Here is a 111,349-nt window from a genome sequence, read left to right as displayed (position 1 = left end):
GTTGACGTGACCCAACCAAAACTCTACACACAGACACACACTCACACACACACTCACAGTACGTCCTTCACAGTCATAATTTTACTGTGTTGAATATTGATGTTAGCTGAACTGACAGCTAGCTTGTGACAAATGCGATTTCTGCTGGATTATTTCTTACGCGTTTTTTTGTTTTGTTATAGGAGGTTACATAATCCATCCAATTAATTTTTTTTATACCACTTCACCTTTAAAAAAGGTCCAGAGTGTAACACTGAGGGGAGCGCTTGGTTTCTGTTCAAATGTAGAGCAAAATTTAAACAAATTCTCCAAGATTTGGTAAAAGAAAATGTATTTGCTTTAATTAAAAAATATATAAAAGTAAATATCTGGGTTTAGTTCACTGAGATGAGCACTAGGTGGCAAAAGAGCCGCTTTTTTTCTGGAACAGCAAAATACGGAAGCTGGATGTCACGTCACGGATTCATAATGGCGCTTCTTCACTATACAGTTCTACCACGACTCGGCTCGACTTGACCCTCCTCCGTTCATTTTCTTTTACATCAGTAACAGAACCTGGTACCGGGTGGGTTTTTTTAGTGCCTGCTCTGTCGAGGTTCCAAGAGAGCTGAGCCGATAATAAAATGTGACGTCAACAGACTGTCGGGCCACTGATTGGACAGAGAGTGTCGTCACTGGAAGAGTCACAAGCACGACGTCACCACACAAGAACAATGCCGAACTTCAGATCAGTTGAAAAGACCTGAAAACATGCGTTAATCTCCAACATTTAATTTAGTCAATTTAGAGTGTCCGATTTACCTAATCCCAAAATCGTGTTTATGGACTGTGGGAGGAAACCCAGAGAACCCGGAGTACAATCCATGCACGCATGAGGAGAACATACAAACTCCATGCAGAAAGACGGGTCAGGAACCTGGGTCTTCTTGGTATAAAGGCAAGAGTGACTTTGGCCATATAATACACATTTGTTTTGTTAATGCTGCCTCTAGTGGTCATTGCTAATATGACGATGTCAGGAGACAGTGACTGGATTCCTGTGTGCAAAACAATAGTTTGACGTTCTCTTGCATTATTGTTCCACCATATTTCCAGTATATACTGTGAGTGTAACCATGACAACAAAGGTCCTTTATAATCTCTAAGAAGTATTTCCATATGTCAACTCAAACTACAATCCCCCCACAAACCAGTACACAGCTTTTATAAAAAGCAGTCAAAAGATTCACAAAAGCATTGAAAGTTTGAAAGAATAAAGGGAGAAACACAGAGAAAAGCATCGGCCTTGTCCTTTAACATTTGATTATTTTGTCAGGAGAGTCTTGACTTTATTCCTCATTGTCACAGTTGCTGTGTTTTCACCTTCCTTTGTTTCCGATCTCACTGTGCGAGAGTGCATCTTTCAGCGCGACCACCTCGGACTACAACTGCTCATGCAGATAAAAAAATAAAAAAATAAAAAAATGACGATGTCAATTCTCGTGTGTTCGTGCATTAATGGACACGAGAAGTCTTTATGTGGACGCTGAGAAGCAGAACTGAAGAATCTGTGCGAGCGGAATTCACGGCACTGACAAGGCTGGAGTCTCTCCTCCTGCTCAGTTTGAAGAAAACCTTCCACTCTCCTCCTTTTGTCTGTTTTCCCTGAATGCTTCTCTCATTGTCTTGGACTTCTTTCAGATAATCTCATTTAGACTTCCCCTCTTGATTCTCGAGCCTCTCTCTCTCTCTCTCTCTCAGCGGAGCCTCTCTCCCATGGCTCTGTCTTTCTCTCCCTCTCTCACTCACTTCCTCTAAATGCACACAGTATTGATGTTTTTTCTCTCCATCACGGTGCCTGTGATGCTTTCCTCCTTTTAGTTCTCCCCTTTGTCCCCCCACCTTTTATTTGTCAAAGGTTCTCTGTAGTGTTTTCTCCCCAGGTACACTCCCTCTCTCCTGTGCTCAGATGTATAGACACACTGGTTGTTTTACAGGGTTTTCAAGGCTAAGACCCATAACGATTTTCTTTTTGTTGCCAGATATTCAGCTTTATTTCAATGTACAGTATTTGTTTATAGAGTAACTAAACCTTAAAACCACTTTTTTTCCCCAGGTGAAAACCAGTGTATATGGCTATCTAGTTCCTTAAGCCCATGGTATACATGGCATTGTGCGGGTTCTGTAGTATCCCACTTCACCATCGGGTGGCGGTACAAGTCTGGGCGCGGGGAATAGGACGCATTCCTACCAAAGAAGAAGACAACGATGCTACAGCTCCCTCGGACACGTCTGGTTCGAGCGGCTCAGGAGAGAGTCGGGGTTTCGGACAGTTCTTGGGTTGCCAGGTTGAGGCTTGGATGACTATCCTTGGCGACTCCTTCTTCTGGCAAGAGTTCAGTTTGTCCACAAGCACCCAACGCGTTGATGACGCAATTTGCATCACGCGCTAAATACACCAGACTATATATACATATATATATATATATATATATATATATATATATATATATATATATACATATACATATATATATATATATATATATATATATATATATATATACATATACATATACATATATATATATATATATATATATATATATATATATATATACATATACACACACATATATATATATATATATATTTACACATATGTATAATATTAACAACAACAACAACAAACATCACCAGAGGTTACACACTGCAGCTTTACAGAAACACGTACGGGTGGTGTCTTCTATATTCTGCCAATAAAATGCTACACACTGCCCCTTTAAATAAATGTAACCTCAAATAAAAGTGCTCGGGAAAATAAGAAGCCTCATTTTCAACGTGTTTCTTTTTAAATTTACCGTAGGTCACCACCGGACACAGAGCCTTTAGGTGAGGATTAATGTCCAACCAAACATTATATCTGGTGCCAGCATAACTTACATGCTTCCTGCAATATTTAATGAATATTTTATGAAGATAAATTTAAAGATAATTTCAGCGTGATTTATTGGCACGGCTTGTAATGTAAGAGAAATGCACACACACACACACACACACAAGCTCATTTTGCCAGTAAAAAAGCAGCGGTAATAGAGATCCATGCTATACGTCAAGCTGTATTTTACATTTACAAGCGCGTCCCCCGACGAGCCAATCTGAGGTGGCGAGGCCACACGAGGCTGGATGTATCACGGCCCATCTCGTCAGCAGTCGCCTGGCCTTATAACACGGCCTGTATCTGAGCAGAGAGGATATTTAAGGAGCGGCGGACAGCGATGGATGGATGAATGATGGGTGGACGGATGAAACGAAGGAAGGGATGTAAAAAGAGACGGCTGGTTTCAGTGTGTTTAAGAGCTTGGCAGAGGAGCAGCAGCTTCCACCACAGTCACTATGCTTTCTAAGGGAATGGGATGTGTGTGTGTGTGTGTGTGTATTCGCTACCCCATTTGGAGGAGGAGGAGGAGGAGTCCTCATGGAGACCAAAACCTGGTCCAGATGAGGTAGGACCTCATATTTCTGAGGAACTAGTTAAGTTTGAATTGTGGTTAGTTTAAGGTAGGGTTGGAGATCCTGGAAAAACAGATTTGAGCAAGCAGGCAACATTTTGAATTCAAATGTCCAAGCGCCTTTCTTCAGGCTACCCTCCGAAGCCACGCCCTCCAGAGCAAAGGAACGCGCAACGCACACAGATTCACGAGTACTGCGCAGCATTCGGTACTTTTCCGGCGACGCTAACTTTTTTGGATACTTTTTGGCGACCAACACCTGTTGTTGGCAACGTTGCTGCAACTATTTAGCAAGCTAGCATTAGCGCTGGCGTCGTCTTCTGCGCATGCGCGATTTATGCACCAGGGGTGTGATAATACATTAATTAATTGGTTACAATCAAGGTGTGAAGAGGATTTTAAGCAATACAGTAAAAAAAAAAATGCTCCAGAAAATGATCTCCCTTTAAGGTTAGAATTAAGCAATAAGTGGTTTTAGTTAAGGTTAGTGACAATGTGCTGTTTAGGCCGTCCACATGAATGGAAGTCAAGAATAGAATCAATGACATTTAGTGAAGATTCCTCTTAATATGACTACAAGAACCTATGTACAAATAATAAATAAGAAAAAAACAGAAACATAAAAAAATTGCAAAGACTAATAAGAGAGTAAAAAAAAAAATCTAAAATTGCACATGTACAAAAAACACTGTATGGAAATTGCACGTTGTTGTACGAGAAATTGTACGGATGTAAAATTGCTCAGATTTATATAAAGAAAATTGCACACAGATTACAGGAAGATTGGACATATTGTGCGAGTGACCATCTCAGGGAGGAGTCCTGACAAGAATTTCCTGCACAAAATTGAGTGTATGTGTTTGGTTTGGTTTATTTGCATATTTATGTATAAAACTACACATTAAAACAGAACACATGTGTGGGTGCAAAGTATTTGTGGCCTCTTTAAGACCTTGTCAGTCACAGAGCTTGTCAGGCCCAGTAGTCCTCATGGAAACCTAATGAGGCAGAGCCTTATTTCTGAGGAACTAGTTAAGTTTAGGTTAAATCTAATCTTTGTTTGATTGATTTAAATATTTTATACCTATAAACAGATATCATTACCGTTTATTCCTTGTTGTTTGTCTTGTGTCTTCTTTGACTTCATATTCTCCTTATTTCCGGGTCTCTCAAAACCTTAAGAAAGTGCTATACAAATAGAGTAATTATTAATATTAAATATTAAATATTATAATAGCTGTGTATGTGACGGACGGGAAAAAACATTCTGGGTATTTCCCTGGCGTTTGATTGACAGTTTAACGTGTGGCTTGTAAAAGCAGCCGAGCAAAATGTTCCACATGCCAAAGAACACGCATGGGGGAGGGAGGGGCAGGTCACACACACACACACACACACGTGTGTAAATATATATATCTATATATATATAGATATAGATATAGATATACATAAAATAAAAATAAAAAGCCTTATTTATTAGGGGTTGCATGATGTGGGTGGACAGTCACTGTGTGTTAGGTTCACTTTTCTTTTTGCAATCATCTCCCTCCTGTAATCACATTTTCAACATTTCTCTTAAAATAAAAACCCTCAACGCTGGTGACCACACGGTTCCAACTGTTTTTTTTGTGAGTGTGTGTGTGTGTGTGTGTGCAGCTAATGAGACAAAGTGCAACAATCCAGGCTCTATACTGTAATTTGTTCACAAGTGATGACTCTGCAAAAAAAAAGAAAAAAAAAGAAGAGGGGGTGAAAGAGGGAGACAGATGGCCTGGTTTGGTTGATGATTAAAATCCTCCAGAAGAGGAAGTTATCATTATTTTTGTAAAAGCAAGTAAAATGAATGTCATGTGCAACTTGACATGTGTGTTTTTTTAAAGGTCATCTTCTCCTCATCTTGTTTTTTTGTACTACTTTCGACAAACTTTCCCTCCGTTTCTATCGTCTCCTCATTCTCCGGCTCAGTCCAGTGAACCACGTTTGGCCCGAGCGCTGGTTTCCAGCCAAACGTTGCACAAAGCTTTCTGTTCCGCTGCCTGCCTTCCTCCCTCCCTCGCCTTCCTCACTCCTGTTCTGTTCCAATCTCAGTGTGACAACCTCACAGTGACTGTTACAACATTTTCGGGGGCCGTCGGGTGCTTGAGCAACAAAAACAGAGTGAGAGAGAGAGGGAGCTGATGATGGAAGCAGCCGTTCGGTCGCGTTGTTGACAGATTGATGATTTTATAGATACGTTTTTTCGCAACAGCTGTCTTTTTCGTAACGTAAAAGGCCGAAACGTGCAGTGAATGATTTGTCAGTTGTCATTTTGGATCTTTTTCTTACATTAGAGTGCAGACGATGAACTTAGTGATGATTTTTCAACTTATGTCATCAAAAAGTCAAATTTGTCATGTTTACAATGAAATATATCAACATCTTAGTCTAAGACATGGTCAGATAGTTCTTTATTAGTCCCCAAAAAAGGTTAAACAGTTAAAAAGTAGAAGGTAATAAACACTAAATTCTCATTTTATGAATTAGCGAACGTTATATGCAGTATAGACGGTGAGTAATCAGAATACAAGCTTCATATTTACAGTGGAAACATTTAAAAAAGGAATTCACCTTATATGGATTATAATGGTAGTATTGCATAATCCAGATATTCATGGTCCAGGGTTGGGGGTTGAAACCTCAAGACTTGGCGGCACCACTATAACATTAACGTGAGGTTTTAGGTGAATTTATGATGTTATGACGATGATGAAACATTGATGAATAAATGACTTGTTATTTACTTATCTGCCACTTTATGAGGTACAGGGGATGCCTAACAAAGTGGTTTTCTACTCCTGGAGTCCATCTGCTTCATGGTTGCACACGTTTTATAATTAGAAACGGTCATAATGAGTGTTTCTTTAATTACTGTTGCTGTGCTTCATCTTAATTTGATTCTTAAATAACCTTACAGAGAGAAAATGGGTGAAGTTGTGTTCCAAAAATCATTACGTATGTCACCAAATTAAGTTATTAAGTTTGTTAAGTATGTTTACATAATCTTTGCAAAAACTCAAAGTTAAAGTTACAAAAAACTGTTAGTGACATGAAAAAAAGCGAGTTATGTTACCAAATGTAAGTTCTATCTACCCAAACATGGTACTAACAGTAGAATAGTGGAAAAAAATACTACTGACATAACAAAAACATTACTTATATAACCAAATAAAAAAGTTTTAATGTTACAAAAATATAATTTTACTAATAGAGTAGATTAGATTAGATAGTTTATTAATCCTGCAGGAATAAGTGATGAAGCAAGAAACAAGTAGAACCTTTGAATGACCATAAGCACTCGAACAAGGTGTACCTAATAAAGTGGCCAGTGATTTTAAGTATCAGAAATAAATGAGTTTTTATCAGAATCTTACAGAATTTAGAAAATGTAGCGATTTAATGACTCGTTTTTATGATTATGACTTTGTCATTAATACAATTCCGGTTTTTATTGCATCTACCAGTTACATATAATTTATTATCCGGCTGATATTACACATAATGGTGCCATTTTCTCTAACTGAGTTGAGATGTGGTGGAAATATAAATCTAAAGTGAGATTTATCCCACAGATATGAAATGTCCCCGCGTTACAGAATCACCGTGGTGCGAGTTTGTCTCAGTAAACTCAAATGTTTAAGGAGCATGTGGAGCCTCGTGTGTCTCCAACACAACACGTGTTCATTTGTACATATAATAATAATAATAATAATAATGTTACATAACAAAACATCTCTCTTTAGTTTATTTTGTTGGTTATTTGTCTTTTTGACAGCACGATGCATCAACGTTAGATGACGTTTTAATAAATTACAACACCAAGTTCTAATCAAACAAAAAAATTATTTTTTTTTTAAATCTCAAATGCATGAATTTGGAGTTTGGACCAGCAGTCATGGAGACCAAAACCAGGTCCTAATGAGGCAGAGTGAAGTTTAGGTTAAGGTGAGAATTAGACATTAACTGGTTATGGTTGAGGTCAATGCAGTGTCCTACAAAAACTCTTAAAACACATTTTTAATAGACAGGCATTCAAGTTTTTTTTAATTATTATTATTATCATCATCATTATTATTATTATTTTTATTATTATTATTATTATTATTATTATTATTATTATTTTGTTTATTTATTTGACCCATAATCTTTATGTTTGATTTTTAGATTTTATAAAATGTCTTTTAAACCACTTTAAACAATATTTTCACTCCCCCACACCAAAGTCCATAGAGGAAATGAGAGATTACTGATCTACAGTTGGCCATTTTTTGCTTCGATTCCTGTGTCGGACGTCGCGCACACGACTCTTACGGTGACGACACTCTCTGATCTCTCAGTCAGTGGCCGACAATCTGCTGACGTCACGTTTTAGTATCGGCTGAGCTTGCTTGGAACCTCGTCAGAGCAGGTACTAAAAAAGAAATGCCAGGTATTATCACTGACGAGCACAGTCGTGCTAGAACTGTATAGTGGAAAAACTACTTCTAACTACTGACAGGAAATCACAGAAAGGGACGTTTCACTCATCTAATTACTTCTCTCTGCTGAAAATAAGTTCCATAAACATCAATGAATCAAACATAATAATCAACCTTGGACGATGTTTTCCATCAGCTCTGATATCTAATCACTTTTTTAGATCTTTAGATCTGAGCAGCGGCAACAACAGAAGCTTAAAAAGACCTTGAGGAAGCAGACTCTTGCACAGATGAATGTCAGGCTCGGTTGGACGGAAACCATCGAGCTCTGACATTTACATCGCTGTTGATTCTGAACGGTTTGGACGGCCGGCACTGTTCGTTACTGCTCGGGCTCAAGGGAGGGAAAACTTTGCCTCGTCTGCGGCGGTGGTCACTATTTTAACGTGTTCCTTCGCCCTCTTTATGTTGCCCTACAGGGATTCTGACATGGTTGAAAATAAATCCACATGACAAATCACCAGCTTTTATAGCGTGTACTGTAGTTCTGTAGCGACGCCGTTCGTCTTGTCTTTGCTTTGGACTCGATACGTCCTCCAATCTAAATGACCACAGGTCAAATGCCCCCCCCCCCGTTTCCTCTCCTGAAATAGTGCCTCTATGGCGACGGGCGTAAACCGGACCTGCATCGTTATGGTTACAGTAATAACCATTTCACTCGCTGCGGCGCACCAGACATTTGTCATTATGGTTATGATAATGGTCATGGTTATGGAACAATCACAGTTTGGTTATTTTAAGCTAAATTGAAAGTGTTTCTTTAAGATTAAAGGGCCGTCTCCGTCATGGTCCACCTCAAACCTCAAACACAGACCTCGTTGTGTTTCGTATGACGTCGTCACATCCTCGTTTTATTCCCTTTCACAGCAGCCATTAGGCTGTGATAAGCTGATATTTGCCCTGGGGGGTTTCATGGCTATTTTTCCACACAGTTCATTAGAAAACACAACGTGCTGCTGACTCACTTTTAACTTGTGAATTTGAGATTATAAAAACGTAGATGTGGCACCTTTTTCTGTTTTTCTCCCCATCACATGCACACGTCTGTACAGCTATTATCCATCCATTCGTTTTCTATCACTTCATCCTCCACAGGAGGGTCGTGGAGGTTGCTGTGCCAATCTCAACTGACATAGGGCGATAGGTACATCGTGGACAATTCGCCAGTCCAACGCAGGAACACATATAGAGACAAACAACCAATCAACCATTCACTCTCACACCTACAGTCAATATAGAGTGACCAATTTACCTAATCCCCATGCATGTTTTTGGACTGTGGGAGGAAGCCGGAGAACCCGGAGAAAACCCACGCACACACACGTAGGAGAACATGCAAACTTTGACATTGACGAACCCAGTTTAGGGAAAATATGAAGCCAAACAAGATACAAGACAAGGAACAACAAGCGGAAAGATAAAGGTTGAAAGGATAGTTGACTGAGGTCACGATGACACCATATCCATCGCGTCGTCGTCTATAGGTCGATGTTGTGTGGACTCTTTCCAGCCCGGTGAAGCCCCAACATGCCTACTGGTGATGATTCACGGGAAATGAAGGGTTCATTTCTCGCATCATGGCCTCTTTTCACAACTAATCTGCTCACTCCCTCCCCTCCCCTCCCCTCCCCGCTCTCTCCCTCCCCGCCCTCCATACCACACTTAGTCTGTCATAATGAGGAGCTGCCAGTCACGGCCGCGTGTATTGCAACAGTGACGGACGGCGGTTACAGGACGGAGCCACGGCTCCACCGGGATCAAAGTCTCTGCTGCGAAACCACGAGTTCAGAGGCAAAAAAAACACACACGGGTGGACAAATGTGGAGGAAAGAGTTTTGGGAACAAAAGCCGCCTGTGCTGCAACACAGCAGATGAAATTTAGCTTATGAATTGAAACACATGCATTATGCATAATGAACAGAGGCCGAGGGGAAGGAGAGGCGGAGAGGAGACATCTTGTCATCACTAAAGGGAGCGATGGAGAGATGGACAAAGGAGATGTCCCAAGGGAATATGCACTCATTCCGCATGGCTGCCTATCCATCACCATGGAAACGGTGTGTGCATGTGTGTACATTTCTGCGCGAGTGTGTGTGTGTAGTGGTGACCAACAGTGAGCTGGAGGGTATGTGGTATGAAGAGGAGGAATAATGCGAAGGTGCCACGCAGGAGGCCCCCCACTGTGTGAGCAAATACCTCGAAAGTCACTATGATCACATTCCACGTCATCATGCGTGTGTGTCAGTCTGTGTGTGTGTGTGTGTGTGTGTGTGTGCGCGCGCACACGAGCAGATCTTATCATTATAAAGCAGGACTCTCTGTTAATGAGTGATCGGTTGGATGGTGTGATTGATGAAGGACGGAGTGATGAACACTTGATGAGATGAAGGAGTGAAGAGCCATCAGCATCAGCATCAGCATGCACTCGCCAACACACACACACACATGGGGATCCATGAATAAGGCCTCTGATGTGTGTGTGTGTTTATGCAACACACATGCATACATACTTGAATAGAGACAAAAACTTATAGAACCCAAAGATGCATTATGCAGTAACGCGCGCACACACACACACACACACACACACGCATGCACACGTACACACACACCTCCATGGAAGATGAAGGGGTGATTATAGATGAAACGTTTTCTTTGAGTGAACACAAACGTGACATGAATCCATGCAGAGGAGGCTGGACTTCTACATACATGCTCACCAAGACACACACACACACACACGTCTGTGCAGCTGTTCTTATTGACTTCTGTTCATTCAGTGATTCTCAAACACTGGGTCGGAGACCCACAGATGGGTCGCTGGATACATCTTTCGGGTCCCCAAACATATGTGCAGGATTTTCCGCTTAACGTTTATGTTTAATAACGTGCATAAAATACCATTAATTCTTCTTTTAACTAGCGCTTCAGAAATGAGGTTCTGTCTCATTAGGACCAGGCTTTAGTCCCCACATAAAGACTACTTGTCCTGAAATAGACACCAGGTTTGTCTGACTATTCAAAGGACCCTACACTGACTTTAATTCATTTAGACAACCTAAACAAAGAATTACCCACAACCACAATTCAAATCCTCCTAAACTTAACCAGGACCAGGTTTTGGTCTCCATGAGGTCTACAAATCCTGACAAGGGTTAGTGTTTAAGCCAGAAAAATGTCCTAAAGAGGTGACAAACACAAGAACATAGGTGCAGTAGAACTAAAAATCACATACAGGCAAGGTTGCACAAATGTTCAAGTGGAATGAACTGGCCTTGCTACCAAAGTGTCACAGGTTCAAATCCCGGGTCAAGGTTAAGGGCTGGGGTGCCCCTGAGAAAGACACCCAACCCAGATTGCTTCTTCTTCTGCCCCGTCTGGTTTTTGTGAGTTCAATACGATAAAAAATACTGATAAAATGAGTTTTGCTTGAAATTTTTAAATAACGTCCATACAGGCGAGTTGATTAATTGATACCCTCACACTCCTGTGGAAGACAAAAACACACGGACAGGCACACACTTGTGCAGACCTTTACTTTAGTGCAGATATGCACACAAATGCCCAAACCTACCATTCATCAACTCAGACACTGAATCAGTGTCTCTGAATCTGTCTCGCTCTCTCGTACAAACACGGGAATCACACTAAACACCTGTGTTTTCACTTCTACACTCACAGCCACACAAACTGAACATAATCCACATATAATCCCACTCCTCCTCCTCTGACTCACACACAATCAGCTGAGTCAATGCAGGCAAAAATACACAACCGTATTTCCCTGCGTTGATTCCTTCTCTCTGATATATATTATAGGAAGTTTAATTTTTCTTTTTTTTTACACTGGTACATTCCTGATGTGTTGCTGCAGCTCTGCTCAGGGAGCGGAGTGTGTCTTAATCTCTCAGGAACGCCGTCAGTTGATGAATTTTCAGTCACACGGAGCGGAGCGGCTTTTAGCTGAGAAGTTTAGACAGAGGAACGAACGCACACACGGAGCAGACGTCGTCTTTGTTCTACATCACTGTTCCCTCCTGGTTCTCCGCGTGTGTTTATATGTCAGAGAACGGGTCTAAAACATGGACGTGCACAGATTGAGCCCATGGTGGTCAAACACCTTCTCCTTTTCCCCCCTCTGCTAGATAAGACGACCACATGTGGAAAAAAAGGGATTCAAGTCAGAATTCAAAGAAAAAAACAACATAATTCTCACATTATTCTCAAAAAACCTGACATGAATTCTGATTATTTTCTCTCATTAGTGCAATTAAAAGTGTGTAATTATGCCCAACATTTGTATTTTAAGTGCAACCGCAGTGTAATTTTGTATAAACTTGTTAATTAGCACTATGAAACACCTGCAAGAGTGATTTCCCATTTGCGGCATTTTTTGTTAAATTAATACATTTAACAAGTGCATAGATTTTATATATTATTCTATTTTCTATCATGCTAATGTCATTTTTCTATTTCTTGTCAATTGGCATTTCCCTCATTATGGAACTAATAAAGAATGATTTTATCCTAATAACTATTGGGGGGGGGCTGTTTTTCCACTTGTCACTTGTCTCATGAAATGTCTGTGCACACCACTGGTCTAACGGTAATTTCATCAACAACAAAAAATATGAAATGTTTACTAAGTATTCTCAAAAATGAATGAATGAATTCTCTGTCATTTATCACCATGGTTACCATGTCTCCATAGTACACATGGGACCAGTGCTACCTGTGCTTCTCTTTTAATTTGTGATAATTGCAGAGGTCATGTTCTTAATTTCGTGTGAATCTGTGACTGTGAAATTAAAATAAGAAGAAACACCTTATTTTACCACCAAACACAAAGGTCAAAAGGTCATATTAGGTATTTTCTTATTTTTACTCTATAAAAAACAGGATTTCTAGTTTTCTTTCCCACTTTATCTATCTATATATGTATACTGTGTGTATGTATATACAGTACATATATAAATACATACATACATACATATATACATACATATATACACACACATACATACATACATACATACATATATATACATACATATATACACACACATACATACATACATACATACATACATACATATATACATATATACACATACATACATACATACATACATACATACATACATATATATAGAGAGAGAAACAGAATAAAAAAGAGCAAAATACAGTATGTAGCAAATAGTGGGATTAAGGGTAAAATTTGTGATGTGTTTTAGCAAAATATGCTGAACACACAGTATCTTTAGTTTAGTATATTTTTTGCAAGCACACATAAAATTCAGAAGACAATAATATATTAAAACGCATCAGGAGAGGTCAAGAAGCTACAGGAGTATGCAAGAAAACAAACAAAATGAACAAAGAAAAGATGAGGCTCGTGCTGCGTTCAATTTCTAGTCAGAAGTCAGAATATCTAGTAAGGTCAGATTTTCAGAATTCCACGATGGCTGCAAACACTGATACACTCATACAAACACTGCGACTGATACTAATAGCTAAATCATAGCAAATCGTATTTGTTTCACAGTAAATCAGTTGTACTGTTTCATATGTAACCGTGGTTAGTGGAACTATAACAAGTATCTCAGAATTAACAGTAACAAAAAAAAAATACAAACATCTTCACAATTTGCTTTTAATACACTTTTTTATTAAAGCAAACTGCAAAGAGGCAGCATTTCTAGAAAGTGTCAGGTCACCTTGCAAGATTTGGTTACAACAGAGACAAATAAACTGTGAGGAAGATTATGAAGCTTGTAAATCACTTTGTCTGCTTTCTTTATGGGTTTTATTTCAACTAATGCAAGTTGAATATTGCAAAAAAAAGCACAGCGTTGATAATGTGCGTCGGGAGGAATGCGAGAGCTCGACGGCACAATATTAAGCAGATAACAAACATCTCTTTCAATAAAGTAATCTCCCGCTGAATGTATTCACTGCAACATTTATTTTAAACACGGTGTCAAAACGAGTCATGTGCTTGTTTAAATAATGTGTTCATTTCTGCAGTAAACGTGCTCGCAGATAAACTCTCTGACATTTCGTCAATGATAACTGATTAATTGTTTAGTATTGACAGCCATTATCAAAGACAAAGTGTGTACAGAGAGGGAGTGTCTTAACAATCACACACGAGGTAAGCAGTATTCTGGTTTTACCAGAGAACAGAGCCAGGTTAGCCTTTTCATGACTCAGCTAAAAACAACAACTCCTGCCTGTGGTTAAAAACGCTAAAATGTAGAATAGTAATAATCTCTAATGGTTTGTTCACATTTGATGTGAAGCAATTTTTTTTATATTGCATTACTTGGTAGTCGCTGGATTGTTCGTTGTTTACCACAAGTTACTAAAATTCGCGCTGGGGCTAACGTCTGGGGCTAGCGCTAAAGCTAGCCAACAGCCGCTAACCAAACACCAACAGTGCGACCAACAGATTGAATCTCGCTGATTAACCGTCACAAAACTGCAAATATTTCAACTTGAGTGACTGTAGCAAAAATAATAATGTCCATAAAATGCAATACCCACATGAGCAGTAGGGGCAGTATAGAGGCAGTGTAGCCATAACTCTAACACTATGTCACTGATTTTTTAATACACTATGAATCTTGTGGTACAATATGCTTCAAAACTTGAGGAATAAGTTCAACTCAAACTAATTCTCTTGAATCATTTAAGTTTAATAAGTCTTACATTTTAAAGGTTAAGAAAATTGTTTATTAAATCATCTATTTATTATTAAGATAACTTCTAAATAAGGTTTGTTGTACAGTTGAATTGAATTAAGTTAGTAGATTTTACTTATTTTATTAATTACAGGACTGATAGTAAAACAAAAGCAGTCTTTTATAAACTAAAAGAGGTAAAAAACAAAACAATGCAAAGCGGCAGGAGAGGGTAACAGTAAAACACAAACGTACCTGAAAACACAAGGTGTTGAAACACAAGGACCAGGAGCAGGGAGCAGAACACATGGAGATAACTGACCACAGGAGAATCACATCAGACACAGGTGAATCACATCAGGGCGAGGCCAACAATCACAGAGTAGGGGCAACGGGACAGGACACAGGAAGTAAAAACTAAACTAGACACTAGGCACTAGATGCTAGGGAGAACTTCAAAATAAAACAGGAAACAAACACCAGTTCAGTGAAAGGGAAAAACACACATTTTTGTGTAAACAACCATACCATACAAGTTTGGGGAAATGATAATGTCATCATGTCTCACCTCTGTCTTGCTCTTGCTTTCCCTGCCACTTATCTTTGTCATCATCGACTTCTTGTGTTTGGAGATTGTTTGGTCTGTTTGCTTTATAATAACTTTTATTTTCCTGGCTTTTCTTCACTATGTCTCTGTTTCCGTGATTGTATACATGGTAATATATATATACACACACACATATACTCATTTGAATAAAGATTTACTTGTGCATGTGTCATGTCTTCTTTTCCTTCTTTTTTTCCGGGGTATTTCACAGGTTACAGCACCACGTACAGGCCTGGCATATGTACTACAGCGTTAACAGCCATTTTGGGGGGTTTCTCTTGGATGACAACATTTTCTTAAAATGAGATTGTGGAACTGTAACCAATCCTCTAACATTTGCAATTATTTAAAAAAAAAAAAATCATCCAAGCACACACAACGCAGACAATATCTCATCTGCTGAAAAAAAATTGGCATGTTTTTATGAAGATATATAACAGCCGGTCCAGTGGCCTTATTATCACTATATAAAAACGTATGCTTCATCCAACATGGCGCGCGCGGAATCTGATGAAATGTGAGGAAATGCAACCTGACGGCGGCATCACGAGTGTCGCATCAAATTACACTTAAAGTGGTGACAGAGGCATGTGGGCATATAAATCCTCCGACACTGTCACACTCTTCAGGTTTCACATTAATTCACTGTACGTCGCTGCATCCAGACGGGTGTACAGTTGCAGGTATTATGATGACCCCCACAGTGTGGCTGACAACACATCATGAGGAAAGAACATACACAGCTGTTTGAGGTATATATATCCATATATACATATATATATATATATATATATATATACGTGTGTATACTGTTTGTGCGGTAGGCTTGCACCAGTTGTTTTGTATAAATACACTGAACATCTTGATGTCGTGGAGTAGAGCTTGGCTTGGCACGCACACAGTTTGGTTTCCATAACTTCAGAGGACATTACGAACTCTAACCTGGCCTAACCCTAACCCTTACCATAACCATCGCAACTAAAACCTCCTAACCCTTAACTTAAACCCAATTCTAACCCTAAAACCAAGTCTTAACTAGAAGGGGCTTTTTTGGTCCTCACAAAGATACCCACACAAGAAACCACACACACACACACGCTCTTACACATATTAATTCCCACACGGCAGCAGCAGCAGCAGCAGCAGCAGCAGCAGTAGTATAGTATCGTGTGTCTGTGGCTGAGGCCTCTGTGTCCACTAAGGCTTTACAAGATGTCTGACCTATTCTGACCGTCGGGGCAGGCAGACGTCGAGTCGTCCAAGATTCTTCCACAATTCCAAATATCAAATACCAGCTTCGGCGAGAACCACCTGATCTGCTCTGTATATGTGTGTGTGTGTGTGTGTGTGTGTGTGTGTAGTTATAGGAAATCCCGACAAAGGTTTTTTCCTACAGTTTTCATGTTAATATCTTGTAGATTGCCTTCTCCCCTGTTTCTCCTTATCTCCTCCTCATTGTTACCATCTAACTTTTCTCCTCTTTTACGTGCATACATGTACAAATACACTTAAAAGACATTCATAACTATAAGGAAATACCTATATTTCACGGTCCAGTGTGTAAGATTTAAGTACATATCCTCCTAATTGCCAGAAATGTAATATAAAATAATTATGCTGATGTTTTTTTTTATGGAGCGTACAACCACCTGAAAGTGTGAATTATTGTTTTCATTACCAGTGAATGAGCTCTTTGTATTTACATTAGCGGTGGGTCTTCTCCTCAGAGACCACTCTGTTGGACCACATGTTCTCTGAAGGCTACATAGTTTCCTCCTAAATCCTACACACTGTATCTTTACATATACATTTACAATGTATTTGTTTATAATTTATATATTTAATTAGTGGATGAAATGAGTTACACACATACATACAGTATATTCACTTAATTTATTATGTTAATAAAGTCGAGTTTTATTTTATTATGTCTCTGTTTCTTGTTTTGTTTTATTGTTTGCTGCTATTTATATACTAACACTGACCAACGCAAGCTACAAACTTGTCAATGACAATAAAAGTCTTAAATCTGGACATTCAAGGGAATAAAGTTCCTTTTGAATTATTTACAAAGTGTATACTGTTGGCAAGAAAACTGCATAATAATCCTGAGGTGTGGAAAATACATTAGTTAGTGAATAATCAAATGAAGGAATGAATTTGTATTTTGATGAAGAAGAAAAAGCAGCAGCAGAAAAAGAATATAAATACATGGTAACAATAATCTATAACATAAGGAAACATTTCCATCATTAAAGTAAAATAACAGAAATGAACTAAACTAAAATAGTTAGAAAAGAATAACTTCATTGTTCTATTTTCGTTACATTGTCTTTAAACTTAATGTTAAACAATTATGTTCAAGCTTTTAACGATACTATGTGTTCATACATAAACACTTACACACGTATATAATTCAAACAAACCAAGAAACAAACAAAAGAGAAAAAGATTAAGAAAGAGACAATCATCATAGAATATACTCTATCCATTCAGCATGTTGTTTTTGAAAATCCATTTCAACCTTCTTAATTATATATAAAATATATAAATTAAGGGCATTAAATACCCTAAATTTGAATTAAATTGTCACGTTGTTTGAGATAAAAAAAAAGCAAAAGGATTGTACCTTAGTTAATATATGATGTACGCTCCGTTTCTGAGCTCAAAAAAGGGAAGGAAAAAAATCTCTCCTTAACATCTTGGACTTTTATTTGTGGGAAAATAGGAGACATCATAATTTTGTGTGTCAGTGAAATGGGCCAGAAAGCGAAACAAGTTATAAAAATTGGGGGGGTGGTGGTGGGGGGTTGGGGGGGTTGAGAACAGTTGAGGTTTGTTGGTGTTGTAATGTAGAAGAACATGGACACGAGTTCCACGCTGCCAAGAATCCATGATTTATGTAAGCCTACCATCTGTTGCCACAGAAGACGTTGCACAACTACCAGTGCGTCAGTCTGGCTATATGGTCTCACACACACGCACGCACACACACACACACACACACACACACAGATACCTGTGACGAGCTCACACAGGCTCATATGAACGATGGATGAGGTGATGCAGTGAAGTCCGCTGATCTTCTTACTCCCACTCTGAGTGACCTGAATATACCCCAGTGTGCAAACACACACACACACACACACACATAAACCTGTACACACACATTCTAACTCGTTGCACACACACACACGCACACACATGCAGCATCACTCTGCAGCTGACAGCCATTCATTCACTTCAGTGACATGCTCAGTCTATATCTAAATGGAGGGCTTTCTCTGGATTGGAGCCCCTCCAACACACACATACACACACATTCTCTTTTCAATCTACCAATTCTTTCAGTTTCGCTCCTCGACCCTTTCTCTTTTTCTCCATTGCTCTTCACTATCCATCTAATAAAGTGCAATGCTCTTGACACACGCGCATAAATAAACACACACACACACACACACACACACACACACACACACGCATTAACCCTACATGTATCACCTACCTTTTTGCACATTAACTTTCTTTCGCACATCTACACAACATGCACAGCTATAGTTATAATTCATTCAATATAACAGATGTCTATTTCTATTGTATTTCCAGTTATACTGTGTTATTTTATTACTTAAACTATTTATCTATTCTAACTATTTATCTCTTTATTTTGACTTTCAACTGGGCATTTGTGTGGACAGTAAAGAAAGAATTTCATTGCACAGAGAAACGTGTTTTCTTACTGTACATTTGACAATAAACTTAAGTGGCAACTGTAAGTTCAATGATTTATCATAAATCATTGAACATAATTCACACAATTCACTACATGTTATGTAGGAGAGGAGCTGAAACTAGTGATTGAGACCATTCACTTCTCAGATGTACCTATTAATTATTTCCAGCAGAGAATATTATCACATTTTATTCACATCTTTATCAAACTTTTACTTTCTTAATTTATCTATTCTCATATTTTAGTCCATTTTACTTCATCGGTATAAAAAATGTATTAGGTTTTATTGCTGTTTTTGGCCATTCATAAGTACTTTTAGTCTCTTCTCTTTTTCTCATTGTTGTTTCTTCTGAGACATGTGTACATCATGTGAGGCACAGTTTTAATTACTATAGTTTTAATAGTTTTATTATATAAAAATATCAAATGAATGATTCATTTATGAATTGAGATGTGGTGTTTCCACGCCACTTCAGCAGCCTACCACAAGAAAAATTAACATTAAAAAAGAAGGGGAAAAAAGTACCGCACCTCTCCCTGACACTTTGACCCTTTACATACACACACAAATCATCTTGTGCCATGTTTGCTCATACAACGTGAAAGCCCTCTCTCATTAACCCAGAGGGCAACCGCCCCCCCCACCCACCCACCCACCACCACTAACCATTGTACCCCTATCTCCCTCAGCATTCTGGGTAAAGTAGTTTAACAATGTCAACCAGATAAGCCCAATGCAAACCTGCTGATAAGGAGTCAAAGACTGCACTTAATGTCTGTGTGTTTTGAAGGCGTTGGTTGATTGAGGGGCCGATGAGGAGGATGTACAAGCCCAACAGTGAGCTGAATGGGCACACGTGCGTGTGTGTGTGTGTGTGTGTGTGTGTGTGTGTGTGGTCAGACTAGACTGGCAGGCGTACCATTTCATATCTTTGTAATAACAAGTCAAACTATCGAAGCAGCTAAAAACAGAAGACAAAAGGAAAGCAAACACAAACTCACACAACTCATAGCGCTGGACAAAGGACCCGCACTTAAGTGTATGTGTGTGAGATTTCAAACTATGGCTAAGAACCATTAGCAAAAAGAAAAAGGTGAGTCAACTTTTCCTGTATTGACAAGTAAAGCAGGGAGCCAGCAAAAAGGAGAAAGGGACGAACACAGAGGGAGGGGTCGATGCTGAAGAAGCAGCTCCGAGGAAAATAAAGTTTACGGCAGAAGTTCAAGGCAACAATGCTGCGCTCCAGTTTGTTCCTTTGTGGCAGCCGGAGTGTAATTTGAGGTCAAAGGTAAATCTTCCATCTAGACTCCACTGTTGCAACAAGCTGCATCACAAAGGCTCTGGTTACTGTGCGATAAAAAGGTGTGAATATGTCACAGGAAGTCTCAAATAAAATGCAGTAAATTTGCGCACTTTGTCCCAGAAACTCCACACCCTGCAGGGGATAATCTCCACTGTTCCTCTCCGCTCTCGCGTTACACACACACACGCACATGAATCAGTGTATTCCCTTTCCCCACTGCCTTTTCCCTTATGTTAACCATCTCAAATAAATACCCGAACTCTAACCCTAAAACCAGCTCTTTAACGTCTATCTGTAGAATTTATAGGTTTTGCGTAAAAACATTGCCAAAATAAATTTGCCAAATGATTTATTTTCAGCTACCTAAGATTTATGTGTATATGTTTTAGAGATTAAAATGATAAGAACATGAATGGGATAACATTTAATGAACAACACTATTTTACCTTGATAACACCCAAAATGTCAAAAATTTGACAAGTTTGGGTGTTATACACCAACAAATCCTTTATTTATTCTCTTATAACTCTTGAAATTTTATAGTTAGTTAGTAGATAACAGTATTTTACAAAGTACGTTTAAAGCTCAATAGAAACTTTATCAATCAACATCCAGAAAAGACTTGAAAAAAGAGAAATCCATTGTAATTTAAAAGGAACAGAGATCTTGGCACTAAGCTGATGGAACGGTGCATTTCTGTCAAAGGATTTATTCTTTCTTTAAGGATTTAGTCAATTTATAGAACAATCTAAATCAAAGAATCTAAGTATACTATGGAAATATCATGAACTGTTAGGGTAAGTTTGATACCAACTGAGATGACGGGTTAAAAACATGCTATAGATACGTATTTGTACATATAAAACCTAGGAATGATAGTCACAAGTCGGCTAGGTTGTATCAGCCTGTAGTTATTGTAGTTTTCTCTTTTTGTTGCTTAATTTGTGATTGTTTTGTTTGCTTTCTTGTTCTTTTCTGTTTTGATAGATATATGATGCGCTTTGTAAAGTATTTGTTGCAACAAAGGGGCAGATTTAATAAGTTTTCTCTTTCTATGTACATTTTGGGTTATTGTAAATTGTTCTCTCATTTTGTCAGTGAATGAATTTAATAAATAAACTGAACTAAACTAATGCTCTGGATAATTCGCACAGGTAAACTCAGTTAAGATGCCAACTTACTGAAAGTAACCATAAAGTGTTCAAAATTGCCACTTGGGGGCCATCACAAAAACGCATCTTTAAGTCAGTGAGTTTGTGAGGGTGAATTTCGGGACAAGGCCTCTGTCTTTTGTTATCACTTTGATTGAAAGGTCCCTGTTGGCAGAAATTACATCCCGTGCGTTTGAAAGTGAGAATGTCCTCGCAGCGTCCACATGTCCTCACAATGCTGGTCGAAAGCCAACAAAATCGTCCCCATTCGCACACATCCAAGCGCGGATTAATATCAGTGCATAAATGCTGGTGGATGAATTCATGCATTCACGTAGCTCTCCTCACACACACTGAGGATTTGTTATATTTGCAGGGCTGAAAGACGAGAACCCCGCTTTGTTCTCTTAATGGTCCTGTTCCGTTTCCATTATTGTGAATACCTGACCCACCTGTACAGCCCGAGGAGACTCTATCCTGCCCGTCGATGCTTATGAAACACAGCGAGATACTGTTTCCCCTTTCTCCCCTCATTCTTCTTTTTCTATTGGCTACAGCTACAGTTTCAAATTGCTTCCTCCTCTTTTGCGTTTTTCCCTTTTTCCCCCCCTCCTCCCTTCTCATTCTTTCCACGCTTTCTTCTGCGGTCCATTTTCTTTACCGCAGACAAATGATCAGCGCTGATGAACACAAGACTCACACCCAGCAGGGGGAGAAAAAAAAATATCAATCACAGTTTTATTTTCGTAAGAATCTTTTTTTTAATGAAACACAAAAGGCAATAAAATTAAGATAAATATTTTTTTTCTTTTTGTACATGAGGAAATATTTAAGTCATATTTCCAAAGAATGACTGAAATTACATAATATATATTTTTTAGTAGGCTATCGCGACCGTACAAAGCAGGTTCCAGTGGGTCTTAAAAACAAAAAGAAAAGATGTTTCGGTCAAAAAGGTTATGGTTTCCATCTGAATCCAGTGTTTCTTAAAGAAAATACAGCTTTTAAAAAATAATTCAATTAAAGACCCATGAAAGTAATATTAAAAAAGAAAAAAACTGAGTTTCACATTAGGTTTAAACGGATTTAAAGCTTTTGCTTCGCAGTGTAACAGCAACATTGTTGTTAAAAGTCAGTCAATGTCCTAAAAAAAGAAAAAGAAAAGGCATTCGTGTTCTCCCCCCCCCCCCCTGTACATCCTATACACTGACGACACACCGTCATCACAGGCTTGCATAAACACAAAGACCAAGGTAAACAAGGAAAACAAGCAAACATAAAACACACACACACACAAGAGACATTTTTGGCAAAGCAGGAATAAAAGTGACAAGAAGCATAATTTGTGATTTGATCCTCATTTCATATCTGTGTTTCTTTTTTTTTCGTCTCTCATCATTGTCCCATTGATTGGCTCTGATTGTCCTTCACAGTCATGTGATGCCATTCTGGTTGCCATAGAGACCTCAAGTGCATCAGCTGGGCAGCGCATCAGACAATGTTGCTGCGAGCGTTTCTCCGAGGCTGTCATAGCAACGCTGGGTGAACACGAGCAAGACACCGAGAGGAACTCTACTTCAAATACCTCGGTGATTGCAGGGGTCCCGGATTCAGATTTGATTGAATGTCTTTTTTTATTATTATCTTTTTTTTTTCTTCTTCCCCCTCCATTAAAGTTCTAATAGCGGTGAAGCGTAAACTCACAGGTGCTTTGGTATGTTTTGTTTCGATGCCGGATAAATATTTACATTTACTATAGGAAATACAGGCTAAAATACTGCAGATAAAGACCAACTAGATTCTTTCAGGATCTGAGGACAGCAGAAACTCAGTTTCTTTTTCCAGTATTTGTGAAAAAAAACAACAGGAAATGCACATTCTTAACATAGCAAAAACAATAAAAAAAAAACACACACAAACACACACACACACACACACAAAAGAATAAGATTTTGGACACATGTTTTAAAAAGAGCCTTTTTTCTGATTTTTCTTTATAAAAACATTTCCCCCCCCCCCCAAACACCCTTTCTACTTATTTAGGGCTTTACAACCGCAAAGTCTTCACGTGAGTTGTACAAGTCCAAGCATTCAATTCTGTTCAGTGCATCAAGAGAGAAGACGATGTAACCCCGCCCACAACCCCGCCCACCTGCAGACACCCTAAAAAAATCTAAATAAAATAATTTTTCTCTGCGAAAGAAAAAAAAAACTGGGAACAAATATATATGTATACGTATTTACAACATGTTATTTTACACGGTATGCTGTACAAAGCACACACACACACACACACACACACGCGCTCGCTCACACACACACACACACACACAGCTTCAAATTAAACAATCCAACTACCTGTACATGTGTCTCCGCACCTGTGTAGGATACGAGAGAGAGGTATTGACGTGTATGGCTTGACAGGAGGAAAAAAAAGAAAAGAAAATCGTTGGGAACTGAAATTATAGATTAATAATCTGAGCATCAGAGACGTACATGCATGCGACGGCGGCGCAATGTCGTCTTTGCTGGGCGAGCACGGGGCGCACGACCAAACTCCGTACGTACGTACGTACGTACAACACACGCACACACACACGCACGCTGAAGCGCTATTATTTACTTAGAGCTCATAACAGGGGGCGACACAGCCACTCTGCACACACACACACACACATTTACACACACATTTCCGATCAACAGTGCTTTTTGGTCCTGTTGGGCTTTTCCCCAATCGTGTTGTCGTCATCAAACTACCAGTATTAGACCATTAAAAACCATCCAAACCAGTGTGGTTTACGGTAAGTCTCTCCTTACCATACAGTCTCTCCTGCTCTCTGAGTCTGTCTCTGTCTTTGTCTTAAAAAAAATTAAAATAATCAAAATGGGCCGTCCTCCCTCCGTCGCGTATCCAAGCTCCTGTACTCCAAAGTGCTCATGTCCTTGGTTCGTGTTCTTCTGTCGCCGAGAAACTCCCAAAGCAGTTTACTCTCCCTGCGACGACGAGCCTCAGCCCTCGTCTGATGAAACGCTTTCTCTCTGACCGACACGGGTCAGACGTTTCCCCAGAACAAGCCGGACTCTTCTTAAGTGCCAGTACTGCTGAACTGTATCCAGTGGACTCGCTCCTTTTGCTTACAAGGGACAGACCGTAAGTAGAACCAGAACTTTTGTGTCTTGGTCGCCTGCCGTCCCCTGTCCTGCTCTGAGGGACCGTCCGTGAGGCAGTCAACTCCAGAGGTTGTTGGGTCAGTATTATAGATTTCCTTCGAGCCAGTGGTTTCTAAGACACGACGGCCATGCCGTCCGCGCTGATCAGCTGGCCCGTGGTCGGTTCGTAGGTCCCGGCCTGGTAGAACAGGTCGTTCGCCGGCGTGCCCGGCTTGCGGTCGCGCGTCAGGTGATCGTACTCGACTTTGCTGACCACCTGGCACCGGTGGGAAATGGTCTGCACGTCATTCTCGTCCTCATGGCTGGATTGGTACAAGGCGTTCTATGATGGAGGCAGGAAGTAAGAAAAATGTTAAATTAAACGTCCACTGTGTGATATTTAGGAGGGTTAATGAAAATACTGTCCTTAAATATGGAAAATTGCATGGTTGTACTTCTTGTCATGTGATTTCCCTTCACCAGACTGAAGTTAACCAGGCAAATGAAAAGGAAATTACATCCTTTTGTGGTATGTGAAGGCCACCGTAGTCTCCTGATGTTCTCCGTTTGTTGCAGTTGGCAGCCTCATCATAACATATCACAAAGATTTACACTCTGGACTCTCATAGGTCTTATAAGACGTTGAGAGTGTTTCATTTCTGTGTGGCACATCGCCGCCACTCTTTGATTTTTCCTGCGGATGAACCTTTAGTGTCTGCGTGTGGTGATCCTTCATGTTTGCTCAGCGATGGTTGGATGTTACTACTCTAGCTGCCCCGCTCTTTTTTTTTTTTTTTTCTTACACTTACTCCAAACAAACCAGTATTGACATTGCCAGAAATGTAAAATGCATGACTTCCTGTGCAGCTTTCCTGGGAATTACCCGCCCCACGCTGGAGTATTTAGAACTGCAAACATTACAACTTTCAAGAACTGAGCTGAAGTGCGGCTCGTATTGGATGGGAATACGGCGATAAAAGAAGCACAGTGGTCATATATTTTTATATATATACATATGTATGTATATATATATATATACATATATTTTATATGTATATATATCATAACACACTGTTACTTTGACCATTCTCGTTTTAGAAATTCGACTCTCGCTTTGCTCGAGCCTGTACCTTGCCATCGCGGTGTCGCTTCCCCAAGCGAGTCTCCTCCGGGTGGTAGAACCACTTGACCCTGACCACCATGGTAGAGCTCCACGACTCCCACAGGCTCTCCACGCGGCCCACGTAGGGCAGCTGCGGCCGTCCAGGTGACAGGAACACGGCACAGTCACCGACACGCACCGTCTCCTTGCCCCTCACGATGGCCTTGTAGAAAAGCTTGCGGGCTTTGCCCTTCAGACCTCGCCTCTGTTGGGGGAAGAGAATAAAAAAAAAGAAAAAGAAAACATGACTCGCGGTCAATTTATTCAGCGTGAAAGGCTTATTTCACCACCGGCCTCATTTCAGTAAAATTAATTTGGGTTTTTTTTTTTGCTTGTTTTGCTAAAACCAGTCTACAAAAATAATGTAGGATTTAATGTGTTTTTCCACTCCAAAAAAATTGCTTCTAGCAAATAAACATATCAAGTTAAGCTAATGCTTTTTCTTTTTTCGGGTACAGTGCCTTACACTGATCCTCTTCAGGCAACGGCACAGACGCTCATCGTCGGGTCATATTCACATTAATCACATTCTGACTGCAACACCTACATTTCTGCTCCGTCTTGTGCTTTACTGGGGCATGCGCTCGCTGGAAGGTCAGCGTTTTCCCTCTAAGCTGCACATCTCTTGATGTTTCCAAAGAAAACAAACACGGGAAACTGTGTGTTCTTGTGCTCCTTTATCTCAGAATCGTCGGCATAATAATCAGGAGAACTAATTCATAAACAAAACAACACCGACTGAGCGCGATAGTGTCGGTGCAGTGCGGGCAGAGTCCGAGGCAGAATGGAATCCCAGGGCGCGACGCTGAGGAAACAATCAGTGACCTACTTGAATCATGAGATTCAAATTTGTACCATTTAAAAGGGTTCATTGGCATATATTTCATTTGTTTTGGAGGCTTCCATCAGCAGCCTGAACAGACAGCCGGGCCTGTCCATGCATTTCACATTTTGTCTGCCAATAAACCGTCCTAAATGTTACACACTGGACCTTTTAGTGTTTTGCTTTCAATGTTATGGGATTTAAGAGATTAACATCCACAATTCCACTACAAAAAGGGAGGGGGGTGGGGGATAGTTGCCAAAGGAAAAAAAAAAAGGGGTGAATCAACAAGATTCAGAGATTGTGTGTTACCTGCGTGGGGTTGCCAGACCATGTCCACAGCTGGCGTCCATGCAGCAGGGGAGCCATGTTGGAAAGAGGCTCGGGTGATGACATCCTCTGCCTCTTCACTGTCGGCTGGTCCTTGGTGACAGGTTTCTGCTGCTGGTTCACTGGACTGCTCTGCCTCTGATGGTGGCTGTTAGGAACTCCTTCTTTCCTCTTTAGCTGAGCCTTGGCGGTGCTGCTGTTAGAACCCATACCTCCCTTTGACACAAACTCTGTCTTCCTGTCTTCTGCTCTGTCAACCCTCGCCTTGGACCCCGACACGGCCATGCTGGCTTTGGCCACATAGCCGTGAGCCGAGGGAGAGGAGTTGGAGGTCGTGGGGTCAGGGTTGAGGGGTTTGGAGGTCATGTTCTGCCTGTGCTTGTGTTTGTCCTGCTGCAGCAGCGCGCGGCGCAGCAGCACAGAGGAGGACTCTTCATCAGAGGAGTAGGAGGAGTCGTTGTCAGAGGAGCAGAGGGATGAAGAGGAGATGGAGCCCGACGAGGAAGAGGAGGAAGACGATGAGGAGAAGCAGACGGAGAGGCGGGACAGAAAACGACTGCCGCGTTGCGATGGGACTGTGGTGCTTCTTCGACGTGCCTCGACGCCTTGACCAGCATCTTCATCATCCTCGTCCAGCTCGGAGTAGGAGCTGGGGCAGTCGCTCGCGTAGTCCAAACTGTAATCTCCACCTTTGACTCCACCACCTTTCGATAGAAGATCCTTTCTTGGAGGTGGAGCGCCTTTAAGATGGGCGTCAGACTGAGCTCCAGTGTTATTTCTTTCGGCTCGAGTTTTCTTGCCTTCCTTCACTAACGAGGACGGGTGGACGTATCGCAGTGGTGCTCCCACAGAGGAGAGGCTCTTCCCTCCTCTCCCTCCGCTCCCGAATCGCAGCAGCGCCTTGCTGTTCTTTGTTTTAGGAGAGGTCACTCCCTCGTGGTCCAGCTTCACCAGGTACTGTTTCCTGTCACGTTCACTCACTGGCTTCCTGCTCCCTGCCGCCATTGCCATGGTAACCGCCGAGGAACAAGCTGAGGAGTCCCTCGGCCCAATCGGCGCTACCGTGGAGACCGGTCGCCCGGCTCCAGAGCTGCCGCCACTTCCGAAGGCAGCGTAGCCGTTGGCGATGCTACTGAATGAGTCCACTACAAAGGGAGAGCCAAAGATTCCTTTGATAGGAGCCGAGGGTACGAGAGGGTGAGAAGCCGGCCGGTGGAACAAACCCAAATCTCGCTCTCGTATTCTCCTCTGGGTCTTACGGGACGTGCCATTGAAGAGGAAGAAGTCGACGGGCGGCCTCTTCCTGGGCATGGACCAGTTCAACAAAGAGGTGGTGTTTTTGGTTACGGTGTCCGTTACTGACGTCGGTGCGCCGGCAGTCTTAGGCACTGAGTGAATTTTCTTCGGTCTGCCAACTGAAAAAGGAGCCAGCAACAGAGAAGGGTTAAAATCAATACAACCTGACAGGCCTTAAGAACAAACGGAGATTAATTGTGGATATAAGAGCTCAGGGGGAAACTTAATATCCTTATCTCTTTGATCTTCACCTGGCCAGGTATGTTACGACATATACATTACTCAACCCTTAACAAACCTGGTCGACCTGTCTCTGCCGCACACCTTTTGTTGTCACCCCGAGTCTGTGAGGAGTTAAATGTAACTGGCTCGACTACAAAGAGCACTTCATTGACACCTAATAAAATAATGATTAACGAGGAAGTGGGAAGGCAAATATGAGGCGGCCAACGAGCAATTCCAAAAATTCTGGAAGTCTTTTTGATGATGTCACTCAGCTAAGGACCGACGTTGTTTTCTTGAGCACAGTGGATTTAAACTTAATCTTAACCGTGCTACTACATTTTCACTTTAGAATAAATGACAAATAAACTGAATCTGAATGTGAAAACTGAGTCGATTGAAAGTGTTGATGGTCCGTCTCGATGGTCAGAAACAATGCCGCAGTTATCTACAGTCACTTCCTAAATGCTTCTCAACACGTGCTACTTCAATGTGAATAAAAAGCGGCATTAGCACATACAGTTGTACCACATTTGCTACTCAAATAGCAGAAATCGCTGCTCTGACTTCTCTTGTTTCACATTAGAAGAACTTCTGGAACTAATCAAGCAACTGCAGATCGTACTTCCTGTTTCCAGTGACCCTGAATGTCACCCTGAAGATCAGGTCATGATCTTCACACAGCTAAACTCACCTGGTCTTTTCTCCTGAGGCTTCCCTGCCAGTTCCTCATTGGTTGGTTTCTCCATCAGTGAGTCTTTCTTCTCCTGGGTGGAGCCTCGTCGACCGCGGCGACCAGGGGAGATCAGAAGAGCTGGAGAAGGTTCCGCACCTGGCAGAGACAAGTTCATTGTTTAAATTTTGATTTATTCAACACACACACACACACACACACACACTTCTCCTTCTCCACATTTCACTCTCCACACTCACAGCGGATTTGGTAACCGGGAGGCAGAAGTCTGATGCTTGCCAGCGAGATCCTTCCTCTGTCTCCGTCGTCAAACTCCACCATCACGTTGCCCTCCTTCTCTGCCTCAGCTGGACCACCTGAAGCACACCACACGGAATGAGTAAAGCTGTAGTGAGTGTGTATAAGCACACGTGTGTGTGTGTATAGTGTGAAGTACGTTGCTGCGTGTGTGTCCCACCTCGGTGGACATATCCAGGGTAAAGACAGCGAGAGCGCTCGGTCCAGTAGGCACAGACTCGCGTCCCTGCAGTCAAGATGGCTTCATTCTGAGGCCGCACGTCTAAAACCTAGCGGGGGAAAAGTAAGGAAAATTAAAAAAGGAAGATATTGTACTGCAAATTATTGAATTGGGTCTGTTTTTCAGGCTTTGGGCTCTAAGCAAATCTTGAGGAAAGTCTTCAAAAATGGCGGCAACTCCATATTAAAGTACTGTATATGTATTTGAATACAATCCCTGTTGGTGTCATGGTCAGTCGTCCCAATCCATATATCCATATAGTGTATTTTTCAGTTTGTGTGACAGACGCTGTGGAGACAGAAACTCACTGCTTCCTGGAGAAGTTGCTCCAACGAGTAGATCCTGGGGCGATTCCCTCGCTCTCCTTCAATTACAACACTGAATCTAAATAAAAACACAAGAGGGAAGAAATTCATTTAATAAAAATAAAAAAAGACAAAAAAAACAAACTTCTGCCAAAAACAAAGCTGCTACTTTCAATTGTAAGTTACACCTTTACACTCGATTTAACACCCTTGAAATTATATTAGTTTCCAAGGTTACTTTTGCAAAAACAGGGCTTATTTTATGTTTTTGGTGCTTAGTTATTTTACATGCAGCTGTGTTGGCTCCAACAACTGTGTCTTGGCTTCGTCGTCGTCTAGACTTCTTGTTTGTCAAGATTCTCACAGCTGCTGTTTTTCGACTCTTTTGTAAATTAGACAAGAGTCCTTTTTTTGGTCTTTTTTTTTAAATACCTTTGCTGTCCCCCGAGGGCTTTAAATGTGTCTTACAGATGATGAAAGCTTAAACATTGGTCATACGTGACACCTGCTGAGTGATGGGGCCCAATTTAACTACGACGACGGTCTAAGAACACTTTTACTAAATAATGATATGTATTCTCAAAAAACCTGAAATATTACACTGCAATGATGATGGATTTTTAAGATTGATGTATACAAACATGGAGAAAAATGTCAGGAAGGTTTATTTGTTTAGCGTTGGCTGTGATTTGTGTTTTATAATCTGTATATTTAATAATGGTGTCTTGCAAGCCAATCTAAAGCTGGACGTATCCTTTATACGTGGCTAAATAATGAGATTAATCAGGAAAATCTATTAAATATAATAATCTGAATCCTTGTTTTACATTTTTCTATCTTTTTAAATGAAAAAAATTGGAGAAACCCTATTTTATTCTTTAAAAGGGGTTCATAAATCTTTGTCCCCGGTTAAATAAAGGTTCCATTTATACATGTTGCGTCTTACATGTCAGGCAGGTCCAGAGTTTGGACACAGGCGGCGTAAAGCAGCTCGTCCTCCTTGGAGATGAGGATCTTCAACCCGTCCACCAGCATCTCCTTACTCAGCACACAGTTGGGCAGAGCTGCGGGTGGAAGGAGGGAAGGATGGAGAGAATACAGGGTAAGACATCCATAATTTGTAAGTGTGTTGAATAATTGCTGGGAAGAGGAACAAAGAGGCAAGGAAGAGTGTGAGTGTGTGTGTGTGTGTGTGTTGTGTGTGTGTGTGTGTGTGTGTGTGTGTGTGTGTGTGTGTGTGTGTGTGTGCGTGTGCGTGTGTGTGTGTGTGTGTGTGTGTGAGGAAAGGATCCAGCATGCTTTTCAAATCTGCATGTGTGTGTGTAATTATAAATGATGTGTCACGGTTATGCCCACCGGGTATTCTGCAAGGCATGTTGGGGGGAAGGTGGATTGACTTCTTCTCCTTCGCCTCCTCCTCCTCTTCATCCTCCTCTTCTTCCTCCTCCTCCTCCTCCTCCTCTTCGTCTTCCTCCTCGCCCTCGGAGAAGCTGCTCTCCTCGTCCAAGCGGAAGCCGTCGTCGGCTGCAAAGCTCTGCAGGAGCCGGCTCACCGCGTGGCCCTTGGCCTGGACACAGGAAACGGGAGAAGACGTCAGCGGGTGTGGGTGTGGGTGTGGGGGGGGGGAGAGAGGGAGCGGAGCAGGATATGGCATCGCTCAATTATGCATCGGAATCAGCCAACAATAAACAGGATCTGCGAGTGAGCGAATTAATTTGTTTTTCAGTCTGACGTGATTGATGTGGTTAATCCTTTTTTTTTTTTTTTTAAAAGAAGCACCGCAGGCACAGCGCCTCGTGTCATTTGATACTTCAATTAAGCCAGGAGGATTTGTCTTTTTTTTCTTCTTCTTCTCCCAACTGCCATCGTTCACATTTAGAACAGAGGTTGCACTAATAACTGCACCTCTTCACCTGGTAGGACTTCAGCACATTGCTCAAGGACACTTCAGCGAGGTGGACGCCCACTAATATAGAATCCTAATCTACATTCTCCCTACACACACACACACACACACACACACAGACAGAGACACACACAGACCGGTTGGAACTAGTCTATCCAAAGATGACTGATGACTGAGGATGATGAAAAGTCAGCTCGCCCAACAGGTTTGTGCTTGTATTAAAGAAAAGACCATAACAGTCAATGTAAGTGAGAGGGTGCGTGTGTGTGCAACCAGGTATTCCTTATGTTGTGGGGACCTAAATCTGTTAACACAGACACATTATGGGGACTTGTCTTCCTTAGGGGGACAAGAAAAAAAATCAAGTGAATGACTATATTCAGAGGTAGAGACATGTTTTAAAGTTAGGCTGAGGTTAGGGTCAGATGAAGGTTAGGGTCATGTCGGGTTCACGCTAGACTTGGTTCAATCGGGGGTTGCAACTTTCAGCCGGTCCGAGTTTGCTTTCACACTTTCGCACTTTCAGTGAAACGAAACTCCTCCTCCTCGCCTGAGGCGGCGCTGCATCATGAATTGAATGAATGAAACTCACTCATCTCTTGGTTAACGCGGAGCAACTTCTGTCTCCCGGGTATTGTTCTACACGCACATGCATTTTGGTTGTGTTTACCCACAATGCCCTGCATTTGGTTCACTTAAAGCAAGCCGAGACCTAATTTTTGGTTTGGTTGCGCATTTACACCTCCCCAAATGGAACTTTCCGTGCAAACAAACTATGGTTCAATTAAGAAAGTCTGGTGTGAATGCACCCTTAAGTCTCCAGGAAATGAATATAAGTCAATGTAATGTCCTCTGAAGTCATGGAAACCAGTGTGTGTGTGTGTGTGTGTGTGTGTGTGTGTGTTGTCTCTTGGTGTTTTCCACATGAGGAGACCATATATTTAAGTGACAGAAGTTTCGTCACCAGAGGGCACAGGTGATTATTTCCCTTTAGCGCTTGTGCTGTGTGTGTGTGTGTGTGTGTGTGTGCTGGAATGTGTGGGTGTGCACAAGGTTACGGCCACTGATTATCTTTATACTCCTCTGTTTGGTTTGGAGTTATGTGTTTTTTTGGACATACCCTCACGATGACTCAGCGAGTCAAAGAAAACCTTGGGGGCATTTTCTCATAAAAAAACGCGGGTTTCTCGCCAACAGTTGCCTGCACAAATACAAGAGTACAACAGGCCCAGTGAGTGTCTGCGCGCTACAGGACGCATGCAAGCGCACACCTACTGTAATGACAAGAGCACATTTTGTAAAAACAAGCGACTTATATATTGATTTACCGCTCGAGCTTAGCCGAGTCTTGAAGGGAACAGGAATTATTTGGGTGTGGGTCACGTCAGCGAAGAAGAAGAAGAAGGAGTGAGTGTGAGGTTAGGGCTTCGTCAAAATCCCGTGTCTTTGTGAAAAGCCAAAGGGAGTGACTTTCTCTGAGTCACCTTTCCTCTTTTACTCACATTTCCAGTCAGCCACCGTCTGAACCTCATACTTCTCCTGTCCACTCTGGCTTTGTCATAAAACATTAACGTAATTACTCCGACTTATAATTTCATGATAAAAGACATTAATTGCGACTCTCACGCAGTATATCACTTTCTCTTGCATGTTTGTGTGAAGAATCAGCCAAAAAAGGCACCTTTGTAGCACATTGATGAATGGATGTGCGTCTCTCTGGCTTTGATATCCACTCCAGTTATTGTTTTTGGATACTTTTATAAGGCCAGAGCACGGAGACGACCGATTAACACCCTCAACATCCATTATCTGAGCCACTTATCATTTGGCGCTACAGCCAGTCTCATTCACACCCATATTCACTCCTACACCTGGATGTGAATACAACTGCAACATGATCACATACGTGCTGCTGCCAAACTCTTCTTCCGGTGTTCAATGACAAATACTTACAGAAAACCACTACAACACATACATGCTGGTTGACTGGAGTGCATGTGCAACTTTTTACACCATTCTTTGCCGTCAGCCAATCGTTGGGTAAGTGCGTCCAGAGCCTAAGACCAATTTAGCTTCTTTTACTGTAAAATTTGTGGGTATAACTCAACATTTTTTAAACCCAAATGAAGCCGATTAACACGATTCCCAATGCCAGTGGTTGATCCGCTCTTTGGTGGGGGGTTTTTCCACCCCAGCATCACCTGTGCGTGAATTATGACGCCACGGATGTGCCAGAAACCCAACACTTTGAGGGAAGCGATAATGTTACGCTGGATAAATCAATCGTTTAAACCAAGGACAGGTATTAAAACCAAGGATTAGTCATTGTGCACACACCAATTAGTGATAGTGAGCAATTGGGGGGGGGGGGGAATTGGGTTCCTTGCTCAGAGGCACCCCAGCCCTTGGTACATCCTAGCATTGGCCATGTGCTGCCCAAGACGATAAGATTGATGAAATAAATATGAAACACAGTCCCAAATTTAAAAAAGCAAGAATTGGGGCAGCCATGGCCAAGTGGAAAGGGAACTTGGCTTGTAAGCAGAAGATTGCCGGTTCAAGTCCCCAGCAAGGTCTAAGGACTGGGGTAACCCTGAGCAAGGTACCCAACCCCCATTGCTGACCCACTACTCCTAATTCTGGGGAGGTTCCTAGTAGAGGATGGGTTAAATGCAGAGAAAGAATTTCCCTAAGGGATTAAAAAAGAAAAAATTGCTACAAGCATTTATGTGAAGGACGTCGCGTTGCACCAGAAACTGCACATTCTGGCAAAATGAGAGCAGAGAAAGAAGAATTTAGCATGTTCCGCCGGTGTTGTATGTTCCCAATGATGCCAATCGGAGCCAAAGTTGAGTCATTTGACCCAGGTGGGAATGCTAATTAAACACATTCCCATTGGTGAGAAACCTGTTTTAAGCTAGATTATAATGGGCTTTTTGACAAGTAGGTTAGAGTCTCAAATTAATCTGCATGTTTTTGGACCGTGGGAGGAAGTACCTGGAGAAAACCCACACGTAGGGAAAACTCTGTTGCAACAGTATTTGAACCAAGGACATTTACTGCTGAGAGACACGACTACTCAAGACACCTGTTACTGCAATCTTACACATCGCCACGTCTGTCCACTACAATGTCTTACCTTCCCCAGAATGCTTTGTCCCACTGAGGTCTTCCTCACGGAATCCTTGCTGCTCCTATTTGCTTCCGTCACCGCTCCGTGGTTCACCCGTCCATCCCCAAAGCTGCGGCCCACAGACGACACACCCCAGCTGGGCAGAGAAGCTCTCTTAGTCCCCAGGTGGTCCGAACGTCTCCGCTCTGAGTTGGCAAAGCTTGGTTTTCTGTGCGCTGTACTGGACATGTGCTCGATGCCTGAGGTTCAAAAGAGAAATCAGACAAGTAAGACAACGAATGTCGCATGAGAGTTTTCAGAATTCCTTGATTCTTTTCATAAGTAAAAGGAGTTATTATTCTCCATGTAGAACAGCAGCATACCTGTAGGCTCTAGTCTTTTACTCCTGGGTTTCTGGTTGGTTTGGAGCTTGGAAGATTGTGAAGAAAATGGTCCAGTCCCTGCAGGGTGTGCAGCACTTTCTTTAGCCTTGATGTCACCAGCTCCGTCTTCACTGTCATAGCTGCTGCCGTCGTCGTCATCGTCGTCTGTGGAGACACAGCATCAGGAGGATCAGTCAGGAAAGTCTGGGACTCAATTGACAGGCACATATTGACAAGTAGGCTCTCAGTATTCCTCCAGGATGTTCAGTTCACTTCAGTTCAGACGCCCGTGGCTAAACTCGAGCGTGGCGCTGCTTCAGGCCGACCATGAGGTCCAGTGCATGAGCTGATGTTCTCCGTTGGTTCCTTTTCTATAAATTCTCTTGGTAAACACTTCCTGCTTCCTGTGCAGACACTCCTTGTCATGCTATAACTGACTAAATCAATGTCATCTTGTTGTTATTGATGTTTTGCTCTGTTCAGAACCCGGGGGGTCTTTAGCTGCTGCTGCTGCTGCTGCACTACTGACCTTAGACTTCCCAAATACCCACATGAAACAGCAGAGGTCCTGGATTAAAGACTAAAATAAATCACTGAATCTACACAGTGAATGGCTGTTAGTCTCTATATGTGGCCCTGCGATGGACTGGCGATCTGTCCGGGATGTACCGGCCTTTTGCTGGGATTGTCACCAGTGACCCCCGTGACCCTCATGTGGAGGATAAAGTGTTAGAAGATGAATTAATTAATGATATTACAAGGTCGCTGAGGTCCAAAGATCAGCAGCTTGTAGGATGACCCTTAATCTATCTGTTGTTTTTAATTCTTACTTTGTTTCTTTTTGTGAAATATTCATCTTTTCCTTCCTAATATTTTAGTTATTTTAATATTAGTTTATTATTTAGTAGAGTATTTAGGCTGATTTTTTCTATTACAATAACGTTTGTATATGCAGAGGCTATAAGAATGTACTGTATGTACAATATAAAGTGTCTTATATCCTCTTTTTCAGCACAACCTGTAGGCAATAGGTATACAGTATATAGAAGAGTAAATGTAAACGTTCTGGTCGTTGATGACCACACAAAGCAACAACCATTCACCGATTCACTCACACATTCATACAGCTCATCTATATGCGGCACTGTATCTGTCACGCATCTATCACAGCCATTAATATGCTGCAGGCACGGCGACACGGGGTTAAGTGTGTTGCCCTAGGACGCGTCGGCATGTAGACGAGTGGAGCAGGGGATCAAACCCCTGACCCTTCCAGTTTGGAAAGCGCACCCACACTCCCCCTTCTCTGTGTTGTTAGCGAGGTCTCTGTTCTGGTCGCCGGTTTTGACGTTTGCATTTGAGCGCCGCAGGAGTCCGTCTATGAATATTTACTGCGTTTCACACGGGGTTGTTTTGAACGCAGAGATTCCCAAACACTGGGTCGGGACCCACAGAGGGGTCACGGGTGATTATTTTTGGGTCCCCAAACTAATTTTGTAGAATTTTCCCAATGGTTTTGGGTAGTGTCAACAAAATTAAGTTTTAATTAATTAAACTGTTAGTGCTCACAGTATACCCTTGCTAAATTCTCCTTATATGGACATCCTGGGGTGTGTGTTTATATAGCACATCTTCAGCCTTTACAAAATGCATTTTCTTTGTCTTCTTATGTGTTGCTGAGTCAAAGTTATGATTAATTTTATTCCTTTTATTTTTGCTCATAAAAACAAGTCAAGCTAACTTTTGACATATTTCCAAATTTCAAAAATTCAATCCGGTTTAAAAATAAATTAGTACTTTTGTTAGGTTTGTTTATATAGTTGGTGAAAATGCAAAAAAATATCATTTTCATCAGATTACCTATAGGTTGAAAAAAGGGATATTAAACCCTCTATATTGCATATTTTTATAGCCTCTGTATATAAGTTTTAACATAGTAATGGAAAAAAAGCAGCGTAAATCCTCTGTGTTCTAAGGATTAAAATAACATTTCTTTAAATTATTCGTTTTTTAGGTGTTACAGATATGCACACTAACTCGGTATTGTGACCTGGGTCACGATAGTTTGCCATCTTTGTCTCCATATAGAAAGTTCCAGAAACATTCACAACCTGTTAATTCTTTAAAATGGGGGTGTTTATGCCGTCATTAGGAGATTAGAGCTCAGACAGAGCAGGTGAGGAGACACTCAGTAGAGGAGGAGCTCATGCTTTGGCTAGAACGTCTTCAGATACAATCAGGGTTAATATTAGTCTGGCATTTCCATGATGTCGAGCTCTCGGAGCCACAAAATGGTTCCGAAATGACTCAAAGCTCTCCTCCTCCTCCTCCCTGACTCCTAAGTAACTTGATGCATTCATCATGTTGCACGTCTGTTTTCGTTGGTGACCGGCTCGACGAGGCACGAGAGCTTAGACTGTCACGATCGCTTTTGTTCGGCTCTGACATGTGTGCTCAACTGCGGTGACTAGTGGCGCTCAAGTGTTGCATATTGAAACCTTTGGTGGCTACACAATAAGGCGACGCTTGTTCCTTAAATGCAGCGATGTGCGACAAATGTTGGCACACACACACACACACACCCACCCACAAGTGAGACTGTACACACTCTCTCTCTCTCTCACACAGACACACACACTCTTAAGGCTCACACTCTGGCATCTGTGTGTCGCCGACTGTGGGGGTCGTGTCAGGTGTTGACACATCTCTGACACACTTGTCACTTACATGGCGTTCTCGTCAACACTTTGCCCCCCCCCGTCTCTTTCCCACACACACACATACATATTAAATCACTACCTCTCCATGCCACCGAGGTCACGAGGTCATTCAGACACTCTGGCATTTTCCTGAACTTTTTGTCTGTTTCATATTCCCCCGTGCTCCTCTCCTGTGGGACGTCATTTGTGTCTCAGAGTCTCGAGGCCTTTGAGGGGGGGAGCATTTTCATGGACTCAGGGAGGTGAAGAAGGGAAAGGGAGAGGGTGCGACATTCTGTCTGCGGCCAGAGTGGGCTCACGTTACCGTACAGTGTTGAGGGCAGGGGTGGCTGCGTCGGATGCCTGTGGCAAGTCGTTAACGGGTTTAATGGTGTGACAGACGAGCCGGGGAAAGGGAAAGGAGGTCCCCGAAGATCGCTGACGTCTCAATCTCGCACAAGCAGAAGAAACACACTCATGGATGTGTGAGCTACATCCATCCATGCGGCTACGTTTTCATTGGAAAACCAGCATTTTCAGATTAAAAAAAACCTGCATCCAAGTATGGTGGCCTGGAAGTGCACGCCGTTATTACAAAGATGTGAACCACTTTCGTACAGAAAGGGAATGTACCAAATGCTGCAAGGGACCCGGAAGTGATAAAGTGAGCAGTTTTATTTATTAGGGGCCAGATTGGACCCACTGATGGGCCAGTTCTAGCCCATGGGCCGTACGTTTGACACCCCTGATATAGTGTCTTATGTCCTTAGGCAATCTGTAACACACATAATATATAACATACAAACTGCCAAAACAAGGCTTGTGGAATGACATTGCAACGTTTTAATTTAATTTTATAGAATGAACAGAAGTAATAAAAAAAGACAGAGTCTGTGGCTCTTATTTTGAAAGCCAGGTTGAAAGGAAGCGGTGCTGCATAAGACGAAGAAAAAAATTTATAAAAGTGTTTCACATGCTGTAATAATGGTTTGCACTTCCAGGCCACCGTAGAGCATGATCTGCATCCGTAACAATCCGTAACTATGAGGTGAGAGTTGACAGTTAAGTCATGGCGGGAAGTCAGGGAGTGAATGTCGGTAACTGTAAATGTTTCTCCATCTCTGCGTGTCCAGACAATGCAGTTTTCAGACTAAAGTGGAGTCGGCCGTGTTGTAAAAGTTCGTCTTCTTCTGTTTTTGAGGCTCTAAAACACCGTGGTAATGTGGACGACAGGCGTATCCATCCATGGCTGCATTTATGGGTTTTTAATGGGGATGACTCAATACCACTTTTTTTTTTTATGTACGGTAAAATACCACAGCCTGAAGCGTCCACTGATATCTTTCTGATACAGAATTATAACTCATCTGTTATGCTATTTTTCTTCTTTTATATCCTCTTATGTACAGTATGTCCACTGCAGCATGGAAGACATGCACATTTCTCACTTTTATTCTGGTGTTTTCTGGATTGTATCGGATTTTTTATTTTATTTTTTTGATGATTTTGAACATTTTATCAACTCAGCATACTGTGATTGTGTCATTTCACAATGTCTGGTTGATGCTGTTTGAATCAAATCAACTGATATCTTATGGTAAAACGGGAGGAGGATCTCGTGTGTGTGTGTGTGTGTGTGACTCACCATGTTCTGAGCTCTCGCTGTCACTCTTCTCCCCCCTAACTCCATGTTTGTCAGACGTCTGGTCCTCTTTATGATGACTTCTGTTCGAGTTGACGCCCAACAACACTTTGGGCTTCCGTCCTCTCTTCCTCTTCTGACCGGCTGCCCAGTCCTGCTGAAGATCTGAGGGATCAACCGTCAAGTTAAAGAGTGTCATGTTGGGACGGCAGCAACAAACATACGCGTGCATGTGAACGCTAAATTGTGTTCCTCACCTTTCCCCGTCTGCCTGCAGTGACTCTTGGGCGCCCCCTCTGCCCGGGGGTCCCCTCTGCAGTGCAGCACGGCTGCCGACGGCGCACCGCGCTGTGCTGCAGCCTTCTGCTTCAGCTGGGTGACCCGCCTGGCCAACCTGGAGCTCAGAGTGCTGGGTCTTCCTCTGTGCTTACAGCAAGCTTTCATCTGTGGACGGAGAGCGGAGCGGCTAATTATCGACTCCTCTCCCTTTTCTTTTTTTTTTCGTTAATTGAAACATCCAGCAGAGAGAGAGAGAGAAAGCAGCAGGAAGTAGTTGTCAGCGTGTGTGTGTGTGTGTGTGTGAGAGAGACCAACCTGTGCACCACTGAGGCTCTTCAGTCCATGACTGGTCATTTTCTTCCTGGCTTTCTCCTCCAACAAACTCAGCTCAGCCCTGGATAAAATAAAAGCAAAGCAAAGGCGCACTTGAATAAACGATGTCCGTGCTACAGGATGAATCCAATCACACGTTAAAGCTCATATTCAAGCACTTTCAATGCCCATTTTTAAAGCTTTTCCAGACCCTTACAGAGTCTGTAGTTGTCCTCAGAGGGAAACGTTTGTGTGTGTGTGTGTGTGAGTTCACCAAGGCTGATGAAAAAAAAGAAAAAAAGACCAGCATATGTCACCCGTCAGGCAGAAGAAGAAGAAGCAGTTCATTTTTTACAGCTCACTTCCATTTCTCCACCTAATGAGTGAAAACTACCGAGTCACGAGGATAGATACGAAATACACAGCCACAGTTTCAAGCACTTTCAAGCACTTCACTCCCCCAAAACATTGACAAGCACTCTGCAAAACCTTGATCACACAACATTTCAATTCAAGCACCTTTTCAAGGTTTTTTTTTTTTAAAGCACCTGAACGAGCTCTGCTGGTATTTAGCCCTCTCTCACTCTCTCCCTCTCTCTCTCTCTGCTGTTTTTTCGTTCTCCCTCTCTCTCTCTCTCTCTCTCTCTCTCTTTCTCTTCCCACTCTTCTCGTTACTTTGATGAGGTAAGAGACAGTTTGACGGCAAATATTCAGCAACTGTGCGAATATGAAACTGTGCTGAATCACCACGTGAAAGGATCCAAGTGATAAGAGAGAGAGAAGACACACACACACACACAGACACAGACACCGAGAGAGAGAGAGAGAGAGAGAGAGAGAGAGGAACAAGGGGAGGAGGAGGAGAACAGTTGAGGGGGAAGGGAGGGAGACAGAGAGAGAGATGAAGCAGTCTCGGGGGAGTCTGTCCGTTGACCGGAGCTTCAGGGCTCAATCGATAAACACTAACCTCTATTGAACACTCCTCCTTTCCTCTCTCTCTCCTTCTCTCTCTGTCCTTCCCTCATTGTATGCATACTCTCTCAGACCTCAGGCAGTCAGCGCACACACACACGCACTCTGTTAGCAGCTGTGTCTGAGGCAGGTGAATCCTATATTCCCACAGAGGGAAGGTTTGGCTCTCAGCATCTCCGCTCCCAGGAGAGAGACAGAGAGAGAGAGAGAGAGAGAGAGAGGAAGAGGAGCCTGCACATCTGTCTGACCCCTCCGAGCCTCTAATCCCCCACATTTATGCCTCGTCACGTCCTCACCTGCACTACACTGAGTGTGTACATGTACGTCTTGTGCATTTCCATACATTATGCGCTCACTACTCGGGTCTGGGACTGATTTTCAGTGTTTAGGCGCATTTTCCGTCAAGTGCTGCAGTTCGGGAATGTCACACAGTTATTTGCGAATCCATGCTGTACCATCCCAGTTTTTGGTGCCCCTTCTGCTGGGGAAGCAACAATTCTGATGGATCGGCTCCAAAAAGGGGTGGAGCTACACACAGTGAATCCTCCTTTTCTATGACACAGTTCTAGCACTACTCGATTTGGTATCAGGCGCGTTGTTTTCTGAGCTAAAATTTAAAAAAACATTTTCAGTAACTGCAATAAAAATAAAGATAACTAACTAACTGAAACTGAATTGTGTGTTTATAAAAGTAACTAAAAACAAACTAAAATTGTGGTTGAAAATGTGCTTGGTTTTCGTCTTTTATGTATTATTTTTTTTTCTCTGCTGCCAATTTTGAAAGGTTGTATTTATTATCACCTTTTTGAATCCTACACCTGGAAAACACTCCATATTACAAAAAACAAAAATGAAGAAAAACTACGAAACTAAATGCTCTAAAAACTAATTAAAAACAAACTAATTTTAAAAACAAAAAGCCAAGCGGTGGCCAATCAAATCACCAAATTAAGTGGTCCCTCTTTCAACTGATCTGAATGATGGAATAAAAAATATTGACCTCTATCTCAAGTTATACAAAACACTGCAATTGCTACTACAAGCATTCATGTATGAAAGTATCAAGTTATTTTGCATCACTGGCAAAAAAAGGAAGAAGACAAAGGAGAAATTCTGCATCCCCACTAATACTGATCCTGACCCTGGTGTGAATGCAGCTTAAACTGGTCAAAAACCCCTTTAAACCCTCGGATTAAACAGGGTTTTTCGTCCAGTGGGATTGAGAGAGGTCGCCGCTTCCCTCTCCAACTCCCACTGTTTCCCTTTCACCCTCACACGACTCTCACAAAGACGTGAAAAAGCATAAACAGACGACGCAAGGCTGCTTAATAATGACAGAAATGCCGCTCACACACGTAGCAAAACCCCGGGCTCCGCTAATTAAAACGAGTTGTGGCGGCGCGGTGGCGGCGGCGGCATGTAAGACTAAAGCCTTTTATTGTCATTTTCATTAGCGCTTTCTAATCACGGCTACCCGTGACAAACCTTGAGTTTCTCTAATCATTTTATCAAGGCGACGGGTGCACATGCTAACAGAGGTGGGGCAGCATGAGAAAACACATTTATCACTGCGAGTGTGTGCGTGTGTGCGTGTGCAGGAATGTGTGTGTGTGTGTGAGCATGGAAGGTGTTAAATACTGTGTGGAGGGTGATGTGGAGTCGTTTATCACTGTAATAACTGTACATCAGGACTTTGTCCGGCTGTATTAATATATGCGGGAGGTTCACGGGGAATCGGGACATAATCAATGCAAGTGATAAATATGATTAAAAGTGATTAATGATGATTAATGAAGGCCTTGTCTCTGTTGCCTCCTCTCATTTTGAAATCACATCATGTGTGTGCTTGTGTGTGTGTGTGTGTGTGTGTGAGCGGCTCGTTCCAGTGCCCAATCAGGCTAAACCATCAGCCGCAGAGCATTTGAATCAATTCAGCTGAAGAAGAAGAAACTTCTTGAGAAATCAACCGCGCCTTTCACCGGGAACACAAACAGAAATCAGGGATGGGTGAATGAATGGGTGGATGAATGAGCGGGGCTTTCGCCAATCACCCTGATTATACCGACGCCACATCGCAGCACTGACCTGAGTCTCTTGGAACTCTCCGCGGCAGCTGGGCCGGGGGTGGACTTGCGCTTGCGGGGGCGGCCGGGCCCCCGGCGCGCGGGGCTGCGAGACGTCTCCTCTTTCCTGCGGAGAGGGAGACGAGAGGGGAGGTGGACGGAGACGGGGAGACAGACAGAGAGAGAGACGGATCAAAAGATTGTGAGAAATGTGGAGGAAACTTGCATTGGCTACAGGTCAAACTGCATTAGGTATGAGCAGACTGCAAGTCCTGATAAATCAGGAGGATGCGGCATGACAGCAGAATTGCCGATGTAGGAATGCATGATTCATTCCTGTGTGTGTGTGTGTGTGTGTGTGTGTTCTCTGCTCACTGGTGGTCGTGTTTCCTCTGTAGCTTGGCCAGTTCTCTCTGTTTCTCTTTGTAGCGGCGCTGTAGCTCAGCCAGCTGGACGCGCATGGCCAACTCCTCCCCTCCCATTGTCTCCATGGAGCCCTTCACTGGGCACACCTGAAACACACACACAATAACAGAGGAAATTTAAAAAGGCTGAAAACAAATGGAGTTCCAATGAATATTTGAAGTAGGCAGCCAGTGTTTGTGCAGCCTGGCAGAGGCTTTTCTAACCACAGCGATCACAAGTTTTGTCCCCAAAAGCAGTTCATTTAGATATAAAAGCAAGGATTTCTTTAAAGATCAAACTGCTCATCAAACATTATGACAATAAATGAATATTATATGAAAAAAAATAGCCTTCTATGGCGTTTTAAGGGTGTGTTTTGGACGTTTGTGAGTATCAGAAGCATGTTGAGTGTGGGATTCCGCAAGGTAGTTAACTTGGCCCTTTGTTTTTTTCTCTATCTTTAACAATGATCTTCCTTTTGCTTTGGAAAAACCCTTTATGCAGATGACTACATCTGCATATATATATATATATATATATATATATATATATATATACATACATGCATATGTGAGTGCATCCACAGTTAATGAGATTTCTACAACCGTAAACAATGAGCTGCAAATGATACTAGAACAGATTATCCTCAGTTAACTAGTCGTAAGACTAAGAGGATTGTATTTGGTACAAATCACCCCTTCAAATCTAAACCCTTAATTGAATGTGAAGCTGAATAATACACAATTATGTACTAATACAGACGTTGGCATATGTAAAGTTGCATTAGTGCCTTTTCTGGATTCTTGTTCTACATTTTTAAAATGTATTTCTTTCCTTCTTTGTTGGTGTGTTGTGGTAGTTGGCATCTGCTCCCAATTTTTTAGGGTTGCCACAGGTGATCTCTTCCTGATTTGGCATAATTCGTTCACATCAGCAGCCTCTGTGCGCTTTAACTATTCAAGGTAATATTATCCTATCTGAACTTGACAGCAAAACAAAGTGCAAATGTAATGTGAGAACATTTGTTTTTCTACGTCAAAAACAACAACAAATGTGTGAGGTGTTTCCATTCCATTCACACATTATGTCTCTGCATACACATAAAATACTCTTGAGTCGATCCTCACCGGCTCGTGACGAGGCGTCCAGCTGCACTTCCTGCGCAGGTTGAGCCTCTTCCTGATGGGACACTGCTGCTCCATGCCAACATCTACGGCTGCTCCTCCTCCTCCTTCCCCTTCGTTCATCTCCAGAGCACGGGCGGCCGCCAGCGTCGCCAGACTGTGGAGGTCGAAGGTCAGCATGTCCTCACCTGCAACGGAGACAGAGGGAGAAGCGCGGCGGTGTCAGATTGTTGCATCACACACGAAGGCTGACACGTGGGGATTTATTTTTACGGCCGTGGTGAGACCGCGCCTTGGAAAAGTGGTGATACTTATGATATTAGGTAGTTTATTTGATGTATGCGTGTGTTCACGTCTAATCGTACACAAACAACACACACACACACACACACACGTACACTGACACACACGAGGGGGAGTGTGAGAGAAGCATCTCTACATCTGTCACTGTCATTAACTCTGTCATTGTCACAGCAACAGCAGATGAATGAGAATATTCATGAGACTCTACACACACTAACACACTAACACACTTACACACACGCACACACAAATCTATGCAAACAAAACACTCGTTCTGAATACACACATTCACCTGAGCTGCGCAGACATGGGCATGAGGGAGTACTGGAGAGAAGGAGGAGAAGAGGCAGCAAGAGGAGGAGGAGGAGGAGGTGCTGCTGCGATGGAAGGGGGGAGGGGGTGGGGAGTAAAGGGGAGGAGAAGCAATAAGAGGCAGAGCGTTTATTGAGCTATCTATTTATTCTCCTACAACTCCTCATTATGGACATGGACAGAATCCAATTTCCCCTTCGAGGAGAGGAGAGGAGGAGAGGAGAAGAGGAAGAGAAGAGGAGAGGTTTCATCGGATCACTCTCACTGTGCACTGGAGCTGCAAGGCCTATTCACTGACATCTGACATTATTAAAGCCGCGCGTGTTTGAGCGGGAGACAGACCGAGACAGAAATGCAGCAAAAAGGAGACGAAAGAGAGGAGAAGGAGGAGGAGGAGGAAAGAAGGATGGAGTCCTCTACTGTGAAGGAAGGTTCGAGAAGAAGGGCGAAACGGATGTGAAAACAAGACGGGGCAACTCCTCAGAGAGCGGGAAGAACCCGAGACGCGCGCGCGGATTCGTCCTGTCCCGGCTCGCAGAGGTCAGTGCCGTCTCATCTGTTAGACCAATGGCACGCTCCGGTTACCGTGACAGCATGACATCACCACTGACATCACCACACCTCCTTTAGTCTCCTGGAGGAGAGCCACAATCGATGTATATACCCTCACACACACACACACACACACACACACACAGCAATAACACCACACTGTGTCCCCACAGTGGGCAAAGGATGTAATAAGAGGAGGCACAAAGGAATTTAAGGGGGGAAAGAGGAACAGTGGCGCAAAATTAAAAACACTTTCAGTTGATATGTGATCATTACAGTCCATTAAGGAATTTATTGAGCTGAAATTGCAATATAAAGTAAACGTGAAGGGATACGGAAAAGTGTGATGCTCATGTAAGAAGTAACACTGTTAATTTACACTGCAGGGGAAAGAATCTCTTGATTCCTTAATCTGTAATTGCAATCTCCAGTGAGCGGCTGAGATATCCGTCCATGTCAAGAAGTGGCATAAATGCATCTGTACGGGATCGGTTTCATCTCGAACACGCTTGCGACGCCAAAAACACGCCATCAGCGGCATTAATAACATTTCACACGGCGGGGGCCGGAGTGCGGTTTTAAAATAAACGTGCTGCGATTTTTGCCGAGCGCCTTCCACGCCGCAAACAGGACTTATTGATTTCACACCTATTACACATGTTAACCACGTGCACACGTAAACAAAATGCACAGCCTGCACGCTCCATATGTGACACACACGCACACACACACGCACACACAGCTGCGGAGCGACTTATGATTTTTACACTTATTAATTCCATCAACAAGGCTTGCAGAGGCAGGATTTACACACAAGATTACATTGGTTTAATAATAAAAAAAAAAATAAGGAGGAGAGGACGACGAGGAAGTGAGTGAGGGGAAATAATAACAGAGGGAGGAGGAGGTGCAGGCAGCCTGGTGGAGAGACACACAGACTCTGACGGAGGAGAGCGGGGGGGATTCATCTGGGATTACTTAACAGCTTACACACACACCGATGTGCACACACACACACACACACATGCAGGCAAACACACACACACTCTGATCCTGGCATAAATAAAAACACTTTCTCTCAGAGGGACAACGAGGAAAATAGGAGCGCTTACAGGAGAAGTGTTTTAAAAGAAAGGGTCTAATTAGCAAAGCAAGACGGCAGAGCCTGGGGGACACACTGTGTGTGTGTGTGTGTGTGTCCTGGCTTGTGTCTGAAGCTTCACTTGTTTGTCCATCTCCATGCCGGCGCCCCCCCCCCCCTCCCCCCCCCCCCCCACCACCCAAACAAACACACAAATATACACCCATCCCAGAGGGAGCAGCGTAGTCTAGAATAGAGAGTCCGAGCTGAGGGAGGAAGCAGGACAGTGAGTGGGAAAATGTGTGCATGTGTTCATGAGTTCATAGTCTCCACATCTGGGTTGCACACGTCTCCCATATCCTTGTTTTTGGTTCACCGTTAGTGTATGTGTGTGTGTGTGTATGTGCGTGTTGACAAGAAGTAGGGTAAAAAAAAGAAAAAAAAAAAGTTTCCTTGATCTGATTTTCACGGACGTTGTAGTCCCGGCCCCCGAAAACACAACAACAACTGTAGTGTGCACTGGGTGTAATGTAAAGTGACACATGCAAACACTGCGTACATTGTTGTTTCTCATTCGAGACGTCGACTCACCTCTTGCCACTTTAGGTGCAACTGTTCAACTGCTCTGTAATGTCTCATCAGCCAATCACATGGTCACAACGTGGTCATAAGAAGAATGCCATTGCAGCGAAATAGGATGTTTTTGTTTTGAACGCGACAATAAAGCCTTTGAATCCTTTGAATCCTTAGAATAATGAGGCCGCCGGAGTTCAAAATAGAGCATCACAATGAGGAAGAAAGGTGACTTGAAGTGACTTTGAAAACGGTGCGCTTGCTCATCTACTGGGACTTTCAAGCACAACCATTACCGGGGTTTACAGAGAGTGGTCCAGAAAAAGGAGGAAAATATCCACTGAGATAAATGCCTTGTTGATGCTCAAGGTCACAGGAGAATGGACAGACCCATTTGAAATGATATTAGGGCAACAACAACTCAAATAACCACTTGTTACCACCAAGGTATGAAGCAGAACATCCCTAAAAGCACATCACAATGGGCTACTGCAACAGAAGACCACTCCTGTGTACCTAATAAAGTGGCCCCCTAATGTATTGTATAAGGCCTAGATTATACTTTTTACACATTTGGTTGTACACGTGTGGAACCTCCTCACACAACCAAATCAAGCATGGTTACCGTCTCCTTTGTTGTCTCTATTGTAACCCAAATAAATGTGGGGGTTCTCTAACAGGCTATTATAAGGTGGTTGAAAATGTCAGATTGTATAGGCTGGAAGGCTAAAAGGGTCTTAAAAGAAATTCTCCTCACCTTCGGTGACGTTCTCTTTGCTCTCTCTGTTCCTCTGCTGGATCTCCAGCTCGGCCAACTCTCCCAGTATCTCCATACCGTGGTGAGGTGGAGGACTCGGGGCCCGGGCGACAGGTGCAGGTGGGTACAAGGCATCTCTGGTGGCGCACAGAGCCGCTGCGATCAGGAGCTCCAGGCTCCACATGTAGGCTCCTTGGAGCTGCGCGGCTGTGCTTGCTGATGGAGTGAGGAGGGCGGCTTCACAGGCTGGAGAAGGAGCAGGAGAGCTACAGGTAACCTCCACCAAGTCTTCATCAGGACTTGTGCCACTCTCCTCCTCCTCCTTCTTCTCATCCTCAACTACATCTACAATCTTTACATCTTTGTCACACTCCTCCTCTTCCTCCTCATTTTTCTGCTCTTCAGGCTCTACAGGCACAGAGACGGTACATTCTATTGGGTCAGGCTTCATTCTCTCCGTCTCATCCTCTACCATGTCCTCTTTTCCACGTTCCAGATCATCCTCCTGCTCTTTGGATAGCTGCGGCTCCTCCAGGCTGGCCTCCTGGCCCTGACAACCCAGAGAGAGCTCTACTTTTAGGGTTATGCCGGTGGCTGTGGCTGGGCAGGCTGGATCTGGGACTGGAGCTGGGGAAGGGCATGGCGAGGATCCAGAAAGCTTGCTCCCCGGCTCTGAGATGGAGCATCCTTTTGCTTCCGCCCTCCTTTCCCCCTTCTCTTCTTCTGCAACTCCACTCTGAGATTCCAACACTTCACAGTCTCTCGCATCCTCTTCTTCTTCTTCCCTGCTTCTTTTCTCTTCTTGGGTCATGTGGTGTGGACGTGGGAGGGACTTAGAGTCTGGTTCCGCTGGCTCTGCCTCCACCGTAGCTTGTTCAGCCAATCGAGCTTCAGCAGGTGAAGGTCCAGCCTTGTAGCCCATGGTGATTGGAGGGTAGGAGTAAACAGGTGGCAAGTCTGGTGGGGAAAAGGGAACGGTTTAATATGTGTCTTGACACGTAAAAAAACCCACAAATGCTCAAGCATTAAAAAGGAAAAGCGGAATCTCAATTGTCTCTGGAACAGAAAACAGAAAATGTACGTGTAAAGTACTTATACACAGTGTGTGTTTTGTGTGTGTGTGTGTATAGATTTATGTGGGATATTGATGATTCGCTGCTGTTTTCCTGTGATTGCAGCACCGGGCCCTGTCACCCCTGCATTCTTATTATTGATGGTATCCCTCCGCCCCCTGACAGCACGCGCAGATGAATGCGTATCCTTCCGCCCGTACCTCTCAAGGACCCCTGAAGGATAAGAAGGGTCTATCCGAGGATTTCATTGACCTTCCTCCTGTGACACGTACTATGTGAAGGCTCAGACACACACACACAACATGACACACTGAGAGCCCACATGCTTACTCTGACCTTACTGGCCGACCTGCCCGCTGTCCCTCTTTCGCTTGAACACAAACACAACTGCACACACATTCTGAAGGGCACACAGAGGAAAGGATCAGATAAAAGCAAAGCAGCACCCTTCCCTCTTTTTCTCTCTCTTTCAAACAGTGTCTTTCTCTCTGTGGCTGTTTTTCAGAGATGGACTCCAGGTGATGTCTCGGGATTTGGGTCTGGACATTCTCTGGAGTTTGCCGTTCGCATTCCCAATCCCTTTAACTTTGCATAAGAATATAATCCCTTTCAAATTCATATGGTTTGTTTTCCATAAGCTTAGAATTAGCCTTTTTCTGTGTACATAAAGTAAGGGCCTTGCTTTACAAAGGCTGTCCTCTTGTGCCACCATGTTTACAGCAGCCTGAACATACAAACCAGCTACAGTTTATTGTTATTTTGTTTTACATTCTACAGCCTCACCATGTGAGATGTCATTAATTCTTACACACTGGATCAGGCGTGTGCCATTTTTCTTTACCTCGGCGAAGGGTAAAAATGTGGCTCAATCTGTCAAGTTTGGAACTTTTTATGTCACATTCTTTACTCTCTACTGATTGTAAGAGTGATGATAATTGGCCTTTCTGGCTGGACTGGCGAGCTGTCCAGGATGTACCCCTATAGCCCTATGTCAGCTGAGATTGGCACAGCACCCCCAGCGACCCTTATGTGGAGGATAAAGTGGTAGAAGATGGATGGATGGCCTTTCTGGCAAAATGTCATCGTTATCCAAGATAAGGATAATGCCTCTCCTACGCCTGTTTCTTTTTCACATTGCTGTCGTTGTTTTGATTGCTGATTGGTTTGTTGGTATCATACAACATGAACTGTGTCCTCACTGATTTACCAGATATGTGCCGGAAAGTGTTGAGACACATTCACGACATGACTCTTAACAAAAAAAAAAAAAGGTTTTTTCCTGCTGTGTTCTCACAACCTATATACTACAGAGCTCGGTAGGAGAATCTCCAAAAAAAAAACTTCTCCAGAGAGAGACTTCCGTGGACTTTCACACATACAGCCCCTGCACATAATCCTGGGAGACTCTCACTGCATGTCTGAAAGCAGCTTATGTCTTTGTCTTGTTTGATGTCTTATCTTTTTTCTGTGACTGTCTAACCTGCTGGTAGATTCCTTCAAATTGATAAACAGACTCCCCCCCCACTCTTACCTGGCTCGAGGGACTGTGGGTAATCCTGAGGTGGCTGCCCCTCTCCTCTGTCACTGCTCCTCTCCAGGCCTTTAGACAGATGTGAAGGAGCTGGACTCAGCGCCGGGGAACGGGGAGCCGCCGCAGCCGGGCTTGGCGCAGGAGTCAGAGGGTTCTGTGGTCGAGAACGTCTGGACGGGGAGTGGTAGCAGGGGGACTGCCGGCTGGTGGGACACATTCCTGGAGACGGAGTGGGCGTCTTTGTTGGGGGAGGAGTGTGGGAGAAGGGTTTGGCTGCATGGGACGAGGAAGAAGAAGGTGGAGTCCGGGATGATGAGGACTCGTGAGGAGAATCTTCTATGGTGATGGCGTGCTCCTCGTGTTTTCTCTGTGAAAAAGGAAGGGGAGAATTCACATGGTGTTTGATCAATGGGGAGTTTTTAGGCATCAGTTTTAGATCTGACCTATTTTTGCATTGGCTGTACCTGTGCTATGGAGCGATGCTGCATGTGCTCCATGGCTCGATGCTGGTGGTGGTGGTGCTGCTGCTGCTGCTGCAGGGCATAGAGCTCCTGTTGCCGTAGGAATGAGGAGCGAGAGTAGACGGGGTGATGCTGCAGGTGAGGAGGAGGACCGCGGGCTCCGTATACAGGAGGCCAAAGTCCTGACTGCTCCAAAACATCTAGAGGAGAAAATAGTTAGAAAGTCAGGAAAGGTTGCTTTGATTTTTTTTCTGACAAAGATTTTAAAAAATGGGGGCAACCACATTGTTACTGGCAGAGAGTTTAGTCACGTTAACATCAGACTATTTGTGACTTCACATCCTCCTTTGTTTTTTAACTCTTTCTATTTCTGATAACGCCGTTTTTCTGTCTCTTCAAAACCACACCCAATAGGCACACGTGAATTCAGATACACATGCATGTACGAACACACTCCTGCACACTCAGCCTTTCTTGGCTGCCTTGTCGCTGGGAACCTTTGTTCTGTGAGATTAGCCTGAGTGGGCTAATGTTTCCCTGGGGAAGGGTTCAGTGGATGCACTTCCCCTCTCTGCAGGAACTCCCACGAAGCGAGGCAAGGGAGGCGGGAGATAATTAAATTTCACAGCCTGTTTGCAAAGCAGTGTTGACACACACACACGCACACACACGCTCTTTTTCCTATAGCAATAGCTAAGATGTACAACACAACCCCTAACACCGAGCAATGTCTCCAATGTTCCAGACATGAACACAACTAACTTTTACATGTCCATACACGCTTGCGCCGCACATGCCCACACAGACACACACACTTGTGCAAAGTCCAGTCCAGACACACCAGTGCGCCACCACAAGAGAGATGAATGTCAGTTAAAATGGTTTGCATAACGCCGGGCACATGCAGAGGGGGCAATGGAATAGCTGCTCCCATTAACGAAGCTATAAAACACGGCCCCACTGACAGAGGGACTTAGTTGAGCATTATATTATGATTAGCCAATGATACTAAAACTCTGGGAGAGAAATGGCAGCAGCTCCAATGGTACAAATGAGAGGAGGGGAGGTGGGGTGGGGGTGGTTAAGTACGGGCAGAGCAATGAATATAGACTCTGCCGGTTGTCTGTGAGTGTGTGTTCTTATGGTGAAAGAGTACTAAGCATACCGAGATGATGATGCGGCCCAGGTTCTGTAGGAAGAACCACCAGCGGGGAGTTAGGGTCTTGGGTTAGTGACCCCAAGACTGGCTGCAGAGGGCTGGGCAGACCTGTAGGAAAGCCGGGGCTCATTCCCACATGACTTAGACCTGGAACAAAGACATTCACGACACAGTCAAATGGCAGCAACATTTAAATACTGATTTTACTACTCTAAAAAAGATAGCGTGTGTGTGTGCTGAGTTGGTAAATCTTGGGACTCATTATGCAAAGCTAAATAAAACACAGCAAGACAAGGTCGCTCATTGTGCAACTCCTGACTCTGGATTCCTATCTGGATCACCACCAATATCTTATCATTTTTTTCCCTTAAGCCATAACCTACATCCCCAGACGATTTCACCCAAATCTGTCAATGACTTTTTAAATGATGCTCCTCCTGTATTATTAGGTGTCCTTTGTATCATGTTACACATGATATCAAGATTAGTAAAGACCCAGAATTGTGTTCTCATGCTATAAAACAAGTAAAAAACGTGCGCTTCCTGCTGACTACTCACCGTACGAATGCCCCATCCAGAGGGAGGGACTTCCTGTCCTCTGCATCCAATGGTGGTGAGCTGGGTGAGCGTGTGCAGCCGGGTCCGCCCCTAACTGGTTGGCTCCTCCAGGAACCAAGAGGTGGGAGGTCAGGTCACCATGGCAACTACTGGAGGGGTGGATCCTGGCAAACTCCACTCTATCCTTGTTTTCCCTGTGGTAGCGGTAGGCAGGGTGAACTTTGTCATTATCCTGATTATCCCTCTTATTGTCATCATCATCATCATCGCCACCACCATCATTATGATCATTATCTTCATCACTGTCATCTTCATTACCACTACCACCATTATATTCATCAAGAAAATGAAATGTGACAGCAGCAACAGGGGCAGCCATCATCTTGTGCCCAGTCCGTGAGTTCTCATTATATGTTTTCTTCCCTTAATATGACTACATAACAAGAGCGTGATACTTCAGAGACATTCGCATTAGTCTCCATAACATTAATGCACCACATCTCATCTCAGACACAGAGAAAGAGAGGGAGAGAAGGGGAGGGAGAAAGGAAGAGAGACAGAGAGAGAGAGAGGGCGCAGAAATACCACATCAAAGGGCGAGAAAAGTAAATGGAGGGAGAGAAAAGAGAAGCCTCGGACTGAGAGAATAAAAGAACTCCAGCTTATCAGATAAGAGCCGAAATGAATAGACGCTGCCATATGCACGAGTGCATCCATGAGTGGCCGCTCGTGCATTTTGGTGCATGTGAACCTACCTGATGATTATTTCCCTGTCTCTGTCCAGATGATGAAGGCCAATGTGCTCCTCCGTCATCCTCTTCCTCTCCTCTGCCTCCCGGCCAAGAGGATACACAGGACGTGACACACCTGAATCACAAGGGCCAACCGTGATTAAAGTCAAAAATATAATTTTATGAAACCATTACAAGTCAGATGCTTACATTTATAGCATGACAGGATGCCTGCATAACTACCATCCTTCAATGTGCTACATGTATTTGTATGGCAAAAATTGTCATACTGCATCTCTGAATTAAACTGTAACAAGGAAACTTTCGATAAATATGAATTATGCAGACTTTTGCAAGTTCCAAGAATACATTTGAAGCCCCATATCTACCAAGTGCAGTTTAGCTCACCATGTTAAGGTTTAGAAGGGTAAACCATCTGGTTTGCATTTCCACCTCGGGAAGTGGAGCCTGGATAGCAATAGCTGCATGAACTATTACCATACAAGTGCAACATTTGCATTTATACTATTTCATTCCCATTGTTGCAGAAAAGCACCAATTCTATCTATCAGTTAGCAGACTGCACTCCATCGAGCTCCACCCTTTAGGCTATGACCACCGTGCTACCCCAAAAGAAGGGTTATATGGTACCCTTCACAACGTTTGAAAATTGAAACAATAAGGGTTGTTGGAAAGATCTAAATGGGACCGACAAATGTGAGCTAAAGTAGATTTTTTTTCCCCAATATTTCAGCCTGGAGCACAGAATTGCATTGACTTCCAGTGTGAGAAGAATAATAATGTCTGACCTTTCATGCTGGGCAGAACCCTGCCTTGTCTGCTGTGTCCAGTTGGGTTTTCTGGGGAACGGTGGGGTGGTCGGGCTACCGCTACGGCAATACCAACCGGAGGCTGTCGCACCTCCCCCTCTCCTGCGTCCCCAGACTCTTTCCCACCTCGGTCACCCCTCTCTCCCTCGTTAATGGATCCTCGGCGAGGAGGGAGCGACTGTTTAGGAGGGTCCTGTGGGGAGGTGTTGCTCTTAGCCACTCCTTTATCCCCCTTCTCTGATCTCTCGCCACCCTGTTTAAGGCAGCCCAGACCTCCGAAAGGGCTTCTCTGTGGCAGCAGCAAAGGCTGCTGGGAGCTGTAGTTCATTAGGTTCTTCATGGCACTGCCTACATCCTCAGTAGTGTGCGGTGAGGAGCGGGATAGTGGTGGAGGTGGCTGAGAATGGGGCTGGTTGTGGTCATTATTTGGCGCTCTCTTGCTGAGGCCTCTTACTTCACCACTACCGACCAATGCATGATGGGAGCTTTTCCTCTGGTCCTCCTGGTGACTCTCTCGAGCTCCCCAAGAAGATGCTGTATGACTTCCATCTCTCCCCCGATCTTCTGTACTTGCACCATGGCTGCTGTGCTGCTGGTGCCTTATCCTTGCAACTTTTTGTCCCTCCCTCTGAGTCCCTGAACCCACCTTCCCATCAGAATGAGGGCCCGAGTAGGAACAGTCCCTGAAGGGAGGAGTGCTACTATCAGAGCCACCCTTTGATGTACTCTGTCCAACAGTAGGGTGCGTCCTTTGGGCATCAAGTGGGAGTGAGGGCCGGTAAACATCATCCACAATCTCTACATCTCTAGAGGATGAAGCTCTGTCCAGGCTGCAAGATCGCAGCTCAGGCTGAGAACTGGTGTTGGAGCTGGGTTTGTGGAAGTTCTGCGTCTGGTGGCTCCAGTCTGGAGGCTTGTCAGCTTTGCCATATCCCAGGTGCTGCTGGTATGGCTGTGATTTGTCCTTCTTCTGGCAACTGTTAAGTCGGCTAAGGTGATGTGAATGACTTTCATAAGATCCTTCACCACTCTTATCATCTCCCTTTCTGCCACCACCTCCTGCTCCACGACAATCTGGGGCTGCAAGGTCTCCTAGAGGTCCAACTGAGGGCACATAGGTTGGGCCAATTACTTTCGCCTCCCTGCCAGACCCTCCAGGGGTGGATGTGGTGTCTTTTGAGGGCGTTAGTGTAAGAGGGGAACAGTAAAAGTCAGGATGAGGATGGTGGTGTGTGTGATGTATCCACCCTCCTGTGACTGGGGAGCCCATGTGTAAGGCATGAGGAGGTGGTGGAGGAGGAGCAGGGGGAGGCATTGAGTAGGAGTGAGGGGTAGGAGGTGCCAAGATGGTTGTCGCTGCAGCGGTCCCTCGTCTCATACATTCAGAGGAGGATGTTGAGGGTTCACTAATCCTCATTTCCCCATTTATGAGTCCATCTTTGGAGCACCGCCTGCCTCCTCCAGATACAGGTCTCCCCATCGCACCACCACTGCAGCTGCTCATTGCTCCACCTTTGGAGCCACTTTCTGACCCTGAACCGCTGGATAGTTTACAGGCAGTCATACTTTTTGTCCCCTGACTGCCTGAATCACTGTCTCTGTACTCTTTGTGTCTCTCCAGAGAGTGTCTGTGGTCCTCCTCTCTGCTCTGGGATGTGAGATGAGGGAGGAGGGCATGGTGCGGGTGGGGGTACGCCTGGTGATGGTAGCCAGACGGAGTGGTGGCAGGGTTTGTCTGATGGGAGTGGTGATGATGAAGCTGGTGTTGTTTGTCTTTGCTCTCCTGGTGCCGGTCCTTGCTGCTCAATCGCTCCTTGTCCTTTGACACAGAGGAAACTCCTTTCTCACTCGCGTCCTTGGTGCTCTTCCCGCCTCCTCCCCCGCTGTCTGTCTCACGGCTGCAAGAGCCAAGAGGATGGCCGGGTGCAGTCCTGGACAAAGGAGGGAGGCTGTGATTGGTGGAGAGCAAAGCGGGCTGCGGAGGAAGGCCTCTTAGGTAGAAGTGATCTGGAAGAAGAACAGAAGGCAGAAAAATAAAGATGCATTCATGCAACAACATTTTCCCTTGAAAAAAGCAAACTAAAGCAATCTGTTGCATCAGTGTTATCATCCTAAAAATGTACTTGAAAAGGTAACCCAGCCATTTCCATATCCATTTGGAAATTGAAATCACAACTTCATCTTATGCATGTGTCATTTCTGTGCAGCATTCTGCTAATTTATTTGGTGACCAAATGAATTTCTTCTGCGGCCAATTTGTGGGTTTCAACCCAGTTTGAGATATACAGCAGTCACTGCTGTATATCACATGACCACTGAGTTGTACTGGAAAGTGTAAACAGGAAGCTGATTCTTTCCTCTGCAGCTGTTTGCTTAGATTCAACCATTACTACTAATGAATAGTGACACAACAGTGGTAAAAAGGGGCGTCTGTTATGAGACTGACGACGAGATGAAAGTGAAACGGAAAGTCAGTGTTGATGGACGTTTTAGTTAGTGTTGTAGCCAAAAAGGTCCTGGTCGGGAAGCAAATTTGGACGACTGTGGCTTTGGTCGCTGCTCTTCCGGACTAAAACACAACCCCAGAGTTTTAAATCAAAAAAGGTCAACAGTGTTGACCTCAAGAAAATGATGGGTTAGTGTGGACAGTAGATGCATCTGGAGCAGGATTTATGAAGGTGGGTGTAGCCTTAGCAGAAGGTACATTGAGCTCTAGAAGAGTGATTTTTTGTCTATTCAGTTTTGTAATTAAGTTTCAAATAAGGTACAAAATCTGCCTTGCAAAGTGTACAGAGGGCTCTGTTTTGTACTTGTAATAAGTTGTTTTGAGATACTCGATCCTACAACCTTGTGAGTGAAGAAGAGTTGTGCTATAAGTTTGGTGCACCACTAAACCGAGCCACAAGTTTGGGAATGGCTGCTCTAAAGAGATTTGAACATTAGCTGCAAAGTGGCTGCTTAGGACACACTTTAAAAAAAAAAGTATAATGAAATGACTATATTGCGGTGGTGCAATGTGTTGCTGTAGTGATATCTAGAGAAAAGGAAATGAGAAAACACCAGCTGGAAAAGTTACCAGTTGTAACTCCTGTGGTGAGAGCTGATGAAGCATTTTAAAAGAAGTATATAGCCTATAAAGCAATTTTTTTTTTTCAACAGTTTCATCCACCAGCACATTAGGACCTACCTTTTTGAGTGTCATAAAAGCGGTGCTGTCCATAGAGACCGTTGCTATGGTGATCCAGGGGACTCATGGGGAGAAAAGGAGAAGCAAGACTTCCTGAATAGCTGGGGTACCCTGTCAGAGGGAGGGAGAGAGAAAAAGAATTGATGTTTCTCTGCAGTGCTGACATTCAGCAGCCCTCTAAACAAACAGTTTATCTCTACAATCTATCATAGAATAGGCCCATTTTAGAAAACACAGGGAGAAAAAAAAAGGGGGGAAGAAAATATGGCCGGTTAGTGCTACTTTCACCATAAATGCACTTTTGCACAAACACGCCACAGGAGTTGACATTATTTACAGTGGACAAAGTGGTGACAAAAACCACAGCTGACAGCTACTGCCAAGTGTTTGCAGCGTTTAACTGGATGGAATTTGCTCTTCTACAAAACACACTTTTCCCAAACCCAAGACAAATAGTACGAAGACTCACACCCCCCCCCCCCCGACCCCAACACACACACACATAAGGTCACTGGGAGGTAAGCGGACGTTCCACTCTGTTCCTCGTCTTCAAGGACGTTGAACTGCATCGTGGGATAGAGGAGGTCTTAGTGGTTGTGTTGATAGTGACTGGAAGGGTGCAGGCATGGGTCAGGGTCATTGATGTGTGTGTGTGTGTGTGTGTGTGTGTGTTTTTGTATTTATTACCTCTTCGGGACCTCTTCTGGCATAAACACTGACATTGTCAGGACCTCATGGAGACCAAAACCTATTCCTAATGAGGCAGAAGCTAATTTCTGAGGAACTGGCTATGGTTAAGGTATTGTTTTGGCTGTTCAAATGAATGGAAGACAATGTGGAGTGTGTGTCATGGGTCGTGGTGGTGGTATAGGTATAGAGGAAGTAACTTGAGTCCTGTTTCCACAGTTTGATAGAGTTTGGTACATCCATCCATCCATCTATCTTCTACCATTTTATCCGGGTACATCCTGGACAGGTCGCCAGTCCATCACAGGGCCACATACAGTACATACATATATGTAACATGCATGTTACAATTATTTGCATTTGACTGTCAAAAGTTGGGAAAGGTAAACACAGAATTGGCCGTACTCTCCCACTTGTTGTTACCCTTCTGTTGAGCAATGTAGAGCAGCGGTCTGGCACCTAATGGGTGGAGCTAGACACACTGCAGTCCATTGATCGGTCAACAGCAAATCAGCACGTCAGTTGCAAGGACGCTTATGAGATGTCAACACACCGGTGATGATCATCAAAAAATATCAGTTTGAAAAGTGAAAAGTGACGTACGAACCAATTAGCCACCAGGGGGAGATAGTGCTGGCGGCAAAAATAACTTTGAATGAGAGTCTAAAGTCTTTGCACATGATTTAGAACATCAGGGAATATTTTCCTGAGGAGTTCTCAGGTACTCAATCGCGAGAATCAGCTCTTCTTTAACAGTTTTGTCAATTATAAGCACTCTTGCCTTTGCAGCAAGAAGACCCAGGTGAGTGTGACAGTGAATGGTTGTTTGTCTCTATGTGGTCATATGATGGACTGGCAACCTGTCCAGCTGGGATTGGCACCAGCCCCCCGGTCCCCCAACCCCTGTGACCCTCATGTGGAGGATAAAGTGGTAGAAGATGAGTAAGTGAGTGAGACTGAGAGTGTTCCCATGGAGTGGACACCAGAGTGATTGACAGCCGGCATCTTCCAGTAAGAGACATTTGTGAAAAACCATCATGAAGCCGATCACATTGGAAAATACGAGGCTTCACAATAGGACTTTGATTTGCATACTTTCATATGCCCAGTTTATGGATGTCACATATTTACATAAGTGACGTGGATCGCAAGTCAGGTCGGGGTCTCAGACCGCTCCAGACTGTACCATGGCGAGCTAAACTGCAGGGCTTAGTGGGAACGCAGCTTGGTTTGAAGGGGCGGGGACTTGAAAAAAATCACCACAGGCCCGTGCACATTCACATGAGCTCAGTACACAAACACATCACAGAGCCAAAAGGCTTGGATTGTGTGAGTGTGTGTGTGTGTTCTCCAGCAGCTGGTTTCATGCCCCACAGAGTGTCCTTGCCGGCCCGTTAATTGGCAGCCGTTAAAAGTTTAACGGTGGTGGCCAAAGTAAACAGCACTCCATAAAAACTCATCCTACGCATTCCACAGTCGCACTGCAAAACCACCAACACCCCCTCACTGCTCCCAGCGTGTGTGAGTGTGGAACTCTGTGTCTGAGCATTTATGCTGCAATGTAAATGCATGAATGTGTGCGCACACCCCTCTCTCTCTCTCTCACGCTCTGTGTTTGTGTGTGTGTGTGTGTGTGTGTGATTACTCTGACTGGTTAACAACCAGTGAATCTAAATGGCGACAATTAGCCAAAAGGCTCTATCAGCCATCGAAAGCCAATCCCATGGGTAATGATGAGTGATAAAACTGAGGAAGGAGGGAAGGGGGGGGATGAGAGAGAAGAGGAGGGGAACAAAGACAACACAGAGAGATACGGTGACAAAAAAAAGGAGAAGGGGGATAAAAGAGGGGAGGGAAGACGGGACAGAGGAGGTTAGTGATTGAATATACGGAGGCAGAGAGAGAGCGAGAGGGAGAGAGAGAGAGAGAGGAGACACCAGAAAGAACGGGGCTGTCAATATGAAAAGCCCCCAATCTGGTGCTGCTGTGAGACGTATGAAGAGGGGAGAGGAGGAGTGTGTGTGTGTGTGTGTGTGTGTGTGTTTTGTGGGTGAAGAAGATGAAGGAGGAAGTGAAGAGCTTTGAGATGGTGGAGATGAGAGAACAGAGGTAAGGAGAGGAGTGAGAGCACATGAGAGGGGAGACGGGGAAAAAAACAAGGACAGGTGTGGAAGACAGAGAGTGACGGGATGGGTGAGTGTGTGTTAGTGTGTGTGTGTGTGTGTGTGTGTGTGTGTGGGTGTGTATGTGAGTGGGAGGGAGAGAGAGAGAGAGAGAGACAATGCATGTGTCGAGAAAAGATTGTGTGCTGGTTCTCAGGAAACTCTGCATTTCCTCCTGAATAAGTCTCGTCTGCGACTCTGTGCATGTGTGTGTGTGTGTCCTTTGACTGAGTCTAGAAGTGTGTGTGTGTGTGAGTGTTTGAGTGTGTGTATTAGCCAGGTTTCTTCTCTCCGCGCTGGCTACGCTCCACTCTCTGGACCGTGGCCAGCTGGCAGACGGCCTACAGGAGCTCCCTGGCTTTAATTCGTAAAAACAATCATTTGCAGTCTCCGTGTGTGTGTGCGTGTGTGTGTGCACGCAAGATTGTGCGTCTCGGAGTGTGCGCACGCACGTGTTATGTGTGTTCAGACATCAAAGCCGAGCCACACAGACACAAAATCTGTCTGATAGGCACACACACATTCTCCCTCCACACACACATTTCTGCTCTCTCCACCGCTGCTGCTGCTTCTGCTGCTGCTGCTGCTGCTGCTGCTGCTGCTGCTGCTGCTGCTGCTTCTCTCCCCCTCTCTCACGCTCACATCGGAGTCCTGCCTCAGCCTCCTGTGAGTCTGATTTAAGACAGTCACTCCGGGCGACATTAGTGCTCATTTTCGGGGATTAACTGTTGCTATTTATCGCTCCGTGAGCTGCAAATGAGGCCGTCGCACAAGTGAATCTCTTGTCTCCTTTCACACCTTTTTAAAGCTGCATCACGAGAAATTCGTATGCGTAGTTTGACTTTAAAGCATGTCCATAAACTATCGTCCCTAACTGAGGGAGTGTTAGTGTGTATACAGCAGCAGTGCAAGGACGGGTGGGGACAAGGGCGACCAGGTTTGTTGAGCAGTAGAATTCACTTTGGAACCTTTTCCGTGGACGTTCCCTACACATCACTTCCTGTGTGCAGCTATACTGAGAAACATAGAGGGTCGTGTGGAGATGACAGGCTTAATCGGCATTGTGTGAACGTATTTGACAATGGTTTTGAAATGTATTTATTGCTTACATGAGTTTAGTTTAGTTTAGTTCACAGCCGTTCTTCTTCTTATTATTATTACTATTATTATTAATATAACGATGATGGATTCATTGATGTCCCAATAAGTCATTCCTGTACGTCAACACCAGGACAGACTGTAACTGTCTGAGCTGAGAGGAATGCAGTGGTTATTATTGATATTGATCACACCGGTGCTTTTCCTGCCGGGACACGTCCATGAGAGGACACCAGAGAGGGAAACCAGTCAGTGCACTGGTCCTCCACACTGACGTTCAAACACTTCCTCCTTAAGGTGGAATCCTTAATTGCTCGGTAATAGCTCACGTATTGTTAAGAAAAACAGGCGAAACGTGAAATTCTTTCCGTTGTCGTTGCTACGTGTTAAACTGTGTTTCTGTTTGTGTGTTTGTGAAGGTTAACTGTCGAGGCCCATCTCGCTGTCTGAAGACAGAAATCCTTTTACACACATACACAGGTTTGTACAGCTACCCTTCTGAGGTCCATTCCATTCATTTTTACAGCCTCAACAAAGCCAATTCAAGTATTAGCCCTAAACTTGACCAGTTCCTCAGGAATAGGACCAGGTTTTGGTCTATTGGTCCTGACAAGGACGCCAGAAAAAGGTCCTTAAGAGGTAACAAATACAAGGAAACCCACACACACACAGAGACACACGCATACCTGAAATAGACAGATAACTGAGTCATGTTCACTCTCTGACCACAAACGGTTAACAGTCGAAAGAGGACATGATGCGTGTGGATGCGCACATTTGTGTGTGTGTGTTTGTGTCTGATCAGGAAGGGGGCCGTTGGAGGTCGGTTGGCCCAGAAGGGGCCCTGAGGGTGGGGATGCGGTCAGAGAGGGAGGTGGGAGGGAGTTTGTGGAGGGAAAGGATGATGGAAAGTTGGGGTAAGTTTCAGTGTGTGTGTGTGTGTGTGTGTCTGCTATGAAACTTAAAACCATAAAAGTGAAAGTGAGGAGGGCAGGAGAGCATGATTGAGTGAAAGCAGGGGAAACAACGTAATGAGTCAGACATGTATTGCAAATTACTGTCTGTTATGATGAATCACGGTGTTTGTGTTTGTCCGTTTGTTAATTTGTTTACTTGTTTGTTGTGTTTGTGGCGCGGGATACAGTGAAGCAATGCGACGCCACCTCAGTTATCATACTGGAGGAGAAAAATTGCACTTAAACACTCCTTATATACTTGAGTTGCTGCTGAAAACACCAAACCCTGCCTGACGACCGAATGCTGAGGCAATGTATCCTTAGACCATATATAAGAAATAAACGTAGTCTTTATGTTTGAAAAGTGAAGCCTAGAAAGTAGGATGGAAGTAGCAGTCAGCCATCAGGGGGCGACTCAACTGGTATTAAAAGGAATAGAAGTCTACAGGAAAATAAGCTTCTACTTCAACCATTTAAGGTCAAGTACAGGGTCTAAATCGTTAGTTTCAGCTCTTCTTCAGTGGAACATGATGTCAATTTTGTACGTTCTGTTTTAGAGGAAAATAGATGGTAAAGCACAGCACATATGATTGATTGGACACCAGTGTGATTGACAGTGACATCTCTGAACCTCTGGTGGAAAAAACTGACGTGGCAACCTGTCATATTGCGAATGTCAAGGTTTCAAAATGGGTTGCTCATTTCACAACCCGAAATCGTACGCGGTCCACGGGTGTGTCCCAGACTTTTGAGGGACAGAGCAGAGACAGCGGAAGGTTTTGGTTTCATAGCAGTTATAACGGGCCAACTGTCAAACTGACGGTTTCTGTCAGTAGCATCATCTGAGGCATCGCTGTGGTGTGTGTTTGGTCTGCGCTCAATGTTGGTTAAACCACTTAATGGCTCCATCTCGATCTTAATCCCAAACCGAGACCCCGGATTAACCAGAGACCCAAGCATTCTGGGCTCCTGTGTGTGTGTGTGTGTGTGTGTGTGTGTGTGTATGTGTGTTACCTTCATGTGAATGGGGGAACCATATCGGTGAAGCACTCGAATGGGGTCCAGTCCTGTACGAGGGGGAGGATGGGGAGGCAGCAGGTCCTGACGGGTGAGGAGGGTGTGACGCTGGGGACCCCAGACTGCTGGCCAGGAAGGAACCCATGAAGGAAGCACCTGAAGGACACACACAGAGGAAACGCAGGAGGTTAGAGGAGAGGGTGCTCGCTGAGTAAATATGAGGTGGACGTGACTGTACTGAGGTGCAAACAAGCATTTAACACCACAGAAGAAGAACCGAGAAGCTCTAAAGTAAACAGTCTTTAGGACATTGTGAAGTTCAGCTTCATGCGACTCCCTGACACAGCACTTTTTTTCCTCTCTACGCTATGACAAGAGTCAAAATATCGTTTTAATATCACTTAAATATCACATTTTTCTAAACCCAGCAGGAGTTTGAGGCAGTAAAAAAAAAAATAGAGAGAAAGAAGTGAAACATGGCAGAGCTGGGTGGTATTAATGTGACAAGTGTGAAAAATGAAATTTCATGACCTGCCCAAGAGAAATTAATCCTTCCATGCTACATTCACACTGCCAGTGAAAGTGTCCTCATTCTTTCTCTTCACATGGGAAGAACACTTCAAAAGGGAAAATGGTTGACAAAAAATAATAATACTTCAGTCGGTAACAACTATATGGATTAAGTTCATTTGACCTACAGAATGAAAGTTGTTTTCAATTAAAATGAGGGGTGCGGAACTTGAAGTGGACGGAAGTTATATTTCCTACCTGTAGTCCCGCCTCCTCTCTTGCAGTTTGCGCATTTGTGACCTAGCCCTAACATTTATCACACGACACTGATCAATTTCTGTCTTTATCGTTGCTTCTTCTGACTTTTTATGTGGTTCTGTATGATATAGAAAACTAAAAAGCCCTGCCCCTGCTTATAATCCCACCCACTTGTAGTCCCGCCTCCTCTCTTGCAGTTTGCGTAAACGTACAAATCCCTTTCTATCTTTTATTTAGCTTCTTCTGACTTTTCATGTGGTCCCATGTGATGTAGACAACGTAGAGTATCCACTCCCCGTTTATTGTAGCCCCGCCCCATCTCATGAAGTTTGTAGATGGAAACAATTGATTAAAAATTGCTAACTTAACCTTGAATTAACTTAATTATTTGGGGTATTACCAATGTGCCCACCATTTTCTTTTACTTTTTCTCTCAAAACAAGACTTTTTGCTTCTCAAATCTGATTTAAACACTTCTTTTTGAACGCTAAAATAAGAATTTGTCAACCTTGAACCGTGAATTTGCTCACAAGTCTGTTGACATTTATGCTGCGTTTTCCTGAAATTGTATGCAGAGACTCTGTGTGACAATACATATGCAAAAATACAAACGTTTGCTGTCAGCACCTATTGTCACACTCAAGGAAAAGCCTGTGTGAGAAAACAGCAGGAAAATCTCCAGAGAATTCAAGACGCGCGAGCTTCAATGCCTCCACCCAGGCTCTGCTACCATTCATCCCATAAAAGTTGTGGAAATATTCCTGCCGGTGTGAACCAGACAATCTCCTGTTGTTCATATGTGAACGGCAAAAACATTCTGACGCAATTGTCCAGACCTTTCCCAGATTTGACGTCTGAAAAGTGCTTTAATCTGCAGCGGACTCATATTTAAACCATTCGATGGCTGAACGTCAACAGGAAACTCCAAACTTCAAAGATAAAAAAGTTAAAAGTATGTGGTCGCAATGGCAAGAAATGGCAAAGCGGAAAAGAGTGAAAACTGAGCAGTAAAAGAGGGAAATCATTTTCATTGACATCTGGTGAATTTCCGAACCTGAATGAATGAGAAACTAGACAGACTTCCTGTTCCAACGTGGCTCTGGTGTTTGGTATTTTCTTCATTGGTAACATCCTGGTGACAATCTGACAAATATGTGTCATAAAAACAAACGCCTTTCACGTCACAGCGCGTGAACGAGCGAGCTGCGATTTTCAGTTTCAGACCGTGACCAGAGAAAAGAGAGTCGACTTTGGCGTCGTTAGAATGTATCTCCACTTGTCAGCATGCTCTCATTTAGTGGAACAACCCCAACAGTTGTAGGGGAAGAAGGAAACACATCCACAGGGAATCAGGTAATTAGTCACTGCAACGGTGAGAGAGAGGGAGGGAGAGAGAGAGAGAGAGAGAGAGAGAGAGGGGGAGAAAGAGGTGAGTTTGGTCTTCCCCATAAATTCTGCCTCGCATCAGAGACAATTACCACAACCACAACAGTCCACATCTGAGTCTCTCTCTCTCTCTCTCTCCCCCTCTCTCTTTGTCACTCTCTCGATCTCGCTCTCTCTCACTCTCACTCACTCACACACACACACACACACACAGTACAGTACCCTCACCTCAACCACGACCTGAGGCCCAACAGCCACAACCACAAGTGCCTTCAACTGCCAATCTCTCTATCCATCTCTCCCTCTCTCTCTCTCTCATTCACAAACAAACTGATGAACACACACACACACACACACACACACACACACAGTACCGAGACAATGAAAACACATGAATCCCTCCATCGCTCGCTCCATATTTTCTTTTCTTGCGTCATAATAAATACGAACAAAAGGGGGGGAAAAAAAACTGTGTTCTCCAAAACCTCGTCCTGCAGACGTTTATTTTGTCTCCGTATTTCTCCGTCTCTCTTCCTTTCACACAGGATATTTTGTTTTACAGCATTTCTTCTACGACTGTAGATCAGCTGCCTCTGAGTCTGGTTCCACTGACACCTCATGGCAGCACAACTACACCCTCATAGACATAATGTATTCCCTCGCCCCTTACCCTAACCCTAAAACCAGGTCTTGATCCTGAAAAACCCCTTCATAGACGTAAGAACCAGCCAAAATGTCTTCACACTTTGACAAAGCCTTAACCCTAACCTGAAACTAACCACAATTCGGCCTAAACTAGTTCCTTAGAAAGGAGGTTCTGCCTCATTAGGACCAGGTTTTGGCTGTCGTGTGTATGCCAGAAAAGGTCCTAAAGAGGCCATTAGTCAATTACACAGACACACATAAGGTTCCCGATGGTCAAAAACCCAATTTAACCCCCATTTTTGACCAGTGGGAATGTGTTTAATCACCAGTGACAAATCCTTGCTCCGATCTGCATAAACAGGAACATAACACACTCAGGTGAACGGGTTAATTTCTCGTCCACCATGTGCGGCGCGACGATAAGACACACTTTCATTTCTTCCTAGCCATTAGCCATGGATGTTTTTACTGAACCTAACTTTGTGAGACAACATACCTGGTAGTCTGAGTGTAAAAGTGGATTTAAACACACAATCACCTCAAATACTACAACTACGACCGAGTGACAACCAGTAGTGACGTAACTCATGGGAATCTGAAATTCCCATTTTGAAGACTAGAGATTGGCAACACGTCACCTACAAGCAGGCTCCTATAGGATGATAAAAGCTGTCAATCCACTCACTTTATTGTCTATTTACATCTAAGTGGGAACATAATTCACAAACTTGACATAATGTTCTATTGATGAAGAGCTGGAACTATAGAGATTGAGACCAGTAAAGGAAAAACCTGGACTTACAGACATTCGATGGATATATTTTCAGATAATAATTCCGGAGCTAATATTTTGTGTATTTTGCGTCACAATCACATCAATCTGACAATTTTTGAGGTTTTTTCATTCTGCAATCGACTGTCTTTGAAGATGGCGTCACAGAACGACGACTTTAGGTAAAGTACTGCCTTCATAGACAGTCTGACTGTACGCTTTCAGTCGAAATCAAAACATGAAATTTTCTCAAAAATCATCCGATTGACGTGATTGTGACACCATAAAACAGACCAAGAATGTCTGTAACTGTGGACTTCTCATTGAACTCCTCAGAAAAATGTTAACTGACGTTTTAAAGAGACATTAAGTGACCCCCTGGTGGCAGCTCAGTGTATTGTTAGGTCATGGTTTGCCTAACTGAGGCATATCAGCATATCAATAGTTTCAGTTTTGGAGAGCCGCGCCGCTATACATTTCAGCAGTGACGTAAAAAGAATTTTGAAGCGTCTCCAGGAGCCATAAAAGTTTCCTTCCATCACCGACACGAACGAAAATGAAGTTACATTGATTTCAAACAGCTGTGATATTGATCAGATAAGTCCAGCGATACAAAAATATTCCACAATCCTTGTTCACTCTCTTCCCACAGCTGCTCTTTCATCTCGTCACCCCCCCCCCCCCCCCCCGTTTCCCCATCATCTTTTTTCCATTTACTCATCTCTTTCCTTTCTCTTTTTTTAAAAATATAAACCCCATTCCCTCTTTCCTGTCACCTCCCTCTCTCTCCCCTTTCTCTGTCTGTTTTCTGTTGGCGAGTTGAGGAGAAAATCATATTTGCCCGCTCCCTCTGGCCGGCTGATATGGAAAATCATCTTAGAGGCCAGCCACTAACATAAACCTTATTTCTCTGCCTGTTTTTCCTCCTCCTCCTCCTTCTCCTCCCATTTTTTCTCTTTCCTGTACCGCATTTCCACCTTTGTTTTTTCACCCCCGATCGGCACATTTCCTTTCCGTCTGTCACCGCTACATCCTCTCACATCGTTCCCGCAACGCCACGGTTATCCAACAAGCGACGAGAGACGCGACGCGGAGCAGCAACGTTACACAAACTCTTCCGCTGATCCAAACTTCAGCTCCTCTGACGTCACGATTCCACACACAGCAGATTAACGGGAATTTGCATACAATATTCACTAGGAAAACAAGCAGCTGACTTGAGAAAACACTCTCTGTTGTGGTAATTAAAGTCCAATAATAATATGTGCCACCCATTTTTCCCAGTTGGCGTCAGGAAGCGGAAAAGCGTGTCAACACACACACACACAGCCGATCTCCCAATGTTGACAATCCAAGGTAATAAAAAGTCTGATTTATGAGTTTCTATTCATACTAATTCAGTCACAGTGAGCAAAATCCGCTTTGGTTTATTTATGATTGACTGTAATGGGATTTGCAACGGGGGAAAAAAAATCCACTCAAATCTACTTCCTGTTACATACATTTGGTTTTTTTTTTGCTTTTCTGTTTTTTTTCTATGTTTTTTTTTTTGCAGCTATTTTTGGACTTTTTTTCTCGTGGATACTGAAGCCAAACATGAATTCAGACATGATGATGTTTCAACAGTGTAAACATAAGGATTTCGGTGTTAGTGCCTCGCAGTTTAACAGCCACATCTTTACAGAAGCCATTTTACATTTCACGGATGACAGTCATACACGAAAAGGCATAAAAATGTTCTGCACAGAGAGCGGATTTTTATTTTTTTTTCTTCTCCTCCTTGCTGCTGCTGCTGCTGCTGCTGCTGCTGCAAGAGGTTGAAATTAGACTTTTGTTCGTGTGGGAATATGTTTTATTTCACTGTGGAATTTTCAAATTTAACCCGAATGGGATATGAAAGAGAAGAAGAAGTTGAAAGGCTAAAAAGAGAGAAAAAAAATGAACGCAATCATGTTTTCACACCTATGACAGTTTTAATTAAGGACGAGTCACGGTGAGAAAGAGTAAAAGCTTCGGTGCAAAAATTGCAAAATAGAGTGGGGTAATGACGCTCGCAATCCTAAGAGGCTGGTGTTGATACACAGTGTGGAGATGGAGATGTTTGAAAAAAAAACAAAAAACCTGCACCTCCTTTTGTGCGCTTGTCTCGGCAGCTGCAGAGCAAAACACTACAGATAAAAGGCCAGAGGTTTTCTCACTAAGAAAGAGGAAGAGGAGGGAAAGGAAATCATCTTTATTGTCATCATACAATCGAAATTTTCGGGGTCGGACGGAGGGTTCATCAGAGCCTCAGGGACCAACCTGACCCAATGCTTTGATGGAGAGAACACGCATACACTGAAAGAACTTCCCAGACCGGGGCGGGAATCGAACCCAGCACCTTCTCGCACTGTGAGGCAACAGTGCTAACCACTACTAACCACTGTGGCACCGTGCCGAAGCGAGCAAGGAAGATACCAACTGAAGCGACGCGGCGACATAGAGAAAGAAGCAAAGAGATAAAAGTAACGTGATATTTGTCGCCATGGCTCTGAATGGACCAGTGCTGATCAATACACATGTGCACACACACACACACACACACATGCACACACACAAGGATGACAAGATAAATCGATGTCTGTCCGATTGAAGATCAATAACCTCTCGTGTTCTATTGTCACATTTGCCAATTAACAGAAGCCTGTGTCCACACACTGATATACTCAACTCACACACTCATACACACACACACACACACACACACTCTGAGAGTGTGTGTGTGTGTGTGTGTGTGTGCATGTCAGAGGTTCTGACTCTCCTTAGCTTGGCTGCTACTCTCACTGCCGTACACTTGGCATCTTCTCGTCACACCGACCCTTTCATACGCCTCCAACTACCAAGAGTCCTGGCACTGAGCCTTCAGTCTAAGTGTGTGTGTCCGTGTGTGTGTGTGTGTGTGGGTCAGGAGTCAAGCCAGACCTTTCTGATCTGTTTTGACACCACAGAATTGCACAAGTGACAGGACTATACTCACACACACAGGTCCATAAAAGCATCATGGCACTGAGGGACACAAACACGTTCCATGTGTGAGTAAACGCCGGAGCGTCGCTCACAAAGACAACGTTCAGCACAGAAAAGCAGTTCTTTTTCTTTTTCTTTTTTACTCAACTAGATCCCGATCTCGTCAACCCCCTCCCCCCCACCCCCCCTTCTCATGCTTTGTCTTATTATTCATCAACGACTCCTCTCGACTCATTCATGTTAGGAAAAGAGCAGGGTGTGCAAGCAAAAAGCATGGCGCGTCGCCTGGGACGAGCAGCTGCACTGAATCACATTACGGGAAGGGAAGAGGAGAGAGGGAGAGGACAGAGGAGGAGAGAGAGAGGGAATGAGAGCCAGAGAGAGTGGTGGTGGGGGGGGGGGGGGGGGGTAACTGAGATAAAAGAGCTACAAATGAGAGATTTCCCTGTGAGGCACATAAATCAGCAGACTATGAACAGCACAGCTCAAAGCCTGACTCCCAGGCTGCGGACCAGAACTCACCATGCACACACACACATATATATTGGTTTTCATCACTTCAGAGGACATTGCATTGACTTACATTCATTTCCTGGAGATTAAATCTCAATTTAACTATAACCACTACTGGCCTAATCCTAAACCCTAACCCTAAATCTTAACCTCACCCTAACTTTAAAGCATATCTTCACCTTTTAAAATGAAGTCATTTACATTATAGAGACTTGATTTTTGTCCCCCATAAGGAAGACAACCCATAATGTAACCGAATACCAGAACACACACTTCCTGGAGACTTAATCTAACCTTAACCATTACTACTACTGGCCTAATCCCAAACCCTGACTCCCTAAAACATGTCTTCACCTTTTAAAATGTTGATTTTTGTCCCCATAAGGAAGACAAGTCCCCATAATGTGACAGTGTGACTTCGGTCCCCACAACATAAGGAATACCAGAACACACACACACTCCCTGTCATATCTCCCTGCATGCACAAAACTGTAGTAACATCCTTGTCTCACATCACACCTGTGTGTGTGCGTGTGTGTGTGTGCATGTGCGAGCATTTACACAATCAAAAGCTACTGAGGAAAAAGAAAAAGAAAAAAAAAGACACATCGTCTCCTGGCTGCAAATCCATGAAAAACGGCAGGAAATGAAAGCAGCGGGAAAAGCACAAGGAATTAAGAGAACACCGGAGCAAATGTGCTACATTGCACCTTGTGTTAAAACCCCAAATCTGAGAGGGAAAAAAATAACAAGAAAGAAAGAGTAAAACCTCCTGTGATGTTCAGAGTTTTCCGTCTGTGAACGTGGCCCCACAACATGCGCCAGTAAACTGCGAGCAAGCAGGAAAAATGTTCCCTCTTTTTTTTTTTTTTGACCACAGACAGACTTTTTGGACGCCACACACCCACCCACCCACGGCAGCAGGAAGGACCAAATATGGACGCAGCGGCAGAGAGATGGAGCTTAGAACATAAGAGAGTTTCTAAGGAAGCAGGAAGGAGGGACGGAGGGAAGGAGGGAGGGGAACGTCAGTAAGTTTTTCCATGTTTTACCAAAGAAAACAAGGGGAATTTAGGGAAAGGGGGTCATACGAGACCGGTTCTGCTGCCTTGGTCAGAATGAAACACAAATGTGGGTATACACACACACACACACACACACACATACTAATTAAAAGCATAAGGTTGCTGATATTTCAGGAAAGCCTGCGGTGAGAGCCAATAATGCAATTCCGTCAAACCTAACCTGCCCCTGTGTGTGTGTGTGTGTTGGTGCCCGTGTGTCCGTGTGCGCATGTGTGTGTGTGTGGGCACACTCCACCACCACCATCACCCCCACAGTAGCTTTGCAGCTCTGGTTAAACTGTGAAGAAGCCTCTTCTGGGAATTCTGGTCGTCGGACATGCTTGAGCCACGCCCCTGTGGTCCATTCACACACACATACACAAACTTGTATTAATGTCTTAGTAAGGACACATCATAGACATAATGCATTCCATAGTCCTTTACCATAAACAGCCCTCTGAGGTGTGAGAGAACACGAGGACCAGCCAAAATGTCCTCTCTTCCTGTGGTTCTTCAGGTTCTTTGGTCCCCACAAAGATGTCTGAACAATCACACACACACATCTTCACATGGATGAAGACACACACACACCCACACACTGACTACAGTGATTTGAAGCCACAGTGATGTTCCTGCCGCCGGATGAAAAACACCTGGGGTCAAACACCGGCGAGTCGGGCAGAGAGACACGTCAGCGTGAGCCGAGAGCCGAGACGAAACACGGCTACACGTGTTCCGCCGTGAATCACATGATGTCATAAGTCAAACACGATACAAGTCCACCACTTATCAACCGTGATCGGTTACATAGTTACTTACAGTCTACACACTCGACCATCAAACACGTGGAACTCCAACCACTGTTACTTATTAACGTGTATTACTGTGGGTCAGATTGGAGGGGAAGCGGACATTAACGTTGTTATTAACAGCGCGGGATGGAGTGAGTCAAGACTTGGCTTAAATAAATAACAGCCAAGGTAACTCAGGAGTAAACACAGCGCTGTTTCCCATCAAAATATTTAACTTTTTACAGCTAAACAATTCATTTGCAGTTCATTTTTCTGTGATTTCTTAAGAATAAAAGGTCCAGTCTGTAAGAAATAATGAGTGACACTAAAATATAACAAACCCCTCCTTTTCCCAAGCACGTCAGGGAACTACGGTGGCCTTCACTGGCCAGAAAGTAGATCTCATGCAGCAAGAATCCCCTTCGAAACACTAAGCTGCCTCCATGTCTTGTTTTGCCCACAAACATAAAAAATAACGGTGTTTTAATGATTTCTTTCTTAAATGGAGCGAAGAAACCGGAAAATATTCATATTTAAAACCAACCCTTTAACACCGAGCGTATCCCAGACGACACGTTTGCACAAGCGCGCTTTGCGTCACTGTAATTGTAATTGTGCTATCGGGAAAAATTCCAATGGTTTCTGAAAGCTGAGAAATTGCACGTCAAAGCCTGGAAATCTGGTGTCAGTGTACAACTACTTCTTTCTTTCTAAATAACATGCAATAAATTGTAATCAACTGCCAGATATTGAAGGTTATTCTGGGAAAATGGGCACTTACTCACAGAATCATTTTCTGACTTTTATATGGTTAAAATAAGCAAAAAAAAAAAAAGTCAGACATTGTGAGGCTTAGGTGTTAAATGGTTAAAACGGTGAAAAATCAGCTTAAATTGTTGATTGTTGCAGCACTAAAGTCAATCATTTACAGAATATTTATAAAAACAATAGCTTCAGCCTCTCTTCTCGTGGGATGATTTTCAGACTAATGGAAAAACTTAAAGAGAAACTCCACAAAACAGCAGACAGACAAAGTTAGTAAGTGGCTGATATATAAATACAGTGTGGGTGGAGACCAAAAACAGAGCTAAAAGCAGAATCTTAAACTCCACAAACATCACACAGCCATGTAGATATTCCACTCCAGAGGCAACAGGTTTAAATTCAGACTCTGAGATTAAACCGAGTCACTTTGTTTCCTTCATGTTGGACAAAATTTCCCCGCAAAAAAACAAACCCCAACCCAAAAAAAAGCATGTCAGGCTATTTTTATTTCCATGAAGGTTTTGCGATCGCGGCCTCAGATTTGCAGCAGCGGTGCAGCGAGAATCAGTCTCCAGCTAAAGTTAGCTGCAGAGGAAACAAACACACCTACGCAGCAGCAGTGAAGACGGCGACGACAACATCCTCTACAATCCAGAGACCCAGATACCAACCAGCCACAAATCCACCCTATACTGTAGTGCCCTTGAGCAAGACATCACTGGGTTAGTCCCTGATGTGCCAGCCTCACCCGTGCTGTAACCGCCCCTGCAGTCGGATCTGCAGGCGGCCGAGAAAAAAAAAGGTGAATTTCCCTACGGGGATCAAATATCACATTATTATTACAGTACGCTACTTACAAGCCATCTACACTGCTTCCTCGTGTGTGTGTGTGTGTGTGTGTGTGTGTGTGCGTGTGTGCGTGTGTGTGCGTGCCACATCACCCTCCATCATCGTAAGTTGAGGGGTTGTGGTTCCTAGAGAAGCACTTTACTTAAATTAGACCCTCAACAGCTCGACATGCAGGTGTCAGTGTGTGTCTGTGTGTGTGTGTGTGTGTCAGACAGTGTGTGTGTCAGACAGTGTGCATGTGTGTCAGACATGTGTGTGTGTTAGAGAGAGGGGGAGAGAGAGAGGAAGAGACTGAATAAGAGAGAAGAGCGAGACCAGCCGACAGCGAACACGAGCGAGAAAAGAGGCGGCGGTGACGAGGACGCGAGCAGAGGAAGGAGAGCGGGTGATGGAGTGATGGAGGATGGGTGGGAGGGAGAGGGAGAAGGGAGAGATAGAGAGATAGAATAAGGGAGAGATAGAATAAGAATAAAGAGAGAGAGAGAGAAAGAACAGGTGAGAATAAAGTGTGACCTTATTTCAGCTCGGCTCTCCTGTTCTTTATCTTCCCTCATTGCTGTAATATTTACACAGGAATAAAAGATTATTGGAGGGATCCGCTGAGAGGAAATAAAGAGGAAGGAACGAGGGGGGGAGGAAAGAAAAACAAACAAAAGAGAGGGTGGAGAGACACAGAGAGATGTTGATGGAGTGTGAGGGGGAAAAACCCTCCTGTAATAACTCTCAAATTGGAGACGCAAATATGAATTATTTTCATTATTGACTGGTGTGGCAATTATTTGACGTTTTCAAATTGGCTATTATTAAATTAGATGATTAAATTAGTTCTTTAATGTACGAGATTTAATCTCAAGCATCTAATAAATGTGGATTTCTCCAAACTGCAATCCAGGAAAAAAATCAATATATTCAAATGACAGTGATATTAAACAGCGGAAAAACAAAAGAACAAAATAAATCCTCACCTCAGAGAGGGGGAACATTAAAATGTATTATTATTTTTTTGGCTCGAAATTAGTAAAATGAAAGATTAATGATGGTTTTTCTGTCTAATTGTTTCACGTCTACCTCCACAGAAGAAATAAAACATAATTATATCATCAAATTAGCTGAATTTATCTCAGATATAACAGCGACACGAAAAAGCTGAAAAAGCTGTCCATAATTCAGCACAAAGTCAAAGAAATGTCAAATTACTGGCAGAAAATCTGCAGATTATTTTAGATACTGAATGTTTTTAACGACAAAATAGCATCAATACTCTATTGAGTGAAGCTGTTATGCATAAAATTAATAGAAAATATGTCATTCAATGGATTGATTGGGAAGGTAAGATTAAATTTAAACATTTAATTGAATATCTGTTATTAATATCTGTTTTAAATTAACATTTTGTGGGAAATGTTTGTAGAATATAACTATATGATCATTGTGATATGATATGAATTAAAAAAACTACCAAAATAAAAGCTTCAATGCTGTTTTATAGGAGTGACTTTAAAGATATGACCCACACTGCCTTTGTTTCTCTGTTTTAACGTAAAACAAATATGTACAATAATTCATGTGTTTCACTCTCACATATACAGTCATTTAATTATTTAGGGCTAAATTACATTTTCTAAATGAAACACATTGAAAATATGTTACGTTTTCTTTAATATTTAACGTGAAGCCAAAACTAATTGGAGAGCAAATAAAAGTCACACTGTACCAACACTGATGCACACACACACACACACACACACACACACAGAGACGTGCGGGAACGAGCACACGGAAGCAAAAATGAGAGAGAGAGAAACGTGCTGTATTATTCATGCACACATGATTCTAAATATGACATAAAAAACACACATGAATACGAGCGGAAAAGACACAGCACGCATTTATTAAAGACATAAAGAGGAGACGAAGACAGAGACACAGAGGGAGAGAGAGAGAGAGAGAGATAGAGACACTTTCCCAGCAATCAAAGACAGAGAGGTAGAGAGAGAGGTAGTGAGAAAGAGAGAGAGAGAGAGAGAGAGAGAGAGAGAGAGAGAGAGAGAGAGAGAGAGAGAGAGATTGCTTCTAATCAGCCTGGATCCAAAATTTAGACAGGCACACACAGAGGCACAAGCAGTCCCTGTAGGATTAGGACCTCAGCATTGTGTGTGTGCGTGAGTGTGTGTGTGTGTGTGTGTGTGTGTGTCCCACGAGACTGATTAGCCATGAATGACTGATGACAGATCTTTGTTGTTTTTTCTTTTCTTTTTTTCCCCCTTGCTCTTTCTCTCTCTCTTTCTCCATCTCCCCCTCTTCTGCCCGTGCGCTCTCTTCTTTCCTTGTTTTCATTTTTTTCTTACCACTCTCAGCTCGGGGAAGGTTATTTTTTCACACACACGCACACACACACACAGACACACACACACACAGGTTTGCGCCACTATACTTCCCGGGACGCTGCCCTGACTTGCATTCGTTTGGACAGCCGAGTCAAAGCCTTAACCTCCCAGACGTAAACCACAACCACATTATAGCCTTAAAATGTCCTCAGAAATGAGTTCCTGCCTCATTAGGACCAGGTTTTTCTTACTCTGGTCCTTACAGGGTCAGTGTTTATGCCTGAAAATATCCTAAAGAGGCGACAAATACAAGCACACACACACAGAGAGAGCAGCACACAGCTCCATGTATATTCAACGAAGGCTCCTGAATATACTTAATGCTTTCATGTGTCACTGTGTAACGATCCATGCTGTTCCACACAGCTGCTTCTCCCTTTTTCTTACGCTCGTCCTCCCTCTCTCTCACACACACACACACACACACACAGGATTGGACAGCTAGTCTTCTTAGCACCCTGCATTGGACAGCTTAAGTCTCAGCATTGTCCCTAAACTTATGTCCATTAGCGCTAACGCGGCACAGATCTGTGCCACAGGGACACTCTTGGTAAATTGCTTTGGGAATAATGCACAAGTCCTTATATGGACATCCTGGGATGGGAATCGGGATCGGTCCGATACTGGTCAAAATCATTGGATCGGATATCTGACCAGATAACAATGTAGAATCTGATACAATCCAAAAATTCCTATGTATCGCATGCTTCACTATGTACGGACTGTAAAAATGTAGAAAGCAAAAGCATTTTAGCTGAGTCATGTTTCGTCTTTTTGGGGGAACAATATTGGTGGCACAGTTGGAGAATTGTGTCTGAAATGAAAATTGTTAACAGCTTCACACGTTCAAAAATGATCTAAAATGACTGTATGAGTTTTTCGGTGTTGGTAATGGACACAAAAAAAGTAATATCGTCCCATCCCTGGTCACATCTTCAGGCTTGACAAAACGCGTTTTTCCGTGTTCTTATGTGTTACTGAGTCAAAGGTTTGACTCATTTTATATCGTGGAGTAGCGATACTTGTGCAGAAGAGCCAAAATAGACTGTTTTTCCTTCATCTTTGTTCATAAAAAGGAGCCAAGCGGATTTTGAAATGTCTTTTTTGCTTATATATAGTTAGTGAAAATGGAAAAAAAATAATTTTATCAGATTGCCTATAGGTTGGGGTGAAAAAGAGGATATAAGACACACTGTTTTGCACATTCTTATAGCCTCTGTTTATACATTTTTGTATAGTAATGGTAAAAAAAAAAAGAAGCAGCCTACTCAGGGACAATATAAACCATTTTTATTTTATTTCATAAAAATTAGCCAAATTCACTCTGATTTTACTTTTTTTTGAAAATTTTGCTCAGGTGTGTTTATATAGTTGGTGAAAATGGAAAAAAAAATCTTCATGTCATCAGATTGCTTATAGGTTGTGGTGAAAAGTTCTTATCGCCTCTGTATATACAATTTAACATAGTAATAGTAAAAAAGAAACAGCCTAAATGCTGTGTGTTCTCAGGGTTAACCAAAACAAAAAATTCAAAATTGTCCTCAAATCCTCAAAAATGAGGTTCTGTCTGACTACTGGTCCTGACAAGGTTAGCGTTTTCTGCCAGATTAGGTCCTAAAGAGGTAAGAAATACATGCATTCACATGCACATATGGACCTTTTTCTGCTTTTCTCACCACATCTGTTAAAGGTAGAGGAACGGCAACACTGCGACAATGATAAAAGAAACGCGAAGGGCCGCGTATTCAAGAGATGGTCCACGCACTCTTGCCTCCTTTAACCTCACCTCCAGATGAACCTACAGCCCCCCTCCATCCATCTGAGCCACTGACAGCAAAACAAACTGGACATAGGCCGCGCTGAATGGAGGCCATTACAATATGAAAGAGCCAAACAGAGCTGAAATGAATCGAATGGAGAACCAAAACAAAACAGCAGAGAAAAGGGCCCCGGCGGAGTCAAGCGAGTCAGCTCGAGTGACGATGAGTCAGGCATAAATGTGACCCCGCGGTGGATAAAAGGCGGGCACCCACCCCACCCCCCCCCCCGTGTCTCAGGTGTCACTCGCTGCCGTGATAAGGGGTTGCCGTGGTTGCAGTACCTGACTTTTCACGGTGTGCGTTTTCAGAAGGTGCAGACCTGCTGTGGATGTGGCGAGACTGTGACATCATGTCTGCCTCTCTCGCTCTCTCTGCTCCACTTGTGCTAAGTGATGTCAGCTCTCTGTCACGTAAACATGGGGTTCGCCCTGACCCCTCTGTGGAAGTGGAGGGCCGTAAACCAGTGGAGTGTCCACAGACACACATTAGGTGTGAACATATTAACGGATACGACTCGGTGAGCCGTTATGAATTAAAAGATTCAAATTTATCGATGTGTGTGTGACTGAAAACACTATGTGTTATTATACAGTTCATTTTGCGATTAACAACTGTTTGATCGTCCTACTGTCCTTGTCCCAGGATACAAGCGCGTGTGTCCACCTATGCTCACTTTTTAGACACTTGTTAGCATTCCAAGTCTTCTTACCTTTCATGAACGTCAAAATAACCACTTCTTGAAGCTGAAGGAGCTAAAATTCACCTCAACTTATGCCATGTTTTTGTTCTTCTGCCTACCAAGTTCTTCTATTAGCTCCAGGTACTAGCCACCCAGGCCGGCTAGAGTCCAACTAAACTTGGTCTGGTTGTGTTTGTCCAACTTTGAGAAAATGTAGCACCATTTCAGTCAGTATTGATCTGAACTCACTATGGAACAATCAACGACCCGTCTTTCAATGTTACGAATCATTTTTAACCAAGCTGCGACTTCCTCATTGCCTCACTTCAAACTCTTATAGTTGTGTTTTTTTGTCGTCCAATCATCTGATTGTTGTGGGTCTACCTCAACCATATTCTACCGTACAATGACTCTGTTCCAGAAGCAGGATTCACTTACACGATTCAACTGCAAGATTTCTTTTCCTACTGAGTTAAAAAAAAAACACCTCTATTTCATGTCACTGCAGCGTGAGAATAGCTTTGAATCACTCGAGTTCCTTCCGTCTCGCACACCCAGAAGCACAAACACAATGACAATCTACACACACATTACAGTCTGACTCATTAAGAAGATCATTTTTCCTTGCAAGCAGCCATGACGTCAGTGGTGTATTTGAATACAAGGCGGGGAGGACAGATCCAGTCTCGCGTTTTATCACCAGGTGTGCACACTTGTACTTTGCACCGTCCACATGTGATCAGATCACCGAGGACAGATGTTAATAGCAGCTCTAATGGGGCCTCGCTGTTGCGTTACCCTCTCAAGCTGAAATGATTCGGCTGAAGCAATGAAAACACAACAAGGTGAGAAAAATGGACGTCTCTGTTTGACTTGGACATTGGGCGTGGGCGCGATAGACAAACTTCATCTTTACAATGTCATCACTGTTTGTTCATCACACATTAGGCCTCTAACTGTTGTTCCTCACTGACACCTAAGGCGGTTATACTGAAATGATTAATGTTGTATTATTTTTGTCACTGAATAATGAAAATAAATGAAAAACCTATTCAAACGTAACACACTAGTCTCCACTCATATGTGCCATATGTGAAGTAAAATTATCATTATGTTCTACTGAAGAAGAGCTGACACTAGAGATTGAGATCATTAACTCCTCAGAGAAATGTTTACTGATGTTTTAAATCCAGGGAGAAATAGAAGCTGATTAACCCATAGACTTCTACTCTTTTTGCACCCAGTTGAGTATCCCCCTGGCGGCTTACTGCTGCTGCCATTCTTAGTTTCCATGAAGACAACGTCCATTTCTTACATACGGTCTATGGATACAGTGCCCCAACATTCAGTCGTCGGGCAGTCGATTATTAGGCTCATTATCCCACAGACTTTTCATTTAAACGACTGTCAATTTTGTCCATACAGTCTATGGCGGCGTATTGTGTTGTATCATATCGTATTGTTTTGTATCATATCGTATCATTTTATATCATATCGTATGTATCGTTTTGTATATTGTATTGTTTTGTATCATATTGTATGGTATCGTTTTGCATCATATTGTATCGTATCATTTTGTATCATATTGTATCGTTTTGTATCATATCGTATCGTTTTGCGTCATATAACTTTGTATGATATCCTATAATTTTGTATCATATCGTGTGGTATCGTATCGGTTTTGTATCATATTGTACAGTTTTGTGTCATATCATATAGTAGCGTATTGTATTGCATCATCTCATTCACCTGCGTATCGTGTTGTATCGTTCCATAACAGCCCACCTATCTAAACACATAGAATCCTCCTCCAAACACACATTCTTTCTTGACGTCCTCATGCATATGTGCTGTATATTCCAGCCCCAGCAGTGACACATTCACATAAAACACCTTGTATTGCATTTTAAATGAACACAGACACACACTCTCTCCCCCCCTCCCCCTCCCCCTCCTCCTCCTCCTCCTCCTCCTCCTCCTGCACCAGAGTAAGAAGCTGTTTTAGCCTTGTGTTTTGCGGCCTGTTTAAAATGTCATTTTTCTTTCGTTTCTCAGACTTCAAAGGCGCCGCACTGAGCTCTCACTCCCTCTTGCCAAATCCTCCAATCTTTTCTGATTTAGTGAGTTGGCCATAGGCCGAGTATAGCACCGGGACGCGGCCCGTTAACAACCGGCCCAAGTGGTGGGGGAGAGGGGGGGAGGCGAGAAAAGGGAGAAGGGGCTGTGATGGTGGTGGAGGGGGAGAGGGAGAAGCAAATGAGGCAATGTGGAAAAGAAGAGGAAGCAGGCTGAAATTGAGACAGAAATAGGAGGAGAGCAGAGAGAAACTGGTGTGCTAACAATGCGAGGAGGCGATGTGTGCGCGGGGACGGGAGTGGATAAGAGGTGGAGGAGATCGATTGAAAGGAGAGGAGAGGAGAGAGGGTGAGGGGAGGAGAGAGAAGAGCACGGAGGAACTGGGCTGTGAGGACGAGGAGGAAGGAGGGCTGGAGGACCACTCGAAAAGCCAAGAGGAGTGAAGGGGGAGTGAAAGGGGAAAGCAGAAGGAGGAGGAGGAGGAAGAGGGGAGGTTTGGCCAGAGAGGGAGAGAGGAAGGAGAAAAGAGAAAAAGAGAGAGAGAGAGAGGGAGAGAATATGGACACAGGAAGTCTGGCGCTTGCCGTTCACATGCCAAGTCATCAGATGGTGGTGTGTGTTCGCACCCCGGAGATGTCGCAACCAAACGCACCCCCCCCTCACCCACCACTCACCCCCACCACACACCCCCCCACTCCCTCCAAATCGCTGCTACATGGACAATAAGCAGCTGTTCACATGTTGGACGAGATTTGGAGACGAGACAAAAAGTCTTTTCTGTCTCAGTCGCCGCGGCGTCAGCAGCAAATGTGCTCCAGAACAAACGCGGGGCTTCACTCGGAGCTCCGGCGACATCAAGGAGAGATTTCACGGGAGAGGTCTCGTCGTTGCACCGGCGTGACCTCTGCCGCTGTTTCCTCTGAGGGTCAGTTTGATCAGATACGCTGAAAGATCTCGTGTTGCATGAGGACAGTCCATGACAGATGTAATGGAAGTGTCTTTCATTAGTTTGCTGCTTTTACTTTAAGCGTGAACACATTTTCACACATTTCTTTGGCCTGTGCTGAATGTTTTATTTAAGTTATAGATGTCGTGCAGCATCAGGCTAAAATTAACCCTGACAGACACCACCGTAGTCTTATATACTCGTTGCAACACATGCGTTGGATTTGTCAAGAAGCGACTGCTTGATTCATCGCAGTGTTTCTGTGTCTTTTTAAAATCCAATCCAATCTTTAAAAACAGCAACAGCAGCTGACACAAAGTGCTGTACGTCAGAGATGAATAAAACAAATAAAACATGGAAACATTAAGACCTAACAGGCCTTAAATGAAATACTGTAGAAAGTATAAGAATAACGCAAATACGCAAGTCATACAAGAAGAAAACAGGTAAAACAAACGTCTCATACTGGGTCGAAAGCCAAAGAGTACGTAAGATACATAAATCACAGTTGGTTTATTTACTTTAAAAATAGGGAGGAGGGTTTGTTGGCACTAATGCAACTACTCATACATGTTTATATAAGTGCATATATAACACTTTCTATATGTACTTTAAAGTCCGCTAGCCATGTTTTCTAGAGAAGCATATTGAAGGTTGAGTTTACAACACAAATATCTCCACATTTACACGACAAATTGAATAATTAACACTTCAAAACATCTATATTTATGGGAAACCTACAGACAACTCCAGGCGCTCGTTGACAACAACGTCCTTTATGGTATGTGGAGGCCACCGTAGTTCCCCGACAGGTTGGGAAGGGAGGCGTGAGCGGAGGAGGAGCGGTCCTGCGTTTGTTGCAATCTACAGTCTCGCCATTAGATGTCACTAATTCTTACACACTGGACCTCTTTGTATATTTAAGGCTTTTTGTCAACATAGAACCAGTGTTGTAAGAGCCTTAAAATGCTCATTTTTGGGAAAAACCTGTTTCAGAGTGGCATAAAATCTCAAATCGCCACCCTTGTACACTTCTTCTTTGCCACTTTTGGTGGCAGAATTACAGCGCCACATAGAGGTCTGGCATATGTCCTACAGCAGTTAGAGTCATTTTGAGGGATTTCTTGAAACAATGCTGTGTTTTCAGGAACCTTTTTCAAGATAGGAAAATATATACTTATCAATTACAAGTTCCTGAACGTCCAGTCACTTGTCATTAAGGAAGAACTTGGACGTTAGCGATTAAAATGTCCGATAAAGATGGAAAACATTTACGTTGTCTTTTAATAGTTAACCCTGAGAGATGCAACATGGCCTGAAAATGGAAAAAAGACTATTTAAATAGTCTCGCCATTAGATGTCACTAATTCTTACACACTGGACCTCTTTGTATATTTAAGGCTTTTTGTCAACATAGAACCAGTGTTGTAAGAGCCTTAAAAATGCTCATTTTTGGGAAAAACCTGTTCCAGAGTGGCATAAAATCTCAAATCGCAGATTTGAGTTTGGGGGCAGAATTACAGCGCCACATAGAGGTCTATCATATGTCCTACAGCAGTTAGAGTCATTTTGAGGGATTTCTTGAAACAATGCTGTGTTTTCAGGAACCTTTTTCAAGATAGGAAAATATATTCTTATCAATTACAAGTTCCTGAACGTCCAGTCACTTGTCATTAAGGAAGAACTTGGACGTTAGCGATTAAAATGTCCGATAAAGATGGAAAACATTTACCTTGTCTTTTAATAGTTAACCCTGAGAGATGCAACATGGCCTGAAAATGGAAAAAAGACTATTTAAATCTCAGCATCATTAGGTGGACCACAGCAATTTAAATCTTCTATAATCCATCACTAAAACACCGACTGCGGAGCATCGTTGGCTGACAGCTTCCCTGGAAATGGTCGGTGGCTGGTTTATTGAAAAACCAGGGAGAGACTGTGCATATACTCAACTGAACACAACTGACAGTTTACACTCTGCCCTTTTTTGTCTGCCTCCTCTCACTCACTCACTCACTCACAGCTCGGCTGGCTGCAACCTCCACCACCTGCCTCCTCCACCCAGTAAAGGAGGGAGAGAGGGAGGGAGAGAGAGGGGGAGACTCTTCTCATGCCGCATGCAGGATTTGCCCCCATGTAGCTTGGGTAGCACCAGTGAGGCAAGGAGGAGAAGAGGAGCTGGGACTGTCTGAGGCTCATCCACTGCTGACTCATCTCACACACACACACACAAGTGTCTCCTCCTCTCTCTCTCTCTCTCTCTCTCTCTCACACACACTCTCACACACTTTCTCCTCTCAGTCGCTCTCTGGAGAGGTAGTGGAGACGCCAGGCTGAGGAGTCAGGGATGACGGCCAGTGGGTGCTGTCAGGCGGTGGTAATCTGACTGGATTAGCAACCAGGTGGAAACACTCAGCCTCTCTACTCCCTCCATAGCCTATATACTCCTCCTCCTCGTCCTCTTCCTCCTCTTATCTGTCACACTCGTTTGCAATCATTTTTATTCAACCCTATTCTTTTCTAATATATACTGTACATGGTCACTTTATTAGGTACACAGGACACCTGCTCCTCCATGCCTTGCATACCATGTTTGTAATCATTTTGAGTTACGGTCGCCTTTGGTTGAGTTTAGTTTAGTTAACTTAATTTATTTGCATCAGGGACAGTGAACAAAACACATTAATCTCAGCAAGAGAGAGAGAGAGAGAGAGAGACGCTTTGTACCAGATTCAGCTACTAACTCATTCCCATCATTAGTCCCCGAGCAGGAGACACACACACACACACACACGCTCTCGCAATAGCAGAGTTCCAATGAGGAAAAGCAGGACACTCATACATGTGTTGAGTGTATAATATCTGAATTTAAGACACATGTATTCAAAACGTGACAAATTAACGCTGACAGGACTCTGCCAGAGAATGGAAATCTCTGCAGATTCTCAGATTATCACGGAGGAGGAGGAGGTTGTTCCATTTCTATCATTTCAGACCAGTGTGGTCATTCTTCTCTGACCTCTGGCATCAACGAGGCCTTTTCTCAACCATAGGGACGGTTCAGTTTCAGTGTGTGTGAAAATCCCAGCAGATCAGCACTTTCTGTAAAATACCCAGGACGAAATAACCATGCCACATTTAACGTCACGTAAATCCCCCGTTTTTTCTTCCACATTCTGATGTACATTTAGAATTACTACCTTATTTTTTAACATCACTTTCTGTTCTAATATATACACACAGAAGTGTACACTCACTGGTCACTGTCTTCTGCTTTAAAGTTTCATGGTCGTCTGCATATAATGAAATCTTCATAAGAGTGAAAAATAAACGTTTAAACAAAGAACCCAATGAAAATAAACGAGGTTTCTCATCGGACACGTTATCCTCTGTTAACCATATAGTTTTCTTCCACATTTTGAATTTCACCAGCTCCTCTCAACCCTATTTGGTTGATCCCTTTGTTTTCTAATATACACACACACTCAGATGTGCACTTTATTAGGTACACAGGACACCTGTCTTCTGCTGTCTTAGCTGCTTTGAGGTTTCGTGATCACGTGGACAAACCTGGCTTGTAATAATTTGACTTACTGTCGCCTCTAGTCGGGTTTAGTTAATTGACTGCACATGACTGCAGTTGCCGCCACCACAATATTTGCACCAACAAGCAGCTGTACCTAATAAATTGGCCGGTAGCTAGACCTCTTTTTTTCTCCCAAACTCACAGTATGTGTGTGTGTGTGTGTGTGTGTGTGTGTGCAGGTAGGAGTAGTGTCAAGAAAGGGGGCGTGTCTCATCCCAAAGACGAGACACACACTTACATAAGAGGAAATACATTAGTGACAGCTGTGTGATGAATGAATGAACACACCCACACACACACATCTACTCACATTCAGCCACTACGCAAGGGGGGGAAGGGAGATGAAATGATGGACAGACAGAGGAGAAGAGGAGAGGGAAAAAGGGTTGTGGAGATGAGGCCGATTAAGAGGAGAAGCAGCCGAAAAGGTTATCATGGTCCAAGCAAAACATAACGGCGGCGGCTTATTATAAAAACACAGTCAGCTTAAGGTGAAAAAAAACCATGCGTGTGTGCGTCTGCCTGCGTGTGTGTGTGACCTAGTAACACAGTACGCACACACACATACACAGTCATGTAAACAAAACCCGTCTGCTGTCTGGGAAGTAACACACCTGTTCAGTGACAAGCGCTGCCACGCCCTCTATAATACTGCACACCTGTGCTACTGCAGGGTAAACCTAACCTTAATCACACACACACACACACACACACACTTGCATGACTGCTGCCCAGAGGCTAACATGATAGAGAAAGAAAAGAAAAGTGGAATAAAAGCAAAGCAGAGAAACAGGGAGGGGACGACAAGAGAGACAAAGGCTTTCCCACTGCTTCTATCAGTAATCTAAACGTCTGTGTAATATCATTGTGGGGGGTTTATCAAAATGGGGGTGGGGGGGTTGGTTAGGGTGGGGTTAGCCGGGGTCCTATGGCGTTGGTATGCGTCTGTCATTCCATCACCTTGTCAAGCGTGACCATATTCAAGCAGACACCATGCTGATCCAAATAAGAGGCTTCGGCAAATTGATGGATTGCAGGTTTTCTGGGATATGAAGAAACAGGGGGTGATTTTTTTTTTGATTTTTTTACTGTGAAGTTTTGTGTATGTGATACACCCATATCTTTAAAAAAAAAAAAAAAAGGTGAATGTGTGTGTGTGTCTGCACCCCCCCACGCCCCAACATAGCCGACCCCACATGATATTTACCCCCTGTGCCGAGGCCTGGAGCCAGGAATACAGCGTTCTGGATCTCTAACGTAGGGGGGTGGTGGTGTGGGAGGGAGCACAAAGGTAACCCCCATCCTAACCTTGCAGCACACACACACACACACCAGTGTATACCCCAGCCCCCCCATTCCAAAACAACAATCCTCCATGCCCATCATGTCAGTCAAAAAGCCCATCAGGGACATGCATGGAGAGTCTGGATATCTGGAATCTCAACACAGTGTCATGCACCTCCAGTCCCACTGAGACGCCCTCTTGAATATATTTCAATAGTATTATCAGAAGTGCATTACTATGCCGTTTTATTTCCAACATTATACATGAAAAAAATATATATATATAAATCAAAGTGGAGTCTAATCTTTTTAAATCGTGGTGTTTGTTATAGGATTGTTAAAAACAAAAATTAAGACGTGTGTCTGAACGTTGTGTCAAATACACACAATGTTTTGTAATTGTAGAATAAAAGCGCGCAGTTTTAGTAATTGTATATTATATTTGGCCGCTGTGTAACGTAAAGCTGGAATTGTGTGAATTGTTTAGTCGTATAAAATCATTTTTAAAACATTTACAGTTTGTTTTTGCCTATGCAGGATTTCATGGCAGCGTGTAAATTGTACCAATTTGAATTTAGAAATTCAAAATATGAAAATATTTTTTACAAATTTTTACTAAATTAAAATTCTATATGACAAACTATATATATCTATCTGTTAGAATTTTTTTTACAATATGTTTTGACCAATTCTATAAAACATAGAATTATAAATATTGATAACTGTAGAGTGATAGAAAAGAAGAGTCTATCTGTCAATACAATACATATATTCTATTAATTTCTAAATTATGAAATTGTATATAAATAATTATATTATATTGTAGTATCAGTTCTACATACAGTATATTGTACAGTAATAGAAAATAAAGGTGTTTACATACTTGGCTACATTAACATATAATCCAAACTATAGCAGTTTAACCGCAAATCTGATCAATTTTAATCCAGTTTCTAGAGTCAAGACCAGAACCAGAACTCTTAACAAAGTGAATTATTTATATGTTTCTGCAAACAAACAAACATAAAACAACAAGGGTGTGGAAACAAGGAAACGCTGTGATAAACTCTAGGTTAAATGAGTTAGCAGGTTTAAAAAAAATAATTCTGCGTCAATATTCAAATAAGTGCAGGAAGCAGAGGACACGTGGATTCCGCACAAAAACACCAGAGGGAAAGTGTTCATATGTGTGCGTGAAAAACTGGAAGAAAAAAATGACACGCAAATAACAATAACAAGGAAACCTTTAAAACAAGAGTGAAGAATAAAGGTTTGAACAAAGAACCCAGTTATCATTAATGAGCTTTTTCATCTGGCACGTGATAATGTAGTCTGTCCACTATATATGTTATAGTTATTATAGTTATACACAGTGTGTGAGCAGAGCCTTTCTTTCTCTTTATACACACACACACACACACACACACACACACACCTTCCCCCCCTTCCCCCTCCCCTATTGAGACAGGATACCAAAGCTACTTGTTAAATCTAATGCATGCACTGTCAACCCATTCGCACCCCGTCACGTCCCCGCTCAATATAGAAACCGGATTTTCTGGTATTACCCGCACCTCTATTAGCCAGAGCCCCCACCACTACCACCAACACCCCCCTCCTCTTCCTCCTCCTCCTCCACCACCCTTCACCCTTCAACCCCACCACTCTCCGCCACTGCGACCCCGGTGCAAACGAACCAAACCAAAGAGCTCCTGCGCTCTTCGTGCTGCCTGGAGCCTCACCAACCTCACCAACCCCTCGCTGCACACAAACCGGGAGCAGCTCGTGCTCCAACAGCCTCTCATTTGTTATCAAATTGGAAATATAAGCAGTGGAATTACCCCAATTCTCTATAATTAATTAAACCAAATGACAACGATTAGTACATTTTCTAATTGATGAAAGCATATAAATCTGTGACAAGATTACGCCTAATATAAGCCATGCGTGATACAGGAGAATAATCCTGGAATATATGTGTGTATTATTATTTTATTTTTGTAATGGTTGACAGATTTAAAAGTCTAAAACAAAAACGAATAAAAGGAGGTCGTAATTTCACGTTAATCTAATTTCCTAAAATTCCCCTTTGATGTTTTCATGGCCCATTTTCGCTTTTACGCATGGCTGAAGCACCAAACTGACTAAATATATGTGCATGCATACATATTTATGTTTATGGAATACACACAGCGTTCATAAACACTCCATTAAATAATGTTTTGTTTTGTTTTTTTTAATAAAAGTGCCTGGCTGATTTCCTTACACTGTAAATTCGACTTCGTCCCAAACAGCTTCCTAAGTTTGAAATATGGAGAACATATGCTTCAGAACAAAAAGACAGTAAAGCGATTTTTTTCTTTGTCATTCACATGAAAGAGAAAAGCAGCTTTTATCACTGACCTGAGTGCGGTGCCATGGAGAGGTGGGGTGAGAAGTATTTCCCGGGTTGGAAGTGAGCCGGGTGCTGCACGGAGCCGTGGCCGCCTTGCGCCATCCGAGACGCGGCGCTGTGCACCAGCGCGCTCCGCTCCGTCAGGAGGTGGTGCGGAGGAGCGAAATCTCGGCTATCCATCGCCGCGAGACGCAATAAAATCCCCAAAATCCAAAGTAAAATCCGGAGGCAGCGACGATCCGCGCGCGCCCAGATGCAAATAATCCCTTTTTATGAACTTCGGGCTCCCCTCGCATTGAGCGGAGTTTTGGCTTTGCAGGAGAGAAACTGAGTCCCCGTCATGTCCTACAAAAGAGAGAGGGAGGGAGTGAGAGCGAGAGGGAGAGAGAGAGAGAGAGGGAGACGCGTCAATAATCACGAGCCAAGCAGAGGATGTAGAGCAGGAGAATATAATCTAGAGAGAGAGAAACACTCGGTGCTTATATTTTTTGGACAAACAAGCTGCATTTACAACATAAAACTGAATGGATTTCATGGAAAAAACAAAACCATATTCACAAACAGTTTTTACACCATCAGTTACGTCCTTGCCCGTGACGCTTTACGCACGAAAAAGAGAGTAAAGTCTGCGCTGCAGATAAAACGTGGCTGAAGTGACTTTACTTTGCTCTACATATTTGGCACCAACGCACGAGTCCTTCACCCTCCTTTACTCCTCTTCCTCCTCCTCTTCTTCTTCTTCATCCTGTGACCAAACACCGTGCCAATAACGCACACGGGATCTTTCTCTTTTAATCAGCGACAAAGAATGGAAAAGACAAAGTGGAGGAGATTTGGCTCAGGTACTGAGAAACTGATGCACACGAGTTCTCACACACACACACACACACACACACACACATACACACACGCAGAGTTTCTCGGTGAAGGACGTGTTGAAACTGAACAAGGAGTATGTCACAAACACGCCGGACCACGGAGAACCCCGTACAAGCAGACAGTGGAGGACAGAAAGTGCGTAAAAATGCGCAAAAGTTGTTTTAATCCGTAATAATGCAGTCGTTTTAAATCCGCCATAAAACCTTTAAAGTGCTCAGATTCTCTGTGAATGTGTGTGTGGTTGTTTATGTAAATTCAAGTTTGATCATTTCCCTCAATCACGTGTCATAAAATGTTATATAGGTTACTTTGGACGTGTTGCTGCGCGCGCCACCGTTGTGCTGACGGTGCGAGGATCTCCGAGATTAAAAGAAAAATGCGTTGAGACCGGAAAGATTAGGAGGTGTCACACACACACATCTGACTCTCTGTGTTGAACCTCTTATTGTTTGATTTTTTCTTATTTGTTGTTGCTTATTATTTAAAAATAAAAAATACTAATGACACATGATATTTCAGTTTTACTCCTGCAGCGTCAGCAGAGGCCCTTCGCCTCCTGACAATGGCGAAAAACGCCATGCATCTCCGCTACATATACAACATAGAGAGAGAGACTCAGTGTAATCACAAACACAAATCAAATCACCTTTATGCCCCAGTGTGTGTGTGTGTGTGTGTGTCTGAGAGAGAGGCGGCAATAAACAGTGAAATAGACTCGGAAATCATCGACTTTATATGTATGTCTTACAGCCCAGGTCATTTACTTAAATAGGACTCCCTGTGACGCACACAGATATGATATGGAAAGAGCTGGGTGCCTCTACGCCGTCTCCAAACACACACACACACACACACACACACTCTCTCTCTCATACACACGCCTCAGCAGCAGCAGCAGCAGCAGTCCATCTCTGCTCTGTAGGCCTTTCACGTCCATCTAGCGCTGTGTGGATGCTGATAGCACCTCCCAGGAATCAACGATAAAGGAACAAAGAAAATATCAAATGCTCTGGTGGACCAGGCGCATTTGAAGTGCAGGAGAATATATATAAGCTGCTGCTGCTGCTGCTGCTGTATGAGCTGGGGAGGAAGAGGTTCAAGTCTCCTACAACACACACATACACACACACACACACACACACACAAAGCAGCTCAATGACTTTCAGCATTTGTGTTCAAAAAAGTTTGGAAAGTGACCGTAAAGCCTTGTGCGTAAAAGCACAGCCATGCGTAAAAACACACCAAAAATCCAAACATGTTCCCAGTGATCTCCACTTTCTTTCATTCCTAAATATGAAATAATTTAATGTAAACATTTTGAGATGACACATATGAGGGCATATGGAAGCAGAGGATACTGTAAATGCGCACTGGGAAAGCAAAATGGACTCTCTTCTTCCTCCTCCTCCTCCTCCACCACCACCACCACCTCACTGTCCCCCATGTTCAGGCTGCATGTGAGAAACAATGGCTCTGCTCTGTACGGGACATCAATCACACACCAATCTGCCTCTGACGTTTGTCTATAGGTTTTTAAAAATTTTCAGGGCCGTAAACACACGTCCTCCGTGTTTACATCCCGCGTCAACACAGAGCCACTCAGACTACATTTAACAACCTGGATCTAAGTCCCGTGTTATCACAGAGAGAGAGAAAGAGTCACACAGACACACACACACGCAACACAAACAGGCCCATGATGACGCTGTGCGTAAAAGCAAGAAAAACCTCCAAAAATAACTGTTTTTTGTGGGGAAATTATTATTTGGATGAGCTGTGTGTGTGCGCGCGCGCGCGCGTGTGTGTGTGTAGCAGTGGGGTTCAGACTTCCTTCCACTTCAGCCAGACACTCTTATAACCCTTATACACACACAAACACACATACACACCTACCGAGCACACACAAATACACACCCACTGAGCGCACACACACACACACACACACACACCACTGCCATGCAAAGGGTCATTCCACTGCCAGAAGAAAATCCCCCAAGCAAAACTGACAATTCTGCTAAAAATGACACTCACTCCACACAAATGCCACTAAATTGTATTATTTATACATAAAAAAATAAAAAATATACCAATAAAAATACACATTTGTGTAATTTACAATGAATTCTATTAAATCGCAAAGGTGCGGGTCAAAGATTAAGTTGAAATTTTGTATTAAATTGCTGTCTTTTTTTTTGATTTAGAGGCCAAATGATTGCATTTTGACAATTATACGTATGAAATTCAGAGTCAGATGTGAGACGCGAGGCGTTAAACGGTGACTTTCAGATGCCCGACACGCAGCAGAGGCACAAGCCGGGCCGAGGTGACGGCACAGCGGCGTCAGCTCAGCCTGAACACTGAGGGATACGCGGAGAGCGAGAGCAGCACAGCGCGCACTGCAGTTTGCTTTCAAACCCACCACGTTTCTCCCCCTCAAACACACACACACACACAATACAACACGAGACTAACAAAGAAATAATCTACAATTTATAATCTATGAAAATGCGGGCGCTGAAAGGCGAGTGTTTTTCCTTTTCTCCTCTGAATGAATAAGAAACACACACGAGCGATTTGGCTGTGGAGAGAGGTCAACACAGCGAGCACACACACACACACACACACATACACACCGAGAGAGCAGAGAAGAAGCAGCAGCAGCACAAACAAAAAAATCCACCAAATTACCCTTTAATGTCCTTTTACGCAAATATTATAATCACAAACCAACACGGAAGGGCTGCGCGTTTTTCATGTTTGCGCTTTTATTCTCTCATGTTCTTTCCTTTCTGTAAACACACACACGAATTTACAGCATCGTCTTCTCCACGAAGTATAAAAACAAATCTATATATATAATATATCATATAATGTGTAGGAGAGGATTGTGCTACTTACTGGTAAGTTATATCCTGTGCATGGCAGGAGGAGCAGGGTGTGAATGAAACAAGAAGAGAGAGCAAGAAAAAAAAAACAGAAAGTAAGACAAAAATATTCAAAGTGAAAAATCCCCGAGTCGCAGAGCAGAAACATGTGGGATTGATTACATCCTCTGCTGCTGCTGCTGCTGTTGCTGCTGCTGCTGCTGCTGCTGCTGCTGCTATTGCTGCTGTTGCTGCTGCAGCTGTGGACTGAGCTGTGCAGTCTCTCAGTGGAGGTATGGCTGAGACGCAGCGTAGAAGTTCAGGCTTGTAGTGAATCGGGGCTCGTTCATGCAGCCGGAGACTCAGACACGCCGAGAGGAGGAGGAGGTGTGTGTGTGTGTCTCAGTGAGTGTATGTGTGTATGCGCGTGCGTGGAAGAGGTGAACGCGCAGGCCCACTGGTTTGAGAACGACAATGTGAAAGCGTGCCCGTGAGGCGCTCCCCCTCCTCCTCCCCTTCTTCCTCCTCCTCCTCCACCCTTCCCTTCCCACCCTCCTCCTCCTCCCCTTCAACGGTAAACACACGCAGCTATTGGCTGCAGCTCGCGGCCAATGAGAGGAGCAGCCGGAGCCGCGGAGCGAAACGGCGCGCGTTTGATTTGCAGCTCCCCCCTTTTTTTTTTCCTTTTTTTTTTTTACGCACGAATGCGAAGGAGCCAGGAAAGGAGAGGAGCTGCAGGAGACTCCTGCTCCTCCACATCACTGCTGGAGCTGAGTGTGTTCTCACTGAGTGTATCGTTATTATTTTTTTTTTTTTGCCATGTGACAGCAGTGATGTGAGAGTTTTATTGATGCCCCTTCAGGGAAATCCACCCTTTTCACTCTCGCTGCTGCGCGTGTTTTGCCAAAATAAATCCTTATTAGCAGGATCTGAGTCTGAATTATTGGACAAGTACAGGTTTTTTTCCTTCTCCTTCTTCTTCTTCTTCTTCTTCTTCTTCTTCTATATTTTCTCTTTTTTATATATGTATGTACAAACAGCCAGACTCTGAATCTGTTCATCAACGAATAAGGAATTGACTTTGGTGATTTGGAGTGTTGGAGATTAAAACTGATTAAATGAGATGAGAAAAGGAGTTACTGAATGAGTATAAGCTAAATAAAACAATAGAATATAAAAATTAAGCTGAACTATATAAACATAAGGGAAAGTTTTAGGGCCTATATGCACATTAAGTTAAATGAAGAAATTCTATTATATGGATGATAATTTACTCACTTTGGTTGAGTGGTTTGAACTTCATCCATGTAGGTGTTAACATTTAAATGTCATTTTCTGTAAAGAAAGATGATGAACTTGTATTTGTTGACACAGCTAAAGTTTACTCTGTGATCTCATCACTTATTCCAGGATGATGACACATATTTAAAGGAATAATGGCATTAGAAACAGAAAGAGTAAAAGGTTAGTTTAGCGTTGTTTGTTTTTTTTTGTTTGTCATTTTTGAACAATGAGGTAACTCAACTCTGTGTTAAGGTGGTTATTTTTGGGTTTTCTACTGTTGTGTTTACCCTTCACACACACACACAAACAAACACACACACAGACAAATTGAATCAGTGCGTAATTTGAAAGCATTACTGTCTTCAGTGTTATCCTTATACATGGTTCACTAATTTAGCCAATTAAAAGTGGAAGGATAGGATTAGCATGTGTGTGTGTATATATATATATATATACATACACATACATACACACACACATTTTATAAAATATACATTTAGTTTGAATGAACTTTGAATTAATGTGCGCGTTGACAAATGTGTTTTTTTAAGTTTGTTGAACCATTTTCTTTTTACAGTACATATATGGTACATATACGTACATATATACAGTATATAAGTTTGCTCAACTCAAACATCTACTATAGTATTTGATGTTAAGTTAACTTGGTTAAAATAAGTTTAATGTACACTGCAGTTTAATTAAGTAATTTAAACGTTACTTTTTTATTAATGTGTGCTACTAGTTGTTTTTTTTACAGTGAATATAAACCTTACTACTTTAACTGGTAACACTTAACTCAGTTAATTAGGTTCATTCAACCTAAATTTAGCAAATCCTCTTAAAATTCAGGTTTACTTGAATGAACTTAATTCATTTTCATTCATTTGTTTTTGGTAACTGTTTTTATTAATTCCAGTATTTGTTGTTAGAGTAACTTGGGTAAAATAACTTTAATGTAAAATTAAATTGAATTGAGTCATTTAACATATTTCTTTAGTTTAGCAACCATTTTATTTATGGTTATATAAAGTTATAACTTAAGTTCAAGTTTTAAGCTTTTTAATTTTGTCAACCTTTTTATATAAAAGTTGACAATATAAGAATAATATAATAAAAAACATACATTATATATATACACACACAAACATATACACATATATGTTGCTAGTTTTACAGTGAATATAGCTACTACTGTCATTGGTAACACTTCACTGAATTAAGTTCATTTAACCTAAATTTAGCAAATTCTCTTAATATTCATGTTAACTTCAGGTTGAATAAATTTCATTTGTTTAGGTTTCCACATTATTACAGTATATACATATCTATATATTTATCTATATATATATGATAGGGGTTTGTTTATATGTGGAGGTAAAGGGTTAAAACTTGGATTCTCTACGATGCCACTGATTGGCTGGCGGGCGGCCAGAACGCTGTCAATCACCGAGTGTAAACAAGGCTCTGATTGGCTGCTGGCCAGTCCGCACTGGGCTGCCTGAAAAAAGCAATTACTGCCCCCGCGGTTTCAAGGCGGCCCCGCGCCGAACGATGAAAGGAGATAAGCAGGGGCGGTTTCAAGGCGCCCCCCCTGCCGAGAACCCCGATGGCCCCAGAGCAAAAGGAGAGTCAAGAGTGACTAAATCAAAGGGAATACGGTCTGCGCGAGATACAGAGAGAGAGATAGAGCGAGAGAGAGAGAGGGGGGGGGGGGGGATTACATGTTGTATCAAATGCAGAGGCGAGAGATTCACGGAATGGTGCAATAACAAGTTTGTGTTTGGAAAATGGAGGAGAAGAAGGAGAAGAAGAAGAGGAAAGACAGACGGCTGCTGCTGCTGCTGCCGCTGCCGTGTTCTTTCCACGCAGGCACCGAGAGAGAAAAGTTTCCACGACAAAGGAGAGAAAAAAGAGCGAGACTCACACACATTTATACAATTATATATACATATATATATATATGTATGTGTACATATATATGTAACAGGTTTCTCTCATGTTCTCAGCTCACATGTTACAGAGTGAGAGCTTCGGTAGGACTCGGCTTTTGTCGCGCGGCTTCGCCTGAAAACGTCGTCCTGAAACTTTTCTGTTTTTTTATTGCTCCATAATTAAGTGGACATTTCCGCTCTCGCGCAGCAGCTCAAACGGTAGGTCAGTTATAATTATAACAATAACAATAATAACAATTATTATAATAAGGAAGATTTATCACAGTGAGTGAGAAGCAAGAGCTGCATGCATGTGAGGACAATAGTTCATTTTTTTTTTAAAAATTGGAAGATTTGGTTTTATTTTGTATAAAACCATGTATGTTAGAAAATATATATATATATAAAAAGTTTAAAAAGCATGTGTCGTTTCTGAAGAGGTAAATGTAGAAGAGTTTATGGTCATTAAAAAATAAATCAGTGTAAATAATCAGTGCAAAATGACAAAATATGGAAATTGTAATATTTAAAAAGAAATAAATATAGATATAATTGTAGATAATATATGTATATGGCATGTGTATGTATCTATATGTATAATAAATACACAAGGGCGTATGCAATACAGCTCTATATAAAGAATATTATTGTTAATTTCTGTTATTTAAAATATAATCTATTTTTAATTTAGCATGAATCTAGTTTAACACATGTATTAAATACATATTTAAATCACTACTAGCTTCACTTTACTTTACTTCACGTTACTGCTGGACAAAGACAAAGATGATGATGATGATGCTGTGACTGCAGCAGATACTGTACATCATAAACACACACACACACACACCGAGGTGAAATTAATTGATACGAACACAGTTCAAATCAAATAAGGCCAAAGCTGAGGAGCAGATTTATCACATCTGTAATTAGATAATCGTTATGGCCTCGTCTCCTATTTACACAGCAGCCTGCTGCATCACACACACACACACACACACAGGCATGCATACGCACACTTCCAGCAGTTTGTGTTTCTCTCTGTGGTCAAAGTGGAAACTCTCAACCCACTGTTTCATATTCATTCATATACAAATCTATAGGATTTACATTGATTTGTGCAACATTAGTATAGACGACAGATTTATAACTTTTTTAAATGGGATGTGCCTTATAATGAAATAATCTGATTCTAGGGATGCGTCTAAAACCTATATGACCATATACTAACATATAGTACACACATATATAGTGTATATTTACGCATTATAAAATGTCTTGGTTCCTCTGTTCTCTGTTGTCCTCCTCAGCACTAATGACAGAAGAGGAACAATAAAGAATCCTGTTCTGCTGCTCACAAGTGTGTGTGTTTGAGAGTGGGGGGGGTGAGGGTTGGAGGGGGTGGGGGTGTCCACCACTTATAACAGAAATCTGCATTTAATTTATTTAGTGACAAGGAAAAGCCCTTTATAGCTTGATTTTTATTGGTTCTTTTTCACTTAAAGGAGGGGGGTGGGCTGGGCGTGTGTGTATGTGTGCGTGCGCGCGTGTGTGTTATCCTTTTCTCTCACTCTAAACACACACACACGCACACACACACACCAGCCTCCTGTCTGTGTGCCAGTGCTGTGTGTGTGTGTGTTCTTGTATTTGTTTCCTCTTAAGGACTTTTTCCCCCCCTGCCATAAACACTGACCTTGTCAGGACCAGTATAGTCCCCGTGGAGACCAAAACCTGGTCCTAATGAGGGAGAAGAAGTTTAGGGCTCATATGGTTATAGGTTATTAACTAGTTAGTTATGGTTAAGGTTAGGGATACAGGGCTTTTGTTTAGTCTGTGTCCAAAAATGAATGGAAATCAATGAGAGACCTTAACAGTGTGCGTGCGTGTGTGTTTGTGTACGTGTGCGTTAGGTGGGGGTTGGGGGGCGCGGGGTAATTAATGCGGATTGACTGATTGCTCTTGAAACAGACCGGTCCTGCTCGCGGATTGTCCTCGAGCAATGAAGCGTTCCTGACTGACACTTTCCACCTTCCCCCCCTCCTTCCTTTTCTCTCTCTCTCTCTCTCTCTCTCTCTCTTCTTCCCTCACTCTGGACCCCGGTGTGCGTGTGTGCGTGTGTGTGTGCACGAGTCTTCCTCCGCTTCCTCCGCTGGGAGGAGGCCACACATCCCGTGAAGCTCCTCTTGCGCGCACACGCAGCCGAGGCAGGTTCTCTCCCCGTGAGTGTGTGCGTGTGTGTGTGAAATCCATCTCTTTTTTAACTAAATAAAGTGCACCATCTCATTTATACATAATGTAGAGTTCAGCGGGACATTTTCCAGAAAAAGAAGGCGAAGGTAAATAAGGTGTTTACGCGCGGTGGAACAGGATGAAAACAGGATGAAACAGGAAGATGAAGTGAGTTATGCGTCCGTGACATTAACTGAATAAACTCGCGAGCGTCTAAATGGGACCACATTAAAAGAGAAGCCATTCACAGTCAACGGGAAACACATTGGCGACGCTGGTTTTTAAATGAAGTCCAAATGGAGAGGCTGCTGTCTCCACGGGAGGAGTCCCCCACTCCCCACCCTCTACTCCACTCTACTCCACTCCACGCAGGGCAGCCATCCTCTCCTCAGCATATATCTTCTGATGAGAGTTTCCACACAGACAATAGAGACGCGTTGAAGTACGAGGTGTGGCGCTGCCAATGTTTTTGGGTGGTGTGTTTTTGTTTTTTGTTTTTTATGAAAAACGAAGGCTGGTGCGTCCAGCGTGCGCGCGCTCTGTGGGCGTGTTAGTCGTTCACAAACCTTGTTTGTTTGTTTTGTTCTCGTGGCTGCGTAAAAAGACAGGATGAAGTCAGGAGTTGACCTTCTCACTGCTATGATCCATGAACGCACACAGTTACCAGTCACCTGCACTTTTACCCTCTGAGCAGGTAAACGGGCCTCCTCTAAAACACAAGGTTTATTTCATTCTAATGGCACTCATAGTGTCAGTGTAATAATGTAATTTCAACATAACATTAGTTCCAACTGGGACCAAATACACTTATGATACACTTTACCTCTATTCTATGGTGTACTTAATGCTTTTGTGTAATGTATCGTAAAATACATACATTTAACTCTATTCTAGGGTGTATTTAACTCTCTTTGTGTGAAAGTATTGGTAGAATAGTTAAATTTAACGCTACTCTATGGTGCATTTAATGCTTTTATGTAAAGACTTAAATTTAACACTATTTAGGGTGTATTTAACTCTGTTTGTGTAAAAGTATTGGTAAAATAGCCACAGTTACTATTTCAGAGTGTATTTGGTCCTAAAGACTATCTCATACTCTTTAAGTGTTACTAAAACACTTCAAATTCAAGTTAAATTTGTTAAGTGTTTTTGAAGAAACCTGTTTAACAAGAGCCGATGAAACAGCTGCACGAGTGTACGGTTGTTGAAATAAAACAAATACTGAATTAAATTGGTAATTAGCCACTGTACTTATGAAGGGTGCCCTATTTTCTCCTTAGGCCGCTAGCCCCCGAAATCCCTAGGCACGTCACTGCTGCTTCAACTAATGGTCCCGACAAAATTAAGATGGTCTGCAGAGGAGTTTAGAAAATGGTTTTGGAAAAAAGGGAGGGGAAAAGAATCTTTCTCTTCTAAATGACAGAATTGAAGAAGGGAAACTGTGATGTCACTCTGTGGACACCTTTAGATCAAGAGCATGATGGAGGAAGGCGAAGAAGAAGAAGGTGATGATGATGATGACTTGGGCACCAAATTAGTACCTGTCACTGGGCCGCCATATTTCCGGCTGTAACCACCGCCACCAACCAGAAGTGTATGGATGACATGAAAGCACCAGCGTCTATTTATGGGCCATCAAAAACATGCAGGTGGAGGCTTTAATTAGCATTTGAACATAAACAGCCATTGCGTGCCGAGCTGTGCCATAACCATGTCTGCCTGTGTGTGTGTGTGCGCGCGCGCTGTATAAGCTCACATGTAGTTTTTTTATCCAAACAAAAAGGAGAATTAAATCATAACAGCAACAGAAATGTTGATATCACTCACACACAACGCAAACAATGGCATTAAACGCAGCATGCGTTTGAAGTGTGTGACGCAACAGCGTCTGACACACACACGCACACACACACACAGGAAAGACATATTTTGTGTGTGTTTTAATAAAGAACAACGTCAAAGTTGTATCGTTTCATTGGAAAGCCTCTGTTTTAAACCAAACTGCAACCACAGTGCAACTACTGCTCTGCCGAGGGTCATGGGGTCAACAGGTCACGTGACCTCTCTGCAATTCATCACTCAACTATTCAAGTAATTCAATCTCTTTATTTTTTTTTTAGAACAAATGTCTTTGAAACAGTCACCGACAGCAGTCGACTGCAAGAACAACAACATTTATATTAATATTTGGCCAAGAGTTTAAATGATGCACCTGAACACATCACAAGAAAGTACTACATTCTGGACTGAAGTTAATAATAATGAGGGTAATTGTCAAGAAAACAACAGCAGTATCCCTTCTATATACAAATATAACAATAAATTATTATATTTACAGATTTCACTGAATGCATCTTGTATGTTTTTGACGCCACAACTATAGTACAAATATTTATTATAATAATAATAATAATAATATATATGTATACACATATATATATACATACTGCATATATATGTGTGTATATATATATATATATATATATATATATATATATACATTTAAACATGGATTAAAATATAGTATAATTACAATAATTATCTCTTTATTTAATATATAAAGAGATTAAAAAAGAAGTCTAAACCATTAAGTTGAACTTTTTACCAGAAAAAATTATTCAAAAAGTTGCCAAACTGAAAATCGCAGCTTTTAATAAGTTTATTTAATCTCACAACTAATTGTAATATTTTAATTTTACGGAATTAATCTAGCCTGTAAAAAATATATATTGTTGGTAGTGCATAGTAAATAAACTGTAAAGCAGTTGTTCAATGACTGAGCTGCTGAACTTTTACACCTACACGTTTATTTTCTTTTGCTGTAGCTAATGTGTTCATCTCCCTGTGTTTGTGAGTGTGTGAGTGAGTGAGGGAACTATGTCTGACGTGACTCGAGGACATGAAGCACGATTCTGCCTCAATTAGTCTCATGTGACTGCGAGTCTGCGACAAACAGTACATACACACACTTACACCGGCCACTTTATTAGGTACACCTGTACAACTGCCTTTTTTAACGCAAATATCCAATCAGCCAATCACGTGACTGCAAGATAGTGCATGTAGGCACAAAGACTGAAGATTAAACTGAGCATCGGAATGAAACAGAAAGATGATTTAGAAAGTGACAGAAAATACTCATCCACTGGGACATTTACGCACAGCAGTGGCACGGTTTTACGCAGAATGATCCAAAAAAAGATACAATTTCTATAAAATTATTATTGTCTCTGTGTGAAATTATCTTTTTGGTGCTAAAGGTCAGAGGAGAACGACTAGAATGGTTCAAAAAATTATAGAGAGGCAGCGTTAATCCAGAAAAAGGCCACCTCTCACACCACATGTGTACCTAATAAAGTGGTCAGTGCGTGTGTAGGTGAGTGTGTGCGGGGTAATGACTAATGGGGCAGGTTTATCTGCTGTTAATGTTTGAAAAGACTCCACATCTGAATCAATGTATCGATTAACTCTGTCTTTATGACCACTTCTTTAAATAAGTGAGAAAACACACACAATTGTATACGTGTGTGTAAGAGAGAGAGAGAGAGAGAGATAGAGAGAGAGAGAGAGAGAGAGAAACAACAACCCGATAATCTTCACACACAATGTGTAACTCACTATAATCTCACAAACACAAACTTCTCATGGTTGGCTCATCTTGCATGTGCGCGCGCGTGCCCCTTATGTGGCCCCCAGCTGACCACTCGCCCTCTTCTTATACATTAACTACACACTCAGTCATATATTTAAAATCCTCAAGACAAACACAAACACTCGGCTGCGCCCGAGAGGAATTACGCACAAACTTTCCATGCGTTTATTTTTTTGCGAATGGCACCAATTAATGTCCCTAAATACAAATAAATATGTAAGTAAGTAAATTAATAAAAACTGTTTCAGTCAATCCCCAAAACGCATTCATAAAATGCAAGGACATATATGTATATGTGTATATATATATATATACGTATATATATATATACGTATGTATATATATATATATACGTATATATATATATATACGTATGTATATATATACGTATGTATATATATATATGTATATATATATACACACACACACATTATTTTAAAATAAAACACCTACCTATAAAAGAAGTGTGTCCATAAAGCGCGTCAATTTATCTATACAGTGTATGCAAATTTGATTTTATAAAAAACAAAACAAACAAAATAAAACTCGTCTCCAAAGTGACGCGCGCGCCGCGTGGACTCCACTGCTGCGTTTATATCCACGCGAAGGGGTTTTCCCCGAGTACACACACGGTCTGTGGACGCGAGAGTCTCCGCGAGGCTGCACCGTTTAATGGCAGTTTTTATGTCTGGATGACGCGTCCTCTCTCTCTCTCTCTCTCTCTCTCTCACACACACACACACACACACACTCTATCTCCTTGTCACGCGCACACACACATAGTGTAGTTGACATCAAACAGAAAATCGATGGAGAGAAACACCGTCTTCCCTTTTCTATGTTTTATTCTGTAAATCAAGGGAAAGCGGACAAAAATCATGTAAGCACGCGGGCGAGTTAGTCACCACACACACACACACACTGCGTCTGGTCTATACGTTTTTTGAGATTGCTGTCACACACACAAACACACTTGCATCCACATCGTTTCCTGCAGCTGCATTTACATTTGTGATTGTGCCGAACAGGATCTGTGCGTAAAGGCTGAAGAGGTTGAGGAGGAGGATGATGATGATGATGATGATGATGATACACATGTATCCTGTCTGATATCCGTTACATTTGTCCCTCACTTCCTCCAAACCAACACAAGTGTTAATCGGAGTCAACTGTAAGAGGCCCAACGTTTCTTCCGTTTACGCACCACGTGTTCCAAACTCATCCGTGCGTAAAGAAAACTTTGACTTTTGTGTTTATATTGTACAGTGTTTGTAAAAAAAAAAAAGAAGAAGAATTAGAAGAACCGTAATTAGAGGCGGTTTAAACTTTGTAAATAATAACAGTATTCACCGACACTGCGTACATCAGTGAGCTCTGATGTCCAGAGGTTTCTCGTGCGTCTGCTCCAGCGTCTCCAACACTAAACTGCCTGTATTTACGCGCGCGGCTCCAAATGTACGAGCGCTATAAACATTTAGCACAGGGCGTTAAAAGAGTCCACGGCGTTTGTGCCCCGCAGCCTTTGATCGAGTCCAAACGGTCCAGACACGTCGGTGCGTAAAAAAGTGAATTTATCTGCACGCGCCGTCCGCTGCTGCCTGCATGCCTGCGAAACAAAGGTCGCAACTCATAAAAGTGCACAACGAGAAAAGGAGGCAAAAAAAACCACATATAAAACCCGAATACGTGATGAAATCTGCTGCAGGTTGGGAGTGCACGCGGAAGAAGCGGAGTTAGACTCGGAGGGAAATAATAAGCTGTTGTGTGGAGTTTCCTTCCCCAAAAACAGAACCTCAGCTCCTCTTTCTCTTCCTTCTCCTCCTCCTCTCCCTTCTCTCTCTCTCCCCCTCCCGCTCCTGCTGGCTGCCCCCGCGGGTCACCGCTTCAGGAGCACCACGTCACCACTTTAACCCCTGCCTGGCCGCGTCCGCAACCGAAAAAGGGCCCCCCCAAAGCCCCAGGGGCGTGCATAGACATTTCAGGGGCGGGAGGGAGGAAAGGGGGCTCAAGTGAAAAAAAAACGCATTTGTGCCAAATTCAATCAGACTTTTAAATAACACTGCTTGAGGCTGTGCAATCCACTCAAGGTGTTTTTATTGCCATTAATGTGTATGGTGTGTGTGTGTGTGTGTGTGTGTGTGTGTGTGTGATATGTGTAAAGTGTATTTGTATTGTCATATTTTTGTCATGCGTTATTTGTTTTTTTATTGTAACTGAGTCCAAGACTTTTTCTCACGAGGACAATAAAAGTTTGTCGTATCACGTCATAATTATTGACAGAAAAATTCAAATAAAAGGAAAGAAATTATAATATTATGTTGGCTTTTCTTTAAGTTATTTTGCGAATGTCACGGTTCACTTGACAGGTTTCAAACTTGGCAGGTGACTTACGTATGGCGCCAGGGCCAAAATTGTGCCGGTGTTTTGATAATAAACGCAACATATAAGGAGAAATGTGACTATACTGTGCTAAAAGAGCCACCATTGCCCCCTTTCGCACACAAATATACAAAAACAGGCACATACTGAACATGTACTGCAATAGTTTGACTAAATTAATGCATGTTATTAAACTAAATTGCGAATTTTATGGAACAAATAAAAACTGTAACAAAAATCTTAGATCTTATCTGTACTTAAGGCAGGGGCCTTGTCTCTCTGAGACGGCCATCTTGTGTTGTCTTGTTTCTGACCTCAGCACAAACAGACAAAACAGTCAGAGCCTGAACTTTATATTAGCTGAAGTCAAATAAACGTCACAAACTAAGAAGAATGATATTCTTTTTTGGAACTTAAAGGCCACCGTAGTTCCCAGATGTCCAGAGAGAGAGGGGGAGGGAGTTAATTGCAATCTGCAGTGTCACCATTAGATGTCACTAATTCTTACAAAGTACTGCATGTAAAAAATGGGAAGGTAAACTGGTTTGATAAGTGAAACCCAGAACCCAGACAACATCTGCTTGAATGGAAGTCTATGGGAACCCAACTATTCTCTTCAGTAGTTAGCTGTATAAAAAATTAAATTTTCATTGTCACAATTATCATATTTAAATGGTAAAGTAACCAAATCTAAGCCACATTTGGAGTCAAACTACATAATATGAGATGAGTGCATATAGCTGTCTGTCATAGGTGGATTTCGAACCCAGGACTGGTTTCAAAGCGCAACTCCTTACCAGCTAAGCCCAGGAGGTGACATGTGACCAAGGTTGATTTTTTTGTCCAAGTCCGTCCCTGACCATAAATAACACATTATAAAACCGAGAACAACATCTAACCGAGGGCCGTGATTGGCCTGTGGGCCAGACATACATGGACAAGTCCAGCAAGTCCTCCAACTGAAAAACGCAACTATGGGTCCTATTTGGGGCTTGACCAAATCGACCCATAGTTACGTATTTAGCACACCGGTATTTATCAACTCAACTACATGAGGAATGACAGGGATGAGCAGTAAGTGACAGACAATGACAAAGTACAATGCTTTAACCACCAAGCGAACTGCCACTGGAAACCTTATCATAGCTTCTTGATGGCAACAGACCAGATATTTACAGTTATTTATACTACCACTAGGGGCGCCCATTTAAAAAAACAAAAACAAAAATTTATTGGTGGTAATTCCTGCATACAACTATAGTTAAGTTCCGTCTCACAAATCCATGTAGACCTGCACATGCTCCCTGTAACACAACACTTCTCAGTCCACTGGGTGTCGTTTTGGTCAAAAGAGACAATGAAGGAGACGTCAACCAAGGAAACTTGATTGACGTTATGTGAGGAAGTCCACTGGTGCCCACATATGTGCAAATCAGTGCTCAAAGAATACAAGGAAAGACAGATGACGGCCATTTCCTGGTGAGAACTTGTCACCACCGGGATTGAATAGGAGATTGAGAAAGCATGTGTGGAACAGAGCATTTCAACCGAACCGTGGGCTTGTATGTATGTATAAAAAATGACCAGGCCCTAAATCTCAAAGCTTCACAGCAGGGGGGTTTGTTTGGTAACCGCAAGATTATGTCCAAAAATTACAACTCAAATGCAATTTCTGGGCATTATTACACACTTTTAATCGCAAATTGTTGCCATGAGCCACATAAAAACGACATAAAATTAGACAAAGGCAGGGGGCAAAAGGGCAGGAGGGGTCTATCTGTGCAGAGGGAGAGTGGGGTCCACGAGTCGGGGGTGCAGGGATCGCCAGGTGCCCCGAGGGCCAGGTGCAGGGGGTCTCCGGCAAAATGAGGAACAGGTTTCTCTCGATTTAATTCAATTCGCCGAACATTCACCCTACACTACGGCACATATTAGAATAACTGCTCTAATTAGTCCACATGGGTTCACTTACCGAGGTTTACAGTGTGCAAGCTGTGGTCGCGGATTCAGAAACACAATTTATCGTCATGCAAATTTCAAATGCGTGCAATTTTAAGTTCCCGCTCCAGTCGAAAGGCAACAAGTTGTGAATCAGTCACAGGCCAGAATTTCACCCAAAACACATTTTTTGTTCTTACAGGGGGAAAGAAAAAACTGTGAAAGTGACATAACGTGATGTATGAAGTGCACATAAACAAACACAGACGCACACATGTTTGTGTTTACTCCGCGATTCATCTTCCTGACTTGATTTTTGCAGCGCAGCAAAAATTATTCATGTTGCAGCCAAATGCAGATTAAACAGAGGGGGGGGGGGGGGGGGGGCGCTGATGGAAGAATAAGATCACAAACGGCACACACAGCACCCCGGTCGCACTCGTCCTCGGATACGTTATAATTTTCAGCGAGCTGAGCTCACACACCGAAAAAGCCTCCACTGTGACATCAGACGTTAAACAGGAAGAAATATCCACTTAAACAAACTTGGTGCAGAGTTCAAGCCGAAATAATTCTACTGTGACTCGTCCAAACCATTGTTGTCCCCGTCCAGAAGCTTTTCTCAAGAACCCGAGCAACAATACACACATAAATCTGTCCAGTAAAGTTTGGCTGCCGCCTTTGAAAGGATTTATAGGAAAGGGAAGTGGGAGGGTCGCGGCTGACCCCACCCACTGAGGAGCGTGACCTTTGTTTGTCTCTGAAATGGCCTGCGCCGTTGCATTCTGGGTCACGCACTGGGGTTCATATGAATGTCTGAGAACTCGTGGAGCTTCTCTTCTTTCACAGAAGGAAAGATTCAAATATTTTTTGGTCTTTATTGAAAGTCATGAGGCGTCATCACAGGATGTTCAACAAACCTCATGGTCACAAATTTTCTCGGAAAATATTTAAATGTGTTAATGTGGTTTTATTTTTGGAAAAATAAGGTGTTTTTAAATGTATTAAGCAGCTGCTGAATGTTTCTTTCACGAAATGTCTCGACATTCTTCAGCAAAACTTCAAATACACAATTTCTATTGGTCATAATAATAAACACTTGTCATTGATAATGTGTTTAATTCAATCTCTGATTAGTTATTTTTTTTATCAGCTCGAGCTCCAAACAGCGTTAGAGGGAAAGCAAAGCTCGAGTGAACACATTAAATTTGTTCTCCGTCTTCTTCATTTTGGGCAGAAATTAAAATTCAGACATAATTAACCGCTAACACAACTGTCAACTTAGCCATTAGACGAGAATGCTTTTAGTGGCGACCCCTACAGGCAGAAGCCGAAACAAGAAGAAGAAGAAAAAGAAGACAAATAATCTCCATTATACAGTTGTTGTTTGTTCTTCCACCAACCACTGACAGTGAGAATGGCATTAATTGCTTTATTGTACAGGCTAATTCACGTCCAAAAAGCCAAGGTAAACATGCTATTTTTGGGGAAATGTACTCACAAGATTGAGTTTAAGAGATTTCGCAAAGGTTTTCTATAGTTTCGGCTTTTTGGAGCCATAAAACACTATTTACTATATTTAACCAATCTTCTTCATGCACATGCTTCGAATCATCAACTCCGTTTTGCATTTGGCACTGGGGCAGTGTTTCAAAGCTCTATACTGACAATGAGTTAATTGAGATAAATACAATCAAAAAGAATGTTTTGTCTGATTTAAATACAGTGAAATCTACATGGGCTTGTACACACAAGAAGCAGTTTAAGAGAATCTGCTTATTTTTGTATAGCATCCACATGAAACGGACATTTTGGGAGCAACAGGTGCAAACAATGTCATAGCCCATCTTCTCCACATCTTCTTCTTCATTTTTAATGCATTTCTGTGGCAGCCTTACAGCGCCACATACAGGCTTGACATATATGTACTATAGTGTTTAGTCATTTTGGGAGGTACCATGTTTACCAAAAACCTAACTGATTCCTGAAACCTAAGTCTGGTTCCAGACTGACAACATTTTTGAACTTTTACATACTTATTCCTGTGGCACTGCCACATACAGGCCTGGCATATGTACTGCAGCGTTTTGTGGGGATTCGTGTGTGTGAAAACATTTCCTGAAACAACGCTGTGTTTACGGAAAATGTAAGACAAGAGGCTTTATCTCTTGTGAGTGCAACGCTAAAAAGTTCCAAACGGGCCCCGGAACAGCGCGTTAAACTGCTGCCATCCACATCCACCACTGATGAAGCGCAGCTCGGCTGCATCAACGCCTGCAGCCTGAAATCACTGGAACGATCTCAAACGAAGGCCAGGCTGCAGCGAGAAACCCTGAAAGCCGTGCAGTCGCAGCTCCGCCTGCTTCACACTCTTGCCTCTGTTGGGTAAACACACCTCAGAGAGATGCTATCGGACGCCTCAGCTGCCCTCTAACCCTGCATTCTTTCCTCATACTCTGGATTATATACATTTAAGTTGCACCTGCCGGAGCAAAGTTAAGATCTTGTGGTTTCAAAAACCATACGTGTTCCTCCGGCGGTTCACATTCTTTGCTTTGGTGGTGTGAAGAGCTTTAAAAATAGCATTGTAATCTAGGTTGCATATCCTAAAAAAAGACACCTTTGCGCAGGAAACACCTGTAGCTTTCATTACGAGAAACAGCAGCTGTGGGAAAAACAAAAAAAAAGACAAAGTCTGTCCTTAAAGAAAACTTGACGCGTGGATTCCCGACAAGCATTTAAGCCCATCATGATGTTGCACACATATGGCCGCATTGTTTGAGACAAATGTTTGAGATTTACGTGATGCTTCTCATTTGCTGTGGTGTAATACAGTTGCTCATTCTTAACCGTGCTGCATGTGTGTGTGTATGTCCTGATATTTGTGTGTGTGTGACACACACAGCTGTGATAGGTTAAGAATCAAGACATTAAACCTGTCTCTGGTTCCAATTTGAGGCCAGATCCTTCTCTGGCAAATGGAAAACACTTCAAGGTGCCACCAGAGCTAAAGATGGTGCCGCTCTCTGCAGTTTACATGGTCATTTGAATTTTGGAGGCTTGTTTGCGCCAGAGGCAAGTGCACGCACGCACACACACACGCACACACACACATGCACACATTTGTGCAGCTGCTCTTGTTAGGGCACTGCGTTGACTTCCATTCATTCAGACAGCCTACACTTAAAAACAGATAAATTGTTGAAAAAAGACTTTACAAAAAAAATTACTTAAATTAGTAACACCTAAATTAATTTTGTTCACTCAAACTTAACTTAGCAAGTTACATGAAAACAACATGTTTTTGTTTACGTTTGTTTAAATTAACTTTTAAATAATGAGTTCAAACACAGTCTATTAGTCTATCAGCTCCAGTGTTTCTCACTGTCACAGGAAGTGATTTGTTTTAAATCAAGACAGGCAGAGGCAAAAGCAACATTGTGCTAGTAAAGTTAGATGGCTAAAAACAAGAAATGCCAACAAAAAAGTTCTAATAATTCTAATATTAACCAACAAACTAACAACAAGGACTCCAAATTGTTTTCATTTACATTTACATTTTTCTCAAGAATTTTCAGTGAAATTACAGATCACACTGGATCTACAAAAGGTACACAATATTTATCAGTATTTCACATATTCCTTCTTGCGGGCCAGATTGGACCTTCTGGCGGGCCAGTTGTGGCCTGCAGGCCATACATTTGACACCCCTGATTTAGATGTTAGCAATTTAAGTAATTTTCTTTTTTTTTTTTTAATATTGTCAGAGATTGGGAGTGACATCCCACCGCCGAGATCAACCCATTCCAGTTGAGAAGTCGGAAATGCAAATATACCGCGGGTTAGCCATTGTTAGCAATACCAGTCGATAACAGGGCCCCATGTGATACTTTGCGCACAAAAACAGCGTAGCAACAAGCATACGGTTAAAATGAAAGACTACTGTGTGAAAGACAAATGTGACAGCAGACATCATGTAATCCCAACTATGTGACGTTGCTCTGAGTTTCGAAGTAGGAAATCTGACTTTAAGTGTGTCAAGACTTCGTAAATTTCCGAGTTGCGACTACAAATGGAACACAACGTCTATTCTAACCAGTTCCTCAGAAATTAGGTTCTGCCTCATTAGGACTGAGCTTTAGGTCATTTTCACACCTAATATGCGGCCCGAGTGAAACGAACAGAACCTCTTGAATAACGTTATTCCCCTCCTTGCCAGAAATGGCGCTGCAACAAGAATTACTGAAGGAGAAGACGAGACAACCAATGAACAAGAAAACTCAGTCATCTATTGGTTAATGCAGGGCAACTTCTGTTTCCCCCACCGAGAGCAAAACATGGAGGGCTGGTGTGAAAGCACCTTTCGTCTCCATGAGGACGACTGGTCCTGACAAGGTCAGTGTTTTTACGCGGTCCACATGAGGCCACAAAAACCAGCGCACACACACGTCTGCACAAAAACATGAACTCCTATGAGTTTATGGAGGCGTATTGATCTAAGATGAGCGTGGCTTCACAGAAGGGTGAGCTAAGAGAGCATAGCATGTT

At 42.9% G+C, this 111,349-nt stretch overlaps 1 protein-coding gene across 2 annotated transcripts; it reads right to left on the bottom strand.

Moving 5' to 3' along the window:
* Window positions 1-22,226: 22,226 nt before the first annotated feature.
* bahcc1b (BAH domain and coiled-coil containing 1b) lies at window positions 22,227-103,424 on the bottom strand. Of its 2 annotated transcripts, none has more exons than XM_058620257.1 (28): window positions 102,938-103,424; window positions 89,648-89,984; window positions 63,905-64,063; window positions 57,988-58,098; window positions 54,780-56,807; window positions 53,995-54,106; window positions 53,240-53,433; window positions 52,688-52,828; window positions 51,526-51,722; window positions 51,062-51,428; window positions 48,458-49,414; window positions 44,883-45,067; window positions 43,726-43,862; window positions 43,373-43,477; window positions 40,319-40,397; window positions 39,982-40,168; window positions 39,728-39,889; window positions 35,384-35,548; window positions 35,028-35,260; window positions 31,339-31,549; window positions 30,929-31,046; window positions 29,986-30,061; window positions 29,618-29,726; window positions 29,400-29,516; window positions 29,161-29,298; window positions 26,931-28,363; window positions 25,764-26,000; window positions 22,227-24,976 (listed from the first exon to the last, which is right to left on the bottom strand). In XM_058620257.1, the coding sequence occupies exons 2-28, from the start codon at window positions 89,817-89,819 to the stop codon at window positions 24,767-24,769; spliced, it is 8,340 nt and encodes a 2,779-aa protein (XP_058476240.1). In that variant the 5' UTR covers window positions 89,820-89,984; window positions 102,938-103,424; the 3' UTR covers window positions 22,227-24,766. The 2 variants fall into 2 exon arrangements, with proteins under 2 accessions (XP_058476240.1, XP_058476239.1); XM_058620256.1 differs by lacking the exon at window positions 102,938-103,424 and adding an exon at window positions 93,417-93,824.
* Window positions 103,425-111,349: the final 7,925 nt, after the last annotated feature.

This window comes from Solea solea, chromosome 21 (genome assembly GCF_958295425.1).
Source record: "Solea solea chromosome 21, fSolSol10.1, whole genome shotgun sequence".
NCBI classification, from domain to species: Eukaryota; Metazoa; Chordata; class Actinopteri; order Pleuronectiformes; family Soleidae; genus Solea; species Solea solea.
Note: the sequence above shows the minus strand (reverse complement) of the source record. Positions and strands in the feature narration are given on the sequence as shown.

Excerpts from the sequence above, each read along its gene's own strand:
- bahcc1b (XM_058620257.1), bottom strand. The coding sequence starts at position 89,819 with ATGGATAGCCGAGATTTCGCTCCTCCGCACCACCTCCTGACGGAGCGG. Across the intron at positions 56,808-57,987 it reads CTTTTATGACACTCAAAAAG|ATCACTTCTACCTAAGAGGC; the intron begins GTAGGTCCTAAT and ends TTCTTCTTCCAG. Across the intron at positions 26,001-26,930 it reads GGTCTGGCAACCCCACGCAG|AGGCGAGGTCTGAAGGGCAA; the intron begins GTAACACACAAT and ends TTCCCCCAACAG.